The sequence below is a fragment of the Poeciliopsis prolifica genome, unplaced genomic scaffold (genome assembly GCF_027474105.1).
Source record: "Poeciliopsis prolifica strain line A6 unplaced genomic scaffold, Auburn_PproV2 SCAFFOLD017, whole genome shotgun sequence".
Lineage (NCBI taxonomy): Eukaryota > Metazoa > Chordata > Actinopteri > Cyprinodontiformes > Poeciliidae > Poeciliopsis > Poeciliopsis prolifica.
The window spans coordinates 4963252-5107430 of record NW_026562392.1 but is presented as its reverse complement, the minus strand read 5'-3'; the positions used below and the strand labels follow the sequence as shown (position 1 = coordinate 5107430).

General features: G+C 41.7%; 1 protein-coding gene and 1 long non-coding RNA gene across 2 annotated transcripts; one reads left to right on the top strand and one right to left on the bottom strand.

The window, feature by feature from the left end:
• Positions 1-38679: 38679 nt before the first annotated feature.
• LOC129367753 (uncharacterized) lies at positions 38680-102712 on the bottom strand. The gene is made up of 4 exons (XR_008606735.1): positions 102479-102712; positions 70398-70567; positions 41234-41365; positions 38680-39419 (listed from the first exon to the last, which is right to left on the bottom strand). It is a non-coding gene; the product is annotated as an uncharacterized LOC129367753 (long non-coding RNA).
• Positions 102713-108958: 6246 nt separating this feature from the next.
• sall3a (spalt-like transcription factor 3a) lies at positions 108959-123858 on the top strand. Its single transcript, XM_055042117.1, has 4 exons — positions 108959-109219; positions 117617-120772; positions 120948-121279; positions 121827-123858. The coding sequence occupies exons 1-4, from the start codon at positions 109138-109140 to the stop codon at positions 122259-122261; spliced, it is 4005 nt and encodes a 1334-aa protein (XP_054898092.1). The 5' UTR covers positions 108959-109137; the 3' UTR covers positions 122262-123858.
• The last annotated feature ends 20321 nt before the right edge of the window (positions 123859-144179 follow it).

Here is a 144179-nt window from a genome sequence, read left to right as displayed (position 1 = left end):
AGCCTTTTTTTAATTTTGCAGTGGCATAAACTTCACTGATCAGACAATAACTATTTGACTCAAAGTACCCATTTTTCAGATTTTTATATATATATTTTTTTTAAACTCCAGGGCCAATTCCAGTATCTTTGACAGCTCCCTGTCACGGTAGTCCCGAGACATCTTCCCATTTCCATTTCCTTCACGTATCTGTATATTAGTTCCTCTTCCTCTCACCGCTTTTATGCTGCTGCTCCGGTATTGACAAGCTCCTACTGTGATATTTATGTCACATATTTAATATGGACATGGGAATGATTATCAAATCCATAGCTGCCAAGAAAGTCTGATCAGCGTTAAATAATGGATGAGCGAGGATGCGACTCAATTTGTGAGGCCGTGCAGAAATACCGGTGCAACTGTCGCAATCGACCCCCTGCGCTCACCCCGCCGCCACCGCCGCCGCCTCTTCGCTCTCTGGAACGTCATTATTCTGGTCGATCTTCTCACCCCTCGCTTGACATCATTCAATGTAATCATCCTTCAATAAAAAACCTGCTTGTAATAAAAGGAACAACCCGGGTCAATACACAGAATATGGAGAAGGATGACCCTGAGCTGGGAAACGGCGTATAAATGGGCCTCTTTATCAAAGCGGATGGCCGCCTGGTGCCTTAACAGGAATTCGACCGTGGTCAGAGTTATCATTACTGTTACCTTTTTTTTTTTTTTTTTTTTGTATCATCAGTGTTTGTGCTCTGTGAATATGAGGAAGAGTGATGGCTACATTAATGAATCAATGAGCTAATGAAGCAGCCATTGTGTTGGCTTATTGAAATACGCTGAGGAAAATTGAAGACTTTCTTCAGGATCCCTATTGAACTCGCCGGTGTCATATCGCGGCGAACTCAAACGCAGAGTCGGAGTGACCAGAAAAAAAAAAAAAAAAAAAAACACTAAACAAAACAGTTACCATCTGTTTACAAAACTGCACTTTTTCTGGGAAACATGAAGAAAACAAAAGTCATGACATTGCTGTATGCGATTCTTCAAACACACATGCACTCGCACACGAACAAGACCAAAGAGTGTGGAATGAGGATAGTTCGAGGGGTCAATTTAGCTGACAGGGTAATCTTGCATGGGCGACATGCAGAGTCGCTGATTATCCCTTTGCTGGCATCATTTTTATTTATCAAAAAATGTTAATTGCCTGTTTTTACGAGTGGGAAAAGATTAAAAGTTAATAGGAGAGACTAAATAAACACAATGCAATTGCACGGGGCTGTAGAAGATGGTAATTAATTTGTGGCCACCCCTGAGCTAATTAGCTGATATAAAGCAGGAAAAAAGAAGTTAATGAGCCTTAATGTAACTGATACACTGAAAAGTTTGCACTAACGAATTTATGAATGTGTGAGGAAATGCTCCCTTTAACTTTCACTTTGCACCTCCCGGTGATGGAAAAACTTTGTTTTTCGTCGTCAACACCCCGTTCCCTCCCTCCACCCCGCAAATGAAAAAAAAAAAAGACTTGGATCACCTTGAAGGCGAGCTTCACTCCCACATAAAACAGAAAATAAACAAATAAATAAATTTCATAGCCCTGTTAGGTTCCACGTGTGGTAGCAGAATCAGAAGTGCAGCCTCCATGCAGCGAGAGAGATGGTGGACCATGGGAGGGCCCATAGTCGCCCAGCGGTGTGTTGTTTTGTGAATCCTTGGGGTGGAGCTGTTATGAGGATACAGAGGCTTCTATATTAGAAGGTCTGAGGAGGTCAGTGTGCCTGGGGAACAAGAGGAGCTCACGACGACAATCTGCTGCAAGCTTCCTGGGAGAGCTTATTGTGAAGATGACCAAGGAGCCTGTGTCACAATCTGAAACGGCCACATGCCAATCACTGTGTACACAAAAAAGTCTGAACTGATACCTCCAGCATGTGACACGTGATATTACATCCCAATCAACCGTTTAATGTCGGTCGTCTTGTTTTCACCCCCCAAATGTTCACCTTAAAAGAAAAAACAAAAAAGACCTTATCTTTGGTCCAGCTATTGAGATGACCGAGAAGGTTGTTTAAAATGCTCCGTGGACAAAGGTTCATGGGTGATTTAAATTAAATTACAGGGCTGTGGGGGCCAGAATGGTGAAGCAATCATCTAATTGGAGTTTTCATTGTCGTAATTTATCAGCACTGCAAAAGGCCAGCAGAGCTACCTGACTACAGTTGGCACACTCGAAATCTCTTCATACCAGTGATGAGGCAGAAAGGCTCCTTTCGAAGCATCGCTCTCACTAACCATAAATCACATCTAAAAATTGAGTTATTGCCTCACTGTTACCTCCCGTCATTAATGGTTTACTGCTGGTAATTTGTCAATCAGTCTCTGGTGGAGCAGCACAGATTCTGTTAATGACCTTCATGTTATGGATTTAGTGGAGTCAAAGAGCAACATGCCGCAGTCCAAATGTGAAATTAAAAGGTGAGCTGGTATTTCCAGTGGTCTATGTAATGTAGGTCACTTCAAAATGTTGGCTCTTGTTTTTTATTTTATTTATTTATTTTCCTCTTAGGCAACTGGCATGGCGGGGCAACGGTTAAAGTGACTGGTTGTGATCAAGAACAACATTTTTTATTGTTTTTTTTTTCACGTAAAAAAAGTCAACTTTTCTTAATCATCTGCTTTTGTTGCAGATCTCACAAATATTGGTTTTCTCCAACAATATTTGCATTTTTTCCCCCTTATTTGTATGTTTGTTTTGAAAGAGAGACTGTGTTGGCTGTGTGGTCTGTATTCTGCCTGAACCTCTTTAGGACAAACCTTTCCAGAATATTACAGTTGCTTTTTTTTTTTTTTAAATTAATTTCATGTTTCATGCAGGACAAACAACCAGGACACTATTGGTGAATGAGAGTGTTACGCCGTGTTCACTTTACCGCAATGTAGAGCAACAAGATAGTCAAGAAATACCCACTGCTTTGGTTTGATCACATATAGAGAAGCCTGAATCTCGGAGTTGGATTTGGCGAGTGCCTAAGTTTTGCATGACTCAAATCTGGTCAATTACTACATTCCAACAGAGCTCTGTTTTCTCTCATTCCAGATCCTCATTAATTTGGCCGCATGTGTTTTATTAATGACCCACGAAATGCTAAAACTCTGGTGTAAGATATTTTGGGTAAACATAAACCTGAACTTCGAAATGCTGTAAAATCTTGTAAATGTGAGCTGGATCTCCAAATAGTTTTACGAAAACCCGGTCCGTTTCGTAAATGAAACGCTTGAAAACAAATCGGCACAGAAACGGTTCCAGTTAACATGCGTTTGAAATGCAGAGGAAAGTTCATGTATGAAATTAAAAAAAAACAACAAAAAAAAAGACAAAACGCCCAATTGTCATGGTGATAAATCAGAAAAAAGACAAACCAAAATGTTGTATGTCAGACATTTTAGCGCTTACTAACTTACTCACTTTTTACAGAAACCATAGTAATAAAATATTACAAAATCTGTACTCCATGCTTTACCATATATTACTCAAGTTTGCTTTGTTTAGAACTAAATTGAATCCGTTTGTCATAATCATGGATGGCACGCATCTTTGGTCAGTGTTTGATAAATACACATCTTGCTCAATTTCATAGTCATGGTGGGAAAAAGAAAATGGGAAAAATCTATTTTTCATTTAGCATTTTGAAAACACACATTCTCACAGCAAAACTGTTCCTACATATTCTCCAGATTTAACCGTTGCTTTCTCGTCCGCAGCTCAAAACGCTCACCGGCCCGGAATCTGGTTTGTCGGAAAACAAACAATGTTATCCTCGAGCAGCGGGCTCTCGGGTGAACAAACGTTGACACCGAATCGCCTCGGGTCAAATCTATATGAAGCACCCGCTCCCAACCTGTTGAGAGGCATGTCGAAAGCTCCCTGACAACAATTTGTCCCCTAATTCAAAACTCCAACACGGATAACATTCAAGGTTGATTCCCATACCGCCCAGGCTTGACAGGAAGGTCCAGAACATCAAGACAGAAACCGGGCCCAGCGTGTTGCCGTAAAGACCCACGCTTCATCCTCTGCAGCAGCCCTCGGTGGACGGTCGGGTCGAGATCGCAGGAGAGACATGACAAAGGCTTTGTTCACGGGTCAAAAACTCATTTCATAAACGCCTTTGGCAGAAAACTGAAAAAACATAACGGGTCAAGCACAGGTCTAAATGCCTTTTCCAGTTCTCCTATTTTCTCATTTTCCCATATCCGCCCTCGCTCTCTCGCCTCTGTAATGGAAAACTATTTCAGAAGCATTTCTCCGTCAGCGGGGGTCAAGAGGTCATCGCTGATGTCACTCTCAGAGTAACCAGTGGCAAATAGGTCCTGACATGTGCTCTCCGATGAGAGAATGAGACCGGACAGCTCCTCTGGCTCTCCGACTGATAAGCCCATAGAAAAGAATATGTGTGGCTCGGTTTTGGAGAGGCTAATACCAGCTGCTGAATTAAGGCACAAATAACAACCGGGTGATCTGAAGCCACTGCTTTTTGTTTTGTTTTGGGGTGTTTTCTTTTTTTAACCTCCACTGGTGTGAATGTGTCTGTTTGACCCTCTTCTGTTTCTTGTTTTTTTTTTTTTAAAAGACCAGTCGTGGTATGGTTCCTTTACTCGTTTGTTTTTTTTTTTTTTTGGTGATAAATCACAAATTGCGAGATTCTGGCACCTCTTGACAAATGTCATTTTTAACCCTCCCTCTCCTCAGCGTGTCTCACTTCATGTAAGTGCCACTCTCCTGTTCTCTTCCTCCTCCTATAACCCTTCCTGTCTTTGTCTCATGTGCGAGAGCGAAACAAATTCCTCTTGTTCTCTGTCAGAGGCATGTCGCGGTGTGTGATTTGCTTTACACGTCCCCGTCGAGCGCTGATTTCTACGCCTGTTTGTTTTGTGCGGACGTGGAGTAAGTCACTATTCAGTGTGACTGCTCCCACTTTCTCTCTCTGTCTCTTTTTCCCTCGCTCTTCTCCCCTTGCCGCCGCAGGAAATATCCTGGAACGGAAACACATTTTCAGCGCGTCTTCAAAGTTTAAAGCCACCACCCGAATCTTTCGGTACAATCTGTTTGACTCACTTCAAATGCGCGTTTTCCTCTCGGTTTCGAACGAGTTCAGATCCACCATCCTGTGACGGGACAAAATTGATCAGAGTTTGAAGGGGAGGTGCCGTTTTGTAGCACAATCAACCTTTTTTTTTACCTTCTGTCATGAAAATGCTCTACATAAATCCAACCTGATTGAAAAGAAATGATTTTCCTTTTAAAATAAATTGGCAAGTGTTTCTTTAAGAAGCTCCTGCTCTTTCTGACATCATCACAACAATGTTTCTTCGTTACACCATTTACACCCGTTCTTAGGAGTGTATTTAAAAAAAAAAAAACAAAAGCATAGTATTTTGTGTATTTGCAGTATTTTGGCTCTGCTTCTATGGCCAGTGCACGTTTAGTAAAAAGAACACAACCGGATATTGGAACTTGTTCTCTCCTCTTTTCATTCTGCCATTTCACTTTGTTACAAACTGGTGCTTTCATGACAGGAACGGAGGACTGTGCCAGAACTTTGTGGCGTTTACAAAATGTAAAACAGAAATCCTCGGGGCACTCACTTTTCAGCTGCCCATATCGGTATTTCATACCAATTATTGCCCCCACTGAGCAGGTGACAGGCTTGTGTGTCGACGGTCGTGGCAGCACGCAAACTCCCCGGTAATCCCGAAATGAAGGATTGGGGAGGAAGCCTTGCAGTGATTTGTGACAAAGTAACTGAGCGCAGACTCCTGTACTTAGAAACGTCAGAACGGTTTGTCTCCATGCTCCTGGTGGCAGCCTGCACTTTGATTTGATGCATGGCGTTTTAAGTCACCAAAACACTCGGCTTACAGGGGCGTCGTCATCATTCAGGTTTTAAATTGAAACTCGCTGTTGGGTGACCATTTGGTATTTGCTGCGCACCAATCAATAAATATGTAGCATTTTCCCTACCGGAAATATGAGCAGTAAAAAGTTCCTTATTTAAACCCATTACATTTTTCCTTCCCAAATTTTACATTATTACCACAAATATCTGCCTTTATTTTATTTTATTTTTTTTTTTTTACTGGATGTGACAGACCAACACAAAGTAGAGCATAATTATGATGTGAAAAGTAAAAGATGGCAACAAAAATCTGAACATTTTGCATTTGTGTTCAGTCATCTTGACTCTGATACCCCTATAAAACATCTAACACAATGATTTGTTTACAGAAGAAACTCAGCCACTAAATGGAAAGACAAATAGGAAAATTTAAGTTCAAATTAATTTAAATTAAACTCAGTTAAATTTAACTGCAGCATCCCGTCTGATGGAGTGTGCTAAGTAAATATAAAAGCGCACCACACTTTTCAGGTTTTTTATTAAAAAAAAAAACAACAAAAAAAACTTGAAAATCATACCTAATTTTCCTTCCATTTTCCAAATAGGAATTTTCTGATGAAAAAAGTTGACATTTCTGTTTTTAATGACATAATGTGTCAAAATTCTGACTAATCAAGATTTTCTCTTTGTCGCTTTTTTGTGCTCTGATGCTTTTTTCCCTCCTCTGTCATTTTCATAAAACTGAATCAGAAATCTTTCCACCATGGAGACGGTCGCTTTATTCCTCATAAAAGTCCTCAAACCTTTCTGTCTTGCAGTCTCTCTCTCTCTTGCTCTTTTCCGTCCGTCCTGAAGTCTTAAGGTTTCCCGCCTGTTGTATTTCCTCCACATCAATATGTCACCCAGACCCGCTACGGCAGGATGTCAGCTAAATGTGGCTCTTGGGTTAAGAAAACACCATCACTGCCTGCTGACTGATAGCCTGTCACCGCTCACACACATGCGCGATTGCAAAACATAAACAAATAAATAAAAAATGTGAAATTTGAGCCAACTGTCATCTCGTCTATGATTATGAATCTTTTTTCCGGGGTCTAGTCAAAACTCAAATTCACTCCATGCTGTGTGTGTGCGTGTGTGTGTGTGTGTGTGTGTGTGTGTGTGTGTGCGTGGGGTGTGTGTGTGTGTGTGTGTGTGTGTGTGTGTTGTGTGTGTGTGTGTGTGTAGGAGGAGTAAGAGAATCCTCCTCATCTTTATGGAAACAACTGGGACTGAGTGGCAAACCCAACAAATATGTCACTACTTTTAAAAAAAAAAGATGTTGGGAAGGGAATTCCTGAAATCAACAAGTCAGTAAACTCCATTATTTATGTTACTTAGTATTCCATACTTTTCCTTTCTCATAATTCTAGGTTTTTCCAGCAGTTTTTAGGAAATCGTGGACATTTGACAACTTAGCTGAAGTCTTGAAATGACCCCAACACCACAAACTGCTCAATCTGCAGCACAATTAGAGGAGGGTATTATTTTGTTTTGCACTATGAAGAAACCTAGATCGGGTTCATTTAAAAATGTAAAGTCCTACGCGAACACAGGTTCTCTGAATAACAAAGCGTCTTTGTTTTAGGATCACAATCAGACCAAACCAAAGGTTCAAGCGATCCAAGAGGGGCTGCAGTCGTTCTTGTCTGGATATTTTGCCGTGTTTGCCAAAGGTTTTAACAAATAGATGCAAGAAGGAATAAGACATGGAATGTCCTCCAATCTCTGGTGCCTAGTTTTCCATTTCTTGCTCTTCTGCAGGATCTGGGGGCAGAAATAGTTCTACGGTTCTCACACAATAGCTTTAAAAAGCTAAAAATGACAAAAAACCAACTATATATGACAACCATGCAGATTATAGCAATCTTATATTTGCATAAACTTTCCACAACACAACAACACTGAAAGTAATAGTGATAATCTCCATCGATTAATTTGTTTTTCTTGACATTTAATTGGAAATTGTGTACTTTTTGCTTAAAAGTACAAAGTTTAACATTTCATCCAAGATAATGTATCCATCCTCTATTCACATTAATGCATCTGTATTGTTTTTATTAATTTTTTAACTGAAATTGATTTTTTTAAAATGACAACCAATTATTTTACAGTAGATTTTTGTGAATAATTCATTCATGGCTTTTCTCAAAAGCTTACATGAAATTTGTGGCTCTAAAATTTTATTCAGCTGGACTTGAGGCAAAAATTGCTCATTGTATTATAAAGGATGCCGGCACTTGAACTTGTGCATTTTATATTCTATTTTTGGCAAAAAGACCAAGATATGTATTATTTTTCCTCCCAGAAAGCTTTTTTCTTTATTTTTTTTAATTAGCTTCTCATTCCAGTCGTGGGATACTTGTTTTTTTATTTACTTCAAAATTAAAATAAAAGGTAAAACCCGGGGTTAATTAGATGAATTCGAGTTGCAGCTGACATTATTCATCTTAAAAGTTCAAATCTATCTGAAGCGTTCTGAGCCATCTTGCATCAATAAATAAAATCTCACTCTAAAATAACAATTTGTCTGCATCAGCCGTCGGTGCTGGTGGACCAAACCTTTATTTGGATCCTGGGTCTGGAGGCATAACGTGACAAGCTGACAATAAGAAATAAATATATATTGATGTAAAAATCCCTTTTTTCTAAATGGACTGAGCTGATCGTTTCTGAATAAAGCAAAAAGAAAAAAGTAAGAAATCTTGAATAAAAAATATTTTTTCCCTACTCAATTTCTCTCTTATCTATGTGTATTTTTGCTCTAATCCAGATTTGGGAAACAGACGGATCATATTCCAGACTTTCAAACCCAGTGAGTGACACTGTGGCTGCTTGGAGCAGAAGAGGACAGTCGTGCAAACCACATTTCCTCTAACCTTTCAGTTTAAATCTCCGCTTCCTCATTTTCATTGGGACAAGCCGGCGAGCAAAAAGACGGGACCTGTTCCTTTAACTCTCACCTCCCCGTGAACTGCAGACGACCCTCTGTGTCAGCTGCATTAGCTTTGGGGTGGTCAGCTTTGTGGGAGAGAAGTGGATAGAAGAAAAAGGGGGAGGGAGTTTTGGTTTTTGGCTCTCCATTACGGCTGTTTAGGTTCGAGGGGTTAACTCGATGAGGCTAAGTAAGTTTGAGCTGCGAATCAGATCAGCCGACGTGCGCATGCACTTACGCACAATTGCAAATGTCTGACTCAGATGTAATCACTTTAAGAGACCTCTCTAATGCACCGGGCCGTGTTTTCTTTTGCAGTTACGACCGAGGTTTATTTGTAGGAAAAGGGAACTCTGCTCCCACCGGTGCGAGGACTACACTTCATTACTTTACATTGCATCCGTCAAGCTGTCTGGGTTTTAACCGGCAACCCCGACGTCTCGAGAAGATTCGCTGCTCTTGGTTGTCAAACTGTGATTTTCTTGATGTCCCCCCCCTTTTTTTCTTTTATTTTTGCCTCTCCTGGATGGACGGATTCCTTATAGATTTTCTTGGTTTTGATTGTTCTGCTGAGAAGCAGGATGGGAAGACGGGACTTCCAGCTGCTCTGGATGCTTGGGAGTCCTGGGAGTCCTGGCCCGGCTGCCCTCCATGCCGGCGCAGCCAAGTGGGCATGCGCCATGGCGGGCCATGGCGGGGGGTTGATGGGCCTTTGGAGGCTCGGCCAGAGAGGCCACAGATGCCTCAAATGACTTGGCATGATGGGAGAGCAAAGGGTTAGGAGCACGAATCGTGAGTAAATCAAAAAGAGATTTTCCTGCGCTTTGTGACTCACCGAGAACAAGGAGAAGAAAACCGACAAAAGAAGGGAGGCCCAAACAGAAGGCTCTTCAGCGTTTGGAGCTTTTAGACCTACCGCAATTAACATTTATGAAACAGATGAGACGATGCTTTAAGGTAAAAGTTTTCCCTTCACCTTGGTGGTGACAGTATCATGGAAGGGCAGGGAAAGCCGCCAGAGGTTGATGGGAAGATGGATAGCAGTAAAATCACAGCAATTCTGGAGGAAAATCTCAAGACTGGGACAGAAGTTCACCTTTCAGCAGAGCAAAGACTCTAAATACACAGACATAGCTATGATGGCCACATCTGTTGTTTGTGTCCCAGTCAAAGTGCAGACCTCAATTTGACTGAGAATCTGTGGCAAGACGTGAAAGTTGCTAAAGGACCGCGGCTCTTAGTGGCAATGGCGGTCCTGGACCAAATTTGGTGGCGGATCAGGGTTGTCTTGTTCTGAAATTGATATTGGAAATCGATTCTATATTGGCCAAAAAATGAGTATTGGTTATTTATTTCTTTTTCTTTTTTTCAGTGACCTCAACCTTCACCTGAAGCAACCTGCAGATGGACCAGCCTGGGTTCTACGGTAACTGATGTGAAAGCCACAGGACTAACAGGATTGTAATTTTCCAAATAATAGAGACATGTCAGTTTTTTACATTTTCTTGATCCTAATGCTTTAATTATTGGATCTTATGTGCAACACTGATTCATCGAGTTTTGTGGTTATTAGTTGGACCACAGTCCGTCCCATTCATTCCTGTGTTGCTCGTAATACAGCTTGCACATGTGGTGTTAATAGAAACCGGCTTGAAAGGAACACACACAATTAAATAAAAAAATCTATGCTGTATGTATTTTGTCTGGGTCTGTACGCCTTCAGCAGCACGTCTTTTCGTAATTGCATCACAATAATCCTGCTTTATATTCTTCTAGTCCAACTTTTAAAGCTGCTGTGCAAAAATATCAATACCAAGTTTGTATCAGTATCAGATCGGTATTAGTGTGGCAAATCTGACAGCTTAGTTTCAGATTTCTGGTTAAATTTTTTTTATTTTCTGTTATTTTAGTTTCCCAACTTTGCCTATAAAAGTTCTTAATTTGCTCTCGAATTACATGTACTTTTTGCACTTTACTCAGGAAAAAAAAAATATGTTAAAGTATTTTGGAGAGACCTATAGACTTTATCCAAGTTCTGCTGTAGGTTTTCACAAAATAACTTGAAGGGAAATCCACAAAAACACCTAAAAGTGAGAGGTTTGACGACACGTCAAAGCTAGATGATAAACAATATCAATACTGGCAATACTGGTCCTGTATTTATTGATATTGGATCAATAAACAAAAGGAGCACTGCTAGTTTGCATGTTTTCCATATCAAAACATAGCTTTTTTTTGTTTCTTTTTTTTTTTTTCCTGGGTACTCTAGCTTTCTCCCACAGTCCAAAAGCATGACTGTTTTGTTAATAGCCTCTCTAAATTGTCTTCAGGTGTGACGGGGTGTGTGTGTGTGTGTGGGGGGGGTGTGTGTGTGTGTGTGTGTGTACAGGTGTGAGTGTGCGTGTGTGTGCACGGTTGTTTGCCCTGTGTTTCTTCATGTTGAGCTCTTTTGGTTGGGGCTGCTGTGCATCTCCAGCAGTCATTGGGGAAAAGGCAGGGTCTCTATCTCAGCTGGAGATGTTATGCTAATTGCTACATCCTCGACTTGCTTTATTCAAAGTACACTGCTTGTATTAGTAAAATATGAACTTATGTTTGGCATGACCTACAATAGGGGCGTCACATTTATTTTCATTTTGTTCTATGTATTGATAAAACCCATTTGCAAACTGTTAAAAGTATTAAGTTGCTGTCTCTTCCTTTACTGAACACCTCATGAAATATATGGTGTTGGACATTTTTTCATATTGACATAATTTGGCAGTAATAATATTTAAACACGGATCTCTTTCATTTCCTTAAGATTCTTTTTATGTGCATTTGCAGAGGTGAGAGGGCCAGATAAAAAGCAACGATGGGCCCGATTTGGCCCCTGGGCCTTGAGTTTGACACGCGACCAACAACTGCTGACGGTATTTTAGTCTCTGAAAATCAAAACTCTTTCTATCACTGCTGCCGGTGGCCAGCACTGAGCAGAAACAGGTGTGGGAGGGGCATTGTGGCAGTCATTTTGGTACTTTATTAGACGTCTCAATGAGAAGGATTTTATTTGTTTGGATGAGTAGGTAAATGTTACTCTTTCACTTTTCTGAGAGATGGAAGTTTTAGAAAACCATAAATTTTACAAAGTAGTTTTTTTTTTGGCACAGAGAATTTCACATGCATGCACCTTTTTTCTCTCATTTTTTTTTTCTCTATGCACTTCCAATTACAGACACTCTCCTGTGACGGCGCTCAAGCACAGAAGCTCACACTGTGAAATGCACTAAGAAACGTAGGTGATCAGGTGGGGGAGGGGGGTGGGGGAAGAGGGCGGGCGAGAGAGAGGGGCGAGGGAGAGGGAGAAGCCAAACTAGTCCCTTTTAACTTTCTAAAGACTTTTTCAGCATTTGTTCTGCACACTTACCTACGCAAACTCCAAGGGGCCGCAGTGACTGGGGTCCCATTTCGGGCCCAGCGTGGAGCCGGCGAGCTCCTCAGCTGTAAAATGAGAGCGCCGGAGTGCGGTGTGAAAATGGATTAGCCTCGCTGAGATAAGGGGAGCCCTCAGCGAGCCGTGCGCGCCTTCAGTGGGGGAAAAGAACTGCTGTACAAATTGTTTTTGGTACATTAAGTACCTGTTACTTTATTTCACAGATGGAAAACAATAACACAGGCTCTGGGGTTGGAACCACCTCCGCACGCTGGAAATGAGAGGCTTTACCTCACCTCGCGCCCTCCGAGTTTGCCCGCCGTTTCTTTTAATATGCAAAGTGATTCTTATCGACGCTCATTGAGTAAAAGAACCGAGTAGATCGACAAACATGACATATGATGATAAATGACTAAGTGTCAAGCTGGCAGCCGGCGGCCTACTGTGGGAAATCATACAGAATATCCAGGTTGATAAAAAAAAAAAAAGAAATAAATAAAAGAAGAATAAAACAAAATGGGCTCAACGTTCCCATTCAGCAAACAGGGCTGGGATTTTTCATTAATAGGCCCCGCTGCCGCAGCAGGGCCCCCTCCTCCCCAAATTAAATGAGAGTGTCAGATCCTGGATGATTTATACATTTGGACTGATCTAACAGCTCCGTGGAACAGCTATGACACCCTGACAAGCCAACAATGGATATGAAAAATGAGCCAATACCGCCGCGCTAAATCTGAGACTTTCAAAGCCAAACGCACGCACAGAGTCGAAACCTCCAGCATCGTCGCGAGCATAATGAAAATAAAGTGAAGGGGGGTTCTGGTGGGAGAAAGTAGAAGAAGAAAAAATCCCTGCAAGAACCTACACAGTTTTAGCTAAATCATTCGCTGTTTGTATGAATAGAGTGATGGAGACAAATTGGTCCGAGCGCAGTGTGGCAGTACTTTGCTTTTCAGATGTCTTTCGGCGGCTGCGAGGAGAGGCCATCACTTTACAGCTGAATGAGATATCAGGCCCGTTTCTGAGCTGTGACTCAATAGAAAAATGTCAAATGAAGTTAGCTCAAAAGTGCTTTTTTTTTTTGTTTTGTTGGGTTTTTTTTTAAAACCACCTCTATTCTCTTTGGGTTTCAATCAAATTCAAAAGACCTCCTCAAAGTAATTCCCCCATTCCGGCCGGTCAATTTAAAGACGTTACATGCGGTGTGGCACCAAGGCAAGCTCCATCCATTCACAGCTGACAAAAGCTGTGGTTGTAATTATGTCGCGAGGAAGGCTACCGATCTTACTAACTTGGGAGATGAAGCGATAAAAAACCAACACCACGAATAAAGCATTTTTTCTCTCTCTTTTTTGGGGGGGCAGGGGGGGCTTTTCTTCGTCCGTTGTTGTCCTTTTACCCTCTCATCCTCTGTCTGATGAAAAACTGGCGTTCCTCAGAGCTCAGCAGATTTAGAGGAAACAATTACCAGTCCAGTGATCTCTGGTTCCCCGGTCCCGCCAATAAACACCCAAGTGCCCTGAGGTACGCTCGGAAAATGATACAGTTTTAAACGGGTTAAATTTCATTGTTTTTTGCACCCCACTCCCACTCCCACCGCGCTTCTCTCCCTCAGAGGGCTTTATTCCACAAAAGTGCGAACACATTTTTTTGTTTTGATGGGGGCAAAACACGCCGCGATGATAAAGCATATGAAAAGCCCATCTTCACAGAACATTAGACATCGCAAAAACAACCCAGAGCTAGGATTGGATACATCAAAACTGACAAGTAAAAAGTTGATTGCTTAGTGTCTGCTGATTGGGCCATTCTTCAAAGGGCGAGCACCGCCTCATAGCTGTTTTCACTGAGCACCAAGCCAAAGACACAGTAGGTGGAGACGGGCGGCCAAATAGGAAGTAGCTACCGATCCAGGTGAAGACTCTGAATTAGCGTTGACACTCGTTACGTAATTAAGGCTGTGACACCGCCTAACTGCATACCAAAGCTTTTTATGTCGCCGAGTTGCCATTCTTTGTCAATATGCCGAACACTTTTCTCAGAGCGAGTGCCACAGCTCACTACAGAATCGCTAAATCTGCAACTGAAGTATTGTAGCAATTACCCAATAGCATCACTAAAACTCTTGCGAAGCTGTGCTGGCTTTGCTGAAGATTCATCTCGGCATAATAGATGCTTAAAAATGAAAGTGAAACTGGTGACTTGACCTACTTCAGGATTCATTCGTCTGACCACATGGGAGCACCTGAGCATTGAAACTTTCTAGATTTACAATGTGTCATTTTCACTGAGTGGTACGTCAGGGGTCGGTGTGATTCAGTATGCTGTTTTATTTCTTTCCACTTAAAAAGTGATGCACATCGCCTACAATACCACACAATTTCTGGACCCCTTTTAGTTGTAGCTCCTTATGTTTTGGTACAATTAGGTCCCTGATCGACTGTCCATCGATCGGGGACAAATAAAAGTCCCTGCTCGCAACAAGCAGAAGACACACTAGTGCGTCATTTGTTGTATTTTGAAATGTTAGACGTTACATCCACCGACCCAGTGAGAATCCAATTGGTGGTAGAAATACTCTCTTGAATACGGCAGACTATAAAATAATTTACCGAATCAAGGTGTTTGAATATGGAAATGTTTTCGGCATACGTTCTTCAGAAGTCCAACACATCAAAACTGATCCATGTCCTTGAAAACTGATAATTGCTGTTGATATTTCAGAAGATTCCTTTCATTTTTTGTGACTGGACCAAGAGTGATACCTGGTTTTTAACAAACATGCCAGGAGTTAACAAATTAACCAGTCGACGAACTTTGTTTTCTGAAACTGTTCAATTCCACGAAAATAATCATCGGTTCATGTTTTCAAGTCTGATACGTTCATTCTGCTTCTCCCTATTACATCAACCGATGGCATTTTGGATCGACAGCTGTTTCCATGCCCACTAAATGATATCGGGATCTTTGCTAACTATCTCTCAGTTAATGAAGGTAACTCGTGTTAGCACTTGCTTCAAATTTAAAAGTAACTTTCAAAAAAGACAAACATTTAACTTTATAACCTTTTTTTCTTTTTTTACTTGCTATTTGCCTTAGAGTAACACAATGAAGGAAACAGAATCTTCTAGAGCTAACGTCTAACAAAATGCGATTCAGAATTTTTCACATGGTGTTAGCAGAAAGAAGTCATGAGTTGATAAAATATCAGACATTATGCTAAAGGCTAACACCTAGTCAGCAAACATTTGGCCTCCCATCTCTCTATTCAGCAATGCTGTATGCAACCCATCTACTAACGGGGAAAGTTTGTGGCAGTTTTTAAAAAAATATGTATATTTTTTTATGTTTGTCATTTGGGCAGTTGCCCAGGGCGGCATTAAAAAAGGAGCACCTGAACACCAAATGATTAACAGAAGAAGGGGTTTTCCCAAGGCACCATCCATACTGGAACCACCAATGACGAACCTATTAGTTGAGGTCCAAACAGAAAATTCTGACATCCATTGAAGGAAAGATACATTATTTAACATCGGGGGGAAAATGGTAAAAATGGACCCGAAGGTGATTTCATCTTTAAATTTGTTGTGGCATGAAAAAATGTCTAGGAAACAGAAACAAAGAAAGGCATTGGGGCGACTCAAAAGATGTGAAGAGGCCATTCGGCTAAAACATGACGTTCAGTTATGACAAGCACGCATTGATGTGAGCCGTAATTTGCGTCTTTATCCCCAACAAGTGAAGGAGATGGATAGGAAAGAGAAGGGGGGATGAGAAATAGGCCAAATGCTGACAGGGCAGGAGACACTTGAGCTGCAGAGAGAGCCGAGCAATGTGAACGCAGCGCGGCGGAGGGGTGATTGAATGATCCCATTCTGGGCTTTTTGTTAGACACCAGGCAGCGATGTATGAAGATTGATACACAAGTGCTCGACTCGCTTTGCTGGATCATCAAACGGATTGATATTATACTCCAGCCAAGGATGAAGACAAAGTAAGTGTTATCATACTCAATACCGGGGGCTTGTCAGAGGCGGGAAATCATCTCGTGTCACTGGTTATGGGAGCGTTTTGCCGACTGCCTCGAGGATTTATCAGGAAGACGCGGCGCTCTGCGGCAGGCGGCGGCTGACAGTGGAGGCCTCGGAGATCTGAACTAAAGATTGAATTACAACAACCTGTTTTCCAATGCATTTGTTTTGCTCCTATCATGTTTCTCCCCAAAGACACAGCGAGGCCCTAATCTGTTTCGAGGAGCCATTTGTCACTCAAAAAAGCATTATTCATGGTGATATAAAGATGACACCCAGCTTTTATCAAATGATTTATTCGTATTGTTCACAATAGGGACTTTTTTTTTTTTTGCATTGCTTGTAATGTTTGACGCTTCAGTAAAACACACAGACAAATATCTGCACAACCTCGTTTGTCGGTGTCACCCTTTACTTATGTATGGCAAGGAGTAATTCTTCTTTCATTGGCACATGGTTTCTGCACTAAACCAACAGGTTAAAGTGACTATATTTAAGCTTTTCTAATTGCAGGCTAGTCCTGACGGCAAAACGATTCAGAAATCTCAAACTCTAGTGTAAACATCTCTGCTCAGTGTAGAATTTTCTAGTGAATGTTTGATAATATCAATACTGTGCACAAAAAAAAAAAAAAAAACTGAAGCGGGTGATCAAGAGAATCGGGAGCTATCAGTCGGTGCATTTCTACGTCTGCTGCTGGTTCCGATCTCCGGTTGATGATAGAAGAGAAATGGGACAGACCCTGGACAACATGGCAAAGAAACACAAACACGCTGTAAGGTCAGGATTCACAGGGCTCTACTGCGAATGCATCGAACACAAGTTTTCTTATTGACAAATAACTATTTCTACTCTGCAGTTTCTTTTCCCAAATTGACTTTATATGGATGTTAAGCAAAGTTAGTGCCAGATGTTCTAGCTATTTAGCAAGGGAACTGCAAATACAATAGCAATACCTTTATTGCCCCAGGTTAAGTTATGTTGGGTGCGCATATATATGTTCTTTACGCTTAAATGATTAACACAATCAACTGAGATTAAAGAGATTCATAAGCATATTATAGCCGTCATATTTATTTTATCCTGTAAAAGCGGCGCAGTGAAGCTGGATCAGGTCCTTGTTTAATTCAAAACGTTGTTTTGGGAAGAATGATGAGTTTCCTTCTGGTCTTTTCTCCAACCCAACGAACTGGGTCAAAAAAACGTTTCACCAGCCAACTTTTAAACAAGTTTTTAGTTTTAATTTCTTAATTCGTACACTTGAAAACTGTGAACCACGGGTGTGTAGTCTAGTATGAATTTGAAACAAATAGATGTACCGTACGCTAAACGACAGAGAACAGCATCGTATTTATTTGTGAGAGTGAGATGCACGCTGGTTAAAAAGAGAGAGCGATGGAGCTACGATGGCATCGTTTCAAGAAAAAGACACGGCTTGCGTGTACAAGAGAGCGACGTTTTGAAATGACAAAATAACAAAATAACCTTTGCAGAAACACCTAAACTCATTGACGTGTGGAGGAGACCTTAATGGAGGCCTTTTTAATAAACACTGCATTTGTCTGCCTATATTGCCACCCCCTACAAGCTTTAGATGCAGTTTTCTTAAGAATTGAGGACATAAAAAAAGTATAACTCTGTTCCTTTCCCTACGCAGGTATTTTATGCGCATAGTAAAGCTGTCGTATATGTGCTTGTCGTGCCCTTACCATGTCACCAGCCTCTGTCAGAAGCACGTCGAGGGAACGACGCAGACCACGGCACTCGTGGACATTTCATCATTTTTACATGTAGTCACCGGCAGCTGTGAGAGCTGTCAGCCAGACTTACAGCTTTTCATCTTCATATTGAAATTCCAGGAGAAGGTTGTCCTTCTGCTTGTAAACATTATCTCCATTTTTATTGTACGTACAGCAGTTTACCCATTATGTGGAAAGGCAAACGCTTGGCAGAAGCAAGAGGCTCTTGCTATGACTTGGCCTTGTTGTGCTGCTGACCCAGATGTGAGAAAATTACTGTGCGTGCATGTGTGTGTGTGTGTGCGTCTGCGTTTGTGTGCAAGATGTTTAGGGATGTCTGGTGGCAATGGAAAGAGGAGGGGGGTGGACTAGGTTTGAGTTAGGGGTCCTATCAAGGGACAAACTTCCTCTGCACAACAAACGCACATGATCCATCACCCTTTTTAGCTGCTGTCAGGGCCAGTTTATGTGATGATGATTTGATGCTTGGGCACCGGGTTCCCCTTTCGCACATGCTCAGATTGAGGTCTGACAGTCAGGGCTGTGGATGCCTCGGCTTCTGGGCCACAGCCGTCTGAGAAGTCTCTTCGGACCGCGACAGACAAGCTGACTTCTATTCTGGTCACATATATTTTAGTCTCCCATCTCTTGATTTGGAATTAAATGATTCGATCCCAGTTGTAGACATTATATGTTCACAATAAAGATAATAGTGGCTTAATGACAACTGGAGCCAGACGGCCCCAACGCTGATGTCAGCGTCCACAATTCACATTTCAAAAGAAATATTTTATCAGAAATGAATAAAGGGTTCCAGAAGCTCTTGAAAGCAAAAACCAGCACCAATGTCAGGGTCGAATAACCTAAAGAAAAGGATCAAAAGCAACTAATATCTGTATTGTTGAGCTCATGTGTCCTGTTCTTCAATAATTTAGCAGCATTAAAAGGTTTTGTACTGACATTTTTTCCCATTTTGTTATGTGGATTTTAATTAAAATGCAATTACTTAATCACAGAATCTGCAGTTACCGAGATAAGTTTTGTTTAAACACTTTGTTTGAAGGCGTGAGATTATCATGAGACTGTCGTGAACATGGCAGCAACTTTCATCAACTTTCATCAATATGAAGGAGTCTTCATGAATGCCTGCGGCTGTCATGAAGTGCTGTTTGGTAAAAAGTGACACGTTGTATAAAAAGCTGACACTTAACTGACTTTTGATGCCAGTTTTAGTGGAACTTTGCATTAAAAGTTTTACTATTTACTGCATAATGCTAAGTTGACATGTTTAATAAACTTTTAATGCAACTTTTAGTGTGCTTTTTGCATTAAAAGTTTCATTATTTGCCGAATTGTACTTTGCATTCAGTAAAAATCAACGGCCTTATAGACTCATGAAGAGTCATTCCTGCGTTATGTCGTCTTTGTGACAGTCTCATGTCAGTCTTATGCGCGCCCCTTCAAATAAAGCGTTACCGCTTTTTAAATTTGTTCTTGATCAAGGCCCACCACTGCTTTTAATGAAAGACGCATTGACGAACTTGCTTGTGGCTGGAATCGGTCGATTATCAGCTTAATTGGTTCTGAGCGGTGACCCATCAGTCAAACCCAGAAATATGATCCTTTTGAGATCAGCAACCGCTAACTGCTAGCCGCTAACAGGTCGGGCGAGCTGTAACATGACTGTGACACCCAAAGGTACCCAGGTGTTGTCCGGATATTTTTAAAAGTTTTCAGAGGAAGTTAAAAGCTAAGGAAATGAAACCATTTCCCAAGGAGGCATATTTGGCCATTTTGGTACCTTGAAGCTGGAATTTGGTGTTTTTCACCCTTCTGGAGTTTCGCACCTTCGCTGCCCTGGTAATTTTACAACTGAATTTTCTTGGTGCACCAAACAACGCCGCAAAATAAAAGTTAGTTGTCTTGGAAAGAGAGAGACCTACCCTCTGCCAACTTTAGCAGAAAACAAGGAGGATTGGAAATATCAACATTTTGAGTACTACCTGCTTTCAACCTAAGGAAATATTTTCTTTTCTCTGTCAGTGAGCATTATGCTAATATTAATACCAAAATTAAAAGAAACATTGAGGCAGGACACAAGACAGCTGTTATGTCTTATGTTTCTGTTTGGGTGAACTGTGCCTCTCTTACTTTGCGCGTTTGTCTCTGGCCGCTCGCGCGCGAAAAGGAAACACGATTCCTCGGTACGACCGTCATGATCATAAACGACTACAGTACATGAATCTTTTAAACAATGTCAGTGAGTTGTGTTTGTTGTACAGTCTGCGCGCGGAGCGTAATAACTCTGTCCCCCCTGTAAAGGCGGTCTGGGAGAGGGCTGTGTGTGTAAATGAGCCAGTTCTGCTACATTAGCTTCATAACGCCATAATCCTTTCTCTATAAAAACCATTACATGCGCCGCAACATTTCTGATTTATGGCGGGCGGAAAATCAATGGGGGGAAAAAAAAAAATTTAATGTTCGCAAAAACATCCCAGGGATAATATTGAGCAGATTTTAATTGTGATTTCATTCAAGTGGCTGTTAGCCAGATGATGAATGGGAGCTAACCTTCCACTCAGCCAAGCACTGCAGAGAGTCTTTAATATGACAATTAAGTGTCTGTCTTTTAGATTTTATTGCATCTTTCTCTCTCCTATCTCGTGGGCTGCTCTCCCCCTCCTCCACCTCTGCTTCTCCTTTTCACCTCCTCCCCCCATCCCGTTTCTATCTCTTCTTCTCTCGACATAACTTCATCTGTACAGTGGAGCTCTTGTCCAGATTAAATTGAGACTCTGGTTTTCTCCATCTCGCAGCACTTACTTATGTTTTATGACACCCACTAAATCAGTTTTATGTTGCTATTGATTCCTCCCCACCCCCGTCCACCCGGCAGCCCCGGCCCCCACCCCCACCCCGCCAACCGTCCTCCCTGCTATTACCCCTCTTCCTTAAATCGACACTGACCATTCTGCCTTTTTGCTTCCCTGATTTCACGCGCTCCTGCCTTAGCAGCGGTGACCTCAAGCGTGCGGCTGATCCGCCATCTGTTCCTGGAAGCGCTGGCCACCTTCCCCTTAGGAAAGGCGACGGATATGAAAAGAGAACGTGTGTAGCCAGAAGGTGGCAGATTATACACACTTGTACCGAGGAACAAAACTTCACCCTTTTTTCTTTTAATTTAATTTTGCAAAATTGTTGGGAAATTAAAAAAACAAAAAAGCAAAAGAAAGACTCACTTAACATATTTTGAATCATTGCCACGTCCTTGTGCTGCACCTGACAGGAGAAAAGTTTGGCAGTGAAGGTAAACCACATATCCTCAAGTGTTTTGTTTTTTTCCTCTTTATTTTATTTTTTTATTAGGGTGCTCTAATAAAAGAAAGCATAGTTGGAAGAGATTTTTAATTTCACCTTCATCATTTTGACTGACAATGCCCCTGGCACAAAGCAAACATCCCACCCTTTTGAACCCCCCCACCCCATATTTTGTATTTATTCACAAGTGTCTTTCCAAACACAGCCAATAAGGCTGAAGGCCAACATTTTCTGTGATTATGTGACAGATTCCTGAATGTAATTGAATATTAATTAACAACAGAAAGAGAGAGAGAGAGCGAGAGAGGAAAAAATAAGAAAAAAATATATATAATATAACCCACAAATAAGAATAGGAAAGGGTGAACGTAAATCATGACAAACAAAAGAAAAGGCAAGAGCAAAGTTTGGGAAGACCTTCCTAAAAAGAACAGTTAAATGCAGTGGGAGCTGGCTTCATCTCCATTAATTTGCGCCTGTCTTCTGGCAGGTTTCCAGGCTCTGCTGTGCCCCTTTAGTCGCACCTCCGCTCTCCCGGTGTTGGCTCCATCAAGGCTCGCAGAGAAGAGCTAGGCGGGAGTATCAATGTGACCATTTAGAGTGGGATCTGTGCAGATGCAGTGGGAAGGTCGGGCATTTGTGCAGCCCTGCGTGATCTCGCCTCTCATTTTGCCGTGTGAGATGTAGCTCACATCAAAGTTGTCATTGAGGGTCCCCCCCCACCCCCCCCGGCCTCGATCGGAAACCCCGGTTTGGCAGGGAAGTGGGGTCTTTGGGGGAAAGAATGGTGGCCTTGACGTGACGAAATGGACTTAATCAGCTGCCTGAGATTAATGCTCTCTACATGGGGATTATTTACACCTGCTGGTAGCTGTGTTAACTCTTTCTGCGTACATACAGCACTTATTTTTCTGTATATTCACTTTGTGGCCGACACTGTGGACATGTTGTACGTTATACTTTAAATCAGGAAATCTCGTGCATGTAAATGACGTCGGAGGGCAAAAAGGCAATTTTGTCATCCACAGCCACCTGAAACCTGCAGGTATTAATTTAGTGGAGTGCGCTGCAGCAAAGGGGCGGTTAACGCAGAAAAGCCATTAAAGAAAAACTCAAAACCACAAGTAATATATTTTTTTTTACACAGACTCGTTACCATAGCAGCTGACTGACAACAACTCCATTAATGTATCAGGATTAAAAAGTAACTAAATAAATAAAACCCACACAGAACAGAACATTTGGTCTTTTACAGTGTCGTGTTTTCTGGCTTGCTGTTTATTTTTGCAGTTCTCGATAGGAAAGTGTCCGCAGTTGATTAATTAATTAAACACATGCTCTACTGATGACGTGAGAGAGAGTTGATGTGCCGCACGTTAAAATCTACAGCGTACCTGCATATGGATACGTTTCCAGGGTCAGGAATGGCCGCCGCGTATGAGGGCTGTCTGCGATGCCTCCTGCACCGAAAGAGTCATTCTGACAGTAAATAAAGAAAAAAGCAATGTAAAAGGAGCATGCATTAAAATTACATTTTATTTTTGAAAAGAAGCTGAAAATTCTTTGTATTTTTTTTTTCAAGAATCATAGTGAAAATTGCAGCAAGAAGCCCTTATTTTTACTGGTATTGTGGAGATTTATCGTTGATGATGAGCTCCACGTCATTGTCCTCTGAAGGCCTCTTTGCCAGGATCCTAATTTTGAACTTCCTCCACAGACTCCCTGTCAGGACTCTGACTAGGCCACTTCAAAAATGTGCCATACAAGCAGAAACACGCTGGTAAAATCCGCATGATTTTACACCCAAATCTGCTAAGCGAATGCAACAGCAGCTGTCTTAGCTGAGTAACTGTGGGATTTGCATTTCCTACATTTATAAATACACAAACCTGAGTTGAATCTGTTTCAATCACAGAATTAAAGCAAACAGAAATAGATGAAAATACAAGTCATTACTTTTTTCTTTTTTTTTTTCTCAGCAGGTGGATGCAACTGAAAACCAGACCTTGCAGGCTGGCAATAGTAAAGACAGGTGGAAAAGTGAGGAGGAAGGAATGGAGATTGGAGTGACAGACTAAGGAGAAAGCATCAGGTAGGAAGTTTCTTCCTCCTCTCGCTTCCCGCTCTCCTTCTGTTTTAGCTCATGTGAAAAAGCTTTTCAAATTATGATGTGGATTGACGTGCAGCAGCTGTCCCCTCTCCTGGGTCCTGTCCGTCACCCCGCCGGTCACCGCTGACAGCACTATGATGGATTAGGAATTGTCATCCAGGACGCTTGTCACTTGTTTACAAGGCGGCCATCCCTCATCTCTCAGCACAGGCCTTATAATCTGTCCGGTACGCGTTGCCTCCTCCCCCCTCTGCCAGACATGCTATACAAGACAACACACATTACATCAGCTTCTTTTTCCTCTCTTTTTCTGCATCCAGCACTGCCTGCACATTTAATACATTAATATATGTGTTGTATTCACCAATCTCCCAGAAGTGGAGGCAACGTTTTCCTCTGCCAGCCTCTGCCGCCGAGAACTGACGCTTGATTTTTGATGTTTTTTTTTGTTTTTTTTCCCTTAAACTGTTAAACAATGACTGAAAAACCTGTGGCACATACATGTGTGTTTGCTGTTATTCTGAGCCCTGCTTTATCTCTGTTGATGGCGAATTGCCGCAAGTTTTTCTTCTGTGGAATCTCAGACATTGCGTTTCTTGCATAAATCGCGTGAATAATGACACAAGTACTGATACGATGCACCTCCAAAAATGTTGGTATTAAATGATAAAACGTGGTCTGACATGAGCGTTTATTTACATTGGTGCCGGTTACGTTTGTGAAGTTTTGTCCATGACATCAGTTTAAAATTTCTGCTGCCTGTACACATCACACAGGACAAAGCGACATATAAAATCACCAAGATTGAACGGCATTGCTATAAACTTTCCCATCCCACCCCAAGCAATAAGATCTGGCTGGGGAACCCCTTGAAATACCCAATGACAATGCAACAAAAGAAGAAAAAACGTACTCTAAAAATGTTTTTTGTACTCACTTTTATTGACTAGTATTATTATTCTCTATAATTATTCCATTTGTTTAAATGCTGCCTCATACTTTCTGACTTTAGTTGGACATGAGTTCTCAGGGGTTTTTTTTTTTTGCAGAGGTGTCACATCGGGGCTGTTTGACGGACGGTTAATTCTGTCTTCCTCTCGACAGAAACGTGTCCTTTTCACGCTTGTTACGCTAAATTAAGTAGCAAATTTGATGAGAGGCTAATTAGAGAGACCAATATGCCAAAAGAACATTTCAATAAGTTATTTTGACTTATGTTAAAATGATAAAAAGATTTGATTTTACGATCTGAAAAAATAAATAAACTATCTTCCTCTTCCCTTCTGAGTCCTCTGTAGTGCTTCTGTTTGAAGTATTTCCAGGTAGGAATAGAACCATCAACCTGTTGGAGAGACTGGGTTGAGTGAGCAGCAGTGTTGCTTAGAAGAGGGATATCTGGCATTCCTCCCTTGACCTCTTCCCACTGGACCCAGTTTTAATGAGGCTTTGAAGCAAAAATAATTCAATAAATGTATCATCGTTATTCAGAAGCAGTCAGGATAATGTGCAAGGCCTTCGACTAAAGGAAAAAGAGGAGTTAAACTTATTGCTTTCATTTTTGTTTTTGGTTAGAGGGAAACGCTTGGTTCATGATGTTATTTATACCAAGGTTTTAAGTATTTGTTAGAATCCACATCATACCATTCATACCAGTTTAGAACCCTTTTAGCGAGAAGATGGAAAAAGAGCTGTGAGCCGCTGGGGATTCCTCCGAGTCAAGAAGTGTTGCATTGTACAGCCTCTCCTCACCCGTTGCTGCTCCCCGCTGCCTGAAATAATTCATACTAGAGCTTAAATTCACTGCATCCTTCCACATATTTGTCGTCTATACCTGCTTATTGCAGGGGAGTTGCTGTCGATCTCCAGAGGGCATTGGACAAGAGGCAGGGGACATCCCGGACAGGCCCCCAACCCCTCAAAGGGCAACATAGAGATACAGAACAAAGAGCCATGCACACACACTCACACTTTTACGGCTCAGGGCAATTTAGAGGGAACATCAACCAACATTATCAGTCATGTTTTTGGACATTAGGAGTAAGCCGGAATGCCTAGAGTTCCTAGTACCTGGAGAGAATCCACGCATGCAGGAGGAGAACATGCAAACATGCCTGGGATTAGATCTCAGAAACTTCTTACTACTGGGAAACAGGGCTTGCTGCTGCTCTAATGTGCAACACTATACAGGTGTTTTGTTCATCTTTAGTTTGTCCAATTAAGGTACGTGATGTTTTAAAAATTGCTGTAACTGCACATAATGTTCAGGTTTTGAGTATTTCATATGATTTGGAAATAGTAGAAATAATTGTTACTGACAAGATAAATGGATCATGTTACAGACAGAACCGCATCATTTCATAAGGAGTCTTCTTTTGGCCCACACCTGCCGCTGCTGCAGGAAGGCATGACATTGCTCTCCCTCTGCTGTCTTTGGCCAAAGTGGATGTTGAGCAAACCCCAGCTTGTCTTTTCTTTTCCAGCTCGTGCTCAGCCCTGGCAGCTGTGCTCACTCAGAAAGGATGAGTGGATGCCATCTACCCTTCACTGCCGAGGCCCTCCAAGAGCTCCCAGTGTGGCCCTTGAGAGGAGCCATAATCTTCTCCTGTCTGCCTTATGGTCCCCCTCTGCGGATTCCTAGACTGCAGGCCTGGGAGCGGGGGGCAGCCCGCCGTATCCTGCTATGAGCATATTGTCATTAAATTAAAAATTTCCGAACACTCCCTTGCTTGTGGCATAACTGCCGCCACGAGAGCGATCATAATTGGCTCTGAAAACATGCGTAATTGCCTTCAGCTGGCGCTCTTTTACAGTTGACATTGTTGAGGCGGCGGAGCGATCGGGCAAACTGAATCTGCAGCTTGTTTCACGACGGCGGTCGTAATTTAAATATGGTACGTGTGAGTGGAAGATTACAATAAAGCTCCTAGATTATCACCTGACAGGGGAGCCATTGAATCGACAATCTGCCGCCATGTTCCGGGGAGCGGACCACGGCGAACGGGCCATGCGAGGACGGCAGTGGGGAGGGGGTCGACGTGAGCTCTCGCAGATGCAGAGCAGTACCGGATTGCCCATCGAGCCTCCCTCTCTCATTCCACTTTGTGTCAGACACACTCCCCTCCGCTGCTTTAAATATGCCGCTTCCCCTTTAAGAGCTAGCAGATGGCTACACTGAGGTTGCATTTTCATTAATATTTTTATTACCCTTTTTATACGGGCGACATGAAACCCCTTCCATCCACCGCCAGTCTGTCTTTTTATGGCCTAAAATTGAAAGTTTGCTGTTGACGGTTTTCGCTTCACCTGTAGGGCATCGTTTGCCGTCATTGCGTTGACTCTCCTTTTGAGTCAACTCGCATATTAAAGTTTTCATTTCTCTAAAAGTTCCTTGTGCCCCATTTTTTTTTTTGTCTTTTTCCATGCTGCGCTTTCGCTTCCTCGTTCTTATAGACGGCAGGAAGGGAAGTGTTGTTTTTACAAATATATTTCAAAATCCCAGACTGCGAGTGTAGGCACATTACTGGAAAACTGATGCACACGTTAGGAAAGACGCAGAGGCATCGCTTGCATTCATGCTCCCTCTCCTCTGCAGACAATCTGGGCTGCTTCTGTTGCTGAGACAAATAAAAAAAGGAGAAAAACTTGCAAGCTCCTCTTTAATCTACTTCTCCTTTTGCCATTATCTTATATTTGGGTATAAACACACACACGGTGCAACCCGATAATATGCAATTAAAAACAAAGATCATTAAAAAGTTATTGGTGTCTGCCTAATTACTATAACTTTACCTCCCTTATAATGAGCGTGCATGGGTATTGATTGGAGGCAAATCTCCCTTTCCTCCTGGAAAAAAGCAGGTAGTTACTTTGTGTTAAATCATTAATATAGTAATGATTTTTCAAGAACACTCTCAATTAAGACCAAAGCAGAAAATGGCTCAGGGGAGTTGAGGCTCACGCTCTTAAAAGTGTGATGCTCCAAATATATCTTCTCTCCTTTTTCGCCATATGGATAGGACCCCGTCGTGTTCCTGAATAATTTAAAAGGAGCTGGTTGATTAGAACGAGTGTAAATGTGTTTCAAAGTTACAGGTCTGCAACTTTAAGGGGCGGGGGAGGGGAGCATAACTAATACAGTAAGGTGTTAATAATAAGCACTGATAACACCTGCTGGATAATGAATCTGTAAAACAGATTAAAAGTGATTAAAAGATTAAAAAAAAGGAATTTCATTAATGCAGGTGTGATAAAAATGCTGGAGATTGTACCATGATTGTGTAAATCAGGTGTATTAGTGAGCACTGTGCCAGAATCTACAGAATATTACGCAAACTTGACACAGTCTGGTAAAAACCATCCCGGTGTTTTACGCTTTTGCTTCCTCGGACCATCGGCTGTTGAGAAACGATTGCTGGCTGGAGGCACGAACTCTGTTGGGCTTTACGTTGGTCTTTTGGCCCTGATCTATGTAATGCAGCAGCTTCATTGTGAAGAAAGCTAAGCTATGAATTTTGCTTGAAATTGAGAGAGCTTTTAACAGCCAACCTCCACCAACAAGAGGGACATCAACAACTTTACCAGCGTTAAATATTCCGTCTCTTGCTCTGACTGTAATCGCTTCGAAACTTGGATCTGTGGCCAACGCCGACTGACGACGTCGTTGGCTTTCCCCGCCCTCGTTCCCAACTGCAGCCTTCGGCAGACGACAATTCAAAAACGGCGCGTCGTCACTCTTCTTGCTGGTTGATCGGGATGAAATACATCCTGAGAAATGGCGCTCAAGATTGTTCTGAACTTTGTTGCTTGATAGTTCAGCCAAACAAGAACAGTGGCGTGTGGCCTGGCCAGCTCTACCAAACACGTTCGACTCACCAGTCCACTCAAACAAAATGACTTTTGTGTCAGAAGCATCAGCAGTTGGTATTTTTCCATCTTTCTTTTTAGCTATAGCAACAGAGAGACTTAATTCAACACCCAATATCCGTTGTTATACTGTCTATAAGCTGCACCTACAGACAGCTGGCCACCGCTACGGCCGTCATTATTCTGATTTTGAAGTGACTCATTAATAAGTCATTACTTATCAGAGAGTTTAATCTTGAACAAGGCTTGAAGGTAGTATTTATTGACTGGTGATTGGTGCGTTGAGTGACCAGTGTGACTCGAAGTCACTCCATTCATTGCCATCATCTATTTACTTTTAAGTTGCTGAATGTCTGCCATGTTGCATGTTGTACCTGGTTTGGTGTGTAAGTGAGGTGTTGGAAGAAATTATTTAAATCTCTTCTTAAAAATACACTTTTTTTAACAAATCGAATGTTTGAACAGACTAAATGTGTATTCAGATGTCCATTGCAGTAGCTTTCATAACTTAAAAAATTCAGGGTTATCTCCAGGAGAAACAAAATATCTGTTGTCTGGATACTGCAGCTTTCTGATTGTCACTGGAGTGAATTTCCTGCAGACCTTATAACGCTTGTACCGTGATTATTTGGCAGTGACGATCTGAGCTGACACTTTGCACCTACAAAAGGCTAATTGTGAACAACTTTATCAGAATTCAGGATAAAAACAAATAGATTTGGACATCCCTAATACCACAGTAGTGAATTCCAATAAATACGGTATGAAGTGAAATTCCCTGGATTTTCCATCTGAACATTTCAGCGTAAAGGATGTTAGTATTGCCAACGTATTTGTCTGTTGGGTAATTTGAAAATGATCAAACTGTATCCTCTCATTATTTTTCCTCTTTAATGTTTGTCCACCAGCATAAAGCATAAAGAAAGAACTGAAATAATATAATAATAATAATAATAATAATAATATTGAGCCGTTCCAATATTTGGTCTTGGTTTTCTGGTTTGTATATGTTATCCAATTTCTCTTTGTGATTCAAATGTATTTTTTTTTGTCCACAACAATCTCCAGAACCTCCTCCGCGAGGCACGCGAGGGCCTCCCCGCCCCCCGTCCCCCCGCACTCGATTCTCTCCGAAATGCTCCAACAATTGCATAATTTGTTCGTCCATTATCTCAACACCTGCAAGAAAATCTGTCTCAATTTTCCCCTCTGCTTCTGATCATGTTTCCCTCTCTTCTTCCTCCTGTGGCCCCACTGAGACGCTGATGCGGCTCCAAGCAGCTTCTGTCCCCGTTGGACACGGCCGTCCCAACATGCATTGTCTCCATGCCAAGAGCCCGCGCCAGTTCAAGCCCCTATACCACCAAGCACTTGTGCTAACCCTGCCTTTTGTTTTCGTTGCCACTCTTTTTGAGGCCCCTGTGCCAAACACACACACAGGACTCAAGTAGCGATGCACCATCAACACAACACACTCTCTCCCCTCTTTCTTTCAGTAAGGCCAATAATATTCTCTGAGTTGGTGAGCAGACGGGGCCAAGAACAAAGAGACCTTTGGCTCTGGGCAATGATTTGTTATTGTCTCCATAACCACGCTTTATGGCCACTCTCTTTTGAAATGCTTGACATTTTCCTCTGTATTCCTGAGACATAGTCATGGGTACAGTGCGTCATCTTTGTTAGACTTCATCGCACGCAAAGAGCTACCTCGGTTTAATGTCATCGCCTCGGTGACCAGCAGGTGTTTGGCAACAACAGAGAAACGGTCAATGTGTCAAGGGAATGCGCAGAGTGTTGACATAAATCTCAAGCCTTCAATCTTGACTCGCAAGGTAATTTATTCATAACGCTTATGAGAAGCTTGGGAGCGTCACTTTCTCACACTTTGCTACAGCGAGTGATAAATGGGAAGTATGCTTCAAAGAAGGTGGAACAAGTAAGTTCGAACCACACAGTATGGTCAGCATGGTCATTCTGGATGTTTTTGGTTTGCCGCATACCTTTCAGGGCATTTGAAGTTCCAGTTGCCTTTATTGGGATGGTAGAAACTGATCTTCTTTGTACTATGTGAATGATTGGGATGTACTCCATATGAAAATGATTGACTTCATCGGTGCATGTCGGGTCGGGTTAACTTAAAACAGGCCGCTTCGTTTGTAATCAGGCAAACAGAGAGCCACAGTTATGGTGTGAAAACCAATGAGCTTCACCTATTGTTGTTAAATTGAAGCTGTGGTGAAACTGCAGTTTTCTAGCTGCAAGTGGCATGACTGTGAAGTCACTATCTGAGCGTTGAGCCTTGACTAAAACCATCTGCCCTCAAGATATGACTTCTGTGGCCTTCTTTTTGTGGCTACTCAAGTTTCCCCAGGCTTGATTTATCCACAGAAATTGAAAAATTTGGCTGTTACAGCCCATCGGAGTCATCCCTATAAAGACTCAGAAAGGGGCCTACAACATCCTCGAGAGCCACTATCCTGCAACGTCTGGGTGCAGACCGGCTAAAACACACCTGAACCAAAAAGCTGAAAAAACTCCCCTGGCATGTGAGTAACTTCTACAAAGGCCTGGTCATTAAGTTCTCATTTGAAACCAATCAAACGTTTCAGGACGGAGGCACTGAACGATTACAGTTGCACTAAGAGCACTGGACTTAAAAAAAGGCACGAGAAGTTAAGTTTCATTAGCTCATTTGATAAACTGTAACAAATCCAGTTGTCAACCAAACCTACAGGTCAGAAGGCATTTAAATATGTACATCTTTTCACAGTTTTCACAGGGGTTAAGTCCGCACAGATGGATAAAATCCATGAATACTTGAGATCTCCTCTAAAAACGTCTATTTTAATTATTCAACCACCAGGCTTACAGCTCTGGAAAAAAAACTTGAGACCACTGCATTGAACCCCATTGAAAACCTCATGGTTATTCCACCAAATGTATGTTTATAAACTCTTCCCGAGTTAAAACATTAGTATTCATGTTTCCAAATGAATATGAACTTGTTTTCTTTGCATTATTTGAGGTCTAAAAGCTTCTTTTTATGTTATTTTGACCATTTTTCATTTTCTGGAAATACTAAATATTTGCTTCAGAGACACGTTTCCAGAGGTGAACCTTAATATGCATTAATATGCACAATGGAAACCATCTTAACAATGCAACAGAAGTTAATTTTGATTTAGGTAAAATCTGGACAGCTCCAGTTTACGTGGAAGACAGCGTTGCATTTTTTCTCTTTAATTCTCTGTGTGCATTTAGCAAAAGCTAGCATTACGAGCCCTACTTTCCACTGGTAGTAGATCACCAGTACCCTTTAAACGTCAATGTAGTTGACCTACATTATTTGAGAAAAGAAAAGCAATGTAGAATTTTGTTAAGGTGGCTATATTTTTTTTTGTTCACAAATGTAACAAATCATAATACTTATGTTCAGTGTTAAATATATCATGATCCCAGTCTAGTCACAAATCCTGAAGAGACAAATCCAGAACTTGTCACACTCCGCATCCCGTCTGCATGACCTTTAGCTGTGATCGCGGCGTTTTGCCGCGTCTCCCTTCCCGCTTAGAGCTCCGTCTTCCCTGCTTCCATCTCTAGATAAATCCCAACGGGGGTTTTTTTTTTTTTTCCGTGAATGTTTTCACCTCGCTGCGGTTGTTATTTATCGGCCGCTGACACGGCTTGAATTCCGGGCCAAAGCGAAACTCATATTCTTATCAAAGGCATAAAATTCCTATCACTTTAGATGTCACAGCACAGACAGGAAAATGAAGCAGGTACTCATAAAGGCGGCGGGTGCAATAAATCAGCTGGAGCGTCCAGAGCGAGGAGACGCTTGATTAAATAAGGGGAATTAGGTATTTTTGCAAAAGCGGGAAATAACATTGATCTATGCTCCTGTCAGTAGCGAAGCTTGACGCTGTTGTGTATTGTTTATTTTTCTTGCGTGTTTCTCAGATATTAATCTTGTCTTGACAGATTGATATGAGTAGGGCAAAATCCTGCCTACTTTGGTTGACATATTCTCCTTTGCTGGAAAGCTGAGGACAGACTTGTCTGCATTTCTCACCAACTGAAGCCTCCCGTCTTGTCACTTATATAGCTTTGGTCGAGTGGAATATATAGTTCTTTAGAAAGTATTCCTGAAAAGTGATATTTTATACATTTTTTTTTCACTTTTGAAACATAAAGGCCTAGAAAATCATCTTCTTTGATTCTGAGCCAACTAAAAAAAACAATGATTGTTTTCTAAACACTTTTATAATCACATCTTTCACACACACGGTTGAAGGTACCCACTGATCCAAGTTCCGACTTTAGAGGTAAATGCAGAGCCGCATATGTGACCACTGGCGTTTGTTCCTGTTTCACTGTCATTCACTGCAACTCAACCAGGGAGTTCGCAAACTTTTTGATGAAACGAATAACTCATCCTTTTGATTGATAGACATAAAATCTGACTTGGAAATAATTAATACTAGATTTCTACTAGACTTAGATTTTCTAAGCGGAACTAAAGATTCCACTGGTACCACCCATAGCACAGTGGTACCAATGTTTGAGAACCAGAGCAGGGAACCTTTGTGTTAGAGTGGATTGTTTGAAAGTCAATTTCAGGTAAGCGCTTTGCCATTAACATACATTGCCAAAGCCCCAAATACAGATCACCTTTCACTTTCAAATCCTACAGATGGACTTGCTGAACCCAAAGATATCTGGACTACAACTTACAGCATTCAGTGAAAGACATGTGCTAAACTCTGTACCTCTACCCTCATGCAGAAGTGATGTCCAAGTGCTTTCGTTGCTTTAAATACAAGCAAAGTCATGTGACATCATCAGAATATTTTTGATTTCAGATTCTTCTCATCAACATGTTTCTTAGCTCTGACAGACACTGTGCCACTCCCGCCTGATTGTCCGACTATAACTTTGGTCTTTGCTTTGTATTACATCACACTCGTGCCGCAATTGCGCATTACCCCTTACAGCTCCTGATGGTTTCAGTTTATATGTTTACAACTATAGGTGTATCAATGTCAGCCATTCCCCATCCCCCCTTTTAATTGACCAGGAGGTTTGATAAATGCTTACAGATCACATAAAGACACGACTTCATTAGAAATCTCCTTTGAGGACAATATTGTTGGAGGTGAGGAGTGAACCTTGTCAATGAAACGCTGAAAAGACTTTTGAACTTTCCACCTGAGACCCGTTATTTTGGAAGGCCACAAAAAGACTTTGTCAATCATTTCGTCTGTCTCTCGACGTGCGGTCGTCTCACTGAGACGATGTGTGAGAACCGAATCAAATCCTCTTTCTGTTTCCAGCGAGGGACTGAAGAATAGACCAGAATCCAATTAAGAGTTGATGGCAGGACCTGAATGATGCTCTGTATAGACACTCGGATTAGTTATGAGATATTCCACAAACAAAAATAGGCAGAAACTTTAGTCTTTAGACGTGTAAAACTGATTGAGTATTATATTTTGTGTGAAGGTATAACATATTTATTTATCGAGAGCTGTTCTTGTGGTCAAAACAATGCAGAATGACTTGCCAAACATTGCAAACCCACACCAGCACACAGCCAAGGTATAGAGCCACATCTATTTTAAATATTTCTCTCTGCAAATATTTTCTTTCTGTCACCAGTGACAACTCCCTATATTTACGAAGGCCAGTGGCGACGCAAAGGCAACATATTCCTGCTTGTTTTTCCAGCGTGTATAATTTCCATAACACGCTCTGCTATGATTTGGAGGTGTCTGGACGGCTGATGAGATCGTCAAACTCTGGAGAGTGGGGTGATGACCTTCCACCTCATCCATCACCCGGTGATGGACATGGGAAACCGGTCCCTGACAGGTTTGGAGGACAAGGCGGGGGTGGAGAGTACAAATGGGGTTAAGGGTAGGAATGAAGAGGGATGGTGGTCGCCACTGGATGAAAGAACGGAGGGGGCAGGGGGGGCGAGGAAACTGGAGAGAAGTGTGGCCAGGATTGAGGTCAGGGATGTATGATTTGGGAATTACAAGAGCCACAGCGAGCCTGGTTAAATGTTTGTGTGGGGAGGGACAAAGATGGATTATCTGACAGTACTGGGCATCTATTAAATGTGAAATATTAACAAAAATGGGCTAAAATCTTAAGTATTTGGAAGATTTGAGTTCAGGAAAACGTGATTTATTGCTTGTGATTTATCATAAACATTTGATAGTAGGCACTGCATAATTCTAATCGTTTGCATTCAGTCCCCTTTAATATCCATAAATAAAACCCATTTTAACCAGTTGGCCAAAGAGTATGGTGGAAATCAACCAACACATGGATGTCAACTTAACATGGTAGCAACTAAAAGCTACCTTATAAGAGCAGTAGACATCCACAGCTATGGCTAATAAATATCCAATCCAAAAACGTTAAAAACATTACACCTTTCTTTTATTAAAAGGGGGATATTATGCAAAATCAACTTCTTTGACCTTTGTCATGTTACAATGTTACTCCTTCATCAAAAGCAAACCCAGAGTGTAGCTTTGATTCACTCATGTGTGTTTGATGAATCCTCCCTCACTTTAGCTCCTTCCATCTCGCTGTAGCAGCACCAGGAAAACACCTGGTGGAACTTTGAGTCTTTAGAGCTCGTCACTGAAGGGTTGTAAATGACATCATGGAGAAGCACTGCTGGGATGATATTAAATATGATATTAAATGTATCTACTACACAGAATTCTTATGCAATAACATGAAGAAACTGCATCAGAGTGTAAGTGGTCTGAATGTCTTTGCAAAGCACCATAAGAGTACACACCCAGGGTTTTGATGGTTTACCTAAAATCAGACGAATAAAAATGAAAGGAATCAGGCCGGTCCAGTAAAAGTCATGAATCTGGCCCTGGGGAGCGAGTTACACGCAGAGCAAACAATAAGAAACACATCCTTCGACCCATGAAGCCAGAGCAGGGATGTGCCATTCTTACCCACTCCCAAATGTCAGGGTGAGGTAGCGACCTTTGACCCTCCCCATCTAATGAAGCGCTATCATTTTTTGGTGTTGTGATCATATGTTTTCCTCTGTCTGAGCTAAATGTAGGCACGTCTAGACGCTACTTTCTGTTTTACTGCTGCTGCTCGCTCTGTGTTGCGTGCATCGTGTCAAAAGTTCACTTTTTTTTTTTTTGAGGAAGTTGAACAAGACTCCTTCCCCTCTCCTGTCTGACAGCAGCTCCACGCCTGGCATAGTGAAACCAGGAACAGGCCGCAGCGGAGCGGACCCCGGTTCACTCTTACTCAGAGACCTGCTGTTTCACTTTTTCACTTTAATTTCATTGCGGAATATTTTCTTGTTTTTTTGCACTGGAGCTGGTTTATCGAAGCTCATCTGCTCACCATGACACAAACATCACGGTTACCGTGTCTTGGGACAGATTAGAGTTTATTCCATAAATAAGGATAAGCTATTGTGGGGGCACGAAGCACAACAAGGATTGACATACATGTGGAAGCTTAAAACTGGCCGATTTTGTCTTTTTGTTGTTGTTTTTTGTTTTGTTTTCTTTCTAGTAAAACCAAGAAATATTTCTACTAATCACTACATAATTCTGTCGTGTTTTTGTGCTCTTTATCTTTGGATACATGCATGCATGCGTGCGTGTGTGCGTGTGTGTGCGTGTGTGTGCGTGCGTGCGTGTGTGTGCGTGCGTGTGTGTGTATTGTGTAAAACAACAAGCTGCCCTTGCTTGTCTTCTGCTGGCCGGGGCCTCTGTGGGTTGGACAGTTTGTGAAAATGACAGGACATGCCAACAAATTGCATCATTTCTGCCTCTGTGGCCGAGGACAATGGGCCACCATATGCTGAAGTGGGGAAATGAATGGAGCTCATTTGTGCTGGCACCCCGAGCTCTCCCCCCCCTCGACCCTGCTGGGGCCCTCCGTGGCACCGGGGCCGAGGCAGACAGACAGGGTCGCTCTGTGCCACGCCGCTGGACCCCGCCGTCCTCTGCCGCGTCCCCGAGTGCGACGCGCACGTTTCTGTGCAGCGCGACGATAAGCAAGACAAAATATAAACATAATAAATTAAAAGTGTGTCCTGACAGAAGCAGGACTTTGATTGAAAACACTTACAGTTTTCAGACTGAATAACATCCCATGTGGGACCTTTCAGTTCCTGCGTCTAAAAGTAACTGTAAGGACAACTTTCTGTTTGTCTGTTTTTGTGTGTGTGTGCGTGTGTGTGTGTGTGTGTGTGTGTGTGTGGGTGTGTGTGCGTGTGTGTGTGTGTGTGTGTGTGTGTGTATGCAGGTCTGGGATGATAGCAGATGATTAAGGAGTGGCTGCTCTGTTGACATGAGATACTAATGAGGATGAAATGAGAAGGTCAGGGCTCGTCTCCAGGAGGGTGGGGGGGCTCTCCTCCTCCCCCGCCGTCACCACCCGCTCTTCCCTCCCTCTTCTTCTATCCATGTACCCCCGAGTTGCCTCCTTTCCTCAGGATGGACGGCTAATCCCCCCTCTTAATCGGAGCAGGCTGGCTTGTGCACAGTAACACATCTACACACTTCCAAACAGGCCTCTACATCTTCATAATGGAGGTAATTAGTTGTTCAACAAGGCCAGCTCAGCATTATGATTAGCACCTTTCTTTTCTTTCTTTTTTTTTTTTTTGAGTCCACTTAAAATTTGACCACTTAGACCCTCTGTTGTCAGTTCATTGTGCTCGATGCAGCCAACACAGGGGACAGCAACGGGTTTATAAAGCAGAAGCTTTAATTAATCCCGTCCCAGAAATGTCGATTAACAGTGTGTCGGACCAAAACCAGCAAGTCAACACATTACCTACCGTCGCGTAGTCAGGACCCGTGTGAAGTCTGTTAAATGCAACTCCGAATCATTTATGGTTCTCTAGGTATTTCCGAACCCACCAAACTTGTTTGGATTAAAATGTGTCTAAATGAGTTTAAAGTCAAGATCGTTTTTGTGAAGATGTGTGTCATAAATGCACAAAATTACAGGTGTGTCGTCAGTGTCGACCGATACCGGCTGTAAAATTTTAGAAGGTCACTGCGTCATAAAGAAAAAGAAAAACACATTTTATATTGGTTATTTTATGACAAACCAGTGACAATGATGCCTGCAGCACAGCACAACTCTGGATGTCATGAATACATTTAACATCAAACATGACGCAAGTCGAAAGTGTTGCATCATTTTCAGTCTCTTTTTCAGCATTTGGCAGCAGGCTAAGTTGTCAAAGATAATGCAGTATTTTAATTCCACAGTAGAGAAAGCCATGTAATTTCAGAAAAAAAAAAAAAATTGGTATCGGTTATCCACCAAATGAGTTAGTATGTCGGCACACAGGATGTCGACCAAAAACCTCGTACCATGCGTTCCTCATCATAATACACCTGCGTGAACACACCGAAGCTAAAGTTTCGCTTACTTTTTCCACCATGTTTTTGCAAGTAAGTTGGGTGATGCAGTTCTTACTGGAAAATATTGTTCAAGTTGAGGTTGCGATTTTTATTTTGCAATTTCAGACTCTGACTCTCATGAATCTTATTACCTTATTTACCGGTGAACAGAGGAAGGACTGCAGTCCACCGTTATAGTATATATTGTGATGTTGTGATGAAATGCCACCTAAGCAGCCAGTCCAGCTGTGAAATTTCCGGCCTACAAATCCTTCTGTAGTCAGCTGTTAGTGGTATCATAGGGAAGTGGAAAGGATTTGTCAACTAAGCCATGAAGTCACAGTGTCTTGGTGAGTCTTAGTGGACTTTCAGCTTTTCAGTGAAATTAACTCTTATTGCTTCCGCATGGTAAATACATTTTGACCATTTCATGGGTCTTGCTTTCTGAACTGGTGCGCTGCCATGTTTGATCGGAAAGAGACTGAGCTCCGGTGCAAAAACAAAGATTCACAGAGATGAGCACGTTTGGTGTGGAAGGACCAGACGGTCTGGACCTCAACCAATGTGAAGACCGCAAGCTCTTGTGGATAATTGTTCAAAACCAAACGAGCAATCAAAAACTAGAAATTACAGGAAGCCTCCACAGAAGATTTGAAGTTGTTTCAGCTGCAGATGGTCTGATATCATGCAAAACACTGAAGACTAAGACTTGAATGTCACTTAGTTTCATCTATCTGTGAATGATGACCAGCAAATAATGACAATATATAGAATCTCCAAAGCCAATATAACTTTGACATAAAATGGTAGCTTGAAAGCTGATGTTGGCTGACTACAGGTGTGTTTATGACATGTCAAAAGTAAGTAAAAAATGTCCCAGAAAAAAAAAAGGCTTAAACATGTGAGTTTAGCCAATGTCAAAAGACAATTAAATGAAAAACCTTTTTTATTATTATTATTATATTCATAATACAGAACTGACATTGGAAACGTGACTAAATTTCTCTGAGATGATTTAAACCTCGACTGGCGAACCTGGCAGCTCAGAGGTTTAACACAGGTGGGACAACGTTGACCTCAGTTGATTTTTTTGCCTGCATAAATCACTCGGACACATGGAGAAGATGTCTAGAAACTGGTTTTAAAAGGGTTTTTCCATTTAAAACAGTTTGTTGCCAACTAAGTCAAAGTTGGCCACCCTTTCCCATCTACAACTCTGAGCTTTCTGGGTAAGAAAATTAGTGCAAAGCTTCCTTTGATGGGGAGAAACTAACTTATAAAGCAAATATTGCTCTGGTTCTTAAATCCACACATCTGGGTGTCCCTGTTCTTGTTCAGATTTCACGTAAATATTTATTCCCTGAATGACAAAATCCTTCTGATGGAGCGAAGGTTAACGGTATCATTAATTTGAAAAAGAAACGGTGTTGCCAGGGTTTTCTTGGTCTCCTCTTCATGCAAAGATGAAGTCATGTAATCAGAGATAACCTAGACAAAAGGCAGTGCTGACGGCTGTCCAGTGATGCAGAATAACAACTTGTCTGAGTGTAGAGGAGCTCCTAATAAAGAAGGTGTGAGGGTCTCTATCAGCACGGTGAACTGCTGACCCCAACAAGGGGAAGGAAGTACTCAGCCAGCTGCGTGCCATTTTTCATCCCTGGGACGGACCTTTGAAAGAGAGGCAGAAAGAGGCAACATGAGGAAGAGAGAGAGAGAGAGAGAGAGAGAGAGAGAGAGAGAGAGAGAGAAAGAGAGAGAGATGTATAATGGGTCAGATGAGGGGAAAAAATACTCTTGGTCTTGTGAAGTGCAGTGAAGTGTCATATGGATGCCTCCTAAGTCGTGACCTCTGTGAATTTTAAAGACTGTTCATCTCAACTCGTTAATCAAAGGCTGATGCGTATCACAGTGACAGACCACACACACACATGCACACACACACACACACACACACACACACACACACACACACACACACACACACACACACACACACACACACACACACACACACACACATGCACCCAAGAGTGGCCTCAGCCAGGTACCATTTATCTTTTTTTTCCCCCTTCAACACAAAAGGCTCATGGGAAGATAAAGATTCTTTAATTGCCATTCAGTTTCACTGAGGTGTAACAGGATGTATGTTTGATGCTTCCTCCTGTACACATGCAAACGTATTTAACAGAGCGATTTATACAAAGAGGCAGGTTTGACTGAAGCAGAACTGCTCATATAAATGCTGGACATTAAGTTCAAAAAGAAAAACAAGCAAACACACAGCTGTGGAAAAGAGTTAAGACACCACTTAAGACGATCAGCTTGTCTGATTTTTACTCTCTGTATGTGTATGTTTGGGTGAAGTGAATATTGCTCTTTGACAACATGTTTCTGAAATTCCAAGCAAAAAGTTTGGATTCAGTTGCAGAAAACGAGAACTGGTCAAAACGATAAAAAGGATGCAGTGCTCTCGGCTCTCAATTGATGAAAAGAAAACAAGTTCATATTCATTTAGAAACAACAATATTATTGTTTTAACTCGAGAAAAGTTCAGAAATCAATATTTGGTGGAATAACCTGGAGGTTTTCAACGTTCCTTTTTTTGTTTTGTTTTGTTTTTTTTCCAGAGCTGCATATGCAGCAGATTTCAATTTTTACGCTCCACTAATTCAGAACACGCTTCCAGAAAACTGCAAAGCTGCTGGAGCACTGATTCAAATCCGGGCTTAAGCCTCCACCTGTTTAGCATTTCCTTTTGACTAATAACTGAAACAACAACAACAACAATGAACACATCAGATCTGCTTGATGATTTTGATGGCATTTGACAAAATACAATGTTTCTTGCTTGTTCCATAATTGGCTGCTGTATTACGTTTGCGCGGCGCAATGAATTTTAAACAGACATGTAGCTGAAATTCCATACAAACAGACTTCGCTTGACTTCTGACACGGTTCTTATAAGTGAATACTCAACAGGCTCATATTTCTTTTCTTCAGTTACTATCTTGCTTCCTTTAACAAGGATCAACTTGAGTCCTCGCTCTGCCATATTCACTGCAGTTCCAGTTGTTTTGAACCCTTTAATTATTGCTCTGACAGCGCATGGCTAATGTTTGGCCGACAAACTCAGACAAACCCGTCTGCCCAACCTTGAGGGCAGACGTTCGGTTGCCACTCACATTTTGAATGCAAGCAAAGATCAAAGATCACCATTAGAAAGTGCCGCGACGTCCCGATTGACGTAAAACAGTGTAAATTTAAGGCGTCTAATTCAGCTTTGTTTCTGTTTGTAAGACTTAAGTGCCTCACTGTTGACTGTGTAAAAACAAAAAGGATTTTTTTTTTCTAAGAAAACATTCATTTTATGTTCTTTGAGGTGGATACAACAGTAAACCTGCTCGGAAAAGTTTTCCCTGTGTTGCTCCTGTGTGTCGTGTTTGCAGTGCAGAAATTAAAGGCGTCCTAAGTGGGCTGCCTACCACATGAGGACGAAACAGAGCTCCTTAAAACACGCCTCCCACAAGAAGAAAAAAAAAAAATGGACTCCACCAACGACGTGCTGTTGGCATGCAATTTCTTCTCCCCACGGACATCCGATTTCCATCTTCCCCCTGTAACAAAAGACGGAGGTCGTTGTGGAATTCATATGGAAATTAAAATTGATTTTTTTTCTTTTTTTTTTATAGCAGCAAATAAAATATGCTTAGTCACAGGAAACGACAATTTCCGCTTTCACCCACGAAATGAGGCCTCGAGACTCCGGACGACGAAACGTGCGGCGCTGAAATATGAGCGCGCTTCATGAAGGCGCCCGCGGATTAAAGTCTCGTTTCGGCCTGGCGTGATCGCTCTCGCTCACTCTGTTTGATCAGGAGCGAGGGGCGAGGGAGGGAACGAGGAAGAGGGAGAGGAAAGGAGAGAGGGAGGGAGGAAAAATGAGCCTGCCAGTGGTTAATTGAGCATAGAGATTCCTAATGTGTCAGGCGGTGGCCTCGCAGATGAGGGATGGCACTTTTTTACGATGCATCTTCCTTTGTTTCCTCTTCAGGCCTAATGAAGTCGGTCCTCCAGTCGCCACCTGGGCCGGACGTTCAGGCACCACAGACACACTGACCCTCACCCCTTGACACACACACACACACGTGCATGCAAACACCACCCCATCTTCCCTTCATTCACAAAGTCTGATGGCGATTCAACATCTTCAACACTCCCCTGCCGCTTCCTCGGCCTCGGCCAGGCCGGAGATAAACACACACACACACACACACGCCTTGACACACAGGCTTGACCAGAGGCTTTGCTCAAACACTCACACTGTATTTAAACGAGTGTGCAAGTGCATAGAGCACAGCGCAGGTATTTAGCTGGGAGATTGTGATAAACTCGCACTCCAGACTGATATTCATTATATAAACCGCAGACCTGTTTATTTTTACAGTCTCAAAACAGCAAGCATCCATTATCCGAGGTTTTCTCTCGTTTTTTTCCTTTTTTTTTTGTTTGTTTGTTTTTTTGTTGTTTTATTTTTGGGAGGCGGGGTGGTGGGGTTGCTGTCTTTTCATACATGCCTTTAGGTCACCCACTAATGAGCTTAACACTGAGGAAACATGGAAGCGATTAGACCAGGTTTGGCTGTTTCAAAAACACACTCAAAAAAAAAACTAAAACAAAAAACAGGGCGATGATATCGAGCCTTATGATCTTATATTGTCCCGAACGACAAAAACGAAGGGAGACGAGTGATGGAGTCTGAGGAGTACCGTCCTTCTCAAAGAGAATGACTTCACTTAGTTTAAATGTTTTTTTGGTTTATTTGCAGGGGGGAGGCTTTTTAGCTCCCCATTTCCCTTCTTCTCCTTGTCTTTTTAGCAGGCCGGCCTCAAAAACTCCTTTAATACCCCTTTCCCTTTGCTGCAGCCACTCGACCTAAGTAGTTTTTGGTCACCCAAACATGTTCAAGGTGCTCCGTGACCATATGTTTACTCGCTGGGGAGAAGAAGAGCGAGAAGGCTGGACTCTCTGACCTTCACCCGGGTTGAGCAATGAATACTCCAGGCTCCTCTCGCTTGGGTTCATGCCAGGCGAACACAGCAGACAGGCATCCCGGGCCCACAACAGGATCCCCAGCAAGAACGTAATGACACCAATTGGCGGAAGCTGAGAGTGTGGAGGGAGAAAATGTTTCAACTTTTTTAGCTTGCAGTTAGCCCAGACAATTAGCCAGCTAACAGCGGTTTGATCTAGGGGGTCACTTTAAAGAAAAGAAAGACAAGGAATGGCGGTATGCACAAGTAGCATGCTTGACTGCATCGCGGGCGTTGATATTCCTCTTACGTTGGGTAATCTCACCCCAACAAGCGATCAGAACAAAAATAAGTGGGAACAGGATGCAATGTAACATGTTTAGACCATAAATTACAATTGGATGAAATTAATTGTGAGACTCGCTCTACTTCTTGTGATCACTTAACTCCATAATTTATGAAAACACGTAACAGAAAATAAATAAAGTACCACGTAACTGGACATGGGCACAAAATGGTACAGAATGTGCTGTGAATAGGTAAAAGGATGAGCTAAACTAAAGCCATGCAATATTAGCTAGTTCTGTAATAATCTGTTACACAGTTTCAGCAGCAATTGGAAGATCTCGACACAGTTCAAAGGTCAAACAAGCTAACAATGCTACACATGCTAATCTTTTGTTTGTGTGTTAATCATGGGATATTATGAATTCACTCATTCTTTCAACATCAGGTCACATTTCAGTTTCTCAAAGGAAACTGTCTCTCGTAAAGTTTATGTTCTACACGAAACTCTGTCCTCAAGCCTTTCAAATAAACCCAAATCTGACTTCCATTTTTTTTTCTTGTTTCATTCTATAAAATCATTTCCTTATTTACCCCCAGAAACGCATATTTTTAGACGCCCGGCAGTAGAGAGACCTCAAACTGTGGCGACGCTTCCCTGTTTTAGTTCTCTTGGTTTTTACAAACGCATAGTGCCACTATGATAAGAAAATCAGGAGGTTTTTGTTCCACATCCTAGCCTAGTGTTTACAAATTGTGTTCACAATACTAAATCAGGTAAGGTTGTCTTTGAGTTTCAGTCCAGACTCGAGGTACTTCTGGAGAGTTTGTTCTCCAGAAGTCACTTTCTTACATTTTCAGTCTGAGCTTAGCTATGTGACAGACCAGGCAAACGAGCTTTATCTAAAACTAGAAATAAAAGTGTCTAAATGGGAGCAAAAAATAGAGATCTCATTGGTCCTTGTCCAAACTGGGCCAACACAGAGCTTCGAACATTAAAATCAGTTTGCTTGCTCATGGGGAAGTAAAATAATGCCCATTATTACACAGCATTATTTTACTTTCAAATGACCGTCTATTGAATCCCATGGAAAAAATTCAACAATGTTTGATCAGGTCTTTTGCGCTACAAAATGCCCACCTATGAAAAATGTTGAGACTCCTTCTAGTCTGAGGTCCCAACCTCTGACCCAGTGTTCAGCACTCAACTTCAACCCTAACAAATAAGAAATTTCACACTATAGAAATAACCCATTTGTTTTGTGTTTTGTTTTTTGCGTGTGTGTGTGTGTGTGTGTGTGTGTGTGTGTGTGTGTGTGGGTGTGTGTGTGTGTGTGTGTGTGTGTGTGCGCGCGCAGTGGTTGTGTAGCCTCTCCTAGCGCCTTGAATTATACAATCCCCATGGGTACTGAATAAGCAACAGATTAAACCTGCGCTGATAACTGAAAATGTCAGCGTCGTGGAGTCAGCGGGGGGATCTTCAAGGGAGGGAAAGAGGGCTGGAGGAAAATGCCATTACTCTCCAGATAATTTAAACATGTGTTGGCATTTATCTTGGTGGTCCATGTCCGAGCACTAATGACAAACTCTTGTTATTAGTGCACTGAATCAAAGCCAAGCGCGTATGCCCACCCAAAACTGTAATCCCTTAATGTTTCCCACTCTCTAATTTGGAATTACAAAAACCTACGCTAGATTCATAGGTGCAGTAACTCTTCAAAGCGCCGTAAATACAGAGCAACAAAACACATATTTGACCTTGTTTGGTGTGTTTTCTTATTTGGAGCTCTCCTTTCACCGCCGAACTCTTATTTTCGTGGGAAGATTAAATATTTCTGCTTAAAGACACCCTATGAAATGACTCCAGTCACTGCGCGTACACGCACACGCTCCCCTGATTTCGGATGGATAGATAGTTCGGAAGAGAAGGAGGGAGGGGGGAGGCGTGTGTGTGTGAGTGTGTGTGTGTGTGCGTGCGTGTGTGTGTGTGTGAGTGTGTGTGTGTGTGCGTGCGTGTGTGTGTGTGTGGTGGGGGGTGAAATATATAATCTCCTGAAAAGAATGAGGCCCTCTGGGATTTTCTCAAAGTGGCCCCTCTCTGGCCTAGGGTAGGGGGGAATTGGGTGAGTGCTGGTGGTGTGTTGGAGGGGGGGCAGCCAGCGGGGAGGGGTGCGTTAAAACATGGCCACTCCACACTGTAACTTGAGCCAGAAGGGGGCCAATCTGTCAAATAATTAGCTGTTGCCCGGCACAAAGGTTTTATTTGCAGGAATTTCATCGAGGCAGGATTGAATAATATGTCTGTGTGTTGCGCGGGGGTCATGGGAACATCATCTCTTACTGGTGGGCCATAAAAGACGGCTAAATGATAATGAGAAAAGGCTCCGGTAATTCAATTCCTCAAGCGTCGGTTTCCATCTCCCCTCCACTCCTCCCTCCTCCTACTTCCCCACTCTCTCTCTCTCTCTCTCTTTTTGTCCTTTCTTTTCTTTTTTTCTTCCTTCCTTTCTTTCTTTCTTTCTGGGCAGCTAATTGCCAAACTTTGTGTTGATGTTGAAGTGGTCTGATTCGGTGTGCATGAAAACACACGCTTATTTTTCACATGCACCAACAGAAACAGAACATTTACGTGGAATCAAAATTCCTCCTTTGAATTTGTAGTGTTTTGGCAACAGAAACTTGATCGAGCATCAGTCGTCTAAGCCTTTGCGGAATTAAAAATTAGACAGAATCAAAGAAAAGTAAAGGAATAAAACGCTTAATTCTCTCTGAAAATAGATTTAAATAACTTAGAGTATCAGTCCCCCACCTATGGAGAGCAGAAGGTATAATTAAGGATGAGCAGTTCTCTGCCTAAACCCACTGGCTAAGTTATCTTCTCTTTTTTTTTCTTTTTTTGTACACTGACCTTTAACCTCTAAAAGCAACCAACCAGGAAGTGGCTAGTGTTAAAAGGGATTGATTGGTTCATGGCCCGTGGATGATTGTTTATATCATTCCATACTGGAGGTTTGACCCCTGCTGACCCCTCCGAGGACCAATCCTCTGAGAGCCATGACCTGTGTCCATTTGCAATGGCGCTAATTACCTTTGACGGCTTTCGTTTTGCATCGGGGCAGTAAAACGAAGCCCCCGCAGTGGCCTGATTGAAGCAAGCCGCCGCCCGGCCGCTCCACGTCATGCTTTCAACCTCCTCCCCACCCCACCCACTCCTCCACCCGACCCCCCAACCCCTGCATGTCAAACACATTAAACTTAATGTACCAGCAAATCTCGCTCAATTATTTGTATGTCGCAGAGGTTGCGCGCACATGTGTGTTTACGTGGCGGCCCTTTTTTCAAACGACGCTCCTGTGTATGTTCAGCCTATCTGAGCACGCTCAAGCATGCTGGTGTTTACATGTGAGGGGGCAGAGAGAGAGAGAGAGAAAGAGAGAAACGGGGGAGACATGAGTTTGCCATTTTGAGGCGACAGGAGGTCCGTGCAGGGTCCGGGGACCCGCACGTCCCGCAGCGCGCCGGCAAGCGCCGGGATGGATGAGAAAAGTTGCTTTTAAGTAAAATAATTGGATTATTGCATTCTGTGATCTCGCTAATTATAATGAAAAACAAGGTTACTATTTTCCAATTATTATTCTATGCCGATTCTGTTCCTCTCTAATAAAGAGGGGCACTGATGCAAAACAAAATGCCACAACTTCATTTCCTGCCTGTGCCTTAGAGCTATTCAGAGATGAGGAACGAACGACCCCTCCCCCACCCCCCAACCTCCACTCGCAAAATTTCACTTTTTTATTTTCCATACATTTGTATAGAACACATACAAATGCTATCTGTTGCCATGTGCAGTTTTTGCTAATCAAATTTTGACGCAACACACAAATAGTTCTGCATTTCTGAGAATGATGTTTTGCTAAAGGTTTATAAGCAGCTAACATCTTCCCTGTGGTGGATAACTTTCTTGCTGTCTAAATTCATATTAGTTGGTCTCAGAGAATGAGGTTCACAACTCCGTCTTCCACAGCGCCACACCAGTTTGTGCTGGAACCTATAAGCCACAGTCATGTTAGCGATGTTTGGTTATTTACACAGGAATCAGAGGTCGGAGGCGGCGCATCACCAATGATCTTCCTGTGGGAAACGCCTGCTGAGAATGGAGCACGTAAAGCGGAGGTAGGCAGGTATACTTTCACAATAGTGTCATGATTGTTAAGGATGGAGATTAACTAAGATTTTCTAAAAATGTACTTAAAAATAAACTCTGAGTAGGATAATTATTGGTATTAGCTGGCAGTTATTACTACCGTCATTGCAAGTGAAGTGTACATTTAAAGACAAGCATTGTGCTACGCGTTACTTTAAGGTTTTGTTTTTCCCTTGTCGCCTTTATTCAACAGTCGCTCGATGACAAAAAAAAAAAAAAAGCACTGAAAGTAGAGAACGACATGCAACAAATGATCCGAATTGACTGCACCCCTAATTCTGCATTACCAAACTGATTTTATTCACTTTGGACATCATATCGATATGTAAAGTGCAGCATTGACAATTCAAACACCAACCAAATTCCACACAGTCCTATGAAGCACTGTGCATACGGACGCTCACCCTGCCATCACAAGCATTGCAAACTGTGCTGCTCTGTATCTCACACTGACGTCGCCTTAGCATGAGACGCTAATGTCTAGGGAAGCTACTCAGAGAGAACGACGGCAGCCTTTTTCAAAATAAAAGCTGTATTTCGGATGAGCACAGGAATGGAAACTGAGGTCGGACACATTTTCATTCAGAATGGCTGATGAAAAATTAAAGAAAAACAATCTTGCACCTTTACTGTTGAGACAGCAGCTCTGACCAGAAGTGCTTCAGATATGCCATGACCAGCATGTGCTTCCCATGCCACCATTGGTGGTTTACCGCTTATATCTCAGTTTTCATGTGAAAAAAAGTCGTGACTTCTGTGTAAATAACTGCCCAAAGCAAACATGAGAGTAAAATTGCCTGCAGATAAATGACTGTGCTGATTTTCAAATCTGAGTTGTTTCAAAGTATAAAAGTCCACTTTGCTATGGACCTTTATTCTCCGGTACCAACTCATATCAGATGTTAAGAAACTTACAGTAGAGAAGATAAGATGGTGTCTTTAGCATTTAACAGAACCTCATTTTAGCAATAAGTTTCCCTTTAAATAACTCTCTTAGATTTCACTAGATTTCACTTTTTTTTGTTTGTTTTTTTTGCTGCCCTTGGTCACTGCACATAGAAAGTAATACCAGTCACTCAATCACTCCGCCTGAGACAAATCATTGCATCAAATCTCCTTCCCTCTCTGCGTCCCCGTTCCTCCTCCCTCCACATGCACCGACACACACGCTCGCGCCGTTCACCCTCAGTCGTTCATGCCTCTCCGCTCTCGCCCTTGTCAGTCTCCCCACCAAATTCCCCGGATCACAGAACATCTGACAGTGTTTCATCTTGGATTTTGAGGATAAGCGAGGGGATTTCGGTTCAAGCTCAGAGCTTAGCATGAAAACGCAGCTCAGTGACGAAATCCAGCAGGTTTACACAGAAAATGGGGGGTGGTGGGTGCCACCTCTTCAACCCACTCCTTCTCCAATCTCTTTTTTTCACCTTTCCTCCAGTATCATTCCCCTGTGTGCTTCCTCTCTTTCTCTCTCTCTCTCTCTGTCTGTCTGCGCCATGTTTACAAGATGTTGTTAAATTTAGCTTTGACTGTTTGTCTTAACCCAGCACTGATATAACTAAATAGAGCCAAATATGCAAAATAGTTATTTTATTATGGAATCCGAAAACAAATAAATTGTATTTTACAAAAGAAATATTTCTGTTAAATGCGATAAAATTGTGTATCAAATGATGTTTTCATTAACATTTGTCAAGCAAAAAGTATTTGCCCTCTCAAAGATTTTCTGTTTTTGATTTTTATTTTTTTACTTCATTATTCAAATTATGAAGCAAATTTTTATATCATGTGAGAATGATCTGTGTGGGCTATTTTTAATGATGATTTTTTTTGATGGATGTTTTTTATTTTTTTTTAAGTCAAACCACAACATTTTAGTTAGAATTTCTTCAGGACTTTGACTAGGCCACTCCAAGGAAATATATCTATCACTTAGATGTGGACTTGCTGGAATCATTGCATCACCTAAATGTGTTCAAGGGCATAACCTTCTTTTTCAGGATACTCGAACACAAAGCAGCAAATTTTGAAGCAGAAACAAAATCACATAAATGTTTTAACATTTTTATAATCAAAAATCTGAACAGTGTGGCATTCAGTGACTAATTTATTCTTACAGCCCGGAATCATCTACTTAAATCTGGTGGTTATAATATGGGGAAACATAAAACGGGGAGGATCGAACCCCTTTGAAAAAAGATTCAATAAAAAAGAAGCCATTAAAAAATAAGCTTTATCTAGGTGGTAAAGTTGGGACAGGCAATATGGACTGAAGGTTTTATCACAATTTTTTGTGGAGTGATTGTGATCATGATAAATGTGACAATAAGGACTATTTATAGCTTATTTTAGAGGTGACTGTGACTGAATGGCACGACAATCACAGTGCAACAAACGCAAATATTGCTCTTGAAAAACATTCTCATTTTTAATGCGCTTCCTTGGGACACATGAAGAAACGTGAAGAAACGCGAGTAAGCAGCTCGCAGTGACTGCATTTAGCCACATTTTTACATTTATTGATCCGTTCAATGAGCAAACAGCAAAAAAAAAAAAAGTAAAACACAACAACCTCAGACATGGAAATCTTGTACTTCTACAAAATTATCTCCTGTAACCAAATCTCAAGCCGCAGCCTGAGTTTGTAGCCTTACTTTCCAGAATAAATGTCTAAAATCCTTGAAGTTTCCTAGCATCAGCATGTTTGATCATAATAGCCCTTGAGTGCTTTTCTTGCACATTTTGCTACAGCTTACATGTAGCCTCTAATAACAGGTGAACTGTGCGGGCCCCTGTATCCCTCCACCCTACATACACACCTCACATAAACATCTCCAGCCCAGGTTAACCCTGGAAATAAAAGCAATACATGGAGAACCTGAGGAGAATCTTGAATGCCAGTTGCTGGTGGGAAAGATGGATTGCCTGAATTCTCCACCAATCACCAAACAACACATTGGCTGCAGCATTGATTGATGAAGTATTTAAGTCGTCAATCTCACATCACCTGCTTTTCTTTTCTCTCTTGCAGCCAAACAGCTGCAGAAAAGCGTTGCTGTGTCTGCACATCGGACAGACCCCGACCTACGGGAAAAACAATGCAAGGAGCTGCAGCTCGGCTGCCTTCCTGACATCAGAGGTCAAACAGAGAAGCCATACGCGCCTTAAACACTGTTCATCTACAACCACCTGTTTACAAGTCACACACCGATAAGCACTCACGGCGCAAGATGGAGACGATGGATTTGCAAACCTCTGGTTATATGTACACTGCTTAGACTTATGAATGCACCGCCTCAGAGTGACGCCCAAAGTAGCATCATCATTCACCTTTGACCTCATTCAGAGACCTCTTTGTAGTGTGTGATGCATTCAATAGCGTAATCATGCTTGACGAAGAAAAGCCCATCATCGACAAAAATGCTCATACAGGCAAGGAGGAACCATCCCACCTGCAGGGGTTGCGTTGACAGAGTCTCGGAGGGGAAACGCACAGCCGGTGACTTCTTGGAGTTATTCCGAAGAGGCCATTGATCCGCCGGTAAACCTATTCTCCTGCATCAGTTCAGAAGCAAGCCCTCAGAGAAAAGAACCCCCACCTCCACCACTACCACCCCGCCCTGCCCATTGTTTCCCTCCACTAATATGATACCCCCTCAAGGTTCTCCACAGACCTCATTCCTAATCAATGCATGGTGGTTGGTGGGATCATCCTGTCTCTGCAAATTAATGACTTCACTTTTTTCTGTGGTTTCATGCCATTGATTTGTTTTATTAGCTCATTGATCTCCAAGAAACACCCACCCCACCTCCACCCTTCTCCTCCTTACACACCAGCACCTCCCTCCAACAGCTTCTTATTTGCTTACCAATTTGAGAGCTGATGGCAACAACCAACAATATTACTGGATTGCTTTAAAGACAAATACGTTTCATTGTTCTGCTCCACATTTTACCTTCACAATAAGTCAGATGAGAATACAGCGTTTCGCGTTGCCCCGAAAAATGACCATCCCGGTTTCAGCGATCGGGTTTTGTGAGTTTAACACAACTCCCATGGTCTAAATCACTTTGACGTTCATCTGGTCAGGGCTCGCTGGTCTTATTAACAGCCATATCTGACTCGCTCCACTATAATTCCCTTTGAGATCCGAACAAAAGGATAGGAAGTGCTTTCCTCAGACAAGTCAGACTTCACTTCACAGGAGGAATTACAGCTTTTCATTTTCTGCCACTGGAGCGTTGTAGCGAGCTACCCTTCTGGCACAGCGGTGGTCTTTCTTTCCTGTTTATGACTTAAGCCATGCACAAAGAGCCGATTCATGGCGATCACGTCTCGGCAACAGTGATGCCAAGTCACTGTCCAGGTTCAAAATCAACATGATCAGATAAATGAAAGATGTGGCATATTCGGATTGACAGCAATGCTCTATGTGATTTACTCTGCACTCACTTGGATGCACCTTATGGAGGTTGCTTGAGATTTCATATTATTTTTGTCCTTCCTGACTTATCCTACAGTGATAAATTCCATCAAGCAAAGCAGTCTAAAAGTGTACACCCTGACTCCACCCACCCACACTTTATTACCTCCTGTCTGGCTTTTCGTCCACAGCTTTTGGCTCATTTTGTCTCTAAAATGGCGTATTTCCAACGCAGGATCCCCATCCAGTGTGCAGGTGGGATATTGAATGGTTAGTTTCACAGAAAGGTCAAGATATAAGAAGAGATAGGGAATGTCCATGTTAAAAGATGAGAGAAGGAGTACCAAGCACCCTGCCTTCCCCCCACCCCTCACATCAAGCGGCATGTTTATTCAGCTTGTGGGAATTCCTGTTCCTCAGGATAGATCTGCAGTCGTCACAATTGGCAATATTCCCGTCCCACCCAGCTTGGCTCCTTCATGGAAATCAAATCCCACACAGACAGACAATTACTCACTTTTCGTTTTCTTAGACATTAGAGACCATCGGTCGTACAAGCACAAAAGAAGAAGGGTGTGTTTGTCGTTGATTTTAAACATGGACCCAGTCGTGACTTTTCTCAGGCCCTGTCCACGTGTTTTTGGAAACAGGTATTTCCTGATCCATTTGTGCCTGCTACCTAACGGATAAACAAAAAGTTCTGCCAAAAAGATATTTCTAAAAACCTTTTTCCAAATAGATTTTGGAAAAGGTTATTCATGGAGACTGTACAGAGAAACGGAGGCTTTGCCACTTGACTTTGTTTCCATTAATCTTCAAATATTAGCTGAAGAAGCTGTTGGAAGATGCTAAATTGGTCAAGATCATTTTCTTTCACAACACTTGACATTAAGTATGTATAAATTGTTATTATAAACCTTGGCTATGGAGAGGCGCTCTTTAAGTGTGAGACCTTATCGTACTTATGCTCCAGACCCTTATTTTGTAGTAATAAAGGAAGTAGTTCTTGAGTTGCTGTGCTGATGCTAGCTGACATTTGCTCAAAGCCTTCCTTTGCTTTAAGCTGGAGAGAAACAACAGTAGTCAAGCTGCCCACAATATGCCAGCACTGTGAGGAAACCACAACAGGATGGTAACAGCGACCAATGCTAACAGTATCATCATTGAAATCCAATGGTTCAGGTTCACAATCAGAAATAAACAACCCTTGAAGAAGGTGAGCCGGTTCAGTCAAGGGTTTCACAAATCGCCCAAGTTTCAGCTTCAGTATAGCTGCCACATTAAAAAAGTACATTTACTCCACACATGTTCTATTAGCGCTTTAATTTATAAAAATGGTGGGGGAACATTTTTATTATATGTGTTTCCAATCAGAGCTTGCGCCACAACAATCAGGAGACTACAGATTTTCCAACTTGCAACTCAAAGCAAGTTTTTAACTCGTTTTAGCAAGTTCAAAACCTCAAATACTTTTAGTGATATAAACAGAATGGATCTACACTGAGGAGAAATTCTTTAAAACCCAGTTTAAGATTTATGAAACCTTTATTCTCTAATGAAAGAAAAACAAAAGGGGCTTTTGAATTAACTTTTCTGGCATTGGAATTAAAACCACACATATTAAAGTTTTTTATGTATGTATGTTTGTAACTTTTATTTGCAAAAAGACACTTGTAAATTCTTCAATTTTGTTCAATTTTGGTCAACCCACCATCTTTCACTCCAGATGTAAACTGATAAAGTGTCACATTTCTACAATGCGAAGACAGATACGTCCCCAATAAGCTACTAACAGCTGGTAAACCCGAACGACGTCATTGTAACTATAAATGTGCATGTCTCAAGTTTGAGTAGCACTGCTTTTCTTTGAATAGATGTGAAATCAATATTTCTAAGTAGAAATCATTCCAGTTTAAAGACCTCATAATCCATAAGTTTGCCAAATTCTTACTAATTGTTGCGATAATTCTGCTTATTTAGTTTTGTTTCTCCTGCAACTTCTCAAATCTGTTCTAACACAGGGCCATGAAAACGTTTCCTGCCAAAGCTGAGAGGCGCTGATCTTACATCAACGGTCTCAGAGCTGGGTTGCTCCGCTTGCTAGCCTAATGGCATTAGCTTTAGCATTTGCACTGTCTGTAAATGAACTAACATTCTCGCTCAGACACAGAAACCTGCTCAACTATGATTGACTTCGGGTTGATGCAATTATCAGCATAACCCAGGAAGACGTACCTGCTCTGCCGTTGCAAACCCTGAACATGAGAAAAGTGGACTGAACCCAGAATTTAAGTTCTAACAAAATTTTTTAGATACAATTTCCTCCCAAAGTAAAGTTGGTGTCTAATGTTGGACTTTAATCCACTATCAGATTTCCTTTTCCAGCGCAGGATTGTCCAAGCAGCCCTGGAAAATAACACCTCCACCGTGCAACAGAACAAAGGAGTTCAGGGGCAACTCAGAGAGGGAAATTTCCTGCTTTAGACCGCACCATGCTCACCGGGAGCATGACATAATTAAAATACATAAACTGTCTACATTAGGTTGTACATTTCAGATGAAATGTCCCCCAGATTTGCCATAGCACACATAATTTTGTTTTTGTCGTTTCAAATTACGCCTGAACAACAGGCTGTAAAGATTTACCTCGTCAACCGTAAACAGGTAAGAAAGTTTTGGTGGGGTCAGCCACAAACACATGCCCACATCTCCCCTTCTGTCTTTACATAAATCCTTTCAGGGCTTCTGGCAGCAGTTTCCTGCTCTTTCATCTGGCTCCCTTGTGGTAGGACTATTAGCCCGGGCCTGTATACCTGCAAGTGTTTGAGAGGCAGCTGGCTCTGGACGCTCATTGCCTGCGCGGGCCCAGGGGCTGCTGGGACCTGGGAACGCTGGCACCAAATACCGATGGGTAATTAGACCTTCATTCAAGAGCGAATGTGGCAAGCATTAGACACAAGGCTCTTTCCGGTTCAATTCATATCTTCATCCTGCCTTCCTTCCCCTTGTAACGATTGCACTCCATCCTCAGTTTTTTTTTTTTTTTTTTTTTAACTCCTCTCCTGTTTTTCCTCTTTTGGACTAGTCATTATGTCTTAACCTGAGTGTCCTTAAGGGAGTTTTTATAAATGGTTTTTAGAAAGGAGAAATTATGGAAAATATTTATAGTTTTGAGGTGTGTGATCTTCGTTTATAAGCATGATTTAAAAAGAGAACTTTAGCTTCTTTTGTAAAAATCTCTATGATTTTAACTTTACGATATGTCTGCATGGTGCCGCTGTGTCATTTCCTCAGTTGTGAGAAACATGATGGCGGTAGTTTCTCATGTAAAAACAAACAACAGAAAAAAAACTATTGGGAGGCCGCTTCCAGTTTTGTGGTGAAAGGTGACATAACCCATAATTCCACTCCAACCACAAGGTTCTTTGATCACATGTTCCTCTCTGGTACTGCGAGGGCTGTTCACATGATACAAACCAGTCGCAAATGACAAATTGCTAAGAGGCTGAACGTACAGAAAGGTGAGATTTGAAGCATGTGTTTTTCTGGGGGGGGGGGGTTGTAAATGCACACATAATTATAAGATTCTTTATAGATGGAGTAAATATTAAAAATCGCCTAAATTAATCTCTTTACATTTTAAGCCTCAGCTGAGCATTGGTAAGAACTTGAGACTGAAAAATTAGATCCTCATTCTATTTCTGACTCCTTTCGTGCGTGGGATGCCTCAGACAACAAGAGAGCATTTTATTTTTAAAGTTGATGAGGTAGAAACGCACATTCTTCAAGGCCAAAGACGACTGGTGCCCTTCGCCACAAGTCGTTAGGCAAAGGGCCGGAGACAACCTGGATTGGTTCCCACAGTGCATCACGGGGCAACATAAAACAAACGTGAAAATTATATTGTCCTTGCATAACTGACAGCAAATATGCAAAGGATCCTCCAAGACAGGGTGAGGTCTGACCATCAACTTAGGGGAAGTAGAGCCGCTATCGTGGTAGTCGTGCAAGCACCTGATGAGGACGTCAGCTGTCCGCCACTTTCTGGAGGTTTTTCAGCCTCGACCAACTGGGAGGAAAACACCTAAGTTAGACAAAGAACTTACAAGGAAGACTTTAAATCCCTTCGAGCCTTGGCATCGTCTAGAAAAAAAACGCAGACGTTGTTACTGGAAAGAGATTTCTTGGTTCACTCTCTGACCTCATCTGGAAGCCAATGGATCGGGTGAAAATATCTATATTCAAATTTTAATCAAATAAAATATTGGACTAATATCTAATTCTATCAATTAAAATCGACAAAAGATTCTCAATACCGCAGGCATGAAGGATCTGACTTTGTAATGTCGTCAGGACTCCTCAATGGCGACCGTGAACTTGAGGATATAAAATCAATTAGATTCCACTGATCGCAGAGAGGGAGGAGATATTCCCTCATTACATTCTACTGTGGCAGGTAAGGAGGGAGTAAATAGTCTGACAAGCTGCTCTTTGTCTACAGTGAATTAAAGCAGAAGGCGGGAGAGGATGCTGCTTTTAGCGGTCGGGTGAAAAACACAAGGTCCAAATTTGCATAAACAGGAACACAAAAGAAAAGGGGGTTAGGAACAAAACAGGGAAAAAAAAGCAAAAAAAAGTGCTGTCAACAGGACCCCCCAGTGAGGAATTTCAATTTCATATATCTAATTATCGCTGTCAGATGGAGAGAAGTGACAAAAAGCTGTCTTTGTTCTCCGTCTTTGTCTCCCACAGCTCTCTCAATTAATTTCACCATACGAATATGACTAATTGTCTCTGTGCATCTCCGCAGCCACATAAATAATAATTTTGGCCCGTGTTTGAGTTGCGGGGGTGTTCATGCTTCAATTTATGATATTTGGACACAAAGGACCGCGCATAATTCAGGTGATCGCATTAGCGGGCCAGAGCACCCTCTCCGCAGGCATCGGCATCGCCCGGCAGCTCCGGAGCGCAAATAATACCTCCATACTTTCCCTCTCTTTTGTAAAGGACAGTGCTATCTCTGTCGCTGGGATTGTTTCTTTGTTGAGAGCGGTGATATTAGCATCATAATCAGACAGAGAGAAAGAAGTGCCAATGATGGCTGAGTTATGCAAAGTATAAGCGTCGCTCTGCCGGTCCGCATATTTAGGTTTGTAGCTTTTGTAGGCAGCATCTAGTTAAGCTGATTGTCGTGTAACTTGGAAAGACAATTATGACATAGGCCTACCTGATGGATAACAAAATAAATTGCCGTGCATTCGTACTTTGTTCTGTTTGAGAATCAAACTTTTTTCATGGTAGATTGATTTCTCAGAAAACTGCTGAGTTGTTCCTCTTAGCCAAGCGATGGATTTTCGGGGTTGTGACGACTTGATTTCTTCCAGGTTTCTTGAACGCTTCAAGATCAACAACCTTTTTGCTGTTTTACGCGAGGCTGCCGTGGCAAAACCGCTGGCATTGTCGGAGGTCGGCTGGGAAAAAGTTTCCCGCTCAGCCGTCGCTGTTAGAATCTGCTGCAGTTCTCATGCCAGGCCACCGTGCGGCGCTGTGATCCAAGCGCGCGGCCGCAGCTTTCTCACCAGTCCGTCGAGTATCTTCATTAAGCACAAATTGTTTAATGAACCGTGGAACACATTTCGTAACATAAAATGTGTGCAAATAAGCTCACACAGGAAAGTGATATTTTTTTCCAGTCTTTTTACAATTAGTTTTTCAATTGTAAACAGAGTAAAGAGGCATAAAGAGCGTACAGAGCTAGTTTAAATGTAGTTCTGGGTTCTTTTAAATCCTCTTGATTAAGTTTTATATGTTTTTGTAGTAATTTTGGTCGCCCAGCCACTCCTGGGAAGCTCCACCACTGTGGTGTGTTTTCTTTTTTTTTCTGTTTTCGGAGATAGGCTTAGAAATGACTTTGCAACCATTTCCACACTGATAGATCTCAGTTACTTTCTTTCTTAGATGTTTATTTTTTTATTATTATTATTATTATCATTTCTTTAGATTTGATGTGTTGCTTCTTGAGGTCTTTTAGTCGACTTTATGTTGTCAGCCAGGATAAATGTTTTGTTGATCAGACCGACTTAGATATGATTAAATACCTACATAATATATCGGGTATGATTACTCCCAAAAAATATACAGTTGATGAGAGTAATTAATAGTTGGACAAAGGGGGTATTTACTTTTCAAATCGATTCAGGTTGCTTCTGATGTCATTTTTCTTTCTCCTCCCCCCCCCCATCTGAAACTACATTTTGCGTTTCTTCCGTTTATGTTTGATAATTAATGATCTTTCCTAAGATAACAGATGAGGGATAAGACTCAGAGGACAGCACACAAGTGACGACGCGTGCTTGTTCCATCAAATCTGTCGCTGAGAAAACATTTAGCAGAACCTAAACATAACGGGGCAAACATCTGAAACCTGTCTAAATAACGCTGCAGCCGAGCTTTGAAAGTCCAGCCATAAAACCAACTCATTCACTCGGAGAGACAAGGAGGGCTGAGTGGAGTGGGGACAGGGGTGTGGGTGTGGGTGGGGGTTATTGTTACATTTCATTAGGCACATTCCTTCTCTGTGGACTCTTGACCAGTTGCCATGGCATTTCATTTGACTAGTTTTGATATGAACTCTGTCTGCCCTCTGTCTCCCATGCTTTCATTTGTTTTCCCAAAACTTCAAATCAAATGTCCTGAACATACATTTTTGTACTAATTATGAAAAAAAAAAAAAAAAACTTGACAAAACTCACAATTCGCCAACTGACTATTTAGTTGAGCTTAGATGGGGTTACAAAAAAATAAACCTCTTTTTTTTTTTTCTTTTTTTTTTTTTTTTTTTTACACCTGTCGACATTTTCACTTTACAGTGTGTTTACAGTTCTGGAAGTGGGAAGTGGGAGGAAAACCAAATGCAGTTCTCTTTTTATTTTCTTTTTTTAATCAATTAAAACCACAAAAGAGTGGCATCTGTAAATATTTAGCCCATTTTTCTGGCACTTATGAATGAAAGTCAGTTCCACCGATTCGCCTCAGACGTCACCCAAACAGTAAACAGAGTCCCAGTATACTGTAAATGCAGCTGTGCAGGGAAAGCCTCAAAGGTTTCTTACAGACAGCCAAAAGCACAGCAGAGGATGCACGGTTAGGCTATGAAACAAATACTGAGTTTTGGGCGACTTAATGCAACAATGGAAGTAAAGTGGATCGTCAGCATTTCCAAATGTTTCATAATAAAATTGCCCTTTTTCTGAGAACACGTGTCTAAAATATTATAAAATAAATGCATGCCTGGTATTCACGAAGCTTTCATGAGTGTTAAGAAGAAAAATAATTTAGAAAGAAAGTGTTATTGAAGAATTAGTGGCCCAGTCAAAGTCCAGACCTAAATGTTCTCTTTGCTTCACTGAGAACCTGCTCTTCAAGTAGCTAAAGCAGAAAGTTCATTGAGGCTACTTTCTTGTACACATTGTTTAAAACTGACATGAATTTAGCTTGCATTTTGTTGTGCTAAATATTTTTTCTTGGATTTTTGTCCAGCAACATTTTCTCAGTAATGTCAGTTGATCCTTGCGTGCATTTACCGTCACTGAAACTAAGTACAATTTATTTCAGTTGATTATTACTTTCATTTTTCTTACATAAAAAAAAAAAACAATATGAGTATTTACGTTGTGTGAAATACATAATTTTTTTTTAACAGAAGAGCTTCTAGTAAGAATCCGTCATGGCGGCTCGGCCAAACGCAACGCGTGACGCGTCACAGGAGAATTTTGCCGGAAAAAACTTTCCACACTCGCCGTAATTAGCATTTTTCCATCAAGAGTCAAGTGTCTGCAGAAACCGGAGATAACAAAAAGGACAAGAAATTGATTAGCATTGAGTGTATAAATGGTTCCATGACAAGGGCTGTTAAGTTTGAAATTAACATGTAAACAGTTGGAAAGTCTCCACCGACCCCCCACCACCTCCACCCAGCCCTCCATTCCCTTTTTTCCCCCTCACCCCTAGTTCCCTTTAACGTCTTGATAAATATACATAAAGCTTCTCACAAAGGCCGCCTTGTTCCTTTAAATGGGCCACTTTTTAATGGAGACATATATTTGCGGGATTATATCAGCATTCAGTTGCAAATTCTGAGTGTAATACTGCAGTTGGAGCAGAGTATGAATAAGAGTATCATTTGAATGCGAGGGGAACACCTGGTGCTGAGGGGCTCGGCTGCAAGGGGGCGAGGGAGGGGGTTTCGAGCGGACCTAGAGACGGTGCCAAGTCTTCACTTGTTCTCAGTCTTTCTATTCAAAGTCTTCCAGCCTTAGCTTCTACTATGGCGGAGCACACTGTACCTAAAACTTCGTTGGGATCGCCCTCAATTAGCCATCGGGAGTCAGAGATAACGGACAAAATTGTAGATTTATACGAACCGGAGACTTCAAAAGTTTCTCCGCAGATTTGTTTTTGTGCCAGGTAGTCGTTTTAAACGTGTGGGGACATAAAAAAAAAAACTTTTACTCAAGTCTCTTAACTCCTTGTTGTGGATGAAGCTGAAAAGCATCGTCAGAATGAAGTAATCCAACACTACCGAGTCAAGAAAACCAGAAAAAAACCCTGAGTTTTCTCTTCTTTATTTCCATCGGCTGCATGAGAACGAACAGAAAGTGGAGGGTTTGGTGTGTGCGTGTGTGTGTGTGTGTGTGTGTGTGTGTGTGTGTGTGTGTGTGTGTCCAGTACAGGGAACTAGTAGTACTATTCGGAGGAGAGAGGAAGGGGTCCGGGGTCTATTCGTATGCACCTCGCATCCACTCGACACACAATCAGCCCTGTATTGCGTTTTGCAAATTTATACCCAGGATGTTGGTTTAGAGTGTTTCCCTGAAAAAAAAAGAAGAAAAAAAAGAGTAAGAGAGGGAGAGAGAAAGAAGGCAGGAGAGGATTTTTTTCCCCAACTAAGTGTCTGCTTTCATGAGCAAGAGTGATTGAGGCACACAAACAAACCTTTGTTTCCCAGCTCACAGATGCAAAGCTCTGCGCGCTCTGATTTACGCCCCTCCCCGCAACTTATTTGCACTTTCCCCCCCCCCCACCCCTAATAGTTTGAAACTAAGACGGTATGAAAGAATGAGGTTATTGAAAGGCAAGTGTCAGGAAAATAAAACTTTATTACCGTCAGCCATAACCTTCATACTTTATGGATCCATTTGTCTGTCTTGCTTACAATATTTGTACAGGGCAATGTTTGGCATGCCAAACTGTAGTGAAGACCAGGAAGTCTGCAGGGAGAAAAACTTAGCAGTCGTTTGCTCTTTTTTCGGGATAATACATTCAGTGTTTAAATTAAACGACCGCATCTGAAGCGATTTCGACCCGCAATCTCTATAAATTTCTACAGTAGTGCGAACTTTGTTGTATTGAGCTTTCATTCAGTGAACACGAAGTAATGCAAATATATCAAATGGACAAAAATAAATACATTTAAGAATGTTTGTAAGTGAAAACGAAAATGGTGTGGCACATATTTTTACCCCCCGTCATGTTTGTTGATTACTGTTTTTTTTACAGAAAGAATCGTCTCTTCTTTTTTCTTACATGAAGGGGGGCGCAACTTACTTTTTTTCTACTTCTTTTTTTTTTTAAAGGGGAGATTGAAAGATTTACGACCTGGACAAACTTTGAATATTTTTAAGGATAAACGGCTACAAAACTTTCCCTGACAGCTGCGTCGCGCACACGGTTTTTCCATCTGATACTTAATCTTTTGTTTTATTGTCTTTTTTTTTTTTTTTTACACCCCACTTTTAGTATTTCTGGGTGGAGAAAAGAGAACCAGAGAACCTGCAGCTGCGTTCAGTTAATTATATTATATGACTATAGGTTCATCTGCTAATGAGCCCAAACAGAGTCGGGTTTTCATTACAAAGGAACATGTCGGTGTTTAGAAGTGACCACAGTTACAAATGAAGCAGTCAAAATTTCAAACTTGTTTTTTTTTTCTTTGTTTTCTTCTTCTTTTATTTTTGCTTACAATGAAAATGTGAAAATATTTGACTTACAGAAGCTGTTTTGGGAACTCTACTGTCAAATACAGTTTCTACGATTATTATTAAGAGAGGAGAATGAAGCAGCTGCTGGGCGACAGCATAATCGGCATGTTACTGTATTAAATGCATCACGATCCATATACTTTTCGACATTTCTGAAAGAAAATGTCACAAATTAATGATGATCACATCAGGTTGAAGCTGTGGACGAAGTGTTCATGTACCATAATTTTAATTTCAAAATTTAAAAGTAGTTTTTAAAAGAAAACTCATAGACACACTAAAGCTGCAAGTATTTTGTGTCGTGTCTCAACCAGCTGAGCATATCTAGAGCTGAATAATTTGACACAATTTTCTTTTTTTTTTTTAAATTATAAAAATGTTCTTGCTCAGTCAGAGCAAGAATATTTTTTTTGAGTGAAATTTAACTGATTCATTTTGCTTTAATCTTATGTTAAAGAGACAGTGTTATAAAAAAACCAGCCTTGCATCATGCTTTAATGTTCATTCTTCATCAAAAAGGTACCTGAAGCACGCTTCACGTCTGACTGCGCCACTCAGCCCCTTCAAACTAGCAGCAGCAAATGGCAAACACCCAGTGGACCTGCACATCTGCGGAGTTCATTATATGAACCGTTTCTCCTTAATGTTTGCAAACATTAACAGAGGAATGTTGATGTGATGACGTGATAGAGGCGGATTGACGGGAAGAGCAGGACTTCCTTAAAGTGACAGAGTCCCAATTTCAGGGCAGTTAAGCTGTGAAGTCAAATTTCTTTTAACATATTTGACATTTAGAGTTCAGTAGAGCTGAAAGTGACATAATTTCTTGATTGTGCTATAAATTGATACTATGTGGCTAAAATATATATAATACTTCCCCTTTAAAAACATAAAATTCAATCTATATGCTAATTAAATCTCCTATGTGCTTTAATCCAAATCATTGCCACTGTTTTTGAGAATGCTAATCTCATCCCTAATCTGAAGAAGTTTTCTTCTAGGATTGTTTGTACTTTGCTACATCCGCCTTTCTGTCAAACCTGGACTGCTTCCCGATCCTTCCTGTAGTAAAGAAGCCCACAGCATCATAACTCCACCACCAGGTTTCACTGTGGGGACGGTGTGGAGAGGGTAACGTGTATTTGGCACAAAAAGTTCCCTTTTTGTTCTCATCTGACTAAAACACGCCATTTTGCTTTAATAGTAAGGAAAAAAAAGACGGTACTAATCAGACAAACGCAAACAATTTCAAGGCTGTGAATACTTTGGGTTATTTTTAAATAGTGCTTCATATTTGAATCTGTTACATTACACTAAGGTGCCATGTTTGCAGCAGTCTGAACATACTGAAGTCTTCAGTCCGGTGACAGCTTGTTTATGTCAGTCCCGATTAATAATTAGTTAAATGATGTTAGCGTTTGACATGTGCCCTGGACAAATGGGGGCAGGAAAATGTGCACTCAGCGCTTCTTGCATAAATCTACTGTTTCGGCTGAAGTTGAAGGCGTCGGGGTTGGGGTGTGTGTGTCTGTGTGTTTTTGGGGGGCTAGGGGAAAGGGGTAAAAAAAAAAAAAAGAAAAAGAAAAGAGAGGTGGGGGAATTATGGGACTCAGATGTGTGTGATTGGCGGTTCCCTGGGCTCCCGGGGTTGCAGAGTTCAGAGAAAAGCCGATTACCGCTCTCCCTCAGGTCAACCCTTCATAAATAAACACGGGGAGAGCCCGAGGCGCCGTGTTTTAGTATGATTAGCATATCATACAGCCTATCGACATGGTACTTATCATATTACAGCACGGCCGTGTCCTCCGAGCGCACCGAGGGTTACTTGCACGGGGGGATGCTGAGCATACATCTCTGTTCATTAGGAGGTTCCTCCAGGGAGAGAATAAATCATATCAGCACGTGGTTATGGCAGCCCAGGCGTTTGACTCAGTCATACGGCGGTTAACCAGAGCCTTCAATAATCCAGAGAGGAACTGACAGCTCGCTTTGCGACAAGGAGGAGACGAGGAGACAAGTGGTTATGATGGGGGATTCGCCGATGGGAGAGGATTATGAGGAGGCATAGCTGTGGCAACAAATTTGTACGACACCCTGAACTCGTCTTTTCATCTTAGATTTACATCCTAAGATGGCTCATTGTGGATCACAGGATCACATTTAAGACCAATTAAAGACACAATGAGTTTGTTCAATGCGACTAAGTTTCCATTGGCCATGTATCTGCAACATTTGATATTCAGAAAATAAACTTGCTTCATGTTAAACACGCTGATTTAAAACAAACAAAAAACAAAAAGAATTTGCCTCCAGGAAGAAATGTTTCCTCATTTTTTTGTTGTTGTTTTTTTGTTGTTTTGGCTGTATTAAAATGTTTTTTGTTTGTTTGTTGTTTTGTTTTTTAAACTGCAGTGGTAGCACTGTCTTGAATCACACGTGTCACATGATCAACAACCGGATGTCACTGCCGGTTGTTGCGAGGAAGAACGGTGGTTTGAGCCGGCAAACCACCAAACTAATTTGCAAAGGCGGAGAAACAAACTCAATCTATTGCCGTAAGAGGAAAAATGTCTTGAGTTCGAAATTTGAAATTGCATTGTCAGACCGTTATGACAAAGATTCAACTATATGACCTTCCCTAGCTTTGTTGCTCCTGGAAGTCTGCCAGGCTGCAATGTTTCTACGCACTTATGTAAAAATCATATGCTAAAAAGGAAACTGTAATGAAAAAATAGAAGAAAGGCTCATGGACTCTGGTGCGGTGAACAGGAAAAATAACGTTTGCATGGTCGATGAGATTACTCCAGAGGGATTTATGACCACGTCTTAAAACCTCATGGACTGGTAAGAAGTTGCCCCAACTCTCAGACACGCTATAAGATTTCAATTTAGGCAAGCCTTTTTTTTTTTTTTTTCTTTTTTTTTCCTAGGCTACACAAGCTCAACTCACAGACCAGGGGCCACAATTAGCAGCTAGCCATTCTGACCAGGGAGACAGAGTAAATGACATCCATACTTAAGCCTTCCTGAGCCCGAGGAGCTGTGGCACAGAGCAGTCTCAGAGCTCTCCTTTCCCCCAGTCAAGCATGGCCTCTTTAGGTGGTCCACACACTAGTTAATATATTCTGACTGGTATTAGAATACCCCACCGGAGATCAAGCTCCCAGGGGCTTGGGGGTGACCAGGTGGCTGCATATACAGTGAGAAAGGGGAAGTAGGAAAGCAAAAACTGGGATATTGGAAGGGTTTTCTTGATTTGGCTTCGAGGCGGCTGCATAAATCTGGGATCACTCTGGACGCCACATCATCTGAGTAATCACACCCACCACTGGCATGGATCTTATGCCAAAAACACCCATGACCAGAAGTCGTTTTCAATTTTCTACAGTCTACAGTGCTTCACGGACGTACGCGCGGCCTTTGAACTGCTTTGAACTGCGGCCGGTGTCTCGCCACAAACTCTTTCTTGTATTTCTGGACGTTTTCAAATCAATGCATGGCTGTGAATTTGTTGGTGAAAAATAAAACAGCAAAAGAAAAAGAGATATGTTGCTGCAAGATCACTTTGCAACAAAAAAAAGAGAGAGAGAGAGAGAGAGAGAGAGAGCAGGATGTAAAACTTCAAATGGTGTAGAGCAGAAAAAGGGGGGAAAAAAGTTTAAACATCGATGACAAAAAAAGTGAGCTTTGACGCTCTTTTTTTCCTTAGCAAATATTAACTACTTCTCTTCCATGTTGTGACTGCAAAGAATCGTAGGAAATGCAGCTTTTGACTGGTAATATCTCTTGAATAAATCTGTGGATTACAAAATATCACATAAGCTGCTCTTAATAAAACTAATATTTATGTCACAAAGTAAAATTAGGTCGCAGTAAAGTTACAACCGGATGGGTGGTGTTCATTTGCTTTCATCCCCTCTGAGTCTTTAAATGAAGTTGCAATTACAGCTTTAAGTGTGTTGGGGTATGTCTCTTCTTGCTCTGCATGCAGAGATTGATACATGTATTTTATTTTATTTTATCATCCCTTTTTGCAAAATAGTTCAAGCTGAGTCAGACTGGATGCAAAGTGTGTGTTAGAATCACTTTTTTTTTTTTTGAGTTGTGCCTCAGATTCTTAATTGGATTTAGGTCTGAACTTTGATTGGGTCATTCGAGCACATGAACGTTCTTTGATCTAAACCATTAATTTGCAGCTTTGGCTACGTTACGTTTAAGGTCTTTGTCCTGCTGGAGGATGAACCACTTAAGTTCAAGTGACACTTTTTAGACTTTTTTTTGCAAAGAGGGGGTTAAAAACCACATTACTTTCCTTCTACAAGAAATCAAAACCTCTTATTCTGCCTTTTCATGCGCCGTTATGTGCATTCCAAAGTGATACCATCCCCTCTCGTGCCCACCTCCCGTCTCCCCTCCCTCTGCCTTCCATGCAAATTAGAACTTCACACACGTTGCAGCAAGCTGCTGGGCGCTCTGTGATTTCACACGACCAATTAAGGCCCTCTTGGCAGTTGTGTGAACAGTTTCATTAGAGGAGATAATATTGCAAAGTGAAATGATAAGCAATCATTATGATTAATGCATGGACATTATGTTGTTCGTTAATGAGGTGTAAATGATCTCATTATTTTTTGAAAGAGTACAGATTAGATTAAAGTGGAGTGGACAGCGCTTCTCAGTGTTCAGACAAGTTAGTGTTAATTAGGCCCAATCTCCAGGAGCAAATGAGCCGCAACCCTTTGGTAAACAATTAGGCTTCCATAGCCGCAGGCTGGACGGACAAGGATAGGCAAGCGGATGGATAGATGCTCTAAGATATGAATGTTGAGAGAGCGTCAAGATCTAAATCAGATTTATTGTCGGATGTCAACAAAGAAGGGGGTGATGGATCAAAACACTACAGCAAATATTTAAGGCAAGAATTGACTATTTCTTAATGTTAGTTTATCATTTCCAGAATGTAGGGTTTCATTTTTGTCTATTGTCCTTAAAAATTTTAAAATTAGGGCATTAGCACATACAGTCGTTATAAATGACAGTTTTATAATTGAATTCTCCTGGAGGCGGTGGTGATACTTGAATGAGTCCATCTGCCGCACCGACAACCAATGAAAATGCAGGACGTTATGCGGCGGAGGTCAATTGCAGTCAATCTCCACATAAAACGAGACGGTCTTCCAGGAAACTTGCTAAGAGATTCGTGTGACGATATAATTTTGTCTGGTGCTTGTGCATCCCCTACGCCCATGCCGCTCTGGGCAAGTGCCTCAACGAACAACCTGAAAAACCACCAATGGTTGGCGGTAAACACAAATCGCAGAATGGGGGATTTTTTTTTTTCCTTTGTGTGTTAGACAATACCGCTCGTTTGTTGACCAATTACCCAAAATGCAACACGAACAATTAAAATCAAAACATGGGTAATTTTCTTCACCGCCTACTTTACTAATAATCGATTTCATCAGACATCTGACAGCAACTCAAAATGGCTAATTCTGCAACACCAACAAGTCAAATTCTGGCCATCATAAGAGTTAAAAGGGATCAAATCTAGAATGGCTTCATAATAGGATATACAATAAAATTAATTTCTGAATGAGAACTGGTTACTTCTCTCTAGTATTTGCCCAAATACTATGAACTGACATGGAGAGGAAACGTGCCGGGGAACAGTATGGTTGGGAATGGAAGAACGAAGGCAGGAAATGGCGACACGCGGACGCCGAAGGGGGGAACGGAGTGGGGCGAATTAACCTGAAGCTACTGTGGGATTACTTTTTTTTTTCTAGACAGTGGAAACTGGGCAGACATGTAGACATTGTGAAATATTTTGGTTAAGTATGTGGGCTGCAGTTTTGGAGATTTCTAAAGCTGCATTCAAGGTAAAAAGAAAAAAAAAAAGCTCACTTTTCAATTTTTACTTTACTTGTGACAACAAATCAGGGGAAATACAAACAGAACTTTTGTTTCATGAGGCTATTATTCGCTCAATTAATGTCACTCCAACTGTGTTTTCTGCGTCTCTAACAATTCATTTATTATGTTTTAGTAGAAAGTAAGAAAAAAAATCAAAACAATACACAAAGAAACTGAAACAAAGGATTTAGTTGCGGTGCTTAGTCTTAGGTCCAAATTCATTAATTCGAACACAATTGGGGATTTTTGTTGCGTTTGAATAAATTCAGATGTTATTCTTTTTCATTATTAAAAACACAATGGCAACACGACACTTTGTCTAAAGTGGAAAATAGGAAGTTTATAAAGCAACAAATATCAAAAATCCCATTTACCTTCCCGTTAAATCCCTTCACAAAACCATATGATGAGTGGAGCTCCTATAACTCGCGTCAACACACGACTGGCCCATCCGCAGTGGGAAATGTCCGCCGCCGAGCCGCATTGATTTTGTTTTTTTTCCCCCACTCTCACATCTTGTCTTTTCTGAACAGATATTCTCGGATTATGACAAGAAAAGCGATGCTGTAATCCTCCGCCGCCACAGGAGTTATGTTTCAGAGACGCAAGGCCCTTATCAGTGATTGATAACGCCTAAATCAAAAACATATACGAGCATTAGGAGAGTCAATATTTTGCCGGCGACTGAAGGTGACCCCCGGTTCCTGTGTTTGCAGTTTGCGCGCGGAGGGCTTTGATGGTAAATTTGTAAGGGTGGTTATGTGGGGAGGCTATTATGGATTTGCTATCTTGGCCTGAAGTGTTTGGAGCTGATTATGTGATTAAATCAATAATAATTTCTGTTTGGGCTCCTTTGCTCCTCTGCTTCATCTTCTTTTTCCTGTGTAGTTGAGTGGAACGGTGGGCGGGGAGCAGCGCACACAAGTAGAAATGCAGCGCACAGAATGCTCACACACACACAGACACACACGCACACACACGCATGCACGTGAGCTGCCATATGCTGCGAAAAGACAGAACAACTGCGTCCCAGATGGCACAGTGGGCATGTTGGTGGGTCCAGAAATTTTGAGAGAAGAAACATTTTTAACACTTGGAAACACTTAATTGAAGGAGCGATTAAAAATCTATAGTCTTCATACCCCGTAAACCTTTACACATTGTTCTCATATTCCAACCACAAACTTCTACGTGTTTCACTAGGTTTTTTTTTTTTGAAAGAGCAACAAAGTAGAACTTTTTTTTTGTAAAAGGTAGAGCTCTCTCATCAGCATTAAAGCTAAATTTCTCTGGAGTCATGTGACAACCAGCTTAGTACGTCAAGAGGCCTAAATGTTTGTCCATTTTTTCTTTACAAAACAGTTTGAACTCTGTCAGACTGGATGGAAACCCTTTGCAAATGTCATATTTCAGAGAACTTCATTGGTTCTTAGCAACTACGTTTTAGACTCCTATTCAAACCAGAAAAGGAATTAGACCAGAGGATACTTACTTATACTCATCTACAACCCTGAATAGGAGTATCTAGTTTATTTACTTGGCCTCTTTCCTTTGGTTTGTTATTTTGTTTGCATTTCCTTTCCACTCCTGTAAAGCACTTTGAATTGCCTTGTTGCTGAAAATGTGCTATATAAATAAAATTATCTTTACTTCTCAACCAAGTTTAGCCCTGGACTTTGACTGGGCCATTCTGACATTCGAATGAGCTTTGATTTAATCACTTTGTTGTAACTCTTTGTAGGTTTGGGCCTGTTCTCATGGAACTCGTCCCGTTGTCCCTTCAGAAAAAAAAATAAAGAATTAAATCATTCCCACAGCATGACGGTGCCGCCACCATGTTTCACCGTGTGTGTGGATTGTTCGGAGTGTTTTGCTTTTTTTTGGGTCTGCCTGTTTAGTTGTTTAACATTGCCTAGGCTATTTTTTTAATTTTTAATTTTAAGATGATGAATTTGAAGAAAGCATTGCTTCATAACTTTGCTTAAAATTTCTCCACAACCTTTTGTTCATCTACACCTCTAGTCCTCTATCAAGCATTCACAAGACAGATTCGTACTTGTATTAAAAAAAAATCTACTATTAAAACTACACTGCATCGCTGTTGCTCTGAGAATATTCTTTAAAATACTTTTGCTGGTTTATAAGCACCAAAACGCCTTAAAGACCAACCTTCTGGACGAATCACATCTCGTGGTTTTAAAACCAAACATGGAGAAGCAACATGTTCAGTCTGGAACAAACTTACAAAAAACTGCGAAACAGCTGAAACACTGAGTTCCTTTAAATCAAGGCTAAAAGCCCACCTGTTCAGAATTGATTTTGAGTCATAATAACTGGATCATTAATCAATATATCTGATGTGTATGAGCTTGATGATTTTGACAAAATTCAGTGTTTTGTTTCTTTATTCATAATTGGCTACTGTGTTACGTTTTTATGACGTAGAAACACGTCGAACTGCCTTGATACTTGACTCAACTTGAAATTTTAGTTATTTAGACGGTTTAAAAAAAAAAAAAGTGACACCAAATTCATGGCTCATGTTTTTGCATGAAAAAACCACTGCAGAAAAGTTCAAGGGGTATGAATATTAATACTCCTCCCCTGCCTGTAACACTGTGGCTGTGAATCCATGCAAATCGGTTCTACAAACTGGAGATGACGATAAAGAAAAGAGGAGAAGTTCAGTCGGAATTTCAAAAATAAAACATCAAAACACCTCAGCGTCAGAAATGTGACCTTACCCGGTGATCCAGAACGTCAGCCATGCGACGCCCCGACACCTCCGCTGTTTCCGTCTCCGTTGCTTCTTCGTTTGCACCTCACATGCCCCGGCTTGGCGACTCGTGCCAGCCACTCCTTAACAACCACAAGTCGCTCCACTGTTTGCCCCGTGCCAGGTTTGTTGTTATGTCTAGACGACAGGAAATGCAACATTACATTTGTTTACAACCAGCAGGAACTAGAACAAGAAGCCGTTACGTGATTAAAGAGCGCTACCCAGAGAGTGTAAGTGTGTGTGTGTGTGTGGGGGGGGGCTTCAACCTCCATGGGTTTGGCAACGACCAAACCAAACGGGTTTCAGGGCCCGAACCAGAGCCAGACACTGCCGTGATCCGTAAGGTGAAAAATTAATGTTTCGAGGAAAAGTTACTTATGAGTCATTGAGCGGTAGCACCAAAACGTGCGATTTCTTTCCATGTTTCTTGTATTTTTTTTTATTTTTTATCTGCTTTATTGAACCTTGTCTTGCTGTGAGCATGCAAATTTTAATAATGGGCACTTGTTGTGGCTCTGGCTGCATATGTGTGTGGTTTTGTGTGGCTAAGTTAACTTTCAATCCCTCAACACCCTCTTAAATCTATATCCAATAAAAATCAGCACCGGCTTGAAAAACAAAACCCAGGGAAACATCTGTAAAACATCGATTTCGCAGATTGCGAACCGACTGCATGGCTAATGAGAAAAGAAATCATTTTTGATTAATTAACCTAAAATTGGAGGATCTAAGCTGCCACTGGGGAGATGACAAGTGCTGCAGGCCTGAGAACGCAGAGCGGAGGCGGCAGGGGAGGCGGGGTGGAGGGTCGGTACAGTGGAGCTGCTTTTCCAGCCCCTCGTCACTACAGTGAGGGGGAAGGAGGCATGGCTCCCATTACTGGGCCAAATTTACCAAGAGCCTCTCTGTGGTGATCAAATAAGAGTCAAATATTTTCCACTTGATGATGATTGTGCGCATTTTATTCATGAGGGGAAACATGTCGGTTAGCTTTAGCCTGCCTGGAATTTACTGCTTTTTACAGTATTTTAGTCAAGTTAGCTTAGGAACGGCTTCACACAGACCACACCGGCAAGCTCCAGCCTTTCCAGTCCTGCGGTCGCTGTGCAGCGGGGACGTGTTTGTGGGGTTTCTTTTTTTTCTTTGCACTTGGAGAACGCACGCCTGACGTTTTCCCGAAACAGAGGACGTTCAATTGTTCGGAAAACTCGAATGGGACCGGTGCCACTTCGGGATACGATCACAAACAGTCTGGACCGAAAAGCGTGATTGTTATAAAATTAGGCGCGTCTGGGCGGGTTCAGCGTGATCTGGTGTGTCCCTTGGATAATTCAGCACCCTGTCAACAGTTGCCATCGGATCCACTTTATTCAATTTTTAAACTTCCTGTAATTCTGAATGTTGATTTGTGATTCACGAGGAAGAAGACATTCGTCTACAGAAAACTGGCCACAACTTCTAGAGAAAAAAAGAAACATTTCAAATATAGCGATAAATTAATTAACTAAATATGACAATTTTTGGGATGGGTTTAAATATCCCAAAGATACAATAAATTTTAGACCATAAAAATCTGGCCAGTTTTCAAAAAATATACTTTAAATATGTGCAAATTTTTTTGTTGTTTGTTTTTTGTTTTGTTTTTTGTCAAATTGTCTTTGATTGTTGGGAAGGGAAGTGTTGGGACTTTAAGTCTAATTCTGCTTTCAGAAAACAAAGAACTCAATAAGCCCTATTTGTTTTAAACATTCAGCTTTTTCTTATTTTTTGGGCATTTAATAATAAAACATTTTGTTACATTGTCAACCTGAGGAATTGCAGTTTGACGTCTAACAGGGATTTTAGAATCAATGAATTGAATCTAAATGAATTTTGCAAATGCCCCTGAAAAATTAAATAGTAATTTTTTTTTTTACAGGAACCAAAATGTCAAAGCATTCCAGACTTTGCTTAAAAATAAAATAAAACAATAAAACAGATTTGCAACATTTTGTCAAAATTTTCTGAAGTAGTTGAAGAATTGAAGACCTTGGTTAAATTGAGGCAATTAGCATGTTTTCCTCATGAAAATTCAATCCTGGAGCAATTCTCCTGAAGTAGCTTTTATCCATTTAATTGTTACGTTCCGGTTTGTTTCCTGCATTTTGCTCTTCTGACTGCTCTCTAGCCAAACGTTCACCCAACTTTCGCTTTCAGAAAATCAGATATGTATTTCTTGCAGATTTTTTTCTGATCGACCCAGTCGACTGGCTTACAATGCAGTCGAAGATCCGTCGATTTAATTTATTTTACTGCTATTCCGACAATCACAACATATCCACACATCCACCTTTCCCATTTCGAAGAGGGACAAAGTGCAGCAGGAAACTGAAAGTCAATAAAAAAAATTTTTTTTAAAGTAAACTTCATAGACATTACGGGTAAAGGGTGAAATAAAAAAATGTTTCACTTAAATTCATTTCTAGGATTTATTCGGAGGGTCGCAAAATGTTTTTACTTCTCATTTGTGCGATGATGTGAAACCCTTTAAGAAGGCTCTTTGTAGACTTGCGTTACCATACTAAAGCATTTTATGACGTTTGTCTATTGATGAAAAATATTTCCTGTTCAAACCAGTGCCTTAAGCACTGCTACTAAACCACAAAAATGTTCTATTCCCGCCGTTCCCTCTATTTAAACTCAGTTCAGTCAGATGACAGTGAAAGTTTTCACACTGCTGCTGCTCTGGCTGACATGAGGTCACTACACCTTTAATGTGCTTCGAAGTCTATTTTTTAGGGGGGGGGAATATTTCCAGTTGTGACAAACGCTTTTAATTTCCTTGGCACGGAAACTAAAAGGCTGCCACTCATCGAGGCTCTGTTTCAAAGACGAAGAAAAACAGTAAAATAAAAATGTAAAATGTTCTAGACAAGGAGATTTACATCAAGCAGGTGATTATTTTATTTCCAAAAAAGGACGATTGAAATTGTAATGCTTGACATTTCCAATTATTTGTTTGTGCCTTGGTAGGAATAATTGTTGCTTTTTATTTTTTTTTTACTTCCAATTCATTTCAGTCAAGTTTCACATTTTTCACTTATAATTTATTTATTTATTTTTTTCATATGCTCTCGTCCTCAAGGTTATGACACCGTGAGAATCTCATGCCAGCCCATGCTTGGCGAGCAAACACAATGAGAGCTGAAGGTCAGCCTCCAGAAACTTTCTCATATCAGAGCTGATGAGTAAAGGGATCGCTTCAAGAATCATTCCTGAAAATTTCTCTCGTTTAGTCTGAGATGTTTTATTTTTATTTTTCTTTTTTTTTTTTAAAACAACAAAAACAGAGTGAAGAGCTGAGACAGAATCATATACAGACTGGTCCCATAATAGAAGCTGAGCCGTCCCCACAACACAGCTGCTTCTCTGAGGTCAGTCAGGAACGCACAGAGTTTATTTGTCCGACTGTTTTATTTGTTTTCTAATACAGCAGATTTGACAGATCTACGTGAAAAGAACGGCGACCTGCAAAGAGTGTGGGAAATCCTCCGTCAAAGAAATCACGCTTTCCCCTTCCGCCTTTTAATTCCATTAGTTTTTCATAATTCATTAGCGTCCCGGGCTGTTTGGGCCCCGACGCCTTCACTTCACCGTTCTTCCCCCTTGAACGACGTATAATGGTTGTACCCTAGCAGCTCAGCGGGGGAGCTGCAGTAACAGCCTCCCAGCCCCTCTGATGGCCAGACAGTAGGCCATTGTAAAGCTGAATCGCCATGGATTTATAGCCGCGGTCCTTGGCTTCCCAGAATGCAATGTCACTCTGTCACCATGTCATCAATCTGCAGTCTCTGACCAAAGACAAAGGGGGAAAAAAATTGCAGCTTAAAACCGGTGGCGGTGGAGGGGGTGAAGGAGGTTTGGGGGGGTGAAACTTATTTATGCATGATCTAATTTTTATCAGCTGCCCTGTCTGTCATGGGTAAAATGTGTGGGTGTGAAACACACAACCCTGAGTCGCACATGCTCACCGAGATGGTGGTTACGCAATAAGATAAAGTTATAAAAAGCATCTTTAGACTGTGATTTTTTTTTTCATTCTTGAACTCTGAAAGTATACAAAAACCTGCTGCATGGCAGACCTGGTCCACACATCTCCGTTCATCAAGAAGGAGGAAGACAGTTGATAAAAGAATTATTGTATTTTTATCATAATGCATGAAGCCGTAAAGTAACTCCGTCAACATGGAGTACTGGAAGCTCCTCAAGTCTTTTTTTTTTTTTTTTCCCATGATCGGCGCACAGAGGCTGATTTATCAGCTTCATAAAGGAGAGGTTCTGTGTCTTTTTTAAATGAGCGGGGGAAATCTAAATCCTCATGATTAATATGCTCTTGAACCCTCTCATAGCCATGGCAACCAGGGAGGATTCCAGGCCCGGGACATAAAAGTGGCGTTTTTCTGTTGGGTTTTTTTTGTTTTGTTTTGTTTTTTGTTTCATCCCCAAGTCTCACAAATGTGTTCCTAAAGCACAGAATGTTTTAACATTGTTCTGCTCAAGATGATGCTAATGACTTAGTGTTATAACACTTTTTACAAGATTTCTGCTTTCCAGGTCTGCTCTCCTCTTGCCGTGGTTCATTACTCTTTTTTTTTTTTTTTAAACATGTGTCAACAAGATTCGCAACAGGTCGTATGTCTTCTTAAAGTCCAATCATTTCACCCACACAGACAAAACCTTTTACAAAGTTGGACAAAAATGACTCCTGGTTATTATCACTAGTCATAAAGGACAAAATCACAGGGGAAAAAAAAGGAATGCTCATCACCGTTATTGTTATGTAAATGTTTAAATACCAAATTAGAATGCTGAAATGGTCGAGGGTTAACACTGATCTACATTTGATCAGTCTATATGTTGCAGATTTTATGCTTCTCTTAATGGTTCCAGTGACAAATTCTGGTTTGATGACTCTCTGTTCACTTTAGAAATACAAGGTTCAGATTTCACCTCTCTATTTTAGGGTAATATCTGCACAACTGAGTCCAGATTTTCTGAAAATGCAAACGTTCCATATGGTTTTAGAGGCAAACTTTGGTTATCCTTTGTTCCGGAAGCGTCAGCAGTTTGGTTCCTGCTGTTTCAACTCAATGTCGTCTGCCAAGCTTAATCACTAACTAACCCCTTTCAAATTGCCAACCTGGAACATGAAACAACAAACCTCCATTTGTCGCTAATTTCACCATTCACACTGTGCAAGTTGATCTAGAGATGTGTGCTTTCAGAGCACACATTCAGAGCACATGTTGAAGGTTTATGACCTTCAACATGCACCTGCACATACCACGTATGGCCTAATACAGCAAGAGCTCTTTGCCATAGTCCTCATGCAGGCTGCCAAGATGGATTCAGTGGTTGAATACAAGCAAAGCTGTTGTTATTACGCTCCAGATTCTGCCAATCAAAACACAATTTAAATTGGACACAAGAAGACCACAGGCAGCGGCTATTTTTCAGATCTCATTCTCATTACAGCATTTTTGGATACCCTCACACATGTCTCAGAGGTATTAGCGTATATTGGTGGGTCAACTTCAACCCCCCAATTGTGACTGATGGGTAGACCTACGAATGTGGACATTTGAAGGTCTCCGAATGGATGAACTGAAAGGGGCTTTTGTTGATGAAATCCTTCATGCAGTAAGATGACAACTTAAAACTTCTGCCTTTCTGTAAGCAACAAACCTAAAACGTTGATGTGAGGGACAAGCAGTCGCCTTAATATCCAGCTTCAAAGCCCTTCAAGAAGAAGACTTCAGTTTGACAAATAAATGTGATTTATTAATATTCCAAGGTCTCAGGAAATAAATTCTCATTACACCCCTGGTGTACACGAATAAAACACTCCATAAAATATGGGATGCATTTTCCTTCTTTTAAGTGAAGATGCACAAATAGCTGTGATATGTGGATGTAAAAAAATAAAATAAAAAAATAGTAGAGAGAGACCGGGGTTTGGTGGGGGGCGGACTCACCCACTGTGACAGAAGTTTGCCGTCGACGCCTTGAACCCGTCAAGTAGCCAATGTGAGACTCCTTTAATTTATGGCGTCAATAACGCTGCAGTGGAAACACAGTTAGCATGATAGATGGAGACATTTTGGGTTGACTTTTCTCCAAAGTGCCAATTGTTGAAAGTAAGATAAATAAAAACTGCCATTATCTAAATCACCTCACAATGCCTCTGCTGCTGCTGCATGCTGACGCTGTTCACTGTCTTTTCTGCTTATAAGGAATCAACGTTTACTTTCAGGTGTTCGCCCTTTTATTGTTTTGTTTTGTTCAAGATTGCAATGTTACAAAGCGTTAACTAGTCGGGGAAGACGGCATAGAAAAAACTAAAAATATTTTCTATACGTCTTCACATCTGACCGGGCCGCAGTAGTTTGAAGTTTGATTTACCTTCATTACTGCTAAGGGGCTTGATTGTTGTCTTGGACAAAAGGTCTTAACGGGAGGCCACAAAGTTCAATTAAATGGAGAGAAGAGAGGTGAGCATTGATTTGAAAGACAGTATTTCAAACTGCACCCCAGAGCACAGGGCATGGCTCTCACACTGATGGCACTAATTCTTTAGGGAAATTTGTGTTAGTTGGTGTCTAGACGTTTTATTACTCAAGGAAAACAAAATGCTCCTCCTCTGCTTCCATGCCTCAGTTAAAGACTTCTGGGCAGCGAAAGTTCAACATAAGAGGCATCCATCCATCACATTTAACGGTGAAGTGATGAACAGTCAGCTTCCTGATCCACGTTCTGTTCATCTTTTGAACTCATTGGAGAATGGAGGTATCTTAAGTCGCTAAACTCTGCACTGGGTTATAGAACAGAAAGATCTCGAATAGAGAAGAACAAATAACTTGCTAGATATCAAACGTTCCAGTTGTTGTGGATAAATGGGCAGATATATTTACTGACAAAACTTTGTACAATTAAAATAAGCAAAAATGCCCAAAAGGAGATTTGAAACTTAGGACTTCCAATGTTGAATGACACACCAGTGATGGCTGTCCCACTGTGGTAAGTGAGCCACACATTCGAGTTACCCGAGCAAGATGTAGTACACTACATCCAGGTACTGTCATGTAAAGTGACATTAGAAAATAGTACTCTTTGTTAGCTTCCCGTCTGCTTAGCAGACAGCATAGCATATCCCATAGGTAAACTTTTTATATCCAGCTAAAATATACCTTGATTCTGGTTGAAAGCTTTAGGGAGCAGGGTGGTTACCATTTTTGCTTAGTCATACTTTTTATCAGAGATAGCTATGGAGAAATTATTTTGTTCTGCTGCCTTGAGAAATATTCCAACTTTTTGTTTGTAAAGGGTCCTGCACTGCTTAGCTTTGTCCTTTAAAATAGTTCTTGGTTGAAGATGTGGCAGCCATACTGGCTTATACAGTCCATTCAGAAGTTTTCCCATGAGTGATGGTGCGGTCCATGAAAACCATACAGTGGGGCGACAACACAAATATGCTCCAGTGGTGGAGGGCTACTTTTAGCAACATGGCAGGAAACAGCCATGTAATAAAAAGAAAACAAAAGAAATAGATAATCAGAGTGGCTTCTACCAATAGTAATTTAAAGAAATTTCAAAAGCAGACATGAACATGTTCAGGTGGAGTAAGATGAAATATGTACCTTGGGTAGAACAGTGTACCCCAAAAGAAAAATTCTACAACTTTGAAAGCATTTAGCAAAAATGAAGTGGAAAATTAACTGCAACAAGAATAAGTTCTGATTAAACTTTTTACTGTAAAGTATTTTTCAACAGGAAAAAGTTTACACTTTCTGAGTATCTCCTTTTCTCCGCTGCTATCCCCAGCAGCTCCCATTTCCATCAACAACAAAACACACTACGTTTACATGCACTTTCCAGTTCTATTTGTAAGTTGAGTTATGACCGGCTTTTTGGAAAAAAGAAAACAGGTTTGAACTTTGAAGAACCAGCACCTGACTGCATCTCTTTATCATTTCTTTCGAGCATAATGCCGGCGGTAGACTTCAAACGAGTCAACGCACACATCCAAACACACACGCAAGTAGATTAGCGGGGCTCCTGCGAGTGTGTGTCACATTTTAGTGGAAAATTACAGCTCTTTCAACAATTCCTCAGTCGGAATCCCATTCCAAAGTGGATTTTATCTGCAAATCACAATTATTTTGTTCATGCTTGGTTTTAATGGGCACCCCCACTGCGCAGAAGGAGACACTTCTCTATTCATAAATGTATTACTGCTGGGGAATCATTAACTTATTGTTAGCGGCGCGACTGATGGCTTATTGGCATAACAACAGTCAGCCAGCAGTTCTTGTCTTTGAGCCGAGCGTCAATATCACTGAAAACAATGTCATTTAGCCCATTTTCACCACTCCCCTTTTGTGTTTGAGCTTAGTGAAAGTGACCGGAAAGGAAAGCGGGGAGAAAAAAAACAAAAAAACATGAAAAGATAAGTGTATGCTGCGTTCCAGAGAAGACTGAAGACTTTATTTTTGTCCCCTTTCCGATGAGACACAGGAAAAACAAAAGCCCCAGATGCCACCCTAAGCACTAGAGAGAAGGGTGTGAAATGATGATGAAAGGCAGAAATCTGTGTTTGCTGCAAATGATAAAGTGCTTCTGCTCATGCCAACTTAAGAGAATAGTGATAAAAGCCCAAACAGTGGCAGAAAAAAAAGAGGCAGAGAGAGAGAGGGAGAGAGAGAGAACATGGACCATAAATTGCAATGTGTGAATTATCTTTAAAGGGAAGCTCCGTCTGGATATTTATGGCCGCAAAAAAAGAGTCATAGAGTCTGACAGTTTGCACAGATGGTGGCCATCCTCGGTCAACATTCAAATAAAAAAACAGAACGAGCATCTCCCTCTGTGCCCTCTCCCAGTGAAAGCGGGCTCGGATGAAAAGACGGGGTGGGGGATCGGGGGGTGTAAAAGTGTTTAAGTAGGCAGAAGTTGTAAAAGAAAGTCGAATCTCTATTCACTGAACGGGCAATCCTTTCTGCCTTGTTGAACTTTATTAAATTGTGTCGTTCTTTCCTTCCTGTCTGGCTTCTTTTGTCAGCCTCTCCTCATTCTCGAGCTCAGATGTTTTGATTTTGTCCTCCTCTTTAGGAAATGCGGCAGATGTTCACCGTGAGCCAATTCAAATTAGGTCAAAGAAAATCAAATCCTACAGAAGCGCACATAAAATACGATTTTATTGTATCTGAAACTATCAAATGTATTAATCCTGAGAGACTAAATTGCTTTTGAATGTTTTCAAAGAACTGTATTTAAGGAGCACAGCTAGCAGGCTAATTGTTAGTACTTTATTTCCAGTGAGAAGCCAGGAGAGGGTTGATAACAGAGAGCGTTGGCAATCAGTGTATGATAAGTTGGCAAATTATGAACGCAAAATTGTAAATAAATACATAGCGATTTATAAGATTTATAAACAGCTGCTTTGAAAGGTTGAACTATCCTGATGTGTCTGTCGCGGTTATAAATGAGTCCTCCAAAAGTTCATTGTTTGGGTAATGATCAGTCTTTGTTTCGTCTTTGCTTTCTTTGCCTTCCCGTTTAATTCTCCATTGAATGTCTTTACATAATCTTTACTGATGATCTCCTCTTCCTCAGCAGGAGGAAGAGGAGCTGTGAATCGAGCAGCTGTGATGCCGCTCCGAATAATGTTCTTAATATTTTCTGGTGTTTGTGACAAAAAAAAAAAAACTGTCAAACCTTGTAGTATCTATGCTGTGCCACCAGGTGCCAGGGACGTCGGACGTGCGTTTGCGTTATCGCAACCCAGTGACTTAGCCAGCAAGCTAAAGGAAACATGCACAGTAAAAAAAATAAAATAAAATAAAATAAAATAAAATAAAAATTCCAGTGTATCCCTCTGGTTTAATGTAAAATCAGGAATGTAAATAAATAGTTTGTTCCTTAAACTTTGCTCTTCTGCTTTCCCAGTTGGAACTCTGGTTCTGGCTTGTTTTCCAGTCTCTTTTTTTATTACCTGGAAACTCAGGAAATACAGCTTCCTTTTATAAACACCAGATCGCACAATGAAAAATATTGACATTTCAAAAATAACCCTGAGCATGGCTTAAGCAGCGTCAGGTCAAATATCCTCCAAAGCATCGACGGCTCAAGTTTTATTATTAAAGTTTTTTGAATTGACCAAGACTTTTCTGGTATTTTTTAAATACATTTTTCAAGAACACAACTTTATCCAACAGAAGGCGACACAAGGCCATTTTATCTGTATGGCACCTTTTCAGCAACAAGATAGATCAAAGTACTTTGAAAGTCATTTGAAAAAAAAACAATGTTAAGCTTATTGAAGTTGTTCACTGTTCAAAATTCAAAGTCACCTGACTTAAACCCATATGTAGATGTATCTGAAGACAGAAGCACAAAATATACACATCAACTCAGAAAGACACGAGCATAAAATAAGAAATAAAAAAAAACTCAGAGCTAAATGCCAATGACAAATCAAACATTCCCACATAAACTTTCTACGAGAAATAAATCTGACCTTCCCCAAATGTAACTTAGCGTTTGCTGGGGTTTGTTTTAGTAGACGACTACAGATGCAATGAAGTGGTTCCAGTAACAGTCTGTTCTACTAAATGAAAAAACAAAACATAATCATATTAGCAGAAGAGCTATATGCCCAGCATGTTTTAAGAAGACAAAGACTGAACTTCAACCATGTGCAACTTTCTGATTCTATTATTTTATTTTATTTTACAGTGTGCCACTATTGAGTATCTGCCTCTACTTCCAACTTCAGCCTGAAAATTAATTCCTGAAATTCTAAAATTGGCTTTTAGCAGTGATCACTATCTGACTGCCCATTTCAAAACTTTCTTTCCTGGTCAGAAAGTTTTTTTGAAATCCCAAAACAATATCATCTATCATCTATAATACTCCGGCAATGAAGAAACAATGTAACAACATTGTGCACTCATATTTGAAAAAAGGGTGGAAAAAAATTCAAAATCTATTCGTACTTTAGACAGTTTTTTTTTTTAGAACTAAATCATTGATCCAGTGATCAAACATTTTACACTGTGCCACTCATTTTAAGAAGCTGTTTGAAGTTTCGGCATTTCAGAGTGAAACAAGTTGCTGAAAAATGAGCTAAACACTGAAACTTTTCTCCTTGTTGCCTAGGATTTACAGAGGTACCATACACCCACGAGAGCTTGGTATTACCTATATATCACTGCCACCAGCTCTGCATTTCCTCTTTTCTTTCTCTCTGAGAGACAACCTTTTTCTCCAACTATGTCTATAGCCTTCCCATTCATTAAAGCGGCTATGAAAGCCCAGCTAATGGATATGAAAGTCAGATCAATCTGGCCAGGAAAGGGAAGATTAGCGTGGCGTGAGTCACCATATTCCTCCATCTTGACAACCATGTCATGTCTCGCAGCCTCTCCAGAGAGCTCGGCGATTGATGCTTTATCTTTCATCAGCTCAGCTTTAATCTGACGGTTCCCATCTTTCATAACCATATCCGCCAATAAAAATAAATAAATAAATCGTCCTTCCTCCCCTCCACCTGTGGCGATTGCTTTTACAGGACGCCACCACGAAGAAACGGCAAAAAAAAAACAAAGACTAAAGAGAGGATCGATTGATCAAATTCTGAAAGAGGACATGAAGATGAAACTGAAGAAAAGCATGTTCTGTGAAACAAGAGGTGATGGCGAAGAGACTTTCTGGCAACGGGTGGCACTCTCTCCTGAAGTCAGCCAAACAAACAAACAAACAATCGGGTGGGGTTGGTGGGGGGGCGGGGTGGCGAGACAGAGTGCAATCACTGACCTTTGTTCAAAGAAGCCATCTAATCTGTTTCCACTTTACTTAATTAGAAAAAACAGAGGGATTTTTAATGTGGCCAGTGTTAATGGGAAACAGCTCACAGGTGCTAATTAAATAGAGAAGAAAAAGTGATCTCTTCTGTATCTTTGAGGCCGTCAATCTATTTGCTCTCCCTCTGTGAACAACTTCTGCCTGGGAAGTCGAGCGCGCAGTCAGACGCCCGGATGTCCCAGCTTTTCCGCGTTCCTACTGTAAACGTATTAACATTTGTTCCACAACTACGGGGTAAGATAACAGCATCTGGGTCTGTTCTTTGTAAAATATGGCAATACAGTAATGTATGCTTTTTTTTTTTTGTCCCCCTCTTTCTTTCTCTCTCTCTCCTCTGCGGCTGTTGGCTTTCCCCCACTGAAGGCTCTTGAGTCCCCACGCAGATGCTGATTAACTACCGCTTTACAGGATCAACTGAGGAAACATGTGTGCCCTTGAGGTGGCTAATACATTCATTTCCTCTTTGACTTCCACTGTTAAAAGAAGACAGTACAGCTGCTCTGGCATAACTAGTTTTCCCGTACGGCATAGTAAGCGTTAGGCGGGATGATGAGAGAAGGCCAACGTCAGCTGAAAGAAAATCTGACATTTCACAGAAACTTAAGAACGTAGGCCAATTTAGGAAACAAAATGGGAACATGTTTGAAGAAGCGGACCTCTAGTAAGTGATCTAAAGTTGATTTCGTAACCCCAAAGCATCTCACAGTGTCTTGTTTTTGCGTACGATTGTTTAATGTCGCATTCTGAGACGTTTTACATGCCTTACGTCTGTTGTGACTCGAGAAAACTCGTCATAGCAAGCCTAATTAACAGACATGTTCTCATCCAGTTTATGGCGCTGCACAAGTGACTCAGTGTTCTACACTCATTTATTTACTTAAAAGACTTTTTTTCATTTATTTGCATTTATCACGAGAAATTTAAAAAACTTGAAGTGAAGTTTATTGTATCGACTCGAGGAAGTGACGCCTGTTTCTTCATTTATGGGAATGTTCTTTTTTTTTCTTTTTTAGTATTCACTAGTACTCTAGTGAAAATTGTTTTAATTTATTTATTCTCATTGCAGCCCTCTGCGCCCATATCTTTAACGTTCGCAGCTAAAATATAGGACAACAAAAGAGGACGTTACGTGTCCTAATCACTACAGGACCCAGTAGCCGCTGACCTCCACCTCATGTTATTCACCCTTAACCACATTAAAAGCCCCCTCTGTATGGGCAGTGTGTGGTCTGCCTTCTCTGGGAAGGCGCAAGGATACAGGAAACAAATTAGCTATCTTGACCTTGGCCAAAGTTTTCCTTCCACCCCTCGCCCTTCCTCCTCCCCCTCCGCCTCGCTGCCCTTCGTCAGGCCGTACTTCCAGGGTCAGCCGGCTGACAGCACGCCTCTGTCGCTCTACAGTGGGGATACGTTCGTCCCACGCGCTCATATACGCGAGCCTGAGATGCGTCATAGAAAATTTGTTTATGAGTGTAGTTTATATGTGAGGTCAGCTGGATGTGGTCAGGCTGGTAACCAGGCACAAATGTTGTATTTCTGGCGAAGTGAAGAAGAAGAAAAATATAAGTTATTTTGAGTTGAAAAACACACAAAAGGGGAAGCTTTAAATTATAGTTCAATGAAAATGGACACAGGCTGTTGTCACATTCAACAAAATCTTGTTGAACTACATACAAATAAACAAGCAAAAAAACTAAATAAATACAGCTGGGTTATATCTTCAACATGCTGGATTTGTGTTTCTGGGAAAGAGCTCATTCATGCTTCCATTTTGGAATCGTCAACAACATAAAACTCTTACGAGATGACGTAAAACATGGTGAAATCTAAAATGATGCTGCATAACAATAAATATCTTTACATCTTTAAAGAAATTTTTACATGAAAGAGTGAGATTATTCACTTTAGCCAACATTAGCTTTTAAGCTACTTAGTAATTTCAGTCTACTGCTAGCTATGTTTCCCACTAAGCATCAAACATAACATTGTTTAATAAGTTATTTCTAATTTCAGTTTATACAATTGTCATCTTGTGTTTTGTTTATTTAAGTTGTACTAGGTTCATTGATTCAATTTAACTAGCGAGAACATTTTAGTTCTTACTAGTTAACAGCAGCAGATGAAGCTAGATGTGATCAACATTCATACTTCACCAACAAATATGTTATGAAGTCATTATCGATGAGCTAATTAGTTTTATTAACTTCATTTTAGCCAATGATATAATTTTTAGAGCTGTTTGATTTAATGTAACATTAACCTTTTACCTGCTAAGCATTTGGCAGAAGCTAACGCTACCTTTTTAAAGCTTTTATAAAGACCAAAGTAATTCTTTAGTCATTGGCCAAAATGACGCCAACATGTTATAATTCTAGGTGTAGTTTACCAACATTTGTTTGATTAAATTTGGAGTGTAAAGTCAATGACGTATCAAGGAGAATAAATGCTACGTTACATTGTGTTGCATTACGTTACGTCGTCTTACGTTACATCACATTACGTGCGTTAATTTGCCTATGTTAAGTTGCATCACGTTACGTTAAATGGTTAGCTCAGTATGATCGGGCAAACGGATAGGTTAACCCCGTTGTGCTATCACATAAAAACCCAAAACGAAACACAACAGTTTTAAAGTGTAATAAAGTGGGGAAATCATAAGTAAAGATGATATATCCCGTAGTGGATCAAACTATTTTCATCATCAACACCAACCTGTAGCAATTGTTATAATTGAAGATTTCTATGGCAGACGCGACACCCATGACTAGAAAATACTCCATCTTGATAACAAATTTAAAGTCGACCAGGTACCGCTGTTCGCCTCGGTCCTAAAACGAGACCTTCGGCCGTGGGAGTGAAAAGAATCCTTTCAGTGGCAGGTATTGGACTGAAACAGCAACGAGCAAAACTAATTCACCCAGTTCACATCTAAGCACGTTTACGTGGAGCAGCGTTCGGTTTGAGAGGAAAATAAGAAGGACAATATTTTAAAAAAGAAGCAAAGTGGGGTTTCAAGAGGAGAGGAGTGATAACGCTATATTAACACTCTTCTTCTCATTGATCTATGAGGACTCAATCTTCCTCCTACATATATTTCATAATTTGATACATTGCGCATCAATAACGACGGCAACGCACGCTCACCGCACTTATTGATCCCAGAGTGAAGAAAACATGTCTTTAACACATGGGACCGTCTCTCCTGGCAGATGGAACCAAACCGTCAGGGAGATATCCTGAATATCAGACTGAATCGATAGTTTATCAAGAGAAGTGTATATTCGTATGAGTGGAAAATTGGGAGGATAAAGCAAATGGAGAGAGAAATGAGGTGAAAAGGAAACGACACGTGTCTTCCGCTCACTCCAGGAGCTGGAAAATATTTATGTGCTGTATGATTCAGCAGGTTTTCTGGGAACGGATGACAAAAAGAAGCAAAAAAAAAAACAACAACAATAATACATACAGTAAAATGACTCAAGGACATGGCTTTGGCCGGGCACCAAATTGACCATATCCTTATGACTAAACGGCAGCTTAGGCCAGAGCAATTTCCTTTGGATTTTTCAGCAGGCAGCCAAGTAGAAATTATTATAGCTGTGAGCTTTGGGTAAACTTCCAACAGTAGCTGTCTGCACACTGGTATGTCAAAATGTTTCTCAGGACTTCTTTGTGTGTGTGTGCATGTGTGTTTATTTATTTTTTTTTATTATTATTATTAGAAACACACAATTTGGTCTTGATATTGTTCCTTTTTTTATGTAATTCAACATTTTTATTTTATTACAGCTGAATTTCCTGTGCTTTTATTTGCAACTGTGCATCTCACAATATATATTTATGCTGCTTTTAATGTAATTAATTTTTAAAGAAACATAAGTAGGTCTGCAGAGTCCAGCTCTGATGCAGAGTAGTCATAGTTTTGAAAGCGACCCAAAAAAATGATCAAAAGTCTTGCGCGTATATAATGAAGGAATACAAACTGATTGTTGAAAGAAGAAAACGTAAAAAGTCAAAAAATGGCTCAAATGACATGCTGGTACCCAATGCGTGCTCCAACTTTAAGACCCGTGACAAAAAGTTTTAAGCGATTCTTGCACAGCGATGATTTAACCGAGTAGCTGATGACACTTGCAAGTGTCTGTCTGTGGATTCCTCCGAAGAGAGCTCACATGACCGGCAGTCTGCGTCCAGACAGTAGGAAGTGAAAGTGCTACTGCAGCCACAACACAGGTCAGATCTCAACCGCGGGTTTCCGCTTTACGGTGCAGTCGCTCTTCTCGCTTCAGCCTCCAAACTGCTAGAGGTATTTAAAGACCAAGGAGACAACTGTTTTTATGTAGTTATCTTTTATTTGATGGAAATATCCCTTTTCTTAAGACTTTTAACAGGTGTGAGTTAATTGCAGGCACACCTGTGGAGGTATTTTAAGCCACGCCCACTGTTTTTTTTTGTTTATTTTTTTTTGTGAAAGTCAAAAGAAATCAACCAAGATATCAGAAAGAGAACTGTGCAACTGCTCCAGTCCGATTTGTTCTTGGGAACAGTTTCTAGATGCTTTAATGTAGACATGATTGGGAATGTCCAAAAATCATATCACCAAGTAAAGGAGATGGGTTCCGTGTCCGAGAGTGTAGCATGTTTTGGTCCGAAGTTTGCACATGGAGCCCAAAACAAAAGGCAAAGACCTTGTGGTCAAAACTAGTCAGACAGTGTCATAATCCACAGTGGAGCCTGTCCTGTACTGACCACTCAGCAAGAAGGAACTCATCGCTCCACTGAAGAATAAAAAAGCCAGATTGCAGTTTGCAGATCCACACAGCGACAAAGTCCCCAAATTGTTACGTTTGGATGAAAGAGGAAACACTTCGGAACAGCATCCCGGCTGTGAAGTAATGGAGACGGCAGCATCATGTTGGTGTTGCTGCAGGAGGAACTGGTGCACTTCATTAATCAAAATTGCATCGTGAGCAAAACGGAAATACTGGAGCAACATCTAAAGAGATCAACCAGAATGTTAAAGCCGGGGCTGCATAAGGTCAACGTTCTGACCACAAAGCCAGGACATCAAGCTCCTAGAAACTGAGGAAATGTATGTACAGTTCTAAGTTTGAAGATATTAGTAAATACATTCAGGGAAATACTTTCTCTCATTATAGTGACAGTTTTTTTTTCATCTAAAACAAGACAAAATCAGTAAGAATTAGGAATCTGGTCACACACATATATATATATATATATATATATATATATATATATATATATATTTTTTTTTTTTTTTTTCAAGATATATCATATATATCTTGAAAGAAATACATAACTTACTGAACTGCTGTGTTCGTGTGAGATTCTGCCCCGTCGGTGAAGTGCACCCTAAATCTTTCTACACACCTTTCCCCGGTTTTCTGCAGAGACCTCGGAAGACCAAATTTTTAAAATTACTTTTCTTTAAGTAACAAATCACGTAAAGAGTCGCATCTTTGTCGCAAAGTGCTACGAAATAAAAGTGGGTGTTTTTTTTTTTCCCTTGCCCATTTGCGCTAACAGGTAAAAACTTCCAACACTTGGAATCCCTTCCTCTTTTTCCCCCCCTTCTCTTAATGAGCTGAGCATCAGAAGTGATTTGCCATTAAAGAGAGGAACACTCTGCGGATACCTCTGTTTTAATTTTATTTTGGCTTTATGTCTGACATTGAGTAGGGAGGCATGACGGGGTGGAGGGGAAGAGAAGGGCAAACTTGCGAGGTTGGACGAAGACAGCAGCAGATCTAGAGAGGTGTGAGGAAATTAAACGGAAGAGGGAGAGCTATTTGGTAGCAATGAGGGAAGACATAATAAAAAATAAAAAGAAACTGCCCCTCACTGAGATAGTTGCTCTAAATGAAATACCTGCAGATTGCATGTTGCTTTGCATTTGCAGGGGTATTCAATTTTAATTAGGGTTCTGGAGACATCTTTTATCAGACTGTCACTAATCTCACTCATTCCTCTCCACCCACACACATCCAAACATATCTCATACCGACGCTCACAAATGCAAATTTCCTGCCGTGAGAAAGCAAAAATAAATATAGCAAAAGGGAGATTATTTGTCTGATATCCACGTTATGAAAAGAGCAATAAAGTAGGGAGAAAACCGTTCTGCCGCTTCACTCTGACGGGATAAAAACAACCATTACCTCTGCTTTTTAATTGAATTTTTTTTTTTTTAGGGGGGACGGTGATGATTCGTTTTGACCCAGTCAGCCGCACATGAAGCAGTAACAAGAATGTGCAAAACAAAAAATGTTGGAAGCGCTTTCCCAAAATTCCCAATCCGCCATTATTAGACCAGTGGGAGAAGGGGAAAGACGACAACCTGAACTCACAGAAAAAAGTTCCAGGTTGATTTACAATTTTTTTTTAGAAAATTTATTTGTTTTAGGTTAAGAGTTAAAGCATTACAAAGAAAAAAAAATAATAAATTCTCTCTGATTACTAAAAATACATTCATCGGAAAAAGAAAAAAAAGTAGAATGAAAACAACATTTTGTCACAAAGTGCAATTATTTCAATGCAACCACGTGAAAGCAGCTCCTCCCACCCCCTGCCGTTTTTCGACATGGCAACTTCTGGTTGTAAAATGTCCTCCTCCGACCTTGTGCCGTATCTGTGTGTGGCTGGCTGGCCTGTCTCCCTCTCTTCATTCCTGGCCCTCTCCCATTGTTAGTCACCTCGTTTATTGGCTGGAGCAGCCGTGGCGTACTGGACATCATCTGAAACTACAAACGACAGGATGCAATAAGCTGGAGAATAGCAGCAATCTGAGGAAAGTTCTCCATTCACCAGAGCTCCCTAACTCTCTGTCTTCTTATCCTGGGCAGAAAATAAAAAAATCAATACGGCCTTACAGGACTTGATAAAAGTGCTGGACAGGGAGAGAAGCAACGCTGGATATAGTAAATTAAAGTGATCAAAATTTTCCAGTCGACTCAGCCTGCAGCCTACATAAACTAACAACCCTGTCTCCACGACTGTCCATCAACACCCCCACCCGTCCGCAGTCCTCCACCATCACAGCTCTCTTCTTTAGCCTTGCTTCAATCTTTGTACTTGATTGCTTTTACATCGCTGTTATTCCTTATTTTTACCCAAGCAGAACTCGAAAAGAAATTGGGCGGTTAAAATTTTGCACATGCGCTTTGTGAGATTGCACAACGGAAATTCATTTGACTTTTAATTTTTTTTTATTTTTCAGTCCAGTCCAAATTTGAACAAGATGCCAATTTCAACATGTCAACCTAAAGCAAATAATGTGGAAACAGAAACGTTTTGGGTGTCTTTCTTTTTTTTTTTACTACAGAAAGCATTTTATTTATTTTTGGGGGTTTTTTCTGCTGATAATTAAAAATCTTTCCCTCTCTGTAACTTCAAACTGCACAAGAACAATCCGAACCAAATCACGAATACATTTCCAGAATAATCACTAACTACTCAAGAGGGATTAAAAACATGCAGCCTGATTTCACAAGTAACCTTTACGCACAAAGAAACCACATTTACTTCAGTCCAGGAATCATTTTTTGCCTGCAAAAGTTGTTGCGCATCCCATCCCACGTACAGTTTAAAAGCAGTTTAAATTAAAATGTTAGAATGAAAGTCGAGGCTTTAGTGTCACTTTGTGTCCTGCTTAGGTTTACGGTTGTATAAATTTTATTGGAGTGATAAAATATCTTCGCCTCAAGTCCACGTAAAGAGAAGAAAAGTCCAGAAAACCCAAGGAAGCAGATTCGGTTTAAGTTGACTGGTAAGAATGTTACAACCCAAAACAGGAAATTACATCAGCTTGATGCAACAGTCTTGAAAAGTTTACTCATTCTCTGTTTCTGTCGGGGATTTTTTTTTTTTTTTTTGGGTTTGTCACCACATGCTGACTCTTATTCCAACTCCTGTAAAGTTTTGCCAAGTAAGTTCAAATATTTCTCGGTCTGCTCTTCCTGAGTGATCATTAAGTATTTAGCATCAGGAGCAGTGGCAATGTTCTGAATGTGAGGAACTGTCACTGCAAAACCGGGTTTTCCAATTATTTTAAAGCAAAACCTGAACGATGACGTTAAACTAGAACCTGATCTAACCCTAAACCTTTTCTCAAATGGACTTGACTAGGATCCATTGGAACAAATATTTTTTGTTAAAATCTCACCGGACTTTTCCACCAAACTAGATCCAAAGCGATTGGATGCCAACACGCGCTGCGTTTTCGTCACAAATGCACACAGAACTTTGTCGATATTCTGCTTATGTCGAAAAAACAAAATTTTGCAATTGTGACAATTTTGCAATAAAAGTCATGCGAAAAGTCAAAAAAAAAAAAACATGCTACGTAGATCCTCCTTCCACTTCCTGTCGTCTTTGTCGTCAGCAGTAACAGATTGTTGATCACGTGATTGCAACTCAAGAGCTTGCACGACATATATGTACATTTCCAACTTTATTCTACGGAACGAAAGAAGCTAAAGAAGTGATTTATTTTTACATGTGTCGATGAAGGTGACGAATCTCGGGCAGCACGAACTGAAGACATTTTATAAACAAATGGGATCTCTTAGCTTATGTCAAGGCCAAGCTTATGTCAATTAACACACTTCAAATAACTTTGTAATCCTGAAAAGCATTAAGGTCGGATTGTTAGCCGATTATAATGATAATAAGAAGATTAAAGTTGGACAGAAGGTCAGAAGCAGGATGTTGTTCATTGTGAAGCGAAGACTCCATAGAAAAAGTGACGACTGGGGATGGAAATTGTATCACTTTTAATGTAACTGTATGTTATGTTTCTGCGTGTGCGTGTCAGTAAGCCCTGTGACTGACTGGTACTGACTGCAGGAAACGGCTACAGGTTCCACGACGCCGTAAGAACCGGGTGGCTAATAAAACATGCGCTGCATAATTCATCAAATCTGAATTTAGGATCAAAATATCAATTGTATGCAATGCAAGACAGGATTGGATGCAACATTAGGTGAGATATTACAAATTATTCAGTCAAAAAAACATATTTGACCTGTTGCAGACATTTATCACCCACGTTGAATACGAGCTGACGTTGAAAGAAAGTTAATCATAACCAATATGCGGGATTTCTTTGTATATTTAGCAATGCTGTGACAGTATGCCTTTTTATCCCGATGTACAGGGAAGCTTTATTCATTTCACGTTGTCTTGTACGGCTCTTAATGCAAACTGGCGGGTCAGCTACGGGTGTACAGCTACTGCTGGCGGATTAATCACCAAACAGTGCAAAACTTAATACAGATAACATAAAGACTCAACAATGTTCAAATTAGAATATTTACTAAATCCAGATCAAACAATGCCCTCTATAACAACAACAGAAATATCATCTGAACATTAGGAAAAGTTGCAAACAAAAACCTCAAAATATATATATGTACATATATTTATATATTGATCATTTGGATTTTGTCTATTTTACGCCTAATGCTGAGGATTCCTATTTTAACTTATGATTAGGCTTTATAAGTTCTCATATGTTCACTTTAATGCTCAGTTGAAAAGCAGTTTTAGTGTCTTCTTTGATGCTGAGCACCCGACTTTGCAACCATCTGAGCTTTTATTTTTCTCTTAAAAAACAGATTTAATCTGTGGTTTGAAACGGAGCGCTGTCACAGATACGCTAATTTAATTACAGTAATTCCAGCAGCAGCTGACTCACTCCGCTTATGCTTGGCCCATTGCGAGCCCCACACACACACACGCATACACACACACGGCCCCTTGGCACCTTGTCCATCTAACAGTAAGAAGGGATTAATAGGGATTGTCAAATCCCGTTTAGACTCATGGTGTGTGAACTTTATCACACGGCTAAGCTGAACCCCGATAACTGCAGTTTGATGGCTTCTCTGCGTTGAGTAAAAACATAATTCGTCTCGCGTTACCACTCGGCGTGCTAATTGGCGAAGTCAAGCCGGTACTGACTGCAGGGGTATGGCACATTTTCCTTTTGACATTTGATATTTTCAAGCACTTTTTTCAACTTAAAATAAGATGAATTGTACTGTATGTCGATACATGATAGCGTCGTGTGTGATAGCGCCTCAGCTGACACCAAGGTTGATTAAGCCGACATCCGCTGCGTGTTCGTGCAGGCGCCGTCCCGTGCGTGCGTGCACATGTGTGTGTGCGTGCCATTGGGCGACACTGGACGTGTGTGTCTTAGGAATCGGCTTAAAAGAAACACCATCCACTTGGACCTGCCTTGCTGTGACCTAATATCCTGTTGACCCAAGTTAGACAGCAGACAGCCTTGAGACACTTAAATCCAGCCGCAAACCCCGAGCAACACGCACATGTCTGGTTAGCTCACATCAAGGAGAACAGGGGGACCTTCCAGGCCCTCTGCCAAAAAAACAAAAAGAAGAAAAAAAAAGGGTGGGGGGTCCCGCGCAGCCTGCCACTCTTGCCTTCAACTAGTCTTGCAACTCTACACCCTCGGTCAAGCTGGACACGGGACAGAATTTCCCGTCAGGCGACAAAATGGCCGTCGACAGTGGAAGTTCACGCTGGCATCTTTGCACAAGTTATACAAGAAAAACTAAACGAATCGATGCCTTTTAGGTGAACTGTGCGGTGGACGTCGCACAGTTTGAAGATTACAAGTCGGATGCACCAGTTGAGCAGATTAACACCGAATCCAATTTCTCAAATTGTCTTACTGAGTTATTAACGATGCAAATCCCCGCTGGTCAAACCCGACCTGCAGTTCTGTGTAGCTACCAGCTGAATGTCACTCCACTGATTCCACTGGTTTGATTGTCATGAGTCCCTCATGGACCCATTGGATAACATTTCAGCGCTTTGAGTTTTTTTTTCTTTTTTTGGCACACAATGAAAACATTCATGTTGCATGAACAGAAAAAAAAACTCTTAATTACACAGCATCTCTAAAGGTGTAGGAACATTGATTTTTTTCAATGTGGAGTTTGTTTTTTACAGTAAAGTGAGTGATTTTTAAAGTTATGTCCTATTTGTTTGCACAATATTACTGTAGAATAAATATAAATATTCTGGAAACTTTCTAAAATTCAGTCACAGTAAAACCAACTAAACCATCAAAAAGAAAAAAGCCCTTTTGAGATAACGTTCACTGTTCACGCGTTAAATATTTTTGTGCATTTGTTGTATTATTAAAAATTGAGTTTTTTTCCCTTCACGTCACGTTTGAGATCCAGTGATTTCAGTGGATCTGTCCAGCGCCAAGCAAACCATTTCCAGTCGGTTCATGTCGAAGGTTTTCAACAAACGTTAAGAAACAGTTATATTTGGACACGCCGAAAACTGTTTGTGCTGTTTTAGCTGTAAAATTACTCTATTTACAAAGGATTTTTTTTCTCTCTCTCTCTCTCTTTTACTGTCGAAGCAAAGTACATGGTGTCCCGGTACATTTAGTGGTTTTCACAGTAAAGTTACCATGTTCTCAGCAGTGGGTATGAGAACAGAAGGATTGACTCTCTTTCAACCTTTTTTATTATTATTTTTTTGTTATTTTTATTTACTTTTTTTTTTTTGCAGATTGTGTGTACTTGCACTTCGATTCACCGGAGTGTGAAACATGCTCGACATGAATGACCCGGAGGTGGAATGAGGCAAAGCTTCAACCTGCAGCTTTTCACCCGCGTGTACTGTATGTACTAAGACGTGTTTGAAACTGAATTCAACTTCGGTGCCACCAGTTTACACGGTGTCACAAATTCTATAATTAATTTAAATCACAGTAATATTAGCAAAAGGGAGCGGAAAAAAAAACAATTGCCACTGCTTTATTTGGAAATGTTATGTACTGTTTAAGTGGATTTTTTTTCGTGGGGGGAGCTTTTCCTCCTGATTTGTTTTATTTATCTGATCTACGACGTTTAACATCCTCCAGTTTTCACGGTACATTATAAGTGTATATGAGTTGCAGTTCCACCAATGTGTTTCCAGGTACCTCGACAGCAATCCCATAATTAGAGCATTTGGAAGAAAGTGCCAGTCGTTTACCCTGTGAACAGCTTTTTCTTTTCTTTTCTTTTGTCTTGCTGCAGTTTCATCAGTGAAATGATCAAGCTCCGTTGCTGCTGACGTCATGCACCATGTGAAACTGCCGATTTCCGAGGCGGAAGATGCCTCATTTTCATAAGATCTGTACATCCATTGACATGACGTCGCGGATTATTTGCAGGGCATCTCTCAGAAATTCTAGCAAAACTACAACCGTGACTCCACATTGAAGCGAAGTCTACTTCGTGTAGCAATTAGCTCAGGGCAGTAAAATCTGGAGTTCGTCTGCTCTATTTGTTTGTACTTCACATTTTCTTCTTGGTCATTTTGTGCACAGATCCGTCCCACCGCTCGCCCTAAATGCATCCCTCCGACACCATTAGCCGGAGTGTTTCCGTTATTTTTGCACAACATGAAATTAGTTGTAGATCCTTTCCTGTATGCTGGGGAGCATTTCAGGGAAGCAGCTATTAAACTGTTTTGTAAACCAGTCCGCGCGACCATTAGGTGACCACAACTATGAAGATTGGGATTACTAAATTTAGCGTTGAGAGAGTTCGGCTGGCCCACATGTCGTCTCGGTTGCGCTTCGCCTTGAAATGGATCTGAACCCACCTCCCTCTCCGCCCCCCTCCCATTCACTACACCTCTAATCCAACACACGATGTCAGGTAGAGATTGTCTGCCTGCTCCGTCTGCAGCAGGTCCTCCTGCAGCTTAGCTCGGGCTCCTGCACCGACCGTGATCGATGGGTTTGTTGCCATGTAAACGCACACATCCATACCTCCCCTATGCAAGGCATAAACTCTCGCGCGCGCGCAAACGCACACGGGGTTGATTTTTAAAGGGCCCTCAATCACAGCTACACAACGGACTGATCAATGGCAGAAATGAGTAACAGCTTAGAGTGTTAACAGGCCTGCTTTTTTTTTTCTTTTCTTTTTTTGTCACTTGCTTTATTTTGATCCATTTTTATCACAGAACATAATTCTCCCAGTGTTAGAGGGCCGCGAGCCCCGGGCCGAGGTATTAATTAAAATCTAAATACTAAATATTGATTGATGCCTTATCAGGGCGCAGCAGTTGGTCTGCAGGCTATTGATCCGGCCTGTGATTTATTATCATATTTAAGAAAAATCATTTTGCGTGATTATACAGGGTAATGGTTTTTGTTGGGGGTTTTTTTCCTTAGCAGGGATGTAATTCTTTTTGTCATTCTTTCTTTCTTTCTTTTGTATGTCGCGTTAAGGATTGACCAGATTTCTCAATCGCGTCCAGAGATCACTGATATCCCTGGAGCTGCCCCATCCCCCCCGCCGCTCCTCCCTGACTTCCCCTTTCACTCCTTTCTGACCCCTGTCAGGGCAGAGGCGCGTTCTCTCCCGCGCGGCACTTGTCACCGGGAAGAATGGCTACTGGGATTACCTTTTTAATCACAACAAAAGATTAACAGATGGCATGAGAGCAGTTATTAGCGAGGTATCTTGCGCTCGTCAAATCAATACGATGATTTGTAATCAGGGCCGCCGGAGCGAGCGAAAAAGGGGAGCCGAAGGATGTTTCCCCGGCGAAGGATCCTGGCAATCAGAGGCTATGCTGTGTAGCAATTACCTCTCCACCAAATAGGTGCTCTTCCTCCGCCGCCTGGCAGCCCTCCAAAACACACGGCAGACTGATAGCAACACGGGGCGTTAACACGGCAAAACACGAAAACACAGCGTGGGTAACCTTGTGTTTGATCAGGTGTTGGGGTTTGCTCTGCGATTTCATTTCGCTTTGCACCTTTTAATTCGCCGGACCGCTCCTTGTAGTCGAGGGGGAGAAATCTAAATGTTTACACACGCTGTCGCTCGCTACAAAAGGCCGTATAGCTCATTAGCCGGTAGCCATAAATAAAGTCAGTCCGGGGGACAAAAAGGGATGATTACAGAAGCTACAGAGAGAGAGAGAGAAAAAAAAACAGGATTCCCTGTACAAATATTTCTCCCCCATGGAGACGGAAGCAAGGCAGGGGAAGAGAAGAGCTAAGCGTCTGCTAACACACCGTAGCATCCAGTACAGGAAACTCAGCGAGGTCTTTCATTCATTCATCCCAATCAGCTTGGTCACTCAGAAACGCCAACTTGTTCCCTAAATACTTTTATTTTCTGCCTGGAAGACCAACTTCCTTATTTTTTCTTCTGTTTATTAGTTTTAAGCTTAAGTTTAAAAGTCCAAAACTTAAGCTTACGAGTGTTTCGATATAATTCAGTCCAGTTCAGTGTGTCCGCATGGCGCGCGGTCACAACAGAAGTTATCTGAAGGGGCTTTGTGAAAAATAACATCACTTCAGTTCAGTCACACAAACGTCCTTTATGTCCAAATGTCCGACTGGATATTTTGATCTAGATCCGTTTAAGCACAGGTGTCGTCTTCAGACCCCAACCATGTTTTGTTTTTGCCAAATATTTGTTCGTGTCTCCATAACTTTTGTTTGTGAGGATTGCAATGCAGCACTCCTAACTTTTGCATTTCAGCTTCTTCATTTAAAAATATCCTTACCGGTCAATAACGATACACCTGCAAATAGGACTGTATTAAATCAGAATTTATTTTAAAAATGTTTTATTACAAAACAGAAACATAGTTCTCCTGCGTCCCAGACTTTTCGCTGTGTGTGTTTTTTCTTTTTCTTTTTTTTTTTTTTTGCAGTCAGGTGAAGCTCTAACTCTTAATTGCTGTTTTTACAGCTTGCAGGCCTTTTACAGCAGACCTTTCATTGGTTGCACTGTATTCCTGGAACTAGTATGAACAATTGAACCAAACACACACACACACACACACACACACACAAAGACATCCCAGGACAGAGATGCAAACACATTTTAACTTGGCCACTCAAACGGCAATCTATGGAAAACTAACACTCCTTTAATATTTTTCTGTGTGTGTGTGTGTGTGTGTGTGTGTGTGTGTGTGTGTCAATATCCTTTTTGTTTTTGGTCTGCGTTTTGTGACTCAGGTTAACTTGTAATTCTCAAACGTGGTCAGGACGGACCCCACTTTCTGTGGGAGCTCGAACACTGTCTCCAAATTTGCAAGCAGGAGACGAGAAGGCCCTGCGGAGGACAGTGAGGGGAGCTGAAAGGTCTTTTTTTTTTCTTTCTTTCTTTTTTTACCCAACATTGTCAGAAGCTCTTCACACCGTTTCTACGATCTTTAAGATATATTTCCATCTAAAGCTGCATTAAAATGCATATCCGGTACAGCTCTGCCCAGCTTCCTGCTTCCGTTCATTTGTCGAATAATTCCAGAGAAACATCAGATTTTACTGAGTTACTCATCGCATGAAATGAATGAATTCATAAATGAATTGAACTTCTTCAAATCAACTCCTCTCAAAATTGCATTTAAATCCCCTTTAGACAAACACACGCACACACACAAGCTGTCGATAAGCACATGTATGACTGCAAAAATGCTGCTCCGTGTTTTTTATGTACAGTGGAACTCGTCAGCATGAGGTCGTGTTGCAGCGTGGCACACACACACCCACCAGCACACAGCTGTGCGTCCACACTGTCAGACACTGTAGATGTGCACTTACCAGGATTAAGCATGGCAAACGGTGCCAAAACAATGACGGTATGAAGTAACCAATGCTGTTTAAAAATTCAAGGGGCCTCCATTGAGCAGACACTGTAGCACACACACACACACACACATCTCTGCGCCACAGACCGGTTCGACTGTCTGCTGCCTCCTTCTCCTCCACCTCCACTTCCAGCAGCACATCTGGGTGCACAACTCCAGTTCCTCCGGCCTGGCAGTGAAAAGTGCGAGAAAATCTTGCGACGGCTGCTATTTTAAAACCCGTCCAAGGAATGTGTCTTCATGGAATTTTTGTATCATTTTGTGCAGTTAAACATGTTAAAAAAAAAAAAAGCCAACAAAACAAGAAAAAAACACAACATTGTGTCCACAACACTGTAGACAGAAACACCTTCTCCCCTCACGCAAACACACACACACTTATTATTAGTCACTTGTCGAGTGGCTAATATCTTCCCAAGGTCAAACCTGACGAGGAATTCCAATGAGATTAAGTGTCATCATTGCGGCTTTAGCTCCTTTCTGCTCGATGTTCTTGGAAGCGGCATTAGAGGCTGAAATGGCCCAGCGTCTTGGTGCCATTAAAACCTCTTCCCCTGAGTGTTTGGTCTGGTTTACACCGGGGATGTTTGATGCAGGGCCCGCAGCTGAAGAATGTCAGAGTGATAACGTTTCCCACAGCAATGCGCGTCCAACACGTTTCAGTTCAATCAGTCAAGCAACTTTGATTCGACTTTCACTTCAGGAGAATTGTGGCTGCGTGGAGATCACTGTGCGTTTAAAATCGCCAGACTGTAAAAGTTGAGGACTTCTGTAGGGTTTGACTCTACAGAAATTGAACTCTAACACACACACACACACACACACACACACACACACATATATATATATATATATATATATATATATATATATATATATATATATATATATATATATATATATATATATATATATATGTAACTAGCTAAAAATGGTGGTAGGGCTGCTAATGAAGTTCACCAGCAGGAATTTTTGCATCAAAAATGTAAAAAAATTGACAAGTAATTTTAAAACATCGCAAGGTAATGACGTGTTGTTGAAAGGCATTATTGACAAAACTTAAACAGCAACTATAGAGACTTCAGAAAAGATAAACACGGTAAAGTACGTATTTTTCTGCACTTCCTAATGAAGTAATCAGCCAGTGGATCTTAAAACAGGCCGTCTTAGGCTGTTCACATTTAAAAGTAACATTCGTTAAAAAAGATTGTACAATGAATCGCTAAATATTCTCCGGGTACAAGATTCAACAATTTTTTTGTATTGAGGCTTTTTGGTGTGTGTGTGTGTGTGTGTGTGTGTGTGTGTGTGTGTGTGTGTGTGTGTGTGTGTGTGTGCATTCATTCCTCAATCATATGTGAATCCGGTTTATTTTCAGAAAACCTCCACTGCAGCGGCAGACTCATCGCTGTGTCAGCCATCGTCTGCCGCTCTGCCTCTCTCACTAAATCTGACACATCGTCGTTCAGGGGCAGGAGTGAGCGCTTTTGTCATCTCCGTCTAAAGTGCCAACTCGATGTCCAATTACGCCCCGGCGACTAATTTAATTACAGTAGCAGCAGAAACGGCTTGATTCAATTCATTCCCGGTCGGGCCAGTCGGATCACATTTGACTCGTCTCAGGTACAGCCCTGCCTGTCGCTTTTTATCTCTGGGCGTCTCGGCCGAGGCAAGATAAGCAAGGGGCGGCTGATATGGTAAATAATATAATTTCTGGTTATGCTCTCAGAATGGCCCCCAGTAGATGCTGAGTCTGTGATCTGAGGGAGAGTAAAAACACTCCACTTTCAGTGCAGGCTCACAGCCACTTGCCACTTAGCAGAGCCCCAGCTAAAATAGTCATTACTAATTCATGATGTCCACAATTATGTATCAGATTGTGTGCGTCTTACATAGTTAACCAAGAGATGAGTGGCAGAGTGCAAAGCTGCAAACCGTCTGGAAATAACAAGACACACGCTGCGTTGTTCGGTTATTGTTATTATTTTATTTGTGTTTTTTTTATCCAAAATGTTAATCACTCTATTATTTACCCAAATGATGAGTCAAAATGATGTGGCCCGGTTTGCTGTTTAGACCATTGAAGCCGTTTAAATTAAAACTGCACTTTTAATAATGTAAATGTGTGTGATCGTTTCTTCTAAAATGAAGACATAGTTTTTCTTCATCTCAACTAGGAGAAGCAAACAAGGCGAGCTAGCATGAGCTAAATGCCAGAGATCTCCAAAGTGTGGCTCTCGGGCCATTTGTGTTCCTCAGGAATGATTTTGTGTGGCCCTTAACCACAACAAGAAATTAAACTACTTTGTTTGTTCCACAAAAAAAATTAATATATATATATATATATATATATATATATATATATATATATATATATATATATATATATATATATATATATATATATTTAAAATAAAATATTGAAATATATTTTTATTTTGTAAAGAAATTTAAAAAAGGGTCAGACTAATAAAATGCATTATAATTTAACAACAAAATCAAAAAGCCTGTGTAAAAATACAATTAAACGTGGAGTGTGATCTAAACTCATTTAGTTTGACCCAAAAATTACTTGTAACAACAGTCAGATTAGTCATCTCAACTTTATTTTTGACATTTTCATTATATATATTTTTGTTTATTTAATCCCCTTGGACCTCCTTGAAAAAAAAAATTTTGAGTACTGTATAAATAAAGAAACGGAATGAAAAATGTTTTTTGTTGAACACCAGAGGAAGAGGTTTCGCTTGTGCGTTTCTACCCCTTCACCTGTAAAGTTCAGGCATCTCAGTGCCAGCTGTATCCCACTCTCACAGTTTGGATGAAGGATACAGAAAATAATATTAGCAGACATTATTTTCTACATGAAGGCGAACCGTCACGTAGACGCTGCTCCTCCTTGTCAGTAAAAGTTACACATTTTAACACTGAGATTGTTAAAAAAAATAAATAAATAAACCTGATTATTTTTAATGTAAAATATGTGTTTTTGTGTGTGTATTTATTATTATTAGTAGTAGTAGTATTAGCCCCTTTTCTTATCCTTAACGTTATAAATTGTAACCTTTTTTTAGTTAAAAACCCAACGAAGTGTGCCAGGTTACACCCAACGCTGTCACGTTGAAATGAACACAAGCAGCATCAGGCTGGAGTTGACCCACATCGGTTTGTCTTCAGCCCAAAGTGATGGCTTATCGCACGATACAGCCTGCGACTTCAGCTGCTAAAGTTTCTTAGTGCGAAAATAAAATCCACAAACTCTCCTTGGACTATCCTGACTTCAAATGAGATGTTGAAACTGTACAGTTCTTTAAAGTTAAATCCTCCCCCCACACACACACACACACACACACACACATACACCCCCCACACACACACACACCACACACACACACACTAACTTTATTTCGAAGCGAGCCAGAACCTTTGACTAAAATCCAACTCTCTTAAAAGTAAATGCTAGCACGTGTATTAAATCAATTTTTTCCCCAATTTTCACAGGACTTCTCAGGTTTTTCCAAAAAATATTTGTCAGTCCGTTTGTGCACCGCGACTGTAAATATATCTGGATGTTTTTCAGTAAACACATCAACCAGTTATAGTAGCTTTAATACCTGAGCGTGTGTATCAGATGGGGCAGCTGGAGTATCTTCACACACCGAAAACAACCCAGACTGTAACTTGTTTCAAAATGGAAGTAATATAAAAATTTTATGAATTAACATAAATGTGATTTTATCAAACCGACATTGACCCTCGCAAGTTATAGAACCTGATATTATTATAAAATGCAAGTCTGACTGGTCCACCAGCTACTGGAAATAGTTCAGAATTGGCATTAAGAAGCAATAATTAATAACTATATGCTGACAAAATTTGTCTTCATAGAAGTTCATATTAATAAAGGGAGGTGTGTGTGTGTGTGTGTGTGCGCGTGTGCGTGTGTGGGGGTGTGTGTGTGTGGGGGTGTGTGTGTGGAGGGGGGTTCCCAGCTGTCTGATTGGTGCAGACGGTGCGCCGGGGGGTTGTGCGCCCGTGGGCTGCTACAGTAGCCCGCGCGCGGCGTGTGATTGCGTGTGCGCGCGCGCGGTCGTGTCTGTAAGCGCGTCGAGCTGCGGCGCCGCAAAGACCTCTGATTGGTCACTTACGCAGTCCTCGCATTTTTTTTTTTTCTCTCTCTCTCATGCTGCGCAACTTCAGCGGGCATATGAAATGCTTCCCCAGTCCCCGGAACACGCGTGTAATATCATGTCCCAGCGATGGATGTTCTCCGTGTGGTAAATATTGAACAACCCCTCCGCCCCCCTCACACACACACACACACACACACGCACACACCCCAATTTCCCCTAACTGTACACAGCGACAGAGAGAGAGAGAGAGAGAGAGAGAGAGAGAGAGAGAGAGAGAGAGAGAGAGAGAGAGAGAGAGAGAAAAGGAGAAAAGTAAAGAATGTAAAAGTTCAATTACCCTCTTGGTGTCCTGCTCGGTGCCCGGCCTCCATCCGCTCTGTATCCGCAGTGGAAGACAGCCTCAGCCTCAGCCCCGGAGAGCAGAGAGGAGAGGAGAGCAGAGGAGCTGCTACACCCGCCTGCCTGTGCACTTTACGATGCAGAGAGGGCCAAGCCGCGCAGGCTTTTTTCTTACCTTGCCGCACGGATCCAGAGGGGGTGAAGTGGTTAACAACGGATGTTTGGGAGATTACGCGTTCCTCTTCTCTCCCACCCTCCCTGCCTCCTCCCCCCCCCACCCCCCACCCCCCCCCCCTTCACCACCTCTTCCTCCTCCTCTTCCTCCTCTTCCCTTCTCCTCCAGCAGCAGCAGCAGCAGCAGCGTTTGGTGACTCTCTCGTTGGAGGAGTGAGTAGCCTCGGTGGGGCAGCCAGAACATTGAGCCGCATCCGGTACCGGCAGCATCACTAAACAAGGTTTCAGTTTTTGCTCTCCCCTCTGCTTGCCGGCGTTGGAAATGCGCGGGTCTTAATTGCAATACATGTCTTCATACAAAAAAAAAAAAAAAAAAAGTAAATATCTTACAATTCTTATTCGGATTAGAGCTCAATATTTATTTATTTATTTTTTTTTTAGGGGGGGTGGATAAGCATGTAAATTAAACAAAGTAGATTCCAACTAACTTTTAAGAGGCACTTAAGTTAATACAATTACTTAAATTCTAACGAATATTTTAATTTTTTTATTTTATCATTTTAGAGGCATAACTCTGGGTCCATGAAAGCAGAATATATATATAAAGCAGAATATATATATATATATATATATATATATATATATATATATATATATATATATATATAATATATATATATATATATATATATATATATTCTGATCGATTGCTTAAAGAATCCCAGTTCTGGTCAGACTGATCTCTGCTGCCGATTGTTGGAGTGGACGAAAAATAATTGACAAATCTTCTTTTTGCATTTCCACACAGAGAACACAGGTTTTAAAATCCTCAAACTCTTCAGAGTGGAATTATCCTGCGAGATCAATATTGTTAAATATAATACACACACTATAAAAACTGTGAAACAGCCATTTAGTGTAGCACTGACAGTTTTTCACAGCCCCTTAAGAAAAATAGGGTAAGCCAAGCGCTACCTCTTTGCGCTTGGCTTGGCGGCTAATAGTTAGCCACCCGTGTGTTGATTTACAGTGCTTACAGATCTTTAGCGTCCTGCATGTTGTTCCCAAAATGCTGCCAGATAAAGTAATTCAAACAGCAACACCTGAGCAAGTGTTGTCTATCAGCTCCACTTAGTCAACACGACAAACCAATTCAATAACTACTTCCTCTTCCGCTTCAAAATAAGAGCCTCAAACGTGCACAAAACTTGTGTCCAACTTCAACCACATTTGAAAATTAAACGGCAATGTTATTTAGTCAGACAGAATCAGCTTGGACTAAAAGTATTGTGGCATTTTAACGTTTGGAGATTGTGTCCCACAACACTTTATATATACTGCTCAAAAAATAAAGGGAACACTCAAACAACACAATATAACTCCAAGTAAACCAAACTTCTGTGAAATCAAACTGTCCAACACTGATTGACAATCAATATCACCTGCTGTTGTGCAAATGGAATAGACAACAGGTGGAAATTATTTTCATATTTATTTCATTCATTCAGATCTAGGATGTGTTATTTGAGTGTTCCCTTTATTTATATATATATATATATATATATACAACTTAATCAATTTGTTCAAAACAAAACCTGTACCAACGTGTTGCTGTCGCATGCGGTGCAATAATAACAGTGGACTGATGCAGCATTTTTGGGTTCAGTTCGACAGTCGAGGGTGAGATTCTTACTCATAAAGAAGCTAATGTTTGAAAATGTGGTTAAAACTTCTGGACTCTTCCCGCCTGAACTCACATAGCCTGTGAGATCGTTTTTGCAGCATCTGTGAGCTCATCGCATTCCAAGCGGGATAAAACCCAACCCGAACAATTTTTCCCCGGACTTTTCGGACCCCCCCCCAAAGCCCCTCCTCCTGCGTCCACCCAGAACTAAAGTGGCACCTGGACTTAAATGGCACCTTCCTTCCTTTCCCCCCACTTTCCCTTTCATCATCAGCAAAATAAAAGATTAAGCCTGTACGGAGGGGATTGTAAAGGCCTCTCCGTCTCTGAGGCACGGGGCGGGGATGGGGGGGTCGGGAGGGGGGGCATCTTCATTCTGCTGCCTTTGTGATGATATTGATGATGATGATGGCCAAGTGGACAGTTTGATTTTTGTGCGGTGAGCTAGTTATAAAGAATCAATATTATATCAAGGGGGGTAACTTTGGTGATAAAAGACTCCGGCCACTGCGGCTATTCATCATAAGTCTGTAGCAAGCAGATAGGTCAAAAGAAATTATATTGCTCTAAAGAGTGTGTCTCCTTATCTCCCGGTACCAGGGGGAGTGGAGGACATGCCGATCGATACAGTATGGCTGCCGTGGACTCCTTGCAATTATCAATAGCTGATTTTGTCTTCCCGGGGGCTGCATCTATTAATACCAGATAATAACACCCTCATGGACGCATCCTACCGAGGGGGATGATGCGGGGCGGAGGTGGGGAAAGTAGGAGTAAAGTTTGGTCTGCAGGCCGACCTTGTTGTCAACAGGGGGGGAGTGGGCATCAAACAGACAAGAGGGACGGAGGGAAGCCTTAGGTTGAAAACACACACAAAAAAATAAATGAATAAAAATACAATTGTCTTCCGTCTGAAAAGGTGAAAAGACGTCCGGATGTCATTTTTCTGTTTTTTTTTTGAGCGTTTAGACAGAAGGCAGTCATCTGTTCTTTGCTTGCAGTATAAGTTTCAATGTCAGCGCGTGGACTGAGCGCTCTGCTGATCAGCGAGTTTATCAGACAATCGCTCCAAAGAAATATTTTTGATGGGAGTTCGAGGAGAACTTTTAAGATCTTCAGCTTTTGGAGGCGACAGTCAGACGTTAACATGTTCATGATATACACAAGATCGGACCAGGCTCCCAGTTTATCAAGGCTTAACAAAAATTTGCCTTTTTAGCAACGTAAACATGGGGGGGTAACGTTGTCTTTGGGGGATAATGATGCCATCTTAGCCTTTATAGCCTGATTGCAGCTAAATAAAGTCAGGGACTCGTCGGCTGCTGGCTAGGCCATTACGTCAATCGCATCAACAACTTCTTTGACAGTTAGACGTCTTTGCGCGTCTTAAAGTAGACGTCCATTGTTTGGAGCGACCGCTGTAAATTTAAGGGGGAAGTTTGGTGGCTCTGAGGCCAACATTTGGACAAAAACATGATGAAGAGATGCATTTTGATTTCAGAAGTCAAAATGCAGTTATTTGATCAACTTTGAAATATGAACCTGTAGGGATCCTCTCGGAATCCAAAGTTCAGCTTTGACTATTCTTTAGGTCCGTAGTCTGGCCTTCGAAGTATTTGTTTAGACTAAGTTTAGACAAGATAATGTATAAGTCAAAGAGTTGCTTTTTTCAGTGCATATCTCTGTGCTAAATAAAGGGACCGACCACCACCTGAAATAGCCACAGGAAAGACATTCAGGAAGTCCAGTGTTTGGGCCTGAATGTGGAACTTTTGGAGTTTGGGAGTAAAAGACAGACTCAAATATGACCAGGAGACATATTTGTCTCGACAAGTATAATAAGACAAATGGATCTTGTTGTGGTCTTTTCAGTTTTCAGCCACATGCTTTCTTTTGGTTTAAATATGATTGGCTGACCTGACATAGAAAAATAATAGTAAATAACAATTCCAAATCCGTCCAGGTCATGTGATTGTTCCAAATTTAGCGTCAATTTTGAGGTCAGAACCGAGTTGAAGGAGCAGAACCCTGCAGCGTGCTTCGAGTTATCAGCCATGGGAGAAATATAACGTCCCTTGGTTACATTTGATCAACCGTGACAACTTTTCTGCCGCATTAATCCGTCAGCAGACGTCTTTTGAACTTTAAAACTGCATCTCCACGTTGCACGAGTCGAGAGAGAACGCCGCATTTCCCGTCCCTGCTCGATATAAGTTTACTCACAAGTTCACCACAAGAGAAACCTCCATTAACATCCATTGTTTGAAGGGAGTGTTCCACATTTACAGAGGGATCAGATGGCTCTGAGGGGGAGAGAAATATATTTGCATCAGCGAAAGAAATCCATGAGCTGGAGACGACTTCATGCTCCCTGTCTTGTGATGTCTCGCAATAATGTGGAAAAACTGTTTGCAAAATTCAAAATAGAGGCAGTAAAGGTAAAGCTGTTTAAAGTGGGCCAAATCATATCTCATTTATTTGCTTTTTAATGAGCGCCCAGACACTTGGATGCAAGTATATATATATATATATATATATATATATATATATATATATATATATATATATATATATATATATATATATATATATATACATATGTACATATGTATTTTGTACATATGTACATATGTACATATGTATTTTAATATTTAATTGAAGGCCACACGCATGTCGATTCACCAGATTTGAGATATATGCACATATAACTCTCATATTTAATTCTTATATTATATTTCAACCCTCAAAACAAGACCAGCTGAGCGTCGACAAAACTTCAGAGTGGAAAGGCGCAGAACTTTCCACGAAAATCCGTAGGAACCCGGGGCCCCTGTATCGATCCACCCCCCTCCTCCTCTTTCTCCTCCTGCCCCCCACCGTATGATGATATGATGGGAGGTCGACTCTGGGTGGTTCGCTGCCGGCGGAGGACGGAGGGGACGAGCCACTGAACAGCAACGTGGTGGTACATCCTAGTGGCGGCTGAGAGCAATGGGCTGAACCCTCGCTTGGGGGTTGACACTCGCGCGCACACAGAGAGAGAGCGCAGTCCCCCCTCCGCGCACACAGAGAGAGCCGTGCCCAGCAACGAGAGGCAGCGACGCTGCGAGCGGGCAGCCAGCAGATCATTTCAAAGTTGGCTTCGCTTCCCGAAGAGACAGAAACGAGGGAGGAGGGGGGAGGGAGATAGAATCCACGCCGTGACCCAAGTTTCTTTTTTTGTTGTTGTTGGGTTTTTTTTTCGTCTGGGAAACAAGCGGGTGTTCTTTTGCTTTTGTTTTTGTTTTCTTTAAAACCTTACTTTTTTTTTTTTTGGTGTTTTTTTTTTTCTTGCTTTTTTTTTTTTTTTTTTTTTTTTTTTGGAGCGGGGTCAACTTTCGCAGAGCGCGCCGACTTGCGAAGGGGCGCAACCGGGAGCTGAAAGCGAGGCTGCGGGAGCTGCGGAGCGGCCAGCAACTTCACAGCGGCCGGGAGAAGAGCGGAGAGAGACGGCTTCTGGTCTGCCGGGTGGGCCGGTGGGCTGCGGGGTGGAGGGGGCCGCGCGGCACGGTTCAGTCCAGGCTCCCGCGTCCATCAGCGCGTGCTGCTGCTGAGCCAAGACAGAAAGAGAGAAATTCATTTAACAAAAAAAGAAAGAAAGAAAAACCGTCCCAGAAGACGCTCGTCAAAGTTTTTTTTTCTCCTTCTTGTTGCTTATATATATATATATACATATTTATATGTTTTTGGAAGAACTGATCTGCGCCGAAACAGGAAAGAAGCAACGACGAAGAAAAGCAGTGATGGTTTGAACTGCTGCTTCCAAAAAAATAAAAGAAAGAAAACCCCAAAGATGCGCTCCAAGAGAAAAGTTTAAAGAGAGAGACCACACGTCAAAGTCGCTTCCTTTGAGGGGGGCAGGAGGAGGCGCGAGCAGACAAAAAGAGAGAGATAGAGAGAGAGTGCAAGAAGTGAGCCAAGATTGGAAAACAGACTGTTCCAGAAGAGACTTTGAGAAGTTTTTTTTTTCTCCTCTTTCTTTTTTTTTTTTTTTTCGTCCCCTCTGCTCCATCAAGGCTGAGCGATGCGCACCAGAAACAGCGGAGTTTGAGCCCTGCGCTCCTCTGTGGAGAGCTCCCTGTGAACGGGGCAGAACAGGAGAGATTCTGGTGTGTTGTGTTGTTGGAGGTGTGACAGGGGTGTGTATGTGTGTGGGGGGGGAGGGTGTGTGGGGGTGAACGGACTGACGGACGGAGGAGGAGGAAGGGTGGGGGGGGAGAAGGAAAGAAGAAAAAAAAAGAGTAGAAAAAACTCTAATTGCTCAGTCCGTCCCTCATTACCATATCCAATGCGCGTCCGCTGGACCCCAGCCAATCCTCCCCACCTTCACACGGTGCCATTAATCGCGAGGCATTATTCACTATCATAATTATTATCCCGACATGCGCAATCCGACGCACAGCGACAGAGGCGACAGGAGCGGCAACACTGGCTAATTTCCCCAGATTGCAACCCCCCTCTTTCTCACGCACACAAACGAACAGCACAACACACACTTTCCAAAGCGCCGCAGAGCGTTTGTGAACTTTTATTTTTAATTTTTATTTTTTGTACTTTTTATTCATATATAGGCCTATATATATATATATACATATATACACACACATATATATATGTATATATATATATATATGTATATATAATTTTAAAAAATATAAATTTTTTGAGCCGATCTTTGCTGATGCATCTGCACAGCGCGGACACATCAGCGTCAAATCAGCGCAAGCAGCACCGCCAGCAGCAGCAGCAGCAGCAGCAGCATGTCCCGACGCAAGCAAGCCAAGCCGCAGCACCTCAAGTCGGACGAGGATCCCGCGCTGACCGGCGTGATCTCCGAGCACGGTGAGTGGGATCCGCGTCAGCCTGCGACGCGATCTGTCCTCAACTTTTCTCCCAGAGCGAAACACTTGATATCGTCGCTGTTATTGTTTCTCAGTTAAGTTGCGTTATTTTTAAGGCTCTGGTGTGGGTTGTTTTTGAAATTAATAATAATATTAATAATAATAATAATAATAACAATAATAACCATATTTATGCAAGCTCAATAATCCACTTATCGACGCAGGAGTTCCTCGTTTTTATTCTGCGGGAAAGTTTTTTTTATTTTTTTTTTAGTTTTTTTTGTTTTTGCTTTTTTGCCTTTTTGACCGTCGCACTGATTGCATCACGGTCGGCTGCTGGCTGACATATGACCTTTAGGATTAATGCAACAGACGCATTAAAAGCGACCTGGACGCAGTGGCGCTTCAGATATTTGCAGGCTTGGCTTGTCTTTTGCAGGAGGCCTTCCTTCCTTCCTTCTTTTAAAAAAGAAAAAGAAAAAAGGCCCTCGTTTTTTTTTTTTAAGAAAGAAAATAAAATCTGGAAACGTAAACATCCGAGCTGCAGAAACTCTTCCATCTCCGTCGTTTTTCCACTTGATTATGTCGTTAGCGCTCTTCGAACACACACCGTGGGATAGTTGACAGTCTTTATTTCTTCCTGTCTTGTCTTTGAAAATGTGGAGTCACCCTTCATGTGAGGCCTCACGTTTAATTTGTGTTAAATGTCCTTTAAAGGGTTTTTTGTTGCTGTTGTTTTAGTTTTGTATTATTTTTATTTATTTTTAAAAAATTTTGTCTTTTGTCTTAAAAGCTTTGTTAGCAGGGGTCAAAATGCGGGAGCCTGTTTCAGGTCGAAGCCTTGTTTTCTTTCTTTTTTTTTTTTTTTGTTTGTTTTTTTTTTGTCATGGAAATGTTTTTTTTTTTTTTTTACCCCCCACAACCCCCAAACACCCCTCACAGCCCCTCCACATAAATTTACCACACTTGATTTGCCCCCTCCCCATTCAGCCTGCCCCCCCACCCCGCTTTTTTTTTTTTTTTCTTGCTCACAATCTCGACAACATCGCTTGACAGAGCTTGTCCTCGCCATATGGAGAGAAGGGATTATTTATCCTTCAGCCTGCGCCGCAAAAACGTCACTATATCAGAGTTAAAGTCAAGTCTGGAGGCAGCTGTAGGAGTTGTGCAAACAAGTGGGGAAAAAAAAAAAAAGAAATTAAAAAGAACAAAATTAACAATCAGAGAGAGAAAAGCTTTTGGAGTGCTGAGATGACATTGGAAAGTGCAGCCACTGTTTGAGAAAATGTTGAGATTCGATGCAACGTTTTCACATCTCTTCGGTTCGGGCCTTCGCGTTCCACTGTCGAATTGCAAATCTGTCACAAAGTTACGGCTCTGAAGGTAGAATTTAAAAAAAAAAACAATGTCTGCGTTTCCACTGACCAAAACACACACTTGTGCGCTCGTACACACGCACGCGCACGCACACACGCGCCTCTCTGGGCTTCTTTAGGAAAGAAATGCGTGATGTAATCTCGGGGGAGCGGCTGTCTTTGCATGTTGAATTGTGGCTGTGTCAGGAGGTGTGTGTGTGTGTGTGTGTATGGAGACAGAGGGGGGTTCACATTAATGACTCCTGGCCCTTTTGTCCAATTTGCTCATTGTTTTTTTTTTGTTTTTTGTTTTTTGCTGTGTTTTTTGGGGGGTAATTTGTGGGCTGCTCATAGTCACAAAAAACACAAACACACCATCAGTGTTTGGGGGCTCGGATCGCCCCGTTTCACCCCTCCTCCCTGCTCCCCTCCCATCACCCCCTTGAATTTTGGGCAGAGATACAGAACATCCATCAGGTTTCTCTCCTGTTGGATTTGTAATGTGGAAAACAAAAAAAAAGAGGGGGCGGGGGAACTTCTTGTTCCTGTTGAAAATCTGCAAAGAGATGGATCAAGAAACGGGAGTAGATGACGTAAATCTAGACTTTACTGGATTTTACTCATCTCAACTTGAGACTTTTTTTTTTTTTTTTTTTACTGTATCCTGACAATCCCATTGTGCCTGAGCCTGGAATGTCCTCTTCTCATTGTTGCACCACACTGGCTGGCTTGTCCTCATGGGTGCGTGTCCATGTGTGTGTGTGTGTGTGTGTGTGTGTGTATTGAGGTGAAGGGGGGGGGATGGAAACAATCCCGACCATTTATTAAATTTTTTTCGGCTCGGCATGTCGAATCCCCGCACAGTCACTTCACCAAAACTAATAACGCCGCGGCGTTGTCGTCACCGGTTTTCTCCGCTCTGCCTTCTTCTCACCGCCCGTCGCCACGGCGATCCGTATCGACCGCCGGCCTTTTGAAACCCGCTCCGCAAAGTAGCTCCAAAGTTCCAGTTCGAAGTTGAAATTCATATCCTTTGGAGGGGAAATGATTTAAAGAAAGCAAACAAAAATGAAGTAAGGCGTTCATTTTGTTAAATAAAAGAAAAGCAAAAGTTGAAAAAAAAACATTGTATTTTCTCCCTAAACCTTCAAATGTATCTGATGCGTTTCGGACGAAGCTCCCCCGCTTCTTCAGCTCAAACACGGTAATTGTCTTGCATCACTGCAACAGAAGAAAAACAAAACAAAACATGACAAACTGAAATAAAGTACCAGAGATTGTGTCTGCTGCCATCTCTAAGGCCTTCCGGACACTTGCCCCTCCACCCTTCCACCTCCTCGCCTGGGGGTGATGTGGGGGCTGGGGGTGCAGTGTATGTGTGTTAGCATGGGGAGAGGAAGGAGGGAGGGGTTGTCAGCTTAGGAGTGCTTTTACAAAGCTTGCTGACTTAACCTTTGTGTAGTCCCCTGGCCGGGCAGATCCTGCCGCTAGAAGTCAAGCTCTTTGTACAATTAGAACATGCGTGCTGCTGACCTTGGCAGCACAGCTCACTCGTGTCAGAGTGGGAAGCAACAGCAGCAGCACCGGCACTCCTTTTGCACTTTTACGTTCAACCTGTGTGCGGTGGTGAGAGAGTGCAGGGAAAACGCAGGGCATGGATGAGCAAGCATAACTCGGTTGCGCTTTTATTTATTTATTTTTCTGAGCCGCAGCGTTCCCGAAACCTGTGTTTGTATTAATTCAAGGCTGACATCTTCAGAGAGAGATAAATGATTCAGTCAGAACCTTCTTCTTTTGTGCTTTGTTGAAGAGTTAAAAAAGAGAGAGAGAGAGAGAGAGAAATTATGGAGCGAGTGCTAAAACCCCTGCTGACAGTGACAACATAGTTGTTGCCCACTTCCCCTGCAGTGGGGCTTTTGTTTGCCTTTTGTTTTAATCCCTTCTCACCACTGGGTGCAGGCCTGCGGACCACCCACGTGGATGTGCCAAGGATGTCTTTTTGAGAAGGCACTCAGACAAAAAATAAATAAATAAATAAAGATGGCTGTGTCTTAATTACTACTCGGAGCTTGAACACGGCGCGCGGGCAAGCGCGATCCGGATCGAGAGGAAGGGCCGAGGCAGGAAGACGGAAGGCACTGTTTGACTTGACTGGAGCGTGTTTGGGAGGCTTACGGATCACCTGCTGAAGATGTTGCACTTTCTTTTCCCGCCTCCCCTGCTCCCCTCCTCCCTGTCCCGCATGGCAAACAGTGTGGTGGGTCTGGTTGCCCTGCAGTGTCAGGTCAAATTTACGCCACCCCCCCACCACCCACCCTCCAGCCTTAACCCTCCTTCCTCTTGTGCTTCACAGAACCCAACCCTAACCGCGATAAGAGATGCAGATTTTTTGTGCAAAGGCAGAGCAAACTCCAGGCCGATTTTGCTTGGCAGTTGAAGCCTGCCGCGAATATCGAGTTTAGGAAGAACATAAATTGATGAAACGTCCGCGTCCTCGCATGTCAGACCTCCTGACCCTTCCCCCCCACCTCCCGGGTGCAGGAGAGCCATCGTGCCGAGCGGCGCGGCCGTCCGGACGGAGCGCCGTCACTGAATACTGTATTGCGAACGCTTGCACAAACAAATCGTTAATGTTTTGGCTGTGCCACATCTGCAGGGGGATGACAAAAGCCCTCTGTGTGTGTGTGTTGTGTGTGTGTGTGCGTGTGTGTGTGTGTGTGTTTTTGCAGATATGACTGTACCACTCGATGACATGCGCACATCCGGCCTCGGAGCAGGCCGAGCCTCCGGCAGGTCTGGGGGATTCACCGGGGTGTTGCCTCGCAGACATCAGTCTCCAGGAATTGTTCAATAGCCAAAGCACACACACACACACACACACACACACACACACACACACACACACACACACACACACACACACACACACACACACACACACACAAGCACACTAAAGAAAACAAAAAAATATGTCAGGAAAATAATTACTGCATAAGCTTTGAAACTTCAACTAGAGAAATTCACATAATTAATTTTAAGCCGCGTTGTGGACGTCTCACAGCAGAGCACGCTTCATCTTTTCAGTCCTAAGTGGAATCTACAGCATACATTTATATATATTTTTTAAAACGATTCTCTGGATGACTAGAGTTCTGGGAGCAGAATTTTTTATTTTATTTTTATTTTTATTTCAAAAAGGACATTTACCGGAAAAGACGTAATCACAGAATTCCAACATTGTTGGAAGTGTTAAGGTCTTCTTTCTTTCTTTCTTTTTTTCTTTTTTCTCTCCCAGCTGGAGAGCGAACTCACAGTGAATCCATCTCTCTCTCTCTCTTTTGCTCTCAGAGTGTGATGTTGTCCTCGGATTCTTGAGAGAAACGGATGATGTGGGAATAATTAGAGCACAGATGCTGATCATCGAGGGTTTATGTAGAAAACAAGCTGGCAAATTAATGATAATACCTGATTTTTCTTCTTTTTTTTCCCCCCTTTCTAAAAAAAGACACACTTCGGATGTGAAAAGCGTCACTCGTCGTTTCTGTGTCTTATTAATTGAATCTGGAAAACGAAGGAACTGGAACGTGGTCGGCACTTGCTTTTGTTTTGTTTGTTTGTTTTTCCTTTTCTTTTTGTCAAACCCCTTCCTGTATGTCCTTTGCAGAATTAGCATTTAAAAAATCTCAGAGGTTTTATGTCAAATTAGTGATTCCAGTAAAAAAACAAAAACTAAATAATTAAATGAATAAACAAAAGCGGACACACAGATTCGGTCCCAACAATCCCTCCATCGACTGCATTCAGCTAAATATTTACATCTGCGTAAATGAAGACTTTTAAAGGAATGGAAAAACAGATTGGATTGTTTTTTTTCCTCCCCCGCCCCATGAACACACACTCTTTCTCATCTTATAGTCCTTAGAAAATCAATACACTCTTCCACACATGCATACACACGTGTCTGCAGACACACACCTTCGTGCTGCAAAGATGCAACAATTCTGACAGCTGCACGACAAAGTGTTTTTTTTTTTGTGCTTTTTTTTTCTGAGCCTCCAACACGTTGTGATGTTTTCACTCGAGGTTCAGAAGTGTTCAGGTGGTTTATGGCGGCGGATCGCATCGCTGTAATTAACAGTGGCTAATTGATGCAGCGTTCGAACTCACACACTCAGCGGCGCGCCTCTGCTTCCTGGTCGTTTTTTTTTTTTCATTATTATTATTTTCTTTCTCTGAAATTTTAAACGGCGAACACACACGCGTCCTAAAGAGTTTTAGCACTTAATTCAGCTGAGCTTTTTTTCTGTTTGTTTGTTTTTTTAAATCTTATTAATTATACATTCTTCATCTAATATGAGGAGCTTGTGAATTCACAATAGTGGAAGTGTTTTTTTTTTTTTTTGTTTTGTTTTTGGACCAACTTTAATATGAGTCAGTTTTAGATCGTCAAGTCTGTGGGGGGGAGGGAGAATAAATAAATAAATAAAAATTCAGAGTCTACACGAATATGATTTTTTAACGTGCTGATCTCCACACGTATGCGCAGGGTCTGAGTACACTCTTTGTCTTTGGAAAACATGCCAGTGTGTGTGAGTGTGTGAGGTCAGAGGCGCACAAAGGCCCCCACTTGTGATTGTATGAATGAATAAAAGAGATTGACAGTAATACCATTATAATAACTAATCAGCTCAACACAATGCCTGCTCATTTGTGTTGACCTTTCAACCCTCAATTATGGAAATGAGTTGTGCTGTCCACTGCCGGGTTAAGGAGCTTTTTAACCCGCTGTCACGTGTCGACTGCATTTCCAGGCGCCGGCTCCTTTCTTTACTTTTCTTTTTTTTTCCTCTTCTTGGAAACTGAGCATATGTTATATATATATATATATATATATATATATATATATATATATATATATATATATATATATATATAATGTTAATATAATTTTTAATGGAGACACTGCGGCTTACTGTTAGTTTTCTATTTTTCTTCTGCTTGTTTTTGTTTTTACCTTAATAAGAAAAATTGACTGTCACTTCTCGCAGCCAGTGGCGATGACAACACAAACAAGGCTCTGTAATTGGAACCTTGCTTTATTTGCAATTTTCTTTCTTTCATTTTATTTTGTATTTTTTATTTTAATATTTCCACTGAATAAGTCACACACAGGGCAGAAGTTGTTGTACTAGCGAAGAAAAAAATAATTAAGCTGATTTGTATTTGACGCTTGCTTGAACGGTTTTTGAGTTCAGTTTGTATCAGAAAAGACAGTAAAGACACATGGGTCAGAATGAGTGAGTGGACACACGACCTACTGAGGACAGGCACAGGCCTGCGTGGGATTCTCAAAGCGTCGAAACGCCACGGCTTCAGGTTGTCGTGATGTTTTCAGATTTGATTTTCAGATTTGTTTAAAACCAAAATGCATGGCATGACATCATGTTTCTTTTCATCAAAGCACAGAAAAAGCAAGGAAAACATTCCTGCAGCTGCTTACACAACAATTTCTACCGATGATGATAACAATATATGCTCTGTTTTATTCATCAAACCAAGCAAAATATTTTGAATAAACACCTGCTGGCTTTCAGCTGCTTTTCGTGCTGAATAATTTTGTCGTTTTGCCAAAGAAAGAAAGAATATTAGCTGCTTATTTAGTGAAGTTATCTGCTGCTCAGCAGATAAAGCCGCAGTTTTGGAAACGAGTCTCCCGGATAAGAGCGATGGCTGTTTGTGAAGACACACAAATCTTTTCAGTCTTTGTCGGTCACACTTGTAAAGGTGCTGTGCACTTATCTCGACGTCATGATTGAGAGAGCGGAGCAACAGGTAGAGCTGGGAGGGACTTTATGCTCCGTACAGGAGGAAATTACATCCGCTGCGTTCTGCTCTTCCGTCAAAAGGACTTTCACCTGCAAAACTACGTCTTGAGGTTTTCATCCGCAGCATCGCTTTTTGTTGTTTTGATGTCTGGGTGTGTTCTGACGCCGGAAGTCCCTCCCCTTTGCCTTGTTTAATCTGACTCATTTGTGCACATTGCACACACAGAGACGCAAGACACGCTTTACAACTGCGCTTAAAGAAGAAAGGAAAAAAAAAAAACTTACACAAGAGGACATTTGCCTCGGTTTTGATCAAGTGTGAACTGGATCCATGTTCAGAGCTTGTGCCGGCTTGTTTGACTCTCGAGGACTGCATGTGGAAGAGGAAGTGGGTTCCAACAACTGTGATTAAACATGTGTAACTAATCAGTGACTTTGCTGCCATGGCACAAGTATGTAATTTGTAGAGTCTAGTGTTGGGGAGAAAAAGTGAGTAGCTGAAAGGAACTCTGCAGCATTCCGAATATTTTAGAAGAACATTTTGTTGCACAGAATTTAAATTCCTCTGGCTGCGCTCATTTGAAATGCCCAATTTCCTTCATGTTCTTCCATTTTTAGTTGAAATCGGAGTCGGTTTGTAATGACGTTCAAGCTGAGAGCTCAGACTGCCGTGCTTCTCGGGGCTCGCGGATTACCTATGCAGAGCTATAAAGGACTAAAGGGAAAGGCCGGAGCATTTGAAATTCAGGTGGAAATGACTGAGCTTGATGGCAGAGGGGAATCCTAATGGGGCCATCAAACTCCTTATTTGTACCCAACAGATGAGGCAGCTGTGAATTGTATGAAATATTGGAAATCAATGAGTTCTATGGAATTTCATTAAGCGGCAGTATCCACAATTGATAGGCCCTCATAATTTGATGGATTGCACAAAGAAAATTATTAGCTGGCTCTATGGAGAGGGTGTGAATGCACAAATCTGGTTCTGGAGAGTTGGTGAACGAGGATAATTTGTTCAGCGTAAAAAGCAAAAAAAAAAAAAAAGAAAGAATATTGATTTTGGTTATGTTAAAAGAGAGGGGGTAAAAAAAATCAAAGGTTAAATCTTTGCTGCTCTCTACTGCAAAATATGTGTGAATTCTTTATTGATTATTTATTCATTAATTCTTCTTTCATCCCCCCTCCTCCCTTCCTCTCTACCCTCTCCCCTCCCTGCAGCCCAAGGTGATGTGTTGGATGATGCCGACAGCGGGAACGAGAGCCGCAGCGGCAGTGAAGAAACCCACGTGTGCGAGAAGTGTTGTGCTGAGTTCTTCAAGTGGTCAGACTTCTGCGAACATTTAAAGAGCTGTACAAAGAACCCCCTCGTGCTCATCGTGAACGACAATGAGGACACGCCGAACCCTTCCCAGGAGTACCCTTCAGAGCCCTCGCCCATCCCGAGCTGCAACAGTGAGCAAGACGACAGCGAGGACGCCAGGGAGGGGAACCGGAGTCCCGCCGGCGAGGGCGACGACATCCCAGAGATGGATCCCTTAAACGGGGTCGGTGTCCTGGAAAAGGAGGATGAGCAGATGGAGCTGGAGCTTTCTCCTGACAAAAATATAGACTCCGAAGAGAGAGACGTGACATCACCCGAGCCAGATGGCTCCCTACCTCAGCTAAGCGATGTTGTCCCCTCTGCAATTACGAGCTACACCATGCCAAGCACCAATGTTACCTTGGAGACCCTGCACGGTACTCGGGTTGCAGTTGCCCAGTTTTCGCAGAGTGTAAGGGCGGCGGCGGCGGCGGGCAGTGGGGTGTCCACGATGGCTATCCCTATGATCCTGGACCAGCTTATGGCTCTTCAGCAGCAACAGATTCATCAGCTGCAGCTTATAGAACAAATACGAAGTCAAGTGGCCCTCATGAACAGACAGTCTGCCCCACAACCTGCTCTCAGCCACCATCACAACAGTGCTGTGGGAAACCAGGGCTCTGTATCCTCCTGTATTCCTCCTGTTGCAAACCAACTTCATTTACATAACTTCATCACACCCCCTGTCCATCAGCTACCTGTCAGGTTGCCCGCCACCCTTAGTGCTTCACCTCTGACCTCAGCAATAGAAGGGCCTCTCTCTCAAACACCGCAGAGCAGTACTTCACAGTCTAACTCCTCAGTTCCAAACACATCGTCAAACAATTCAGCGATTCCACCACCAAGTGGTTCTGGCTTGCCAGCCCTACATCCCACCTGCTCATCCACTGTCTCAAATAACAACAGTAGCACTAGTAGCAGCATAATAGGAGGCGGCGGTGGTGTCAGCAGCACTTCGGCTCTTCCCAGGAACTCCACCACCCCTCCCTCGCTAAGTCACAGCAGCCTCCTGAACTCTGCCTCCAGTCTACCACTGATACCTCACAGTTCCTCGAGCAGCGTCATCTTCCCCAATCCACTGGCTAGCATAGCAGCCACAGCCAATGCACTTGACCCCCTTTCTGCTCTAATGAAACACCGCAAGGGAAAGCCCCCCAATGTGTCTGTGTTTGACACCAAGCCCAGCTCTGAAGACCCCTTTTTTAAGCATAAGTGTCGGTTCTGTGCCAAGGTGTTTGGCAGCGACAGCGCCCTGCAGATCCACCTGCGCTCTCACACTGGAGAGAGGCCCTACAAATGCAATATATGTGGCAATCGTTTCTCCACCAAGGGGAATCTAAAAGTCCACTTTCAGAGGCACAAAGAAAAATACCCACATATTCAAATGAACCCTTACCCCGTACCAGAGTACCTGGACAATGTGCCCACAAGCTCTGGTATTCCATACGGCATGTCGCTGCCCCCCGAAAAACCTGTAACCACCTGGCTCGACAGTAAACCAGTCCTCCCCACTGTCCCCACGTCCATTGGCCTCCAGCTGCCTCCAACGCTTCCCAGTATGATTGGAGGTTTTACAGATTCTCCTAGTCTCACTCCGCTTAATAGGTCTCCTCAGAGGCCTTCGCCGCCCACAAGTGAGTGTGCATCTTTGTCCCCAAATATCGCCAATGAATCTGTCATGACCACTACTTCACCCTCCCCGAAACCTAGCATTGGGAGTGATGCACCTCCGCTCCTGAAAGCTGAAGGCATTCTCTTGTCACCAAGTTGCCCTATTAGGCCAGGAGACAGCACAGCCGCCACAACCACAGTAAGTCAAGCGCTTCTTCCCACCACTGTCACCTCTACAACATTGTCAGGCAGTGGCCAAATCACTGAGCCCATCAGCAGTCCCAACTCCGCTTCAAATTCTGTCTCCCATCCCGTCCTTCCAATGCTTTCTGACCAGTTTAAAGCAAAGTTTCCCTTTGGAGGACTCCTAGACTCTATGCAAACCTCAGAGACGTCAAAGTTACAGCAGCTTGTCGAGAACATCGATAAGAAGATGACCGATCCCAACCAGTGTGTCATCTGCCATCGTGTTCTAAGCTGTCAGAGTGCTCTGAAGATGCACTATCGTATCCACACTGGCGAGAGGCCTTTCAAATGCAAGATATGTGGACGAGCGTTCACTACTAAGGGAAATCTAAAGACGCACTTTGGCGTGCACAGGTCGAAACCACCACTGCGAGTCCAGCACTCCTGCCCTATATGTCAGAAAAAGTTCACCAATGCTGTGGTGCTGCAACAACACATCCGCATGCACATGGGAGGGCAGATTCCCAACACCCCTGTTCCTGAAAATCTGCAGGAGATGGACACGGATGTGTCTTTTGATGAAAAGAGCCTAGACGCAATGAGTAACTACGATGACGACCTGCTGGATGAAATGGAGCAGGCTATGGATGATGACATGGACTTAAAAGACGGAGAAGTAGACCCCTCTAAGCCCTATTCACCTGGGAGCTCACCTCCAACCTCTATCATTTCTAGCATTGCTGCAATGGAAAACCAGATGAAGATGATTGACTCTACTGCCAACATAAGTCGCACATTTGGCCTGAAGACTGCACAGAACGGCAGCAGCTTTCCTGGGGAGACTGACTGCTTTACAACTGATTCCCTGACTGCTGTGGGGGATGCTGAAGGTCATAGCTTGGGAAGCCCCGCTTTGTCAGAGTCCTCTGGCTCTATGCAGCATTTGTCCCCAGCTCACAGCCATTCTGAGAGCCAGCGGTCCAAGTCCCCAGCTACACTCAATAATAACAACAGCAGCAGTGCAATGACAGCAGAGGAGGGCCAGGAGAACAATGCAGCTGGCCTGGCAACAGTGAAGTCGGAAAAATCAGAGACCCCGTCTCCCCATTCTGCTCCTGAAGGGACCGGGGCCCTTGACCTGACTGCCACTCAACCTGGCAGGCACTTCATCAAGGAGGAGAGCCACTTCAACATGCTGTTTCTAAGCAGAGATCGAGGTGAGTCTGAGCAAAACCTGATCAAATTTTACGTGTATGTTGTCAATTATCAGAATATTGGCTTATGAAAATAGGCACGTTTTGAGAGAATTATCAGCCTCCTACTTTGTTAAATTACTACATGCAAATTTATTTAATCAACATTTAAAACGCTACCTTTGTGTTTGTTTTTCAGGACTAAGCACTCCTAATTTAGCCAGTACGGCAACAAACATGATCAAGATGGAAATTAACGGGCATGGCAAGTCTCTGAGCGACAGCGCTCACCTGCCCGTGGGCATTCAGGTTCCCGCCGCAGCACCCCCGACCACCATGAGCCCCAGCATCAACCCCATGTTGGCACCGCCGCCTCCACGTCGCACTCCTAAGCAGCACAACTGCCATTCGTGCGGGAAGAATTTTTCCTCGGCCAGCGCGCTTCAGATCCACGAGCGCACACACACGGGAGAGAAACCTTTCGCCTGCTCCATTTGTGGAAGGGCCTTCACCACAAAGGGCAATCTGAAGGTGAGACACAAAACAAACTCTGGACACCCTGCGTCATTCTGGTTGCAGGAACACATTAGCTCTGTGGTAACGTTCTTGGAGAAACTGGTTATCGTGTCACTCTGGAGGAGAGTTGCTTGTTTGGATTAAAGACTAATTCCAGGATCCAAACCACCAACATATATTCACAGTTACTGACGACTAAACTGTTCTGTAACTTTACTTGACATAAGACAGTGGTGGCTGGTGTTAGCCCTCGACGGCAGCGTGCTATGTGTTGTAGGTGTTTTGACATTTCAACAAAACTTATTAAAATGGATGGCTCGAAAACAGGCATCTACTGAACTTGACGACTTGACTGTCAGGTGATTCAGCCACCTAAATCAGCCGTACTGGAGTAGAAACATGCGGAAATAATGTCCTTTGAGCACGATAGTTGGACACCACTGCTTTTTGCAGGTTTCTATTTCATTTGAGCATGTTATTCGTGTGGTTTTTACAGTTTTGACGTGGAGAAAATGCCCAGCCGTGGTTGACCTGGTTTTGCTCATTTTGTTGCATCCTTTAGGTTCACATGGGAACACATATGTGGAACAACGCCCCCGCTCGTCGGGGCCGACGCCTGTCGGTGGAGAACCCCATGGCCCTCCTGGGCGGCGACGCCATGAAGTTCAGCGAGATGTTTCAGAAGGATCTGGCGGCCCGGGCCATGAACGTGGACCCGGGCTTCTGGAACCAGTACGCCGCCGCCATCACCAACGGACTGGCCATGAAGAACAATGAGATTTCTGTGATTCAGAACGGAGGCATCACCCAACTACCCGTCAGCCTCGGCGGGACGGGAATCACTTCCTTGGGAGCCATGCCTGGAGGAGGCATGGACCGTGTTCACACTGGCAGAAGCTCCCCCATCACGGGTATGGAGAAGTCTGGCCTGGAGGTTCCAGCCAGTCGACCCTTTTCCAGATACATGGAGGAGAACAAAGAGATTGGGATCAACTGAAAACTCGTCTGTATTGTAGCAGTTTGGCGAAGACTGAAAAGTATGATGAGAAAATTACTGAGGGAAAAAAGAAAACAAACAAACAAACTGCTGATCCAGTCTAAACTCATGCATACTTCTTTGTGTACAGATTTTATTTTTTGTTTGGTTTTGGAATTATGGTATTTAGTATTGATTAGAGGCCTTTGCCTTTCACCCACTCCCTTCTCACTTGATATTTCGTCTATACAAAGAAAACTTTGTCTCTTGTTTGAGAATATGTCGTCTTGCAAGATATGCATGGTACTTCTTTGTTTTTGTTGGTATGTTTGACTGCTTTTATGACTTCCTTTGAAAACCAGGATCCTGCCTAAGCGACAATGGGCAAGCATCTCTTAACGGACTGGACAAAGTTCACACAGGAACAATTTTGTTTAACGACAGTCTGACATTTGTCCAGCAGCCCCGTTAGCGGTAGCTCTTCTGAACGCAAGGGCCGAGACGAGACTGAAGAAAAGACTGAAGTGTAGTGTTTTCGAGCTCGCTTGATACAACCTTTGTTTTTGTTTTTTTGTTTTTTTTTTGTTTTGTTTTGTTTTGATCTCATGAACTAGAAAACTTGAAAAAATAATGTTTGAACTATTTTAATCTTTACATTTAGTCTCTCAGCATTGTCTTATAATGTTGTCCCGTGTCTTTAGTATTTATGATATTGACGAGAAAAAGAAGAAAAAAAAAAGCGGGTATTCAAAAATATATTTAACAGCCCAAGCATTTTATTGTTTTTTTTTTTTTTTTTTTTTTTTTTTTTTTTTTTTTTTTTTTATAAACAGCAGGCTTCACTGATGAGTTTCTCTGTTAATAAAGGCAGTACGTCACTTGAGTTGACCAACAGAGATGAAACTGTAGGTTTTATTTGGATATCTGTTGACACCATGTGTATCTTCTCACGTGACAAGGAGGCAAGAGATATCCAAAGCTGCTATGACCACAACCCTGCTTTTAACCTTTGTAAGAAAAAAAAAGATAAATAAATAAAAAATAAGAAGGACAAAAAAAAGAAAAGAAAAAAAAAAGAGGTGAACCTTTTGAAGAAATATCTATGTATAGAAATACAGACAAATCTAAAACAGGTATGCATATTTTGTATCACATAAAATAGACATCATGAGTTGAGAGTTATTTGTCATGTTTGTGAATGCACTTTTTAAAAACAAGACGTTTTTTGTCTGTGAGTTACCGTTAACCTTCTGACTGAGCTATCTATCACGTGCTGTTTCCATTGTTTTCAGCAAACCACTGCTCCAGCTGACTGAGTCGGTTCTCTGTTATTGCATCTGTTGCAACTCGTCAAGAGTGCAAAACCCATCGCCCAATCAAACCCTCTCTACCCCCACCCCTTCAAATAAAAAAGGAAAACAGGTGTGTGTGTGTGTGTGTATGTGTGTGTGTGTGTGTGCGTCTGAATGGTCTCTTTATCTCTCGGGGATTTTTATTCTCTTTTACTCGTCTTAGATTTTTTGTTGTTGTTGTTGTTGTTCCTATTAGAAATTAAAACACAAAAATGTAAAATATTTCTAATCACAAAATTGAAATACATTTTTTTATATACCTGTTATTGCCACAGAGCAGCTTGTTTTGTCGTTTGATTAGATTATATTAGGACATGATTCAGTCCAGTTAAATTTTCTGATAAATTCAGCACTAATTGCTTCATTATATTGAAGAAGATTCCAAAATAAATAACTTACAATAAATTAAGTTTTTTTTAAATTTTTTTCATGTTTTTTTATGTTTCTAAAAGGGTTTGTTTGTTTTGTTTTGTTTTTTTAAATCCTACTGAAAGTGAGTTTAATTATTTTTATTGACCAGAATTTTTAAGAGTTGGAGATTTAAAAAAAAAAAAAAGAAGAAGAAGAAAAATTGCTATTCATTTCACTTTGTTTCTGCAATCGGTACTTTTTAACATCGCCTCGTTTCATTGCCCAGATTGGGAAAACGTGCACGCCTTCGAAAGCTGTTCAGACCTTCCTGGAATGTGAAAGAACGCGCCAGCATGACACGTTATTCGTGATATTGTCAAATTAGCTTTCTTGAAAATCTAAAATAAATAAATACATAAATAATTAAAATCGGACAGGTTTTATTAACCTCAATTCTAACATCACATGGTGTGCGAAATGAACTTCCTAACCCATTTCTTCCTCATTATTTCCATTCATTATCCGAAACAGCGCATGATTGAGATGAATTTGTAGCAACCCCAATGAAACGTGTTGCAATCGAGCCGGACTTAAAAGTCACCGCTGTTAGGTTTAATACAGGAGAACATTATAGAAACAAATCAGGCTGGAGTATCATGTTGTGACTTTGTTAAACACAGTTTTCCTTTCCAAGGTAAGACGTCTGCCAAAGCTGTGGCACCGGAGCCAAAGTGTGAGACAGCGATGTGTCTGAGTAATGCCGCGCAGTAACATTACAGGGGACTCCGTGATGACACATGGCGCACACATGTGCAGACGCACATCTGCACAACTTCACACTCTTTGACACAAATCCTCCTGCTCTCACAATTACCACATATACATAAAAAAATAAAAAATCTAGATATACTCTTAAAAAGACAGAATAAAGCAATATCTCCACCACAAACAAACTGCATCCACATCAGCTGCGAGATGAAAGCTCTGCAATCGGGCAATCGCTGAGATCAAAAGAGCGTTTGAATGCTTATCTGTGCCTAATGACTTCATGGAGGACTTTAATGTAAGGGTCTTATCCTGAATTCCTCGCAACGCAAAGTCACATTAGCTCGTCCTTACGCCCGTTCCTGCCGAGAGGAGTCATCCGTCGAGGTCAGAGTGACGCACTCGAGGCCCTTCAGAGTGAATCGGTCCAATTTCTTCTGCAAGGACAGGCCTGGGAACAGACGCATGTAAATGTTAAATCAGCTGCACTCTAATGTAGGACATGGAGACCCGGATGCAGTCAAAATGTGAAATAAAGACAAATATGTCCCCTCCGCCCCCTTTCAGTGCAAAAAATACCATTTATGACTCCTGTTGCAAAAAGCCCAGTCAGTCACCCCGGACATAAACCACTGCTGCCAGGCAATGACTGGTCTATCAAAGTCCAGCTTATATGGGCTTTCACCACTGAGCCAGGAGTGTTTATTTTTCTGTTATCCTCCCCTCCATCCCCCATCCCTCTCCTTCCCATTTCACTTTTACACACATATTACTTTTCATGTTGATGGATGTGAGTTAACTCCTCTAGAGCCCTGGAGAGCTCTTTGGGGCTGATCCGGTAAAGCTGGATGCTCCCAGCGTGTAGGGCCCATTGTCTGACACAGCGCAGTCAGCTGATCACCAGGAGCTTAGTCAGAGAAATAGTCGAGTAATGAAGAAATCTCATGCAGACTGTTTTTCCTCTGTTGAGACCATCGTTTTTTTTTTTTTTTGGTTGTTTTTTTTTTTTTTGCTGATATTTGTCTGGAAGCAGAACGCATTCCGCTCATGCTTTCACTCATGCGCTCGCATTTAGCAAATGATTTCGCAGACATCCGCGTATGAGGAGGCTGTTGTCTGGGACACTAAATGGTGATTCTCCTCACATTTCTATGATATTTTCAATTGCCTCTGTTTTTTTTTTTTTTTTTTTTTTTTTGCTTGTCCAGCTGCTTGGGTGATTTCAACCATGTTGGGCCTGCCTGCTCAACACGGGGGTTACGTGAGGTTAGACCCGGCGGTGACTATGTATGAATGTTATTTCTATAGAAAAACACTGTTATCCAGATTTTCCTTTCAGAATTTTATTATTTTTCCATTAGGCAATAGAATACAATGTAATTTAGCCCTGCAATTTTGTTTTACTAGTGAAGAACTTTTTAATAGAAACCAGACAAAGGATCAGTTGAGCTATGTCCATTTAGGAGGACTTTAACAAGTATAGTTTAAGAGTAGGTTACAAGGGTAATTATCTGAATAAACATGCTTTTGCATTTCTCTGCTGTTTTTTTTTTAACGTTTTGTAAAAAAAAAAAAAAAAAAAAAAAAAGAAAAAGAAGGAAAGTGTTAGCTTTCTTGTTAATTCCTCACAGAGCATATCTCTCAACCTCTTTCCTCTTTCAGCTGCACTTGTTTGTGTTGGCTACCTGCTCCAAGTGTATGACATTTGGGCAGAGCGCAGTGCGAACAGACAGGCCATCATTGGGACGGGGCCTGTCGGCTGTTTGTTTAATGCCCTGCCCACTGTGAAAGTCTCCCTGAAACAGGCGCAGTAAATATCCCCATTGATCCAGAGGCAGGGGGCCCTGCGATGATGTAGTGGTGAAGAGCCTCGGGAGTAAATCTAACCGACAGTAATCCAATCCCATTCTCAAGGCTGTGGGATTGGAGATAGGTGCTTTAAATCCAAAAGTGTGCCTTGTTTTTTTTTTTTTCCCCTTTACCTTCCTTTTGCACTGCTCTTCTGCTTTTGTTGCTCCGGCGCCTCTTGTTCTTTCACTTCCACGTCTCGGTCGTGGAGTCAATCCGCGGCGCGCCGAGTTGCTCCGCTGGCTTCTCTTTATGTCTGCTCGAAAGTCCGAGCTGCCTTAATGACGGACGCCACAAATTTGGACTCTTGGTCATTCGGCTGTCAAATTCCCTCCCTCACACCTCTCCCTCTTTCACTTGCCTAAAGCTTGGGCATCCACCTGAAGTGCAAACTAAAAGTTAAGAGAGTGTGAAAGGTGTGGGTGTGTGTGTGTGCGTGTGGGTGTGTGTGTGTGTGTCTGTATGATAACAGTCCTCTGGTAATCAGCGTTTTCTGTGGACGGTAAAGATACACCGGAAATTCTAAAACCCCATTAAGGCCGGAATTTCCCCCCTTTGATGGTCCAAATCTGCCCCGGCTAGCACTCGAGTGGCTCCTCGCTCTGCTGCTCCGGCAAGTGTAAGTTTTCATGCGAGGCTTTCAAGATGACAAAGTTATGCACTCCAGATACCCTGCAGAAAGAAAAGAAAAAAAGAAGAAGAAGAAGAAGCATTGTGTGGTTACCAATTCAAATTCTTTCCTGTATGGGTTGTTGAGAGTTGCTGAGGCGTAGTACACTTTAGCCTAGCTGGCATTTGAAACATTAACCGTTCACTATAGTGAGTGATAAACAATTCAGCGTGGCACATCAGAAAGCCTGTCTGCGGTTGCACTTCACATTTTACATGCTTTCCTGAACGCAATCACTAATAGTTAGTGATCGCGGCCCCCGAACGGCAGTGGAGACGTTCGGGGGCCATTAGGAAGGAGGAAGACAGGAAGCCAAGGAAGAAAACATCGTCAATAACTCAAATGATAAAACGTGCGTCACTGAAGACTTATAAGAAGCCGTCGTTTCGTCTACAGTAGTTATCGTCTCCACCATAAAACAAGCTGTGTGGCTGTAGAACTGACTGGACGTTCTCCACTAAGACACAAGTAGAGTGATTTGTTTCATTGTCCAATTGTACGTAGACGGCAGTTTTTCAGGTAGCTCTAGCACCATTTCATCCGTATTTTTTGGTCAGTTTTGTTGATTTTAAGCCTTGGCGCTCCTCGTGTTTTAGCAGTTGTACCTGGGAGCGTGTTGTCAACGTGCATCCAAAGTGAAACAGGGTTTGCTCCTGCGGTCGGTGGCTCGGTTTTGAGCAGGTGAGGAAACCGAGGCGAACAGGCTGAAAAAGAGCACAGCATTGACGCTTGTTCATTTCACTTCTCCAACACGGAGGCTGCGGAGCACGCCGTGCCTTACCCGGCTACGACCAACGGCCAGAGGAAAAAAAAAATGGAGGAAAACATTGCCGGCACTGCTGGGAGCCAATCAGGTGGGACTGGTGCATCTTTTTTTATATCTTCATCATTGTATAATATTCTGACCTTTCCTTTCAGAGTTGTTTTCTTAAAGTACAACAAATAATTTCCCCTTAAAAATCGACAAATACAAAATAAACAAATGAAACTTTATTTTACCCTATTTTTGCAGCCGAGGTGACGTTGCTGCTATGATTGCGGTATGCAGCTAAAGTGTAAAAACGGATGTCCCCGCATGTTATATGTTTGCCTATTATGTTTTATTTGCTCTGCAAGAGACCATTTTGTTATTTTTATTTTTTTTTTAATCCTGCCTTACTTTTCTATTAGATAGTTACTCTAACTAGAAACAATTTACATGGTCCGTTCCCAGCGTGTGTTTTACACAGGAAACTCATGGGTGGTACACAACCTCCTACCTCCTTTTTCTGTGTAAACGGTGATTAGTTTTTGCATAAATAACCTCCGAATGCCAACATGGAGGTTCATGAAATGATGTTCGCACAGACACCTACGACGTTTTATTGAGAGTGGAGTTGAAATGGTGGAAGTTGCTTTTGTGGGTAAATGTTGACTTCAGACTCCAGGACCAACTAACCCAAGTTTATCTTGAATGAAAATGCCGGGAGCGTAGTCTAATGCCGCAAGTAATATCTCACCCGCTGCATTTGCCTTAAACGACTGAGCACCTGTCGGCATTTTGGCGTGTCGTTTTCCAAACAGCTTTTCCTGATGTCATGATGTCATCCCCACTCCTACGCCCACAGCTCGTGCTGAACTTTAGCCTTTCTGCATAATTTGAAGACGCGCATTTCAACTGTTCAACAACCACACTGTAAATATGAGATCAGGCCTAAAACATCTTTGATATGAAATGGGGCGTTGCAGAAAATATTTTGTGTGTGTGTTTTTTTTTTAAACCAAACCAAATGCTTAAATTTGTGTATCATACAATTTTGATCTGCTTTAAAATGACAACAACAGTACTACTTGATGAGAGAAATAGTAAAAAAAATATATATATACTATTTGACTTAAAAAAATAAAAACAATCTATGTTTGAAGAGCTAGTCAGGCCTTCCTTCTTCCATCATTGCAGCAATTTAGGCACCTCAACCCCTTTGGAACGATGTTAGTCAAAAGGGTCAAGTCGGTTTTGTCCGTAGTGTTGTCTGTGAAGAAAATAAATGCAACTTTTGCCCAGTTCCTGTGCAAACGCACCCCGTCTAATCATCTCTGAAAGCTTGACGAGCTGCCGAGATGCCAGCTCGAGGCACGCCGCTTTCCTCTTCCGCCGAGGTCTCATCAAGGCGGTAGCGGGTTTGTAATATGCGCTGAGGAGTCTAAGGACAGGGGGAAAAGAAGTGCTGGAGAAGGTGGGGGTCTTTTGGAAAATCGATGAATGCATGAAACATAGCGGTGGTCCACCTGAAAGGGAACATGTCATCAATTAAACAAACTTGGCGAACAGGGCCAATTCATCAGAGCGCGTTGCGGATCAGCTATTGGGTTCAGCTTCGACGTGACAAATGCCGGACCTCCACTGTGTTCCCAAGGTTGCGGATCAATAGAGATCATCATTGTGATGTGGATCTTTTATCTCACAACCTGCTTCCTTAAGCCTTATATTATTCCAGCCGCAGATATCTCAAAGTGGGGCGGAAGGGTGAGAAGTGCACGAGCCTGATTTAGTCTTTTGTTCGCAGAAGTTTCACGCCGTTATTTGTCCAAACAATTGACTTTTGATGGCCTCACTGACCAGAAGATGTGAGAGCCTTTTTTTTTTTTCATGAGTCATAACTTCACAAGCAGTTTGCTTTCATTTTGTAAAAACGAAAAAAAAATCGAAGCAAGTTGAGAACACTCTTGCTAATATAATTGCTCGGTAAGGACATCGTCTCGTATGCCTACTTTCCCTTAGTGGCACTTATTCAGATACGTCAAATCCGACTGTGAGGAATCCCTCCTGGGTTCCTATTGATCCGAGCCATTATGGAATTCCATGCCAATAAACTGTCGAGACTTACTGTAAATTCAATGATTAGGGCTCCAGCTCAGTCATATGACTAAGAGGAGCTTCCTCATTATCAGAGGCCATCATGAGATTTACAATTGAGTTATTCAATGATTAACAGCGGCTCATGTCATCTTTTTATCGGCTCGGTTAACCGTGCTCCTGATGTATGGACGGCCCGGTGTCAATGTGCTGTTATGTTTATCCCCAGACGATTATTTGGCTTTTGCGTTTATAAAAACCAAACCCACGTGTTGAATTTTTGATCCATCCTGTTCATTTAGCGTGTTTGAAATCAGGTCATTGGCAAAACAAATCTGGAAAGCGAATCCAGACATCCCCTTCTCATGCGTCTATCTAACTACATACAAGCAACAACAACAACAACAAAAAGTGCGTTTCAAAGTGGAGTGGATGGAGAGCAGACAAGATTTATTGCTATGTGGCACAATGCATTTGAAACACCTCATGTCGGAGGGCAAACAACTTCATGTAACGTCGTTCATTCGTGACAAAATCAATTGATTTGGCTGCTGGAGCATAAATATTTGTCTTTTCATGCTTATGGAACCAAAACCAGGAGAACGGGGAAATATAGTTTTATGGTAATAGATCAAATTGCCCTCGAAACGAATGATCATCGGCTTGAACGAACCAAACGGAAAAAGCTGCATTCATTATCACATGAAGTTATTATTGTGTCAAATTTCTTAAAGTCCCGCTCCGTTTTTGGGGCTGATTTGGCTGTTTGAACGACTTTGTGGGTTTTTTTTCTGCAAGGAGAACGATGATAAGCGTAAACATGTCGTCAGCATAAACTACCGGAGTGATTTCAAACCAAATCTGCATGCGGCCTCATTCTCGAGATGCTCATTCTTTGCGCGTCTTGTGCTCTACCTTGGTCAAATCAGTTCAGTTCCTGTACGATGGGCTGAAACGCTACACCTGGTCTGTGGTGGTAAAATATGCATGCAGACACTATCGGTTACATGCTTCTAGTCTGCTCCAACTGGGAGAAAATGAGGATATTACAACTCACTCTGTGTTTCACCAGCCAGCCCTAGTTTCCCAACACTGATTTGAAACAGCTTCTGCTATCTGTTGTTCATTAGATGAGATCTCAGCCTCTGATGCAACTGCAGGAATGAATGAAAAGCCTGAAAAAAAAGAAGAAGAAGGAAAAGCCAGCAGTAGCAGTCTGCAAATGTTGCTCTCGTTGTGACTTACAGCACATTTTGGGTCATACTTAGAAACTCAGGTGTCGAGCGACAGACCAGTATTGCCGTTTTGTGAAAAAGTGGCGACAGCTGCGGAGCGTTTGCGTTGTAAGCCTTTGTCGTAATTTTTTTTTCTTATGGGCAAAAAAGGGAAAAAAAAGTGACAGAGAAGCACAACGGAAAACAGAAAGATGCAGTTCACTGAAATTGGATGGCTCCTTCAAGTACATTACGGTGTACATAAAAACGAAGGAAAGAAAGCCAACCTCAGCACAACCCGCAGCGGCGTCTTCGCTCATGCTGCTTCTGATGCGGCCTGATTGGGAACAGGGTTTGCTGATGTGTGGAATCTGAAGAGTACAGAGTTGTCAGTGTCGGTGATTGACATGATGAGGGGATCAATGGAAAAGCCTTGCTTCGAAGCAATAATCCATCCAAAGTGATCACGTTTGAAATTGCCCAGGGGTATTGATTATACGTACAGGCCCAGAAAACACCATACGCACAGCAATAATAGCCCAGGTGGCCTAGCAAGCACATTCAGTCGCTGTTATTATGAATTGCTTGTTCGTTTCGTTTTTATTATGTGGCATGCTAGGAATTAATTGAAGAATATTCGGTTAAAGTTAAAGCTGCTGTTTCTTGTTCAATTCTGCCAACAAAGCCAAAATCGGTCACAAAGCTAGCTGCTTCCCCCTCAGATAGAGAGAAACGCTTGATCTGCATATGAGGACCATTTATCCCATCAGATCCTCCGTTTATCTATTCAGTACACCTTCTGCCTGTCTCCAGTTTTCATTGGACGAGAGGCAGGCGACCATATATGCACATTCTTACATAAGAGTAACTTAGAAATACAAATACCCACAGATCACATGTGGGGTTCCTCAAGGCTCCGTTCTCGAGACATTTTTGTTTATCTATAATTTTCCCCTTGATTATGAAGTACGACATCTTACGTTATGCTTATGCTGACGTCACGCCATTTTATGAGTCTCTCTTACCGCCAGTCTGCCGTCCCTCGAAGTCCCAGAGCTAGAGTGTTCATAATATCAAACCGGATGGGACAGAAATTCCTTCGACTTAACGCGGCAAAGGCTGACGGTTGAGCTTTTGGCTCCAAAAATAGCAAAGGCCAAAGTGATACGAGAAACCATGGTGTCGTCATGGAGTCAGCCCTAAATTTTAACATCCCAATAAAGTCTGTTAGCATTACTCATCCTAGTAGCATCTTGAAAATATTATCTAAGCAAGAGGATTTGCTGTCAAAACCGCATAGATCGAAACATTGCCTGCTTTTTTTTTTTACTTTCAGTAGGTTGCATTACGGTAATGTGTATTTACTGGTTTCTGTACAGGGAATCAATCAGGCAGCAGCAACCCATTCAGAAGCACAACCATTTCACACTAGTCCTTAGAAAGATGTTGTTGGTCTGTAAAACTCTGAGTAGTCTTGGGCCTAAATACATTTCAGATTTGCCCGGTACCAACACCTCCTGCATTATCACAGTCCCATTTTCACTTCTATGTCAGAACTGAATAAGGCAAGGCAGCATTTAGTTTTAAACTCCCTAAATCTACGTCTATGTGTCTTAGTTATTTGACTTATCTTTTATACCTGTAAGCTTAACTCTCCTTTAGTAACCCAGATGAACAGTTCATTACTGGAATAAACACAACGTCCTGTTCTGTGGTAGCCATGTTGGACTTTTAGTTTGGGACCTCTGACTTTCCAAACCAGAACTTAAAATGGTGTTTAAGTTCATTTTTATGGGTGTGAACTTGAAAATACCCATTTTCTGTTTTAAGTTCAAACAGAACTCTGTCGACAGCCGGGTAAGAAAAAGTGACATACTGGAGAGGCGGGTTGCCATTGTAGCCACTGACAACAGAGTATGTAGGACAAAGCTGTACATGATCACAGCGGACCATTGCATTACATCTTATCATTTCCTCTAGAGCTGAAACTCAAACTGAAACTCATCAATAATGCACCCATGATCTCCCATTTAGATGCTCTCAATGGCAGCTCAAGCTACTGCTGTAATTCTTCACCACCGTCTGCCGCAGCTTCAACAAAAATGTCTCCAGCGATGGCCTAAAATGTGCCGGACGTTTATAAAGCGAGTTGTTGCTCTGCTGGGATCCCGCCGTTCGCCAGGCAACCGAGATTCATTTGGCCTTTTTATTGAAAAGCGATATTAAAGTCCCCATAATGAGCTTTTCCGTTTTCGTGTCCGGTTGTCCAAAGTAAAACATCACGCCTTGCGTCTGGGCAAAATAATATTGAAGACCGAAAGTGGATGAAGGATGCTCCTCTCTTTATCTCTCTTAGGGTGTACCTGAATTATTAATCACCCAGAATCTGGTTAAGCAGTGTACATTTTCCTAAAGGTCAGAAAGTTCATTAACTATGAGCTGCCATTGATTGTGTCCTGGTGTATTTCTTTGCCCGGTGTAGGCTTACAACTGAGTGTATGTAACTGTTAAAGCAACGCGCTCTTCTTTTGTTCAGTTAAACTAGACATATACTTGGCGTTTTGCTGAAAACTAAATTCAGCAAAACACCAAGTATTATTTCAAAATTCTTGGTATTATTGGTATTATTTCAAAATTCTCAGACAAAAAAAATTGGTTTTGCTTGCGAATAAACCAGTGTAAGCAGGTTAAAGAAGAGCATAGGTTCCAGGTTCTTACGGCCTTTTGGACTCTCCCTCCCCCGGCCCGCCAGCGCATCCCGAAACTGAGAAAAAAAAACAAATCCACTCCGACGACGAAAGCCCCGGTATCTGTTTCAAAACAGGCTGCTGGCGTCGATCGGCGCAATGCCGATAAGGATCTGTATTTTGATTGGAACGCGTGCAAAACTACTCATACTTCACACAGGCGACTTTGATGTCAACTCGTTTAAAATCATATCAGATGCTGAGAGGGACGGAGGGGGAGAAAAAAAAGAAAGGAAAAGAAAAAAACCAACAAAAAAAAACGCCCCAATCAGCGGAGATGATTTCATAAAGAGGGCTCTTGGGTTTCAGCTTCATAAATAACTCATGGTAATCCCATATTTCTCTGACTTCTCTCATTTGAGCTTGAGATGGAAAGAGGGCAGTTGTGACAAACATTGTTAGCCTTGCTGCCAAGACACCCTGACCTGGATTTATATGTCTTGGCTGCTCTGGTTTCTTTGTGGAAGAACCTATGAGGTGATGTCCCAAGTTACTCAAATACCTTCTCCATTTTAATCCCACACATGAACAAAAAAAAAAAAAAAAAAAAAAAAAAGTGCAGTTCTGGGCACAAGGTTGCTATTTTCTCTTCATTCTGTATTTGGGAGGACAGGGTCTTATGAGCTGCAAAAGGTAAACAATGAATGACAAAACTAGAAATGTGATGAAAATGATCAAATTCCAACCATTATTCTTTAAAGTGAAAATGCGTTATGATTACCATGAACAATTTTGTTAGAATTGTGTTCAATATTTTAAAAAAGCATATTTTGAAGGCGAAGCCGATGGGATGGTTCTGCTTTGCGTCACTTCCACTGTGTCGTTCTGCAGCCAATACAAGACAGAATAACACCAAGAGCAGTGAAATGTCTAGATTTTGCTCAATTTGCACATGTGAACCATCAGCTATTGTAATAGCAATCGAAAAATAACAAAAAGTCTCCCAACGAGTGAAGCAGCTGGACGGGCTTTCTTAAGCGGAAGATTTTGTTGTTGTTTGGTTTAAGTTGCCATTGGTAACCAGTGACAAAAAAGGTCATGAGACTCCAACAAAACTTCATGACGTAACAAGGATTTCTTTGGCCCGAAGAAAACAAGAAGTTTTGCCGCCAGAATCAACTCAAATGTTTAATATTCACAGCCACCTAATTATAAATGTAAGCAAGTTCTGCTTGAGTTGTTTGGAATTTGTTAATGTCTGATAAAGAGGGGAATACATTTGATTCACAATTATCTCGCACACTAACGCTAATTCCAGCATTAGCGGCCTGGTGGCTAAGGCCACAGGCAGAGTTTCTCACATCATTTCCTCCTACAAGTATTGATGTAATAAACATCTTAAAAATGTCTTTGATGTGCTGTTAAATAAAACACAAGGTGGTTTTTGGGAGAGTTGAAATGTTTCTTCCACCAACTTCTGCATATTATATGATTTATATAATAATAGACATTTGAAATGTTCAGATTTTTCTTTAGGGTTGATTGAAATATATTTGTCATTGTTTTTTGGTTGGTTTTTTTTTTGTTTGTTTTTTGTTTTTTTCTTTTACTTTATAACTGTAATGCTAACAGTCAGCATCGTTTTCCCGGCAATCATAAAAGATGGTGAACCTTTCATCCCTACAAGGGACACATGTCTCTCTCTCTCTCTCTCTCTCTCTCTCTCTCTCTCTCTCGCTCTCTCTCTGGAAGAACCTTTTGGACCGGCTCGATTCATAAGTCAGAGGTACTCCTGCTGAGACTTCTTCCTACATGTGCAATTTTCCGAAGCCAGACACTTGCCAAGCAATAATTATGCTGAAGTTTTCAATTACACTCCTTCCATTTCATTAACAAAAAAATGTTTGGCTATTGTATAATTAGATATATGAGCTTACCACCTACATTTAACATTGCCACTACACAGCAGCTTGATGGGAAACAGAGGAACACTTTAGCATGTGTGCACTTCCAGTGGTTCAGTAGCCCTGCCATAAAGGAAAAGACATTACAAGGCCGCCTTCCCCTCCTCCATTTTTTTTTCTTTCCTCCATCGTTTTGACATTGTCCTCTAATCTGCCCAAGCATATACAAGCCTATAATTGAGTATTGTGAAATGTTGGGAGGTTTCGTTAACATGCAAAGCACACATGTTGTCGGTTGTTGGTGCTTATAATTAACATGTTACAAGGTGTTACTAGATCGCATTAATACCAGCCGTCCTGGCGAGATGCTGTTACTTACCTTCAAAGCTGGTATTAAATTAAACAAGGGGGGGGGAAAAAAGCCGTAAACATAATAACTAAATCTCTTTTTTTTCACAGAATGCTTTAAGCTTTTGTTTTTCCCCTGTTTCTGCTCTTGCGCAGTGTGACCGGTGTATGATATAATATAAAAAAATGCACCTGTCTGTCACTGCGGTTATCTTCCTCATCTTAAGTGGCCGTACCCTGTCACCGCGCAGGCTTGGGTTTCAGCGCAGTTGCAATCCAATACACGTCAGAGAAACTCTCCTCTGTCCTGTCATTTTGCCTGTTTCCTTTCACATCGACCAAAAACGGGGCCCGTCGGTGCCTTTTGAACGTAACCGTAACAGATTCTGTTGTGTTTTCCTGGGATCTTCTCCAAAAAGACCAACAGGGGATCTGCTACACCGTGGCAGAGAGAATCTGTCTGGCCTTTGAGGAAGCGTGATCAGAAGAAAGTCTCGTGAAAATGCAGCTTTTTCTAGTCACACTAACAACTCAAGTGTTTTAAATTAGAGCCACAGTCACCCACTGATCGCTCTGAGGTCCACCACCCAGTCCAAACAGCCCTAAACATACAGCCAGTTACAATGGAGTGGTTTAGAACTAGAAAAATGAATACTTTAGAAAGGCTTAGTCAAAGCTTAGACCTGAGTCCATTAGAGAAAAAGTGGTAAGATGTAAACACCGCTGTTCAGACGCTCTCCGTTCCATCTGACTGAGCTTGAGCTGAGGTGCAGGGAATTGACAAAGAAGTTGACTGAGATCGAATTCTTGATTCTGGTCCGATGTTCTTTGGTCCTCTGACACAATTATCAAACTTTCATCTTCCGAACGCAGCATTTCACAGTGGGACTCCTTGGCAGAAGTGCAAATTTTTTTTGTTTTTTGTTTTGTTCAGGTAAACCAGTTTTAAATTGGTGCCCAACGTTAGACCATACACTGACTGGTCACGGTAAGCTGAACCCTCTGACCACATGGCTGGACATCTTTCAGCCACACTTAATGCTCTCCACTATCTGTCAAAGTTAGGCTTCAGTATTATGTATATGAGCCCTAATTCCCTGTCATTAGTGATACTAATTGCATTATGGTGGTCATCAGTTGCAAAAATGATCTGAGAGTGGTGTCCACTTTTAAGGCAATTTTGATACTAAATGGATTTTGCCTCTTTGTGCATAAGAGCAAGCCCCCTCAAGCCTGTACTAATTACATCCATAATCAAATGCATTCTGTGTCTCCCTGTCAATGACATTGATCTTTCTGAATATCCGAGCCTATATTCTGCGAGATTATTGGATAAAGCGCGGGGCGAAGTCTGCGTGACCCCAGGAGGAAGACGTTGTTGCAGACATAAGTGGGTATTAAATGGATATAATTGACAGTGACCCTTCCTGGCACTCTGCGCTGCCGAGGCCTTTGGTCCGCGGATCATACAGCAGAGGGGGGCGAATTAGCATGGGTTAAGAAAGGGAAAATTAAAATTTAGAAAAGGGAGATGGGCTGGGAGATTGATTACTGCTGAGCCGGGGGGCTTACCGGCAGATATGGGCTGGAGAAGAAGATTTCAGGCTCAACTGATGAGGCGAAATCCATCATTTAGGAACTTTCGCATTCAATGTCACAACGAAAGCTTTCTAAGGCAGGCCTGTTTCTACATTTTTCCGAACTTTAAAGCAAATGGCTGATCAGAAATCTATACTCTTAAGAGTTTTTGCTCATTTTTCACATTGTTTTATCGAAGTATCACTGTCCAACACAGATGGCTCGTAATTTGCTCTGCAGAACCTAACCTTGGCCTTTGCTCCAGCTGACCGCCAGAACTTGCTTGCCAGGTTGAGGTGTTGAGCCGACATATCGCGATCTGTCCTACAGTGCTTTTTCATATCTTTCTGATTTATATTTCTGTTTGGCTGATTCAAATTGCGGATCTTCTTTCGGCCATCTTCCTCTCAGTGTACAGAACTGGAAATTGTTACTCGTACATCTGTTTCATGGAGGTTTGATTACTGTCAGTCATTGTTCCCCTGCCTAAATATATTTGACAGCATAAGTGCTAAAATGAAGACCACGTCCTTGCTGCAGGAGGCTAAACCCATCCTAAAGGCCAGCCACCGACGTCCTCAACTGGATTACCTACTTCCTCTGCTCTCCATTAGCACCGACAGGCTAGCATTAGTCTGAGATAGGATGTTAACATTTTAAAAAATAACTTCAAACTCTTTTACCTTTAATTAACTATTTGATGTACTGGTGTTTGATGTTTTAGGTTTTCTCCTGTACAGTACTTAGTGATTTATGTCTTGATCGTTGCTGTCTAAGTGACATTTTGCATACTTTTAGATTATACCATACACCTTTCAGAAAACTACATATTGAGCTACTTTTATAAACTGCGGAGTACGTATTACTTTAGACCAACTTTTAGCCTTATACTTTTCATATTGGAGCAAAACCTACGGTAGCTCCTGTTAGTTTACAAATCCAGAACAAACTTAGAAAGTACATCGAGACTCATATTGTGCAAATCCAGTGGTCAACCTAGAACAACTGGAACCAACATTTAGTTTTATAAGATTGCGAATCCAGAAAAGACCCATACTAGTTCATAAATAAAACTCGAAAAAGATTAAGGATGCATACTTTTGCAGGGCAGAGTAACTGGCGCAGTGTAAGCTTTCTGTAGCATAAAACCTTTAAAGTCTTGTTTGTTTCCAAAAATGCATGTAAAAAAAAGGACAACAAAACCTTTTCCATCCCTGAACCGCCAACCTCTGCAGCCGACTGTCAGGCAGCGAGCGCCCCTCCCAGCACAGGTGGGTCCCATTGTGGTGCCTGCACACTGTTTGGTTTTCTCCTGCGCTGTTGGCAAGATGAGGGTAATTGGAGTGTTGGCATGGTGAATCAGTGCCAGGCTGGGTGGGCAGATTGCATATGATGATCATGTTTTGACCAGATGGCTAGCTGGCACCGGGGCGTCGACTGGCAGGATGTGCACACGCACGTTCATTTGCGTGTCATTCCTAGAGCGTGTGCGGCTGAGGGTTAAGTGGGTGTAAATAGCAGTTTTTCTGTGACTGCTCATTAGTGAAACTTTATACGTACACCTTCAGACACGATGATGAGAGGTGACTCGCTTGAAGATTGTGATGAAGGACGGGCTTGCGATGCCAGTTGGGAATCAGGCGTGCACCGAGAGCACAGTTCACCTGCCCCCTGCTGTGGCGAGGCGGGGAAAACGTTGTGAAATCTGGTTTTATCGCTCATTTGGTACGAGCGTTTGTCATATTAAACGTATTTTTGCTCTGCCTTCCTTCATATGAGTCAGTTTTAGACACAATTTGGCAGTTTGATGCTCTACTGTGGGAGAAGCTAGTTTAACCTGTTTCATTTTGAAAACACCGGAAGGCTGAGAAAACATCTGCAGGCGTTATATTTATCCATTATATTGATGTTTTCCTCCCCTAATAACGCAAACAAGCTCAAACAGGTTCAAAAATATGCATGCGAACCCTCAGAGAGCTAATGAACCGTCGCTTGGCAAGCTTCGATTTTGAAAGTTGTCAACAAGCTTGTGTTTGACCTGAGTTTATGGTAAAATGTGCGGTTTATTGGCTTTTAATCATATACCATAAATTGTAAATATGGTTGATGTTCAGGGACTGGGGGCAAACTTTCCCAGAAGGGTTTCAACAGAGATAAAGGCTTCGGCCCACATGTAAATAATGTCAATTAGTGGACTGAGTTCATGACATAAATTAACTTTTCGATAATACTTTAAAATATATTAGATATTTTGGTCCATGGGTTTGATTAAGGCATCTCAAAGCGCTTTCTTTTTTTTTCTTTTTTTTAATTTCCAGGATGCATCTGTCCGATTTTTTTATTTATTTTTTGCTATGTAACTACGGTGACAGCTGTCATTCACATCTGATCGTCATTTAGTGGGGAAACAGAGACTTTATGAGACGTTCATGTGTTAAATCTTCGCTTTCGCTCGCGTCATCTATGAATCCCAGGAGGGGAAAACGTGGCTACGCTCCTTCTTAAAACACAATGAAAACCTCAGAGCAAGGACAAAACAAAAAAAAAAAAAGAAAAAAATGTATAAATAGTAAATGAAAAACGTCAAAGATGAAAAGCTGCTACAAGCCATGAAACACATGTCAAATATCTGGAAGCGCTTTGCCACAAATGTGTAGGAACACCAGATTGGACTCGTGCCACTTTGGAGAATGACTAAACGTGTCCAGCACAGTTTCCAACATGTGGCCTGACAAAAGTTTGTCTTTGGGGCATGTGCAGCTGCCAGCAGTGCTTCCAGAAATCCTTTAATCTTTCCTTTTTCAGAAGCTCGCCGTGCGGGGGACTTGATTGGAGGCAATGTTTTGACACCCATCCGTGGAAACGAGCGGGTCTCCTCCCGCCACGGTTCATGCCGGCGAGTCCCGTGTTTTGTTTTGTTTTTTTTTTTTGCTGGGGCTGTTTTCTTTGTCACTTTTTCGCCGCGGCTACTTAATTAGAGCTTTAAGACGGAGCAGAAAGCAACCAGTCGCTTCAACGAGTTCATCGGCAAACGGCGGTGCAAAATCTGATGCTTTTTAAAAATTTCTGAAGAAATGATGAAAAAAGGGTAGGGGCCGGGGGGGACATAATAAAAAGTACATACAGATGCGTGTATGTACAGACAGTCGAGTGGCTCTGCCTCACATATCAGCGGGGTCAGCAGCATTACACCAACGTCTGCTGCAGCCCAACAAATACATAAATAAAAGAAAAAGGAAAAAAAAAAAAGAGAGCAAACTGGCAACAGTAGACACTATTGACGCGGCCTTGCAGATTTCATTACTGCACTCTGCTGTTTCCACTAATGACCAACTTCTTCAGCAAAATCTGAAGAACGCGAGAGCGAAGACAAGAGAAGGAGGGAGGAATTGGAGCGTTACTGGCGCGGCTGTCAGTCGGGCGCTCGGGCCAAGTAGGGAAACGTCAGCGCTGTCAATGGGAAGGAGGGCTTGATGTCGCAATGATAGGCCTCCGTAATGGGCCCTTTGAAAGGACAATCACTGCCTTCCGTGAATCATATAGGCCGACGTATAATTCATGTTTGCGTCCGCGGGGATTTGTGCCAAGAGCAATGGGAACAGAAACTATTTGTAGTGTGGGGAAACTAAGCTAATGGTTATGCGCGACCTTTGTGCGGGTTCCGGCTCCGTGGCCCGCGGTGTGACTCACACTGAACTGGATCCTTTGTCACTCTGTTTCTCCTGCCAGTGTCACACTCGGTGTGGACTTAGCGTGGCTGGTATTATGACATATCCAGTTTATGAATATGCAACACATGATACCGAAATACATGTTCTCTTCTCTGTTTTCGGTTCTAGAGTATCTAATTCCAGAACGTTTCGTAAAATGACTATTGGAAACAAATCGCTCACTCAGTTGTCGGCTGAATGAAGAGCAACTGGTGAAGTAGCTTATTGTTTTGATTTAACATATTAAAACAACTATAACTGTGGAGAGAACCTTTCAAAACAATTAGAAGTTGAAGTAAACATATCTGGGGGAAAAATACAGCTGGAAGCTCACTTTGGCAAGAGGAGCGTCCTAAAATCGGACAAGAGAATATTTGGAAATTAGTTATGAAAAATAACGTAGTTGGATGGACGGATTCTGGAGAATTCTTCACATTAGAAAATAATCAAATTTGAGGCTTTCAGCCATCTTATTGTCACGTATCTAATAATGTGTCATCCCGTCTTGTGTGCTGAGCGCATCATTAAGTCCCTACAAGTATTTCAGCATTTGTTGATGGCAAGCAAGAATTGTTGACAGTGTCGTCCTCAATGTCTGCCGGAAAGTAAACATGTCTTTAAAAAGGGTCAGTTTATGAAGTGATGTGGTCAAGTAGGTTCTGCGACTTGCAGCGGCACACTTATGGAAATGTGATCTCTTTACACAGACATGAGTAGATTTGTTCACTGCAGCTGTAAAAAGTATCAATTAAAAGATGGAATGATGCTAAATACCTGCTAACTTCTGATCGGAAAATTGTGAAAAGTTCTGCTGGAGTCTTTGTCTCCGTCTTGTCTTCAGTCAAATAGAAAAAGCGGAAGAAGACAAATCTACGTGTTGAAACCACCGCTCCTCCTCGAGGATTAAAAATTCATGGGATTTATCGAATTGGCCAGAGAGTCCCAAAATATACGCAATTTGATAAAGCGGGGATTAAAGTGTCATTGTGCGTGTCAATGGAGGGCGGTGGCGACGTGGCTGTATCGCATTGACTCTTGCGTATTAATACTCAGTGTCCTATTGGACCATCAGCTGATTGTTTGGAATGTAAATGATGCTGCTGATGGCTCCAGTGACTGATGGCTTAAATTCCAATTAATCAATGGCTTCATCAGTTTCCCTAATTCAGATCAAATATCTCCTGAGTGCACACTCCTCTTTCACTGGTATTAGAGGAAATAAATGCTCTGGAAGTAATTTTCATCAATCTCGTGTACATGCCAATATCTCTCAGAAACGCAGTCCAGGTTGAGGACTTAATGTCTTAAGTGTGTGCGCGCGTGTGTGAATGTGTGTGTGTGTAGTAGAGAGTCTTGCATATTAGCAAGAAATTGGAAGTTAAAGAACAAGGACATATATCTGGAAACTTTGAGTCTGGGTTTAGTTTATTGCCCTCTTCTGGGGATCTAATTCTTAATTTTGACAGTTAATTTACACACTGAGTGGCTTTAGTTCATGTTTTGCTTCCTCACCACATTGATGTTGAAATGGAGCCTTGACTGTTAAAGCAAGCCATTCATGTTAAGTAAGGAAACCAAGCAGTGGAGTCAAAAGAATGTGAAAGGAACCCACATTTTGCATCGCATGTCTACAGAATTAGTCAAAGTATTCACACTCCCCGGATCCTTTCATTTCATTTTAGAATGTCACAGACAGCAACGGTCTGCCATGCATTTCCCTGGACGTTTCTGTGACTGACCGACAAAACAAACGAAGCACGAAGCAGGTTTAGGTTATAAAACAGACGCCCCAGGATTTCGGCATTGAGCACTGGAAATGGAAAGAGTGAGGCAGAACAAACCTCCCCAGGTAATGCCACCGAAAGTGACAGATCAGGTAAAGATGAGCGTTACTGAGAGAAGCATCTGGCAGACCCTTGGTAACGTTGGAGGAGCTGCAGAGAGCCATGGCTCAAGTTGGAGGGTCTGTCAACAGGACTGATGTTAGACATGGACTCCACAAGTCTGGCCCACAAAAAAGGTAAAAGACAGAAAGCCTTCATCCCAAAATGAAACTCTCAGACGAACAGCAACATAAAAGAGCTATTTATTTTGCCAGATATATAAATCGCTATCTAGCTATCAAGCTATCTAGTTATATTGGCAAATAGCATTTATCAAATGCAAATAATTTTGATAACCTGAAACAAGAAAAGTTTGCTCAGATTCAACTTCAGACAATGAGGGGAAACTAAAAATGCGAGCTTGTCTTTTTATAGTGTATGTAAATATTTGGTTTGAACAATAGACAGACAGACACACAGATGTGGTAAGACATTTTAAAACCACGCGTCAGTTCATCATCGTGTTTCACTTTTCACGAAACCCCAAGGAAATACTTTCAAGCTTGGGGCTTTGATGTGACAAAAAATGTGAAAACAAAGCTATGAGCACTTTCACGGCGTACTATTTATTAGGGCCAAACGGCGCCACAGAGGGCCCCGCTGCATGACAAGCCTTGTCATTTAAATCAACTATTCATAAGACGGCTGTAATGGGATATTGACTGACAGATTTAATAATTCAGTTATGCCGAGGCTTAACTGGTATTTATTAGTGCCTAATGGCGGCCGTTGTAAAAAATTCATCGAACCCTGTGCTGGAGTGAGAAGACGCACATAATCTTGCCTACTTCAT

Bases quoted from the DNA above. Each gene is read 5' to 3' on its own strand.
- sall3a (XM_055042117.1), top strand. From the start codon at position 109,138: ATGTCCCGACGCAAGCAAGCCAAGCCGCAGCACCTCAAGTCGGACGAG. The intron at 120,773-120,947 runs GTGAGTCTGAGC...TTTGTTTTTCAG, and splicing joins GTTTCTAAGCAGAGATCGAG to GACTAAGCACTCCTAATTTA. The intron at 121,280-121,826 runs GTGAGACACAAA...TGCATCCTTTAG, and splicing joins CCACAAAGGGCAATCTGAAG to GTTCACATGGGAACACATAT.